Here is a 143528-nt window from a genome sequence, read left to right on the forward strand (position 1 = left end):
GGCGGGAGCCCAGGGGGCTTCTCCAGGCCTTGAGGGCCGCCCTTTCCAGGGGCTCTGGGGAGGGTCTGTTTCTCATCTCTTCCAGTTTCTGCTGGCTGCTGGCTGCTAGCATTCCTGGGCTTGTGGCCACCTCGCTCCGGTCTCTGCCTCTGTCTTCACATCGCCTTCTCCTCCCCAGGTTGTCTCCTCTGCATGTCTCTTGTAAGGACACTTGTCATTGGAGCAAGGGCCCATCGGATAATCCAGGATGATCTCATCATCTCAAGACCCTTAACTTACTTATGTTTGCAAAGACCCTTTTTCCAAATGAAGTAACATTTAGAGGTTCCAGGGCTTGGGCTGTAGATATACTGTTTGGGTTCACCATTCAGCACACTCCTGTGTGGTCACCTGTAAGCATGAGTAATAATTGTGTGTCTCAAAGGGTTGTGGTGAGGATTCAGCTGGATAATGTATATTAGACAAGTGCTTAAAAATACTAACTATTATCATTTTCCCTACACATATAAAACCTTTAGGTAAAAACATAGTATGTGGATCTTTATAGAGTCCTCTGGTGGCCTGGCAGTTAAGATCCGTCACTCTCACCACAGTGGCCCAGGTTTGTTTCTAGTCAGGACCCATACCACCCGTTTGTCGTTGTCACACTGTGGTGGCTGCCTGTTGCTGTGATGCTGAAAGCTATGCCATCAGTATTTCAAACGCCAGCAGGGCCACCCACGGTGGACAGGCTTCAGCTGAGCTTCTAGACTAAGACAGACTAGGAAGAAGGACCTGGCCACCCACTTCTGAAAAAAATTGGCCATGAGAACCCTGTGAATAGCAGCAGAGCATCATCTGATACAGCACTGGAGGTGAGAGGATGGCGCAGAAAGACCAGGCAGTTCTGTTCTGCCGTCCACAGGGTCACTGGGAGTCCGAAGAGACTCAATGGCACTAACAACAGATAGGGTCCTAATGCCATTTAAACGTTCACTTTAGTTTGATCATAGCTATCCCTAAATATTTGCGTCCTCAGGGTGAGGACATTACAGATGTCCCCATGGTGCCCCCCTTCAGGTCCCCAGACAAGGCATTCCCGGGGATGGGGACGATCACCGTCACTCGAGGGTGTTTATCATTTGTGGGTTGCTTCCATCGTGCTGGCAACATGAGCAGTTAGGGTCCAGTCACTCAGGCTGATAAAAGACACGTAGACTTTTTGGAGGACAACATGGCTGTGTATCCAAACTTCAAACGCACGTCCCTTTGTTCCAGCTCGGCCTGTTAGGGAACCGTCCCACAGAAGAACAGGATGCATGCACAGAGACGAGTATTCAGGGACCTTTATAATTGCAGGAGAGAGGGGAGGAGAGAGAGACCAAGAGAGAGACACACAGAGGGATGCAGAGAGAGAAGGAGGAAAGGAAAGATAAAAGGAAGGAAAACAGCAGCAATGCCCCTGAAAAAGGCCAGCTGAACTCCCAAAGTTGCCCCCAAACTGTCTGCTCCTCTGTAGGGGTCACAGTGAGGGGCCCGAGAAAAGCAAGTCGTCAACAATGTGTGCAAAATGATCCCATTGTTGTAAAAGGCAAGTGTCTGCGTGCAGGCACAGACTCACTACCCCATGCACGTACGAGCGCAGGAGGAGGAGGTCCTTCCACGTACACACGCGAGTGGAAGGGGCCTGGAAACACGCCAACCCACCTGTTAGCTGCTGTCCCTGCCGGAAGGGATGAGAAAGCAGAGGGGTTAACTCTCCATGTCTGTAACATGTGGGATCCCAGCAAGGATGGCAACAGAGCTTATCAGGGCACTGGCTGGATCTTGACTGGGAGATTCAGTGACTCACTGACTAGCGGGCTCCTGAGACCCACCAACAAACCCCAGCTGACCTCAAACCCCAGCTGGGCTGTCCCCAGGACCCTACTTGTAGGTGGACAAACGGAGGACTCCGAGGCCATGCCTGTCTGGGGATGCTGGGCGCCAGGGCCCTGTGCCCAGGGGTGTGTGCCCTCTCTGTCCGGGGCTGGGGAGGCTGGAGGAGGAGGCGGGCATGAATCAGCACAAAGCTATGCTGCACAGGTGCAGCGAAACTGTGATACGCTGGGAACCAAGCCCCGGCCGGGCCACCGGGCCTGGTGGAGAGGGGGCCGCTCAGCACTGATCCCCAGGGTCGAAATACAAAACACGCTGTGACTCGCTCCCTCCAAGAGGCCGCCGAGGGCTGCTTTTCATATTTTGAAGCTTTGTTTTTTCACAGTGGATGTATTTCTGAGCCCCTGCCTTTGTAAACAGACTCTGTTCGGCAAGGTGGGAGATTCCCAAGCTGCGCTGGCCTCTCTGCTTTCCCACATTTTGAAGGAGCAGAGTTCAAGTTCTAGTTTGTGCCCCTACAGCTGCTGTGTGACTTACCTGGGCCAAGACACCTGTCTGGGCTCCCACCTGTTCTGTGCAACCACAGTCAAAGGGCCGGCCCACCACCAGGACTGCGGGAGGCAGCACACTCCAAAGGTCACCAGTGAATCCACTCACTCCTTCCCCATCCCTGGGGTGCCCTGGCACGCGGGCCCACCAGCCTGTGGGAGGAGCCGGCGGGGCGTGGGTAGGGCAGGGGACCCCATTTAAATCCAAGTCTGCCAGGAAAGACTAGGGCTCTAAAGGTCAGCAGTCACCGTGGGCCACACCTGGATCAGGCAGGGACTGGGCAGGTGGTTCAGCAGGAGCGGGTGAGAAATCACTCTCAATGGGGGAAAATAGGTGTTGGCCCAATTTCCTCCTAAATAGGGGAAGGTCTGGGTTTCCTCTCCTGAGGCAGGGCCTGGGGCCTCTGGAAAGGAGATAAAGAATCTGGGTTTTGGTTCCAGGTTTTCCTGGCTCTCTGGGGACAGGAAGAAGGGAAACCAAAGAGATGAAATTTCAACTGCCCATGATCAGTGGGGAAAGGCAAAGCAAACGTTCCAGAGCTTTCTGAGCACCCCAGCCCCTCATCAGCGGGTGGTGGTTAGTTCAAAAACACACATCTGGGGCAAGGGCTGGCTCTAGAAAGGCGCCGTCCCCAGAGTAGGGAGGGGACCACATGCCGTGTGCACCGAGCAGCCATTGTCCCCCTCCAGGACGAGACAGGAAGCTGCTCTGAAGCCCCAGCGGCTGTAGGAGGGGAGGCGGCCTCGGGTCCTCCAGAAACTCTAGGCTCTCCTCATCACTCACCACATTCCAGGAATGTGTCATCTCCAGGACGACCGCACTGATGGTTTGGGGGACTTGTGTCTCCCTCCACATCACACCAGGGCCCATTCTCAGGTCACTGTCCCCACTTTGAGGGCTATGCCCTTCCTGGAGGCAAGGAAGGGCCACAGGGCAAATGCACCCACACTTCCCACTCAAATCCCACACCTCCTACCTGTCACCCCAGCTGCCCCCATTGTGGCAGTGAGTGGTTTGGGCTGGCCCCATAGTCACCAGAGTGCTCCTGGGTGTCTGGGGTGGCGGCTGGCCCTCAGACAGGGATGGTGGCAGTGATGACGATCAAGGCTACCCCAGGGAGAGAAGCCCAAGGAGTCCTGCCCTACATAGTCATCTATATCAACCTCCGGGAAGCATAGGAAGTCCTGACCTGATCTCACCTGATTTCTTATCTAAAGTTATAGGACCACCCAATAACCAGACCCCACCAACACTGCCACCATTTTAATGATTTTTTTCATGATCTTTCCTTTGTCTTGTAAAGAAATAACTCACATATCTATGCCTTGTAAATTTAGTTCTAACCCTCAACACATTGCAGCTCTTCACTGCCCATGGGCCCTGTCCCCATGCCTGCAGCTCTTACTGCCCATGGGTCCTGTCCCCATGCCTGCAGCTCTTTACTGCCCATGGGTCCTGTCCCCATGTTAGCAGCTCTTACTGCCCATGGGTCCTGTCCCCATGCTGCAGCTCTTCCTGCCCATGGGTCCTGTCCCCATGCCTGCAGCTCTTTACTGCCCATGGGTCCTGTCCCCATGTTAGCAGCTCTTACTGCCCATGGGTCCTGTCCCCATGCTGCAGCTCTTCCTGCCCATGGGTCCTGTCCCTATGCCTGCAGCTCTTCACTGCCCATGGGTCCTGCCCCCGTGCTGCAGCTCTTACTGCCCATGGGTCCTGTCCCATGCTATTCTCTGAATAAAAGAGCACTACTGCCAGACCTTGAGAGTCCAAGAAATCTTTCTTTCGACTCTTCAACTCACCAAGCCCGCATCAGAGGCAGAGGGGGATGCAGGGGAATTCTGTATCCTTCCTGACGTGGATGGGGAATTCCTTCTCCTTAGGAATCCTGGGGCATATCGCGGCATCTGAGGGGATGCCTGGGCCCAACCTCAACACCTAAGAGAACAAGGTACCCGTCGCCTATGGATCGCCAACCCCGTGCCAGACATTGGCAGGGGCTGCTACTGGGAGATGAGTAAGGCAGTCCTTCCTGTGTTCAGTCTTAGGAAGAAGCTCAACTTGGGGCCGCGTAAGGGGAGATGAGATTGCCCAAGGCAGGAGGCGTTGGGCCAGTGAGGGCACGGTCGGGGAGAGGTACGGGGGCTGGGGGAGGAGAGGAGACGAGACGTAAGCCCAGATCTGGGTGTGTGAGCATTCTCCACCGCCACCAGCATGTGATCTAGGTCCTGCTGTTCAGTCATGTCGAGGCTCAGTTTCCTCTTCTGTGGAATAAAGCTATAAAGTGGAGCCCCCCGTAGGATTGCTGTGGGGTGGAAAGGAGCAATTAGTGGAGAGGTGCTCGCCCAGGGCCTGGCTCCCACAACCCCATTGCGGTGGCCTTGCCCCCAGGTGCCCCTGCAGGTGAAGAATCCCTTTACAGCTCAGTGCCATCCACACACGTCTCCCACACACGTGCCTGCCACCTGGCCGCACCCGCTCTCTGCCAGGCCTTTTGCCAGGTGCCACAAGAAAGAAAGACTTGCCTCAGGTGCTCCTGGGTTGGGGTGGAGACTCACCTGTGAGCAGATTGCAACACAAAGCAGCGACAGACGTCTGCCCTGGGGCCTCAGGAGGGAACGATTGTGCTGGGGGTGCCCCCGGGGCATACAAGGGAGGTAGAGATGCCATGTTGCTGTAACAGACAGCAGCAGACAGGTACCCAGCGTGTTCATTCTTTTTGTTTTGTTTGTTTTGACTACACATTCCTTCATTTTCCATTCATTCATCATTTCTTGCTTATCGACAATGTGCCAGGAACAGAGAAGCTCCCGAATAAAGAGACAGCTCTCCATGCAGAAGAAGCGACATTACCTAATGCACAGAGCTTTCCCGGGCACAGGGACGCCACCCTGCCCATCTGCCTTCACAGAACCACGACGGTCCTGAGGTGCCGGTTTAGCCAGAGCTAGCCCACTGGACTGTTGCCCGTCTCTGACCAGCTGCCCTACTCCTAGCACCTAGCACAGCCTGTGGGGTGCGGAGTGCTCTAGGGAGGGTGGTCAATGGCTTCAGGGAACACCATCTAGGAGAGCCAGAGGTGGCTACACAGAGGCCCTGACCTGTAGGTGGACTGGCGGGCTAGCCTGCCCGTAGGGAGGAAGGACATCAGGAGCAGAGAAATAGTGTAAGCCGAGGCACAGAGGCGTCAAAAAGCACAGCCTATTCAGGGTGGCGGGAGAGAGGAGGATGGCGCTTTGGCGGCTGCAGGCTGTGAAGCCAAGCCCAGATACAGGCTGCCTGGCAACCCCAGCCAGAGCGCGCTGAGCGGCCCTCACCTCCTTTGATGTTTAGCCTGGGTTCCTCGGCAGGCAGAGCTGAGACCAAGTTTTGTGCGTGAGTAGTTTATTTGCAACCTTACACTGGGAGCAGGGGTAAGAGGTGGGGATGCAACAGAGGCCGAGGCCAGTAGAGACTGTGTAATCACATTGGCCACTGCCACAGGCATGGGAGGCCCATCCCACGGGCCCTGTGGAGGACCACATGAAACATGTCTCAGAACCCTCACCCTGAGGGAGGAAGGAAGGCTCCTCCCCTGTTGCTCAGAGTGGCCCCATGAGCTGCTAACTGGCTGCAGTTCAACTTTGCCAGGGAGCAAGTGCCAAGCAAGTTCTGTCGGGTGCTGAGGGCACAGCATCCTTGGGCAGGGAGCAAAAGGCTAGACTTAAGGCCCAGTCGGGTGGCTCCTGGGTGGATCTGGTAGGCACCTGCGCAGAGCTGTCCTGCAGGAGGAGCTGGAGTACGTGGTGGAGTGTGCACACAAGGTGACACTGTCTGGGGTTCAGAGAAAAGCAAAAAGCCCTTGGTCCCAGCTGTCTGACAAGGGTCTTTGACTTGGACTAGATTTCCCGGAGTCTGAGCCAAGGATTCAGGGCAAGTAGCTGAGTTGGGAGGTGCAGGGAAGAGAGGCCAGGGACCAGGGAAGGGAATACACGCAGTCCAGGGTACATTATTAGGGCAAGCAGCAAAGCGGGCACCTGGAAGCTTCAGCCCACGCGAAGACTGGGGAAACACATCTCCGATTGGTCCCTCTGAGAGGTGAGGAGTTGGGACAGCAACACTCCAGTCCCCATGACGCATGGGCTGGGAGCCGCTCCGGGTGATGTTAATTCCCTGGCACTTCGGCCAGCCAGGAGGGGCAGAGTGACTTTCCGAGCTTTAGGACAAAGCTCTCAGGCACAGAAATACAGATTCCAGCTGTTCTATCCGATAAAGCCCTGGACCCAGGCCTCACCCCTGGGGCACCAGGAATGAACGGCAGGCTCTCCTGATGGCCAGGACAGGCCACCCTGCAACCCCTGCCCAAAGTCCTGAGCCAGAGAGACATCACTTCGTTAACAAACACTTGCTAGATGTCTGGCCCGGCTTTGGTCTTCTCACAGCCTGTATCACCCCACCTGGCATGAGATGATGTACTTATTAGTTTATTGGCCTCTGGTCTGTTTCCCCCAGAGGGGTGCCAAGCTCCCGAAGGACAGGGACTCGGTCTAACTCAGGAGTTACTTCCAGTGCCTAGAACAGTGTGGGGCACACGAAAGACGCTCAGCAAATAATATTTGTTGACTAAAGGAAGGGAGGACCAAGCCATGAGACTCTGAGAGCCTCAACCTCCATCAACTGGTCTCCCCGGAGAGCCGCACGCCCCTCGCCACACGTTGAAACCAGCGCCTTCTCTGGCTACTCCGGGCCCCAGGGCCGGCTTCCCAGGCTGGCATTCACTGCCCTGCAGGGGCATCCTTTGGGCACTATCACTGCCACCTTCAGTTGGGTGGGCGTCCTCTGTGCGGCCCTGCAGGCCTGGGCGCTATGCCGTGGCCCACCTCCTCCATTTACCCCGGCCCCGCGGATGCCTCACACATGGTCTCGGTGTAAAGTCACAGCAGTATTCAAAAGGTTAAAGCAGAGTGAACTGTTAATTTTAATGCTTTCTCTAAGCTTCAGTTTTAATAAGCGAAAATGATGTTCTTATTTGCAGTAAAGTGGTGTTATAAAATTCTGTCTGTCAAGCTCATTTTAAAACCATGGAAATAAATGATCTGACAAAATCAGGCTATTAGACAAGTGAGGAAGAGTGATTTCCATAAAAGTGGAGGAGCTGTTCCTTAATTTCACACTTGGTAGTCTTTTGGGTCGACTAAATTTTTAAATAAGTGATAAAATTATATTAGCGCAATTGCATTTTTATAGATTTTTTTGGTCATTGTACTCTTTTTCAATCCCTTTATTTTAACTCAAACTGTTCTGCTGAAAGGTTACTCTCAACTTATGTCACCTCGTAACAATCTCTGTCCACGACACGGCCCCAGGCTCGCAAATCCTCAGACCATCCCGGAAGGGTCCGGTCGTAGCACATCCACACAGCTGGAAATGGCCACTCCCTGCGAGACACGTGAGCTGTGCTCCTGGGTCAGGAGGAGGGGTGGTGGACCCATGAAGGCATCCCCTGGGGCCAGGAGTGCACCCCTCCCTGGCTTCCAAGCCCACTCGATTTTTGTTCAGAATAGGGAAGAGAAACGGGGACCAGACTACGTCCTCCAGAATCCCTCCCTCCTGCAGCTAGCGTGGACAGGACTGCTCAGTGTCTGCACAGAAGCCGGGAACTTAGGCAGAGGGAGGGAATGGTGGCTCATTTGTGATCCTCCGTGTGCCCCCCGCCCCCAACCTTGCCAGACCCCTCAAATCATCAGACGGCCAGGGCTGGGCTGTGTTCTGTCTCAGGCCCTGGCAGAAACTAAGGGGCAGCCCAGAGCCCAGGTCTTCTGTGTGGCTGAAGTAGCCCGGATGAGACGGATACGGGCCCAGCTGGGGGAAGCAGGAGGACTCTTGTGATTTGATTTTTCATCATTAGAACAGCACTGAAGGTATGAACCTTCAGCATGTTCTAGGCTGTGCCCTGTGCTGCCTTCCCAGGTCCCCATGCATAGCGCAGACACCTGCCTCCTGCCAGCACAGGCTCGCTGGCCTCTGCAACTCTCACAGGCAGAGCTCGGGGCAGGGGGTTTCTCTTTGCTGCTGGTGCTTTTGAACACTGCCGGGACCCAGCCAGCAACTCATGCTCATCCCCTAGCCTGGGTTCCCCTCTTGTCCTGCCCCATCTGAGCCCCTGCCTGGGTCACTGTCACACTCCCCAGCCTTGTGCATGTCTGGTCATCTCTTGTCTTTGGCGCCCTAAGGACAGGCAGTCGGATGACACTGGTTTGGCAAATGACAAGCCCCCACCCCCTCAGTAGAAGGTCTGGATTCAGGATCAGGACCTGGGTCCCGAGAGGAAGCTTGGAGCTCAGCCTTAGCGCCCACCTGGCCTCTGGGTGTGTCCCTCTAGCATGCGCTGAGGGACTCTGGCTAGGACAGTGGCCCGAGTTTGCTCTCCAGGCTTCTCAGTTTCCGCAGTATTTAAAAACACGTGTTCATTTCCAGGTAGCCTTCTTCCAGGAGGAAACAAGCCTCTTTCTCAAGAGAAGGGAGAGATGGCGTCTTGATTGCATGTTATTGCCTCGGGGCAGGCAGAGTGCAAGGCTGTGAGGATGCAGACGCCTTGTCTATTTTGCTGTGAGGGGTGTGGCGCTCACCCGGGAGGCAGAGCTCTTAGAACAAAGGAGCATCCTGCTCCAGGGAGGGAATGGTTTCCTGTCCCTGAAGCCCAGGCATCGAGGCTCTGAGCCCTCAGTGAGGAGGCAGTGACCTGGGGCTTTGGGGCATCCGCTCACCTCACGCATTTTTTCATTAATTTAGCAAATGTTTACTGGGTGCTTTCTGTGTGCCAAGCACTGTGCCGGCTCCAATAATAGAGGGCTCCTTCCCCCCGGGCAGGTGAAGAGAATGCCAGAATGCCTCCTTCTAGCCGAAGGACTTTCCAGGCTGGATGCTTGGCCTAGGGGAAAGAGAAGCGACCTGGGAATGTACTGCCTCTCTGTGCCTCAGTTTCCCCATGTGTGCAATGATGCTCAACCGTGCTCAAGGACTCAGTCTTGGCCTTGTACAGGCAGGGGGTGCAGGCTGTCACACAGTGGCCAGAAGTACGTGCCCCCTGCCAGCCACTAAACAATCTTCTGACACTCAAGAGCTCATCTTCCGAGTGCAGAAGACCAAACTGCGTTCTCCAGAGTCTCCCAGAGGCAACGCTGGGGTGCAGGGAAGCATTAAAGGCAGTAGAGTTTCCTGGGAAAGAGGAGGAAGTGTCTGCTAGGCAAAGCCTGCAGGGTGGCCTTGGCGGGGCAGGGCTGTCTCTCCCTGGGAAGAAGAAAGAAGAAGTCCAAATTAGTCATGTTGTATTACTTCTTTTTATGGCAATGCTCTGAAAGTCTGCAAATGTCAGCATGTTAATTTACTGTCACTCAGTGATATTATTTCATCCTTTCAAAAATGTGTTTCTTGCATTTTCAGTAGCATACTCCAAGTGTTCTCCATCTCAAAGTTTCTATAGATAGTGCGACTACTTTCACTCTGACCGGTGCCAAAATGTAGAAATTCATCGCTGACTGGAGCCACATATATGTTACGAGTGGAGTCGGCGACTCGGGTTTCCTGCTTACAAAACCGGGGGGAGGTCTGATCTTTCTCTGTGTTCTCCTTCTATCACCTCTTGTCCTCCTAAAGTGCTCTGGGCTTTCTCTCTCAAGGAACGTGCCGAGATAACTTTAATAGAGAAATTGTAACCAATCCCTCACAGCGGAGTGTGTGTACGAAGTCTGAACCCCCTGTCGCCCGGCCCGGCCCACCCCCGCCCCGAGGCTTCTCCTATGGTGGCAAACTTATTTCAAAAATTCTGATGAAACACTTTGTAAATTTTGTTATTCTGTGATGATAATAAATCATTATAGCCTTAAACACTTCTCTAGCTTGGAGCCTCAGTCACAAATTATCTTGTCATTCTGACCAAAACATTCTCCAAAAAAGCTTGACAAGTGCTAAAACCCAGAACATGAAACCATGTGTTGTTGTGAAAGCAAGATTCAGAAATGTCAATTAATTAGATTAAGAGGCTACTTTTAGCTTTACTCGTGTTGCCAAATAACCCTTAAAATATGCATAGCAGTGGAAATCTACCTCCGCGGCACAGCACTTCTGTGCCGAAGAAAGACAATGGATCGGACTAATGGACGAAATTATTGGATCTGTCAGGCAGCTTGAGAGAAGGATCTAGAAGCAAATGTCTTGCTTCTTTTTCCACAGTGTGGCTTCACAAGCTGGGTAAATTCTGCCATTTATAAATTCAAGTAATTCCCCTCACCCCACCCCTTAGAAATCACATACAGATCTAGAAAGAAAAGTCAAGCCTTTTTCGTGTGTCTTTACTAGTAAGATGGATTTTTAATGTCTTTCTGTGCTTTTTTTTAAATTTCCATTTGCATTTTGAAGTTCACTTTGTAAAAAAAATATCGTGGAGAAATTATTTAAATGTTTTTTTATCCCTGTTTCTTGAAAATCTTATCTTTAAATAATCTATATCCTCCATTTTATTTATGCCATAAACTGTTCCTATATTTTAATGGTCTGTTTGCTTTAAAAGGGGTTGTTGGTTTTAATAGCTCAGTTACTATCTTTGTAAACTAAACTCCTTCTGACGAAATTCGAGCAGATCATCTCTGCCTGTGTGTGCAAGGCGCATTCCAACCCCTGAAAAGGAAATTTAAGCCAAATAAATGTTCTGCCCAAATTGAAATACATAAAATGAATTGTTAACTTGGACAAGAGCTGATGGACGGAGCAGTTGGGCTGCGGACATGTGGGTGTTGGGAGAGCGGGCTGCCAGGCAGGCCTCGGGAGAGAAAACCCACGTGAAGTTAATTCCCTGTAACCCCCTTTGTCCATTGCTCAGGACTAACTGATGGCAGTGTTGGCATGGATGTCTTGGGTGAGCAGAAATGGGCAGGATGATGGCATTGTGAGGGGTGACAGGAGACACTCCCTACCAGGACCCTTAGGATTGCAGCCCTGAGCCCCGGCCACGGCTCAGGGGCCCCCATCAGCCATCTTTCGGGGACAGAGACTGGAAACTCACCTCCAAATTCTCAAGGCAGTTGTACCCACCTTGTTCTTTTATAATCCATGTAGATTCTGACACTAACTTTATGACAAGGCATTGTTGTGGAGGAAGAACACATCTGTGCCCACACAAAGAAATGGCGGGGTGGGCTGGGGTGGGGGAAACAGGACGAAAGATGTCTGAAGCTATGCAGAGTCGTGTGGAATGTGAGAGGAGTCCCACCCCCTTGGCATTACAACCCCACCACCCACGGCTCCCCGCCCACCCCCCAGCGTCAAGCAGAGGAGCCGAGACAGGCATGGAGACAGCTGCTCTCTCCGAGGACTCTCTCCTCAGCTGGAGTGGTCCATCCTGCTGGTCAGGGCAAGATGTACTCTGTGCCAAGAGTGGGACTTCCTGCGGGAGGGACCTCTTGTGTGGAGCCATTTCCTACATGATGTCATTTTGTGCGGGGCCAAGAGAGGGATGGCAGTGGGGCGCTGCAGGTTCCTGTGGACCCCCCACTCATTGTATTTCCCATCCCTCTCAGCCCATCTCACTGTTTCTAGCCAGCAATGAGGAGATTAATGAGCTGTACAGAAGCCCTAAGTTATCTCTGGAACTAGATGGGTAATAAACACATAAATAAGTAAAAATTAAATAACTAAATAAAATAAAACGGATGAGTGAGGCCGGCAGGGTCGAGTCTCCCAGGAATAAGCAGCACAGGGTAGTAGACACAGTGGGGTGGGGGAGGCGTGGCTGACACGGAGTGTGACCTTGGCCAAGTCACTCCGCCTTGTGGGAAACTCTCTCACGGGGCCAAGGAGCCCACCCCGAACAAAGGCCCACAGGAGCGCAGGGGCGAGACGGGAACACGGGGGGCTTGATGCTGCCGTGTGGCAGGCAGCCCTTTGTCGTCAGGACTGAACCTGCCCAAGGCTTCCCGCTACAAGAGCCTCAGTCTCTGAGCCCGTGGAGCATACTCTTGCGTGCACAGGGGCGCGGTGCTCGGCCAGGGAAAGACAGAGGTTACGGATCCTCATCTGCCTGAGCCTCTGGTGGGACTTCTTGGAGATGTCCCCACACAGTCCTATAGGGGGTCCCAGTGGGATCCCAGCGGCAACCTGCTTCCTGATGCATCTGGAATTGGCTTCCTTTCCTTGGCTGTCTCACTGCCCCCCACCCCTGCTCCTGTCTGTGCTTTCGGGGGTCACCTGGCAAAGGCAGTATCTACACAGAAGTGCTCATCTCAGCATCCACTTCTGGAGGAGCCCAGCCTACAAGGCAAACAGGAGCAGTGGGGACTGGGGCTCACCTGGGAGCTGATGCCCCATCTAACACAGGTAGCCACCTGCTGTCATATAGGAAAGTGGCATCTAGAGATGCCAGAAGTCTGTATGAGATCTCCCAATTTTTAAACTTTGGCAATGAGTCAAAGGTAAAAAAAAAAAAAAGCGTGGCCTGAACCGAACAAATCTGCAGGTCACATTCAGTCCATAGGGCACATTTTGAAACCTGTGCCAGGGAGATATTTGCTGTTCAGTCCAGGTGCCTGAGAGGCCAGCGAATGAAGGTTCTTCTTTCTAGTAAATGCCGGTCTGCAGCCATATCAGGGTCTAGGAAGTGACAACCAAAAGGACAAGCAGCCTTCAGGCAGAGAAGCCACCCTCTCTCTAGGGTGCTCAACCACAGCTCTACCGCAGGGAGAGCCTGCCAAGGCCAGCGGTGTCCACCCACGTACACTTCTGGCCCCCGGAGGAGACACTTCCCCCATCAGGAGAACCTGCTGTTGGGGATCAGTGGGAATTGCATAGCCAGGCTTCTCGTCAGGCTACGGGTACCATTTCTCTTTATCAGGGGCACCACCCCATGAGGAATCCGAGAACTTCTCTGGGGCTCATCACCCCATTGGCAAAGCTGAGGCAAGGCATTACTCAAGATGCACAGAGGAACAGCTTCCAACTCACAAACATGGCCGTCTGCACTCGGAACCTGAACCCGAAATGTGCAGCTGACCTTGATGCTGGGGCAGAGCCAGTTCCGCCACTTCAGGCCCAGAAGCAGGTGGATGTAAGCCTGGGGCCCCCTGCTGAGCAGTCACAGCTGTTGGTCCAGGAACGACCAGATCGACCTGGCCACCCGGGGCTGTGGCTCCCACTCCTGTGACAGGAAGCTCTTTTCCCCTCCTGGTTGCTCAGCGGGACTTATGAGTACCTTGAGGGGAAATCTTCCCCAAGATGAAGAAGACAGAGAGATGAGGAGTGGAGAGGGACAGATTCCTGGTGACATCACTTAAGCAACTACGTCCAGCTGTTGCTGAAGACACTAACCCCAGACTTCACCTAAATGAGCCAAATTTCCTTTCTTTGCTTTAACATCCTGAGCTGGACCCCCTGACAACATCTTGACCAGCACCCCTGGCCCCCCAAGCCTGGAAAGGAACGAGCACTCTATGAGTTACAAGTTCTGGAAGGCAGGGGCAGCCACATGTGCTAACTGGGCCCGCCACCAAGGCCTCGAGTGGGCTTCAGAGAGCCCATGGTCCCTATGATTAAGCAAATGGATGGCTGCGCCCGCACGCACTTCCTCCCGAGGAGACACGTCTGCATGTCTCAAAAGGGGCCACAGCCCTAACGGCCACGAAGGTGTGGTAGAAACTCCCAGAAGACCTCAGGTGAGAAACACTGGAACGGAACAAAAAATCTGTCACTACGATAGTCACGGCAATATTCAGCTTTGGATGATTCAGAAGGCGCTTCTCAGGACATGACAGGCTACGTCGCTGGTCTCGCCATCTCAAGGCACAGCCAGAAGGCAGCAGAGCGGCCAGCCTTCCTGTGGTTCCTTACAAGGAGAGGCCGCGTCCTTCAACGCCCTCCCACCCCTGCAATCTCAAACCGTATCCACCCCTCAAGGTCTAGCCCAGGCCCGTCTTGCCCGAAGACCGGCTCCCAGCCAGGGCCCCTCAAGGTTCAGGGACACAGCCTCTAAGTTCACTCTGTTTTCCCCCAATCTCACTCCTAATTGGACACTGTTGTTTATTTGTCACTACTGTTTTGTCTCCTTTCTCCAGCTTGACTCCAAACTCATTAAAGGCCAAGACTGGTCTTAGGCATCTTTTCCTCGTCCTGAGTGCTGGCACAGCGTGGCGGTCTGTGCTGTACCCCAGCCTGATGGCCCAGCCCCCTGAGACGAGATGGGGGCTCTGGCCCTCCTGGGAATTGCGCAGGGTCCAAGGAAGCCTTGCCAGTGCTTCTACCACATGTCTCGGGCACACAGAAGCTCCTCAGGCCTTCTCTCAAGATAAAATACGGGGCCCCATGTTTGGAAAGCCAACATTTACGGCCCAATGGGCTGTGGAGGCAATGTCCCCAGCCGACCCTGCAGGTATGACTCTGGGAGTCTGGATCTCCTCCAGCTGCTCTCAGGCCTCCGGAGGGCCCAGGTGCAAGGCCCCATCTCCTCTCCAGCATTTCTTCCCCTGCCCCACTGCATCCTATCCTCTTGTCTCTTGATGGTAGAAAGAGAGGGCCTGACTTTCCGGAGGATACCTCACATCTCTGGCCGTCAGTCTGATTTAGGCCCATCTCTTTTCCAGCCTTGAGAGATTTTTACCCCCCGTGGACCAGAGTCATGCAGCGTGGAGGTGGAGGGGATCTGGAGAGCAGGGGAAGTCTCCTGGACCCTGGAGCACACGCTCCTTTGTGATCCTTTCTTCCAGGTTCTACACTACCCTGTTGATAATGTGAACATTGACAATATTTGAGAAGTTGGAGAGAGCAGTGTGAAGGCAGGGTCAGTGTGCTCAATGGTCAGACCTTGAGGAAAGTAGAGAAGACAGAGAAGGGGGCTCCTTTCATATGCTCACTTGCCCTCACCCCACAGGCCCGGGCCCACCCCTGGCCCACTACCCCCAGGAGAATCTGGGGTGCCCATAATGAAGCGGGAGTCCCAGGAGACTCAAGACAGTCTCTGACTGCAACACAAGGGCCAGATGTCAAAGTCCTTCCAGAACCATGGCCTTTTGGAGGTAGGGGATTGAGAGTGGGGTAAGCAGACGACTGGCTCATGCCCAGCCTGTGTTTCTAATGTTTCTGAAAAGCGAAGCCGGCCTGACCCTCCTGATAGCAACTGTGGGCCGGGGCGGGCCATGGCCCCCCGGTGGGCTTCCTCCTCCCTCCTAGGACGACTGGGGCAGGGGTAAGAAAATGGGCAGTGACTGTCCTGAGAGCGCTGAGCTTCTGCTGCAGAGAAGGACGGTATGATGGCTCCAAGGGAAACATGGTGGGAGAAGGCATTTGCTTTCTTGAGTGTCCGAACACGAGGACCCCTCTTAGCATCTCAGCAGAGGCCTTGGGCCCAGCTTGCTTAAGAGGTGGGCTCTGAGTCTTAACTTTACCGAGGCCACTCCCAACGATTCCATCAACATGACATCTAACCACAGGGTGGGGAGAATTCCCACGACCAGATTCGACCCAGAGCTCAGAGTCTACCGGGCTGAGGGTGGCGGAGCGGAGAGAAGCCTGCACGTGGATCTCAGGCACAGCCACGCCGAGCCGGCCACATGGCCCAGCAGGTCCCTGTGCTGCATTAAGGCCTCCTTTCTCTTTCCCCAGCAGATCTACTCCTTTCTGAGGCCTGTCACTGCAGCCCTTCAAACCCATTTGACTGGGTTGGCGCGCATCACACTGTCACCAACTCAGTTTTCATTAGGCGGCTGCCTCTCTGTTCGCCTAGCCAAGCAGAAGAACTCAAACACATGCACAAATTAAATCGACATCCAAACTCCACCAATATACAAAGCAATTTAAATGATATTCATTAGAGCGATGACAAGCCCTGACGAGGCTTCCAGGAGCCGGGTCCTCCAGCTTTAGCCGACTCGGTTTCATGGTCACTGAGGCGGAACTCCGGCGACTATACCTCTGTTTTTTTTTTGAAGCTAAGAAAATGACTCCTTCCTGACACACCTACCTCATTCTCTCCCCTTTCCTCCCTGCTCTGTCTCGGCCCACATTTACCCAGCACCGGTTTCCAGACACAGGTACGGCCATGGACCGGAGAGGCACAGAAAGGAAAAAGCAGCCACTCTGACTTCTTTTTTCCATAAATGCTCCAATTAAAACAGATTTCAGTTTCTCGTAATTTCATTTCACTTGGCCTGGGAGATCTCTAACTCACAATTATGACGGTCATAAATGTGTCCCTGGAACCCTGCTGCGGGAAAAAAAATAATGGAAGTGAAATGTTGAAACGCAATAATTTTTAAAACCTAACCCCCCCCATTTTAAAAAGTCGTTTCCAAAGTCCTATTTATATATTTTAATTTTCAAAGAGAGAGCAGGATGGACCCCCTGTCCCCAGCCCCTGCCACTGCCGCCTGGGGCTGCAGCAGAGCAGATGGAGCCCCGGTGGGGTCTGCAGGCCAGCGTGGGCATGGGACTATCGGTCCTCATGGGGGGCTAAGAGCCACGCCAGCGTCAGAGCCACGTCTGAGCCTCCAAGTCCCAGGGAAGGATTCACATCCACTTGGGCAAAGAGAGTAGCACGGGGACCGCCTGATTCCCCGTGAGCTAAGGGCAGAACAAGGTCACGGCCGCAGCCAGCAGATCTCTGGGCTTTGGAGTCTGCCGCCCAGATAATGTCCACAGCAGGGGGAATGATCAGCAACTTCATACACTGATGCCTGCACTTCTGTTTATAATTTTATGCTCAAGGTTAATTATGTGTGTCCTTGGCTTTGATCAGAGACATTAGCACGTGTGAATGTTGCCTGAACCCATATTGGCAAAATAAGGATTCTTAGAAATACCCATGGACTGGAAAGACACTTTCACCATGAAGGCAAGAGCTCTTACTTAGGAAAAAGCTTTTAAATAATTGTATAGACAGCACTGCCCGACCCAACTCTCTGTGATGATGGGAATGTTCCATATCTGTGCTGTCCAAGAGTAGCCACTAGGCACATGTGGTCACTGAGCCTGTGAAGTGTGGCTGGTTGGACGGAGGAACTAAACTTTTAATGTAATTTAATTTAATTTAAATTTGAACAATCACTTGTGGCTGGTGGCTACTATATTGGGCAGCACAGGTTAGACAGTAAATAACAGCGTATCCTAGTTCCTGAGTAGCTAATTGTGGATGTTAATCTCTGGAAGGAGGTCACCTTGCTTATCATCATTATCATCAGGGATGATTTATTAAGAATACATTAGTACATGACATTATACAAAGGTGATGGAAAAGCAGTTCCTCTGATCTTCTGTTGTTAGAATTTAATTTTGAAAACACCTGGCTCTTTGGACCAGGGGTAGGGCACTGACCCCTGAATGCTGAACCTCAAGAAGCCAGTAACTTTGATATAAGTCACTCTTGACGTCCAAAGCTGTGGCCTGACGGAGTCCCCATCAGGCTCTCTGGGACTGTCTGAACGTCATGGGCTCAGGCCACTGACCAACAACTTGGCACATCCATCATCTCAGCTGAGTGGGGAACGTGGTCCCAAATGACAAGTGCTTTGGGTGCCTTTGGAACCATCAAAGCCCACCCCTCACAGGCTTTGCTTGCCTTTAAAATCCTCTTGGGCGTGGCCTCCTCTCAGATCCCTGGGGAGAGAAACACGGTGCCTGTGAGGCCCAGAGGATCTTCCTCTAGCTTGGGGAAGCTCAGCGGAGTGCGAGGAAAACCAGCAGCTCCCTGGAAACAAAACCCTGTCTTTGACGGCTGCTCCGCACTGCCGCTGGGGGTCCGGCCCTCGGCTGCCACAAAGCTGCCACACCGCACACGGGAAGGTGGGCTTGTGAGAGAGGAGCGTTTCTTCCCAGAAGCTTGACGCCAAGAGACAGAGCTGAAGCCTTCCCCAAAGGAGGGAGACTGTTTCTGAAGCTAACTACAGCGTAGTTTGAAAGGCCAGCACACCCTGGGTGTGTGGGAGCACCAACACAGGTCCCTTCTCCCTGTCCATGAGGTCGGCTGCGGCCAAAAGGCAGCGACGGCACCACGGGCACCCAGGGGAAATGCATTTTCAGGTTTCCAGTTGCCAAAGATTCCACGTGCTTACTAACAAATCTCTGGGGAGAGAAAAGTTTAGTGTTTCTATTACCAAAAGAATAACTATCTGGCAGAGTAAAAACGGTAATTTCTCCATTAGCTAAAAGGATAATAGCTATTATTTTAAAGTTAAAGTATTTATTATTAAAGAGTGGTGTTGGGGTTTGTGTGTTGTCATTTTTATGATTGCTTCCTATAATACAAAGTGTATTATTTTTGTGCTAAATAGTCAACAGAATAAAGTACGATCACAATTTTCCAATTTCAAAAGAGCTGCGTAGATGAATTTGAAGGAATAAAATCATTTGACTTTTTTTTTCTATTAGATGACTGAGAAATCTCTGGAGACCACAGTTTTAACACTGGCTTTGTTCGAGGCAGCCTTGCTGCCCACCAGCTCGCGGCCCTCTGCCATCCACAGGCTGTCATCTTCAGGCTTCTGCTCTCAAGATGGCGCTGACTCTCGCAGAGCTCAGCAGGTTAGAGGGCCTTTTTCCTTTTTAAGTATTTGGTCACCACGTCTGTGGAACGGGAGGCGGTCAGGGTTGGGGGACAGTGAAGTCCATCTACTTGGAGTGGCCTGAACTTGCGAGAAGGAATCCCTCCAGGTTTGCAGAGACCACAGCCCTGAACTCTGCTGGGGACTCCATCCTTCTGGTCTGACCACCCGCACCTGAGCACAGAGCGCCCTGCAGAGAAGCACTCTCTGGTGGTTATCGATATTTTTTCCTCTTACAGAATGAAAATAGAACAGAGATGCCAGGGAGATCTGGGTCCTCATCATAACCAACCCTCTCTAACTATGTAAGATTTTGGTTAATTATAGAATTCTTGCTGCCTAAAACTTAAAGATACATCACTGATATTTTTGCTAAATGTTGACTGCAGCAAATAGCTAAGATGTGGCATATTGATTTCTTGTTGTGAAGTGAGCTGTTCAAGCTCCATTTAAGATTTTCATCTTGCATGTAGCCCTGAGCACATCATAGCACCATAAATTAGTTAAATTGCACATTTATCACAAATGTTATTTTAAGATACTGCGTAAAAGTGATGGCTGCAAGATCTACAGTAGGAATGCAACAAGCCTGGGCTTGGGCGGGGTGAGGTCGGGGTCACCTCCACACCTGTGATTAAAACCTCCCTCGCTCGGCACCGTCCCTCCTCCTCCTGCACCCAGGGAAAGCCCTGACTCGGAGGGCCCACTGCTCCTGCACGCGCATTCTCAGTGAACATCAGCTCTAGGCGAGCTGGTGCACAGGGACGTGAGACTCGGAACGCAGCTTCAGTTCTTCTCATTTCATCTCAGAAGCTCAAGGCCATTCTGGGCTGTGCATGGAAGGCTCTTCCGGGCGGGGCCCACTCTCCAGCTGGGAGAGTGTCCGGTGACCTTGGGAGGAAATGGCCCTGCATTGCCAAGTGGGGCGAGGCTGAGCCAGCCCCACCCCATCCCATGATGCACGGTTTTGATTGTCGGTGTGCCAAATTAGTCTTGCAGTCAGGAAGAGGGCCCTCACCTGCCCAGTTATGGTGTTTCCCCTAGAGGTAAAATTAATTTCTGGGCCCTATTCATATGAGCAGTCCTTTCCTGGCTATGAGGCCCAGGTGCCAGAGGAGCAATGTCACCTTCTACCTACCTTGGCTATAAATCCTCACTTCTACACCCAAACTGAAAAGTCCCGAAGACGATCCTGGGGGTGGGGTGAGGAGGAGACGGGCAGTGTCAGGTTCCTCTCCTAAACTGTAAAGAGGGGGGTTCGGCCGTCACTTCCACAAATCCCATCTCCCTTCATGCCACATGGGCCCTGGTGGTGATGGAAGTGTTGTCAGTTTAATCTGTTCGATGCAGGACTTTGGATTCTAATAAACCGATGCTATATTTAACCTGTGAAAAATTCAAGAGTGGAAATCTGGGCTCCAGGATGTGAAGCTGTCGAAGGCACGGGAGGGAGGGTGTCTCTGTCCCCTGTCCCCCAGGGAAACGTATTGTGTCCCAAGTCCTCCCAGGTAAAGGCCCATGGGGCAAAGAGCTGCTCAGAGAGGGACGGGGGCCAGAGAGGAGGTGGGCAGGGGACGGGCCCAAGGCCCAGAAGAGAAAGCCCTTCCGCACCATCCGAAGGCACAGAAACCGTGCGAGCGCCCGGCCAGCACAGCACTCACTACCTGCCAAACCCGCTTCAGACTCTAGGAAGGTTCCCTTTGAAAAGTCAGAGGAGGGGGATGGCTTGCTGAGAGACAGTAGAGCAGACAGAAATTTTGGGCTCATCTTGACACAAAGGGGTGGGGCTGCACAGAAAAAACGTGGGCGTGTTGCCGAACATCTCTGAAAGGGCTTAATTTAAATTTTTAATAAAAGAGGATTTTTTTGAAAGTTGAGGTGTTTTCGGTATTACACGGATGTAATACATCTCTCATTTGTATAATTCTAGGTTAGGAGCCGCGATTCCGCATAGCTGCAAGAGGAGTTTGAATACAGTAATAAAGGTATTTTACAATTTTACATGGTGTTCCCGGCGTTTTGTTGGCATGATTTGCCAGGGCTAATAAAAGCGTGTGATTATCATGTAAACGCTCTGCTCGATCCTCCTGTGTGTGGGTTCGGTCTCCCCCCTCCCCTTGCCACCCCGCACCTCTCTATCTGTGGAGAGAGCCAGGGACCCCAGACTCCACCTGCCCGGCTTGGCTCTGTTTTCTGCTGCTTGAAAATCCTGAATCAACAGGAAGGAACCACCCTGCGCAGCCTTCCAGAGACCTCCTTCCCCGTCTGCCTCCTGCAGGGCTCAGGGCCCTGGCTTCTCACACCCAGGAGGGAGCCTGGAGCCGGCCCCACGGGGGCACCAGGTGCCACGGGAGAGTCCGTGATGATATTTGATAACATCACTTTCCCAGAGAGAATCCAACCTCACGTGAGTGTCTTCCTTTCTCTACAATCCTTATTCTTGAGGAAAATTCTGTCCACGCCGCCTCTGAGGGAGTGCTCCCTGCTCTCCAAACGCCAAAGTTCACTAAAACTCCCCTGATTTACAGGCAGCTTCCGACTGCCAGCACCTGGCAGACACAGCAACCAGCTCAGTCATAAACAGATCGCATACAATTTAATTTTAATGTGCTCGTTAGTCGTAGCACATTTCAGACATAATTGTGAACGCAACACAAAATTATAGCAAAAAGACAATTTTAATGCTGCCGTAGAAAAAAGGGCTATATGAAGAGTCACATGATGGTGGTTCATTGTCAACAACAAAACAGGGCACAGAGTGTGTTACAGTGTCTGTGCTGTTTACATGCCAATATTTTATACATAGGTTCTCATATGGTGTCAGCTGTCAGTTACTTCTGCAAATTAACTGCCAAAAATGGAGAAGAACAGAATCACTTGGAGAGCCGGTAACCACGGGTTACCTTTCATAAGCCTAAAGATAAAGCTGCAGTGTGGGATCTTGGGAGAATAATTAGGAAGAACAAAACAGAAAGTTACCAATTGAAATGAAAAGGCATCCTACAATATGGAATAGCAACCGAGAGGGCTTATAAATAAGTGAAAGAGGTTGTATCACAGAATGCCTCATGACTTGTAAGCAAAGTATTACAGTACAAACATTTTAAAGGCTTTATCAATGTTTAGGAAATACAGTACAAGTTCTTTTTTTTGTTCTTTTTTTTTTCCTTTTCAAATAGACTTAACCCTTTGAGCACTGAGTTTATTTTTAGCGTTCTTTGATTTCTAATAAATACCTTTAAAAATCATGTGCAAAATAGTTACGATGCTCTGCCATGGATGTATTTCCTGGCCTCGTGTATTCAGACTGCTCAAAACAAATGATAATATGATGCTAATAAATATGTATAATTTAAACATGAACCTCTATCAATACAGATGTACTGTATAGCAAAACAAACAATCATACTTTGCTTTCAGATAATGTTTCTGTATACTTTATAAATGCTATCTGTGGTATCTTCTGTATAATTTACAATGTTTGTATGTAAAAAACAAAACCCATAGACCTTAAAAAAAAAAGAAAAGGAAATATACACTATACATAGGCACGGCATATGCCCAGAGCATAGCAGGTACATAAAACAATGTTGCTATAAATGCAGGAAAAAAGGTCATTTAACCACAATCACATTTTTCATAAGAGAGTCTGAAATCTATACAATATATACATCTATGTTTCAATGTGAAAATAATATTCTTTTAAATTTCAAGGCGTGTTATACCCCTGCAGACCTGCATAAATGGAGGTTCGTATTATTAATTATAACTAAGCTGGTAAGGAGTTTAAAAAACAGAGCTTCATACATTATTATTATTTTATTTTATTTTTTAACCAAATTAATGCAAAAGTGCTTCAAAGTACTCAGAGGGCTAAAGATGAAAGGGCGAGTGAGAAATGCCAGCACACCCGAGTCGTGTGGGAAAAGTGTGCCCGACTTCGTTACAAATGCGGAATTAAACTGTCTGTTAATGCATGCAGCTTGAAGCATCGAGGGATGCTCACAACTCAATCCCATTTACACAAAGTTCCAAACACTTACCACTGCGGTTCAACCTTCATATTTTACCAGTAACAACAGCTGAGTATGCACCTCTATTAACACTGTACAGTTATACAAAACAGCCCAGCCCAGAGCGATTCTCTGCAGTTAACAGAAGAACATGTGCCAAGAACGAGACAGAGGGGCCTTAAGGTGCCTGCCATGGTTTCCCTCAAAGCAAGTTACAGTCATTTTAACCGAAAGCCAATGCTACTGCTTCTCCAACTCTGAAACATACAGGAGGTGGTCTTCTGGGGACTTCCCGTGCGTTTTGCTAAGGTGAAGTTTAACGGCATGCTTGCTCGCAAAGGTCCGATTGCAAAGTTTGCACTGGTAGGAGGTCCCCAGGTCCTCCTCGGGGGAGGACGTCACCAGTTTTTCTGACGGCGACTTGGTTTGTGCTATCTGATTGTTAATCTGTTCGGTGGACAGTTTGGACAAGTCCCGTAGCCGGAAGCCCAGGTGTGACTCTAGGTGACTGATGTACGTGGAAGGAGTCCTGATTTGTGACGCACAGTCATTACAAAAGAACACGGGGTGGCCAGTGTCCAGGTTTTTGAGGAACTTTGTTCCACCTGTCCTTCGAAGCTGGTACTTCACGTTGGCCAGCCAGTGGCTGATGGTGGTCATCGAGAGGCCCGTGAACCTCGAGATGTGCATGCGCTCCTGGGGGCTCAGGTCTGACATGATGTACTTCCCCTCGGACGTCTGCCGCAGGCTGGCGGCAAACTGGGCCTGGAGGATGAGCAGGTGCTGGGGGTTCCAGTTTGACTGGCGGCCCTTCCTCTTCTGCGCGGGCGTCGCCTCCTCGGCCTCCTCCAGGGTGGCCCCGTCAATGTCAGACTTCTCGGAGATGCTGGAAGGAGTGGAGGACTTTGACGTGTGGCTCTCTGTCAAGTTCTTCAGCATATCGGATATATCTGACAAGGCATTCTCGCGTAGCGGCGAGTTTGACATGAATGATACGACGGCAGATGTCTTCGCCGTTGTCACCGTGGATGAGGAGGTTGCCGGGGATGTGGACGTGGGTGACAAGAGCACTGAACCCAAAGAGCAGCCTTTGTCACTCTTCCCTTTCGTCAAGTCTATGGGCTGGTCGTTGTTGACGTGGTAGAAATAGCGGTCGAGGTGGTCTGCCTTCTTGGACTGGAGGGGCGGTGGGGTGGCCACGGCTGCCTTCTCGGCCAGGCTATTGCTCATCTTGAAAAGCATGCTCATGGGGTCAAGGGCAGGCAGGGAGGGCTTGGCAGCCTTGCCCAGGTGAATGTTCATGACCGACTGGAGGGCACTCAAAGGGTTAACAAAAGGCTGTTCCGGCGGGTGGTCAGTGATGATGGCCGTGCTGCTGCTCAAGCTGCCAGTCATGGGCTTCACCAGCTCCTTGCCGTTCTCCACTGGCTCTGCCAGGGGGCTCCCCTCCTTGCAGCCATCCCGCTGGGGGCTGGGGCTGTCCCCCTGGCTTTTGAAGCCCCCATCGCTGGACGCCTCCATCTTGATGGGCTCACTGACTTCGCTGCTGCAGGGGGAGGGAGTGGCCCGCTTCGGCGGAGAAAGCTTGCCCTCCGGCTCCTTCATTTTCTCCTCGACTTTGGCAACCTTCTCGGTGACTTTTTTCACCAGCTCCTCCATGGCGTGAAAGTTTGTCTTGGGCATGGGTGAGGTCTGGCTGCTGGGCGGGGAGACCAGCGTCTGGGTTTTTGTGGGCGACACAATCTCGCTGTTGCCAAACATGGGTTTCAGGGGTGTGCTCTTCCCCGACGAGCCCAGAGACAGCTTCATCATGTTGGGGAGCTGGTAGGCGGCGTGGATGCTGGGGTAGCCCCCCCAGCTGGGGGTGCCGTTCTGGGCCTTGTTGATGGCGGACGTCACCGTGTTTTCCAGGGATTTTAGGATATCTAGTCCCCCCTTGGGACTCTCTTCTAGGTCATTTTCAGTCAAATAGTGGTATTTGGAAGAGATGTCGTACTTTTCCTCTTCTTCACAGGGCTTCTCCTTTTCCTTAGGTTTCTCCTCTGTCACCGCTTTCTCCTTGTCGACTTCCTTCTTGACCTCCACATTCAGTTTCGGGGAGACGCTTGCAGGCGTGTTGGAGGGGGACGTGAAGGTGGTGGCAGCCAGGGGCACAGACTGCACCTTCTCGTCGAGCAGGGTTGTGACGGTGGGCGTGACGGGCGTCTCCATGATGGGCTTCCCCTTCTTCATGGCCGAGTTAGTGACCTTGATGAAGTGGCCAGTAACCATCATGTGGGCCGTGAGCTCCTGCAGCGTGTCGTGGGAGCTGCCGCACTCCATGCACTTCAGGATCTGGGACTTCCGGGCCTCAAAGTGCCAGGCATAGCTGGCCCCGTTCTGGTGGCCGTACCGGTTATTTGGTGTGATGTAAGGGTTGGAGTTCTTCTGAAGGACATCATTCGTATCTGACATCGCAGCTTTAGGGGTTCCACCTGTGGAATCTGGGGAGCTGGGGAGCTCCAGCTCGAGCGAAGCTTTCTTCCTAGCGGCAGGGATGATTTTGGCTGCAACAGGAGTGACGGGTTCCTTCAGAGGCACTTTTTGGTAGTGTTTTGTTTTGATCATGTGGACACTCAAGTCCTGGAGGGACTCGAACGAGTGGCCACAGTACATGCACTTCAACACCTTCTGGGCGTCTTCCTTCCCTTCCATCTCCAGCAGGGAGCGTTTGCGGGGCTTGGACCAGCGCTTGGGGTTGTTGTTGTCAGTCTCGTGGTTGTCGTCGCGGTAATGCCCCGTTTCATTCATGTGCACCGTCAACTCCACCAGCGTGTCGTAGGCGGCGCTGCAATCCTTGCAGCGGAACTTGCTGGCGCCCGTGAAGATGGAGCCGTAGAGCTTGCTGCTCTGCCGGTACAGCTGCACCGTGCTGAAGAGGCTGGGCTCGGGCAGCATGCGGCTCTGAGACACCTGCTGCAGGGTCTTGGCCATGGCGCTCTGGTGCCAGTCGAAGCTCCCGCTGCCGCAGCTGCTGCTGCTACTGCTGCTGCTGCTGCTGCTGCCGCCATTGTTCTTCTCGGAGGAGGGCTGGTGCAGGTTGAGGTTGAGGTTGGACCAGTAGGAGTTGGAGAGGAAGTTGTTGTACACGGCCTTCATCTGCTCCAGGCTATCCGACACGGTGGTGTCTTCCAGTGGGACCACCACCTCCTTGGTCTCTTCTTCGTTCTTGATGGAGCCACTTTCGAAGTCAGCCATTCGGTCACTGGTCTCACTGATGTGTGACTCACTGTCCATTTCGTGGCTGGAGAACTCAGCTGCTGGGGAGTTCTGGTAGCTGGGGCAGGTCTTGCTGAGCTCCTTCTCCGGGCACATGTACTTGGCCGAGGGCTCCCCATCTGCCGTACTCTCTTCAGGGTCTATATCTTCGTCTACAAGGGCGGCAGCCTTTAACTCATCGGAAACGTAGGCTGCCATGATAACAGGTGGGAAGGTGGCATAGAAAGAAGAGAGACAGGGACAAGGAGAGAAAGAAAAAAAAGGCATTAGTAAGTGTTGAGCTTACCTAGAATATTTTCTGGGCTCTCAGGGAAACGCAGCAAAGTAGACGGGCACATTTATTTGTAAAATTAAATAGTTAAAATGTGGTGTTTCTTTGGAGCAAAAAAAAAAAAAATCTGCTCTTCAAACATAATTTGCCACCTTATTCTTCTCAAGGGGCAACAGCTTGAAATTAAAACTAAATTTGAAATTAATGAAGCACATTCTGGAGGTGGCATTCATTTCTAAAGTAATAAATTACTTGTATCAACCTCAGAGACAGCAGTTCCTGTCTGTCAATTAATATGTCTTATGCTTCTCCTACCCCTAATGCATTTCTTAACAGACAGATTCACAATTTAAATTAAGCAAGCATTTTTTACTCATTACATTTTTGAGGCTCAATCTTTAATAAATATAAAGTACAAAAACATCAATAAAATTTTTACAAAGTAAAAAGAAAGTACATCAATTGCAATAAATTAAAAACAAGGTTTTGTGGCTTTTTTTCTTTCTCCCTTCTGGAAAAGCAGGTTTCATAAAAGCTTAGAGAAAGTTTCCTACCAGGGAAGCTGCTGGTTTGTCCCAGTTGGGAGGAAGACCCTGACCCATGACCACTCAGCACTGGCCCCGTGTCCCACGTGTACACTCAGCCTTTCCCAGCCACCCGCACACACTCTCCATGCAGAATGATGTCAGAACCAGTTCAGGAAAATTGGTATGCGGTGCTCACTCCTGCTGTATAAATATATACAAGACCTTCCAGTGGACCTTACAAATGTCAAAGTGTTTGCTCTTCAGACTCCTTTGTCAATATTTACTCAGCATAAGCTTCGTGGGCATCCAACAGGGGTCCGCCTTTCTGGAGGCAATGTAACGGGGGATGTAAAACCAGCACACGCCTCCCGAACAGGTGGAGGGCAGGGCCGAGCAGCTGGGGTTCCAGAAGACGCACATCCAGAGACGCAAAACCGGGAAAACACTTGTGTTAACGAAATGAAATGGTTTGTTTTCATTCTCTTGCATTTGAGTGACTTAGGTTATTCCTTCCCGGAGCCTGCCTATCACTGAAAACCAAGTTGGGCTGGTCTTGTGAACAATTAGGCGTGGCCATCCCTGTGGTTAGTAACAATCTTAAGCCAGAGAAGAGGGGAAAAAGGAACTTCTTCCTGTCAGCTATTCAATACCTGTTGGCTTCAAAAGGCCAGTGGGGAAGTATGTTAGGTGGCTGTGATGCCACCGTGCTAATTGTGTAGCAGCTTAAAAAACCCTTAGAAAAGAAAAGGAAGCTTCATTTGTAGAATTCACTCCCATAACTTTAAAGATTTGCCCCAGATCAATTTCACACCAGAAAAAACCAGTGGAATAACTCAAACAAATAAGTTCCCTTGAAGGCAAATAGATATTTTCCCCTTGCTCTTTCGTCCAGGTCAAGTGTGATCTTTTTTTCCCTTCCTAAGTCCCCACTGAGTTCCAAGATTTCCAAGCTGAGACAAGAGTGACCTCTCAACCCTGCCATCATTTGCACGTGGATGGGAACGCATGCCAGGGACACACACCCGTATCAGCTGTGCAGGCGGGGACACTTCTGCTCACACGCAAATGACAACGCACGAGTCCTGTGCTCGAGCCACGGGACGTCCTTACAAATGACAGAAGAAACTGCCTGCTCCGGTCAGCTGAGGTGTCAAGTACCGTGGTGCACCTTCGGTTTGAGGCCATGCACTTAGAGTTGAGAAATTAAAATGGCAAACAAGCTTTTTGCCTAGGGCCAGGGCCAAAAGGAGTAGGGAGAGCCCAGGGAGGCTCCTTTGCTGGCTGCGGCGAAGAAGATGAATGCGTTTGTTGGAAAAGGAATAGGAAGAGACAAAGAAAACACGCGCCTCGCTCTCCTCCTCCACCTTCCCAGGCTTGCGACACACTGTGGCAAGCTGACTCACAACCTCCCACGGGGCTGGCCGGTCTGGAGGGAGGGCAGCTGGGGGCCAAGCGACCAAGAGTCACAATTTGCCTGGAACTCTCCTGATTTTAACACAGAAAGTTCTACATCCTGGGAGTCCTCTCAGTCCTGGGCAAAGCAGTCAGCTGGCCGCCCGATGTGCCGAGGGGCACACGGCATGACTGGGTCAGAGCGCCTGGGCTGCTGTGCCCTCCTCTCGGAGCCGAGCTACGGCAGCGAGATCTGGGTTTAACCAGGTGCAGCCCACCAGCTGCAGACACACACCAGGTGCCCGAAGGCCTGACGTTTCCAACCAGGGGGCCTCGTTTTGAACACGGAGTCTGGGAAGGGAGGAGGAAAGCACAACGGCCTGTGACCCTACAGCTGAGACACAAGGAAAAGCACGGTCCCGTATAAACAGGGACAGATCCCACAGCCCCTGCCCTCCTGGAGAAGGCCCTCTGACCACAGGCTGCAGCGCGAACCCAAACGCTGGGCACTCTGCTTCTGCGACAGCGCCCATAGAACTGAGTCTGGGAGACGTAGGGATCAGAAATGGCCCTACCTGAAGCCACTATGGGAGAACATGAGGCCACCAGAAGCAGCAGGGGCCAACAGTGGACACGAAAGAGCCCACTGTAGCCTGAAGGCGACCAGCTAAGAGGGAGGGAAACCACCCGGGGCAGTGTAGCTTCCAGAGCAGGGCATCCTGTGGCGGCCTCGACACAGCGCGGGGTGCAGCCCCGCACGCACCATCATTGCTTTTACCAGCTCCTGCCCAAGCTGGCCCCAGTGCACTCCAACATACTTTGTAAATCGCACAGAGTATCAGAAGGTCATCAGTCTGATGACTGAGGAGGAAATTAATATTGAAAGGAAAGTAAGGCCAACCTCCCCAGTGGGAACAAAATCCTACTCTGAGGAAAATTAAAAAGCTCTGGCGCCAAGAGGACCTGGGTCCTGGGGAGAACTGGCCTCACCCCACACCCCACCCAAGGCCTTGTCATGCTTTCCAAGGCTCCTTACAAGCATACTTGCACACTGTCATGACAGGGACCTCACTACCTATTAAAATAGCCATTGTCTTTTCAGACCCAATGGCGAGAAGTATTTCCTCAGGCTGAGCCTAGGACTTCTACCCACTGGTTCTTCCCTCCACGTTCAAATGGAGGGCAAAGTACGAATCCTCCCCCACGTTGCGCAATAATTGCACTCCTCCAGGAATATCACAGCCACTCCCGATTACTGAACTTCAAAAAACTGCGAGAAAGTGGCGATGGGCCCAGAGAGACAGCAGAGGGGGTTACTTCTGTAAACTCTGATGGCGCACTCACACATGCCAGGTGAGCTGCCGCACTCTGAGCAGGACGTCAGGTTCTTTCTCTGGGCCTCAATTTTCCCTTCTCTACTAGAACACAGCATTGCACCTCTATGGTCCTCCCTTCTCTACCTCTCCATTTTCTGGCTTTTCTGAGAAAAGGGTGAAGAACTGAGGCGTAAACTCACTCTCTCTGGGGCATTCCCCCCACGCACGGGCTCCTCATAAGCACTCGGCAATCAAGCAGTTTCCCAGTCCTCTCTTCTCCACACTAACGAGCAAAGTCCCTGGCTGGACAGAAGGAAGAACTTCTGGACAGCGGGACAGTTAATGTCCTGGACCAAGCAAGGAGGGGATGGGAGATTGGCCGTCTCCACTCACTGTCTGAGTGGACAGGGAGAGGTCAGCTGGGGGGCAGGTGGGATGGATGAGAAGCTGGCCCCACGTGCTGGCCTTCAGTGGCCTTCCTCTCTGCTTGGACCTGACAGATAATCGTGCAGAGCCTTGGGAAGCTGCGCCACCGTCAACAGTTATTGGAATCCCTTGCTCCTATTCCACTTTCTGTATTTTCCTGTCTGAATTCTCCGAGGCCAAGGGCCCCATTCTACACTCCCACGGTCCTGCACACAGTAGGTAAGAAACAAACACTGGCTATGTCCTTTGGAAAGAGGTTGGTTGGAGGTCACATCCAGCAGCGAGATGCTTGTTACCCGCCGTCGTAACAGGATCTGTCCTCTTTCTCTCTCCTCTCTGACAGCAGCCTTGGCGAGCCACCAGCTCTCTCTCAACCCTCCTCCTCAATGACCCCGACTCCAGCCCGAGGCCTTTCCTTCTGTTCTCCACACAGAAGCCACCGGATCACTGTCAATCAGCAGGCCGGTCACATCAACCCCTGTGGAACACCCTCAGTGACTTCCCATGAGGCTCGGAAGAAAGCTCGGATTCCTCAAAGCAACCCCAAAGTCCTCCACCGCCTTGGCCCTGCTTCCCTTCCAGCCTCTCAGCTTCTAGAATGTGCCAACATCTCTCCCTCTTCACTTCACACTGCTGCCTCCATTGCCGGAAATCCTGGGGCAGATGCAAAGAAGGGGAGGGGGGGCCAATCCACCCCCGTGGGCCACAGGTGAAATGTAACGTCCGGGGGAGGGGGCTTTCTCCAACCCCAAATTTGTCCTCTTTGCACCCTCCCCCTCCTTGTTACAGGGCACACCACAGAAATCACTTGCTTAAGCCAGCTGTTCCAGGACGTTCTATCAGACTGTCAGCTTTGTGTGGTCAGCCAGCACCCCCCATATCTGTTGCACCCGAGTGGCCACTCAACACCTATCCACAGAATGCATGAAGGAATGAATGAATGAACACTGTAGATGACTTCTTCAAATCTCCTACATAGTTGCCAAAACATCTAGAGGGATCCAGGCTCTGGCTGGTCCCAGAGCAAAGCAGATGTGCTGAGGTCTGACTCAAAGTCCTTCCTGGATCAACTCTGCGAGTGACCAGCATTTCCAGCAGAGCTGCTGCACGAGGAAGGGCCTCAAGGGTGGAGAGGCTGACAGAACCCACCGCTGAGGAAGAGTGGAGGAAACATCCCGGGTGGCGTTCTCCTTGCACTGGAGCTGCCGCTGGCTGTGCCCACACTGGAAGACCCTTCTCCAAGAACGCGTTATCCTCACTCTTTTCTCTTGAAGAAATGAGACTGAAACCTTTGCAGCCAGCTCCAGTAGAGCAGGCAGCTCAACTGTCAGGGGAGGGGGCTCTCATTCAAACCGGAGCAACAGCTGCAAAGACGCAAAGAAACCCACGGGAGCGGAGGCCAGAAGCGCAGGCGGACTGGCGCCAGTGTTTCGTTTTTCCCCAAGTTGCCCCGGGGAAGAAGTTTCTCTCCACGAGGTGAGTCCTCATAGAACTGCCACACCGGCTTCCCTATCGCACCCCCACTTCTCTCCCCTCAATGAAAAGTAAGAGCTTCAAGCAGCATGACAGCCATCGATCTCTCCAGAGCTGAAGGCCAAGGACACATTTTCACACAGCTGGATGAACCGAAGAACTTGCCAAGAGCGGAACCCAGTGGGACTTTTGGGTAAAGACGCACGGTCATGAGAAATTAAAGCTCTCGAGCTTACAGAATCTTCCTCCAAAGTTCCACAGCCCAGCACCCCTGGAATGTGACGTGATGAAGAAACAATGACCCTCCTGATCTGTGCATGCCCATGAGCCATTCCCACATTCACTGAATCTGGTCCTCTCACTGGTCCTGGCAGGTAGATAGAATGATCTCCGTTTTTCAGCTGAGGAAACTGGAGATCTGACAAGTCAAATGGGACACCCTCAAGCCCACCGCTGGCACCCCCCAGGAGGAGTCAGTGGAGGGAGAAAGGGACTTGACTAAACTCCTGAGGGATTCACATGGAAGGGGCATGGGGTGAGGACTGTGTCCCAGGACACGGACGCGGAGTGGGCCGCCACACCACAGCCTCCTCTGACTCCCATCCCCGGTGGGATTCCACGCCCACTCCTCCAGGACGGTCCTGGGTCCCATTCTGTGGCTCCCCAGTGCTCAATCCTTCTGAGATACGGCCATGGGGACGATGGATGCGTCCAGGGAGCCAGGAGCTGGCCCACTGCAACAATCAGAGGTCGGAGCCAGCAGCTCCCTCATTAATATTTATCATCATCATTAGCTAAACTCAATCACCAGGTAAAAAGAAATTAATACGTTTGATATAAATATAAAACAGTAAGCTGGGGCATAATGGAATTCATTTCTGGGCAAGTGGGAATTACCTTCATCACTCTGTTGTGAATCTCTCCCAAAAGGAGGAGCTGAAGGAGCTGGAGGGTGTCCCTGTGGGTCTGCACTCTCCAGCCAGTGGGGGGCTGGGGGCGGCAGGGAAGCAGAGGGCCCTGGGAGGGAGGTGGCAAGGAAGGAGAGCATGCGGGCCCGTGCCCTGCTCCCAGAAGCAATTTCAAGGTAAACTGTCCTGCGGATTTTCGCATTTTCTGGGCTGAAATGAAGCTTCTGAAGTTATAACCCTCTGTTTTCAAATTCCCAAGACTCCTTAGGTGCTGGCTAAAGCTTCCTCAGATTCCTTTTCTTTTGTTTATTGACGTGTAGTTGACATTCAATATTGCACTAGTTTTAGGTGTATAACACAGTGATCCGACATTTCATACATTACGAATGATCACCACGATAAGTCCAGCAACCACCTGTCATCATACACAGTCACTGCAGTATTACCGACTATATTCCCCCCGCCGTACATGACATCCCCGTGACTTACTCCTTTTATAAGTGCAAGTTTGCAGCTCTTATCCCCTTCACCCATTTCTTCCATCCCTCCACCCGCTTCCTTCTGGCGGCCACCAGTCTGTTCTACGTATCTATGAGTTTTCGCTTCTGTTTTGTTTTCTTTGCTTATTTTGTTTTGTAGATTCCACATGTAAATGAAATCATATGGTGTTTGTCTTTCTCTGTCTGACTTACTTCACTTAGCGTAGTATCCTCTAGGTCCATCCATGTTGTGGCAAACGTCAGGATTTCATTCTCTTAATTCCACCTCCCCTCACTCCCTAGTAAAGCTAGCCCAGAGGAGCACCTCCTCCCGCACCCTGTGTGATTCTGGTCATTCATTCACAAGGAAGCCTGACACTGTGACGGAGAGAGAGGAGAGGAGGCACGGCGAGGAGAGGGCCTGGCTGAGGAAGCACAGGGCAGTGTCCAGTGTCCAGAGGGTGAGGAGAGAGTGGAGGGGAGGGAGCAGAGAGAGGAGAACAGGAGAGAGATGGGGAAAGAAGAGAGGAATCCATTAGGACTGGGGCGGGGGACAGAGAGACAGAGGCAGACAGAGAGACAGAGACAGAGAGACCACCAGGAGTGGGAAGTAGGCAGGGAGAGAAAGAGAAGCAGTGATGGCGATTCCAGAAGAGAGGAAGGACGAGGTTATTCTAGCGCGAGGACCATGCGCTCAGAGAGGCCGGAGCTGGGCTCCTGGCGCAGAGCTGGTCGTGGGAGAGAGGCCCCAGGGAGCTGCTGTGGGTCAGTTCCAAGGCCGGAGACTCGGGCCTTCTCTCAGCCTTCGCTGAGCGCTCAGATTTTCAAAGGACACAGGGTGATTTTTTAAGGATAATTTAACCAGCTGAGTTGGTGACCAAGAAGGAAGTTAACTGCTCAGCTGACCCTGGTGAGCAGAGCGGGTGGACGCAGCTTGGGGACAGAGGCAGCTTCCGCCCCAGAGATGATCAGGGGCCGCCCTGGGCGGAGGACACTTGGCGTCCAGCCTGGCCAGGGGAGCCGGGGCCTCCTCGGCACACCCCCAGCGGCCACTCTCAGGCCCTCACATGCACGATCACATCTGAGACTCAGAACTGAGAACACAGGCGTGGCGACATGTCTGAAACTGGATGTCTTGTGAAGGCTGCCAGATCTGGACTCGGTGCTCCTGACCCCTTCCTGCTCAGGGCTCACGCATGCCTGTCTCTGCAGACCCTCCTCCCGCCCGCCCCTCCCAGCCCAGGCCACTCTGCCTGTCTCAGGAATCAGATTCAGGTTGAGTTTTAATACCCGCCGTGCCCAGACTCTCAGTGAAGCCCCGAGTCCTCCCTGTTTCAGAACATGCTTAGACATGGAAACATGCCAAGATCATCAGGGGGTGTCCTGACCACCTGAATCCCTCCTGCCACCCCCACACCTGGGCCCAGCACAGAGCAGACTCCCAGTCACGACAGAGGATAGCCTGGAAGCCCCACAGCCCAATGTGGAGAGCGGTCCACGAGGGTGCCGGCCCGGACCTGGGGGAGGACCTGCTCTTTTGTTGGTGTTCTGGTGTTGCATTTTTTTCAGTTAAACTGAGTGATGCCACAGACAGTGAGACCCTGGGTCTTGGCTGCTGCTCAGCCACACGTTCTTCCTGTGACCCCGGACTGGCTTCATGTCTCTGAGGTCCAGTTTCATCCCCCACAAACGAGAAGGAGGGGAGCAATTTCTGCCACCCCCAGCCCCCAGGTACAGGACAGGGGCTTCCTTCAGAAGGAGTGAGCACAAAGGACACTTCCAAGGAAAAGACAAAGATTAACAAGGGCAAAATCAGTATTCCTCAGGCCAGGCCCATCCTCAGGACTGCTAGGAAGGACGCGCACAGGGGCATGGCCAAGCCCAGCTCCACCCCACAGCTCCACCCACCACATCCACCCTACAGGACAGAGATGCCCCATTCTCCCAGAAGCACTGGGGAGCAGTGCTTAGAGCCGATGACCTTCTGCATAGTGGCAGTGGGAGCAACCATCTCAGACACTCATACCCCTCTGGCTGCCAAAGTCCCTGCCACGCCCAGGCCCCCAGCCAGGCACCTTCTGCAGGCTGAGTCCAGCTCCATGTCAGGTCAGCTTCCATCCTGAGTCACCTCGCTCTTTATGGGGGAAAGAGCTCAAGTCTCCAGAAAACCTCACGTGCATCTCCCCTTGTTAAAAACATACCTGGAAAATCCAGACGGACGCATCCGTTTGACACAAGGATTTCTGCTTTATGAACTGCGTATACTCTTTGCCCTCTGGGTTATCTTTAACACGTCTCTCTTCTGTGCAAAGATGTTGCACACCTAATTGTGACGGGGGCGGGGACTCCTTTGTGAGTGTAGCCACATCTGCAGCATCTTCCCTGTCTGGTATCACCTGACTTGGGGCCCAGAGTTAACCCCAAGTGTTCTGAGATCCCATAAAAGGGGTTGCCTAGAGCCCTGGAGGGTGTGAGGGGCCGGGAGACAGGCAGGGTGCTTAGAGCGGGGTGGCAACGACCACACACACTCACCCTGTAGGCAGCTCCCAGCATCCCGAGACTCGGGTCCTGTGGAAGGTGAAGATGGGGACGGTGGACATCCTGTGGCTGCTGACTGGGAGGCGGCTCAGAGGAGCAGCACTGATGCAGGATTTCCTTTTTGTGCCAAAAGAGTGAGGAAACGGCAGAAAGAAGTGAGTGATGCAGTGGAGGGGAGCTGAGCTACATGTGCTGGGTAATACCAAGGTGATTAGACTGAGCTGCTGGGCCTCTGTTGGGACCTTATATAAGCAGCAGAGAGAGGAAATGGATTCCAGAGAAGGCATGCTCATGGCTGGTACCTGGCAGGTCACTAACCAGCAGAGAACATGAGCTTTCTCCACCCAGGCACCTGGGCACCTGCAGTCACAAGATATGTCACTCAAGCTTTTTGGGGTGACAGAGGTCACAGCCTCTGGCGAGAGAGATAGGCATTCTTGGATGGTACCAGGGAGACCAGGGGCCTCTGCAGCATCCCTGCTGGGCACTGGAACTTTCCAGGAAGCAGGAGAATCCCCAAAGGGCCAAAGCCGGGCAGAGAGGCTAGGAGTGCCTGGCTTGGCTCTGAGGGGAAGAAAATGGTGGCTGAAGCTCTAATGGTCAGGACTTCTCCAGAAGGCTGGCTGCTTGGGATGACAACCTCCCCAGATTGATTGTTCTTCCCACCAGCAAGGTCAGGAATATTAATTTTGTACACGTTAATGTGATGTAATGTGCGAGATGAATGCTTGTTCAGTGGGTGTCACTGTGTTAATAAAGCTGCGACGCTCTCGTGCCAAAAAAAGCATGGCGCTGCTGACTGGTGAATCAAGTCAGCGTGCAGAAGGCACCGTCGCCCTTCAGCAGAGCCAGTGCCCATTGGTGGTTCAGGCCATAACAGGCTGCTGCTGATCCTCCGCGAGGCCAGTGACAGCCAGGTCCAGGGGACACCTCCCAGCTGTTGGAAACCCCAGCCTGTTGGGGAGACTCGGCATCCGGGCCAAGGCCTGCTCCTCCAGACGTGGCCAGGGGCCTCCAGAAGCCAAACATGGAGCTCCCACCACCAGACTGAGAAAGACATGCCCGAGGCTTCTCTCTTTGGATTCTCGTTGCAATGAAAGAGCCTCATTTGGCATCTTAGTAGCCCCCCGAAAAACCTCCCGTCCCTTCGCAGACCCTCCCCAAGGGAGAGAAGGCTCAGATGAAGAGGCGGCCAGGAAGCTGGAGGGCTCCCCAGGTCAGAGAGGAAAGCTGGCTCCCTCAGCTCTAAAATCACACTCAACCCGCTGCTTCTGGGGGACAGGCTCCGCTATCATTTGGGGATTAACCCCACCACAAAGAAAAATAAACGTACAAAGGACATAGTCACATTCAAAGCCATTGCCTCAGACAAATCTTCAGATAATAAAGAGTAATGAGTACTCAGTTTGGGGACCATCCGAGTCCCCTCTGTCCTTGACTTCAAGCACATAGGAAACCCACCTGCAGCGGAAGTCCCTAACACCCAGCTCCCACGGGGTACCTATACTCTCACTCCCAATGCCCCGGAGAGGCACTCTGTTGTTCAATCACCTTAATCCACTGGGGAGCTGAGAAGGCAGAACCTTGATCCAGTGTCACCCTGTGGTGGTTGGGGCTGTCTAGGGTGATACTCCAGTTGGCTCGGCTTGGTAACCAGTAATGGTCTATCAAGCTTCTAGAGCCAGGGTGAGTCCCTGCAGGAGTGGTCCAGGAAGTAAAGCTTGCTGTGGGTGTAGTATCCCCATTTCTCTTTCTTAGCTCAGTATTTCCAAGTTCACTGCCCACCTGGAGTAAAGAGTCTAGGGTCTGAACCCTTTCTCTATATCCTTTTTCTCTGTTATTCCACAAAATCCCTATGGTAAATCCTAGTCTTACAATGGATCTAATAAATTAGAAGGATAACTTCATCCAAAGAACAACTTCTCTCACCTTGGTGGAATCTTAGAGAGCTGCAAATAGGACTTGGGTGCATTACCAGGGCCAGGGGATGTGCTCGGACTTCTCAAATTGCACAGCTGAGCAGTGGTCAATTCTGCTAGGGGCTGAGAAGAGTCGTGCCTTACACACCATCAGCTCTGGAGCACGGGCTCTCCTGGAGGTAGGACAGAGCGATGCTCACAGGGTCCCTAATGAGGCAGCTGTGGGACCAAGTGGAACTCTTGCCTGTCTGCACACTCAATGATCTCAAAGCCTGGGGAAACCACAGTTGAAAATAGGGCAATGGGTTGGGGAAAATTTGAGGCAGTCCTTACAATGGGCCTCTTCAAAGCGGGCGATATGTGTACAACGCAGATGCTCACTGGGCCTTACTGGCTGTTCTCCAAAGTACCAAGGAGCTGGATCCAGGGCAAGGTACACGGATGGCTTTCATGAAAGAGGAATCAAGATTCACAGGGAGGAGGAGGCAACTGATTCATACAGCTCATCTACCCATCCGTCCCTCTGTCCATCCACCCACCCATCCATCAATCCACCCAAAGTCCACCCCTTTATCCAACACGTATGTGTCACCAAAATGAATGGGTCAGAGTCACAGGCTTTACTTTCATGTGGTCAAGATGTCCGTGGTTACGTAGATCACAAAGGCATCAGAGGGCGCACAGCCACACAAACTTCTTAGCTTGATGTGCAAAGCCCGGCACAACCAAGCTTCACCTTACCTTCCAAGTTGGCGTTCCACTGCCCTCCTCCCTCAGACACACACTGCCCTTCCCTGACGGTGTTCCCTTGGCTTTGCCTTGGCTTAGGCTGTTTCTTCCACCTATGTTCCACGCTCCATCTTTCCACACTCTCCTCCCTGCCCTCCAAGATCCTGCTCATTCTACCTCCCCCAGGAGGTCCTTTCTCACCTCTCTCTTGAATGCGACCTCTTCAACCTCAGTGATGAAACAAGGGATGGACAAGTCCTCTTTAAACCCTAAATTCTAGAGAAATACAAGGAATGATCACTGGCATTCTCGTTTGTACAGCTCGTCTGGCGTTTGTCTCTTGTAGTTTCTACAACGACTAACCATGTGAAGAATCGTCTCTCCACAGACATTACAGGGGCAGGGCACAGGCAGCCCTTACCTCTGAGCGCTGCACACAGCCTGGCGGATCAACACTCTCAGTAGCTCCTGGTCCAACTCACAGAGGCTGGTAGGTGCTGCGTAGAAAGAACCGCCACAGCCCAGCGTCACCTCAGGCAGAAGTTCCCCCAGCTTCCTGCGTTCTCTCAGATGCAGGGCCAAGCAGCCCCACGTGTCCCGCTACCGTACATACATCTCTTCATGTCACCTCACTCCCTCTCACAGAACAGAGACACTAAGCAGAGTGTTTCTCAGGAGTTCCTGACAAGGTTCCTCATCTTCTGACCACAGGGATAACCTGGAAAGAGGATGCTCCCAGTGACCCCAGAGATGCCCAGCCCTTCCCTCACTGTATTAGCACTTGCCCAGCACTCATCCAGTGCATACCCAGGACTCATCCAGCACTCACCCAGTACTCATCCAGCACCCAGACAGAACTCACCTTGTATTTACCCAGCACCCAAATAGCACTAACCCAGGACTCATCCAGTACTCAGACAGCACTAATCCAGACCTGACCCAGCACTCACCCAGCACTGACCCAGACTTTACCCAGCAAACACCCAGCACTCACCCAGTACTCATCCAGTCCCCAGACAGCACTCACCTTGTATTTACCCAGTACCCAAGTACCACTAACCCAGGACTCATCCAGTACTCAGACAGCACTCACCCAGACCTGACCCAGCAAACACTCACCACTCACCCAGCATCCAGACAGTACTCACCTGGTACATACTTAACACTCGGCCAGCATACACCCAGCACTCACCCAGCTTACACAGCACTCACCCAGTACTCAGCCAGCAGTCACCAGCACTTACCCAATACTCGCTCAGCACACACCCAAGCCTCCCATTGCACAAGTGACCACAACTTGGAGGGGTTGCATCCAGGATAGGGCTGTAATCTTCCCAGCCAGTTTGAAGACACAAAGTTTCAAATGTTTTATAATTCTGACGGGTATATAAATACCCATTGATTTCAACTTCATTTCTATTTATTAAAATAGGTTTCCCCCAAACCAATATATAAATAATGCCTATAGGCTGACTGGCATCACATGATACCTTTCCTTTTAAATACCCTGTCTCACTAATTCATATTGATGTTTATATAGTCTGACTCCGGTGTTTCTCATACTAGATTCAAGAACCCTCAACACCTCACCATCCTTCAAAAAGAGAGAGAGAGAAGGAGAAAAAAGAAACCTAAAGCAACACCAAATAATGTGAGCACGCTCTCGCTAACTGGCTAGCGTGTTACTTGTCACAGTCCTTTTACGGAGGGTGGTTTAGCAGCATATATCAAAACTGAAAGTATGTATGCTCTTTGACCCAGCTAGGAACCTATACTACAGAAATACCGACGTGCAAAAAGCCCTTCTCTATTTAAGGGTGTTCTCAGCAATGTTTCTTGTAATACCAAAAAAGAAGATAAACGAAGGTATATACATACCATGAAATAATATGCAGCAATTGATAAGAATGGTAAGAGAGAAACATCAGTGTTAGGAAAGACGTGGAGCCACTGGAACTGTCGTTGGCGGCTGCAGTAGTATAAATTGGTACCTCCACTTTGAAAAACTGTCGGCAGGATCTGCTAAAGCAGCACATACATGTACTCTGTGACGCAGCCTTTCTCCTCCTGGATATCTACCCAGCAGAAAGGCACACATATCCCACCAGAGGACCTAGACGAGAACATCCTTTGGCATACCATTCATAATGGCAAAGAAATTGGAAACGACCCAAATGACCATCCACAGTCAATGGATAAATATATTGTGGTCTATCCACTCAACAGAATGGAAGAAAGCAGTGAAAATTCACAAACTCTTATGCAAAAGAACTAGGAGAATCTTACAAACATAATACTAAGGGGAAGACACCAATCACAAAGATTACATACTGCTTGAATCCATTTATATAAATTTCAAAGCCAGGCATAACTAATCTGTGTTGGCCTATTGGGAAGGCGTGACTGGGAGGGAGCACCAGAGACTCCCGGGGGGCTGGAAATGTTCCACTCTGGATCTGGGCCCTCGTTACATGAATGTGCTCACTCGGGGGAAATTCATGGACCTGTACATTTATATATGTATGCTGTCTTTTTGTATGTTACACTGAAGAAAAAGTTTGCCTCAAAAAGAACGAGATAATTCTGCAAGTTCCCTTGTGGGAAGACCTCGAAGACATATTGTCAAGTGGGAGAAAAAAAAGTCACAGAAACACGGACACTGACCCCTGTTTTCTGTGTGTGGTCTTGTGGTGGGTGCCCAAGAAAAGGATCCTCGCCTGGATGTGAACAGTGTTCTCCAGGTGCAGGAGGGCACCTCGTGCTGGGAGTGAGGTGGCAGGAGGCGAGGAGGAGGGGGCTCCCTTCTGTATGGGCTGAAAGTTTCGCAAGCACACACTCATGAAGGCATGTGAAATTTTAAAAAGTATACAAGGAAATTTCTTCTTAGTAAGCACCTCCTATGTGTGCAGCTCTGTACTGGGCACTGTCTGCAGGGAGTACAACAGGTACTCCTTCTCTTGGGAGCCCGCATTCCGGGACGGCATGATATGAGCGAGAGTGGGTTCCTGCACGGGGAGGCTGGGCGCAAAGGCACAAGGCTTCGGGGCAGCTCTGTGGGACGTCCATCTGCAGACTTTCCTGCCTTTGCTTCCTTCTGCCCATCGGCATTCTCAGTGAAGATGTCAGCCAGTCATGATGGATTGTGGGAAAATAGAGACATGGGAAACTTTGAGCTGAAACTGTCGACTTTATTGGAAGGAGAGGGTAGGAGCCACTTTTCCACCAGCCTCAAAGGCTGCTGGGTACCCGGGCATCTTGCTGGAGGGACACCCAAAGCATCCATGGGGCACGGCATCCTTAACCACAGGGGGGGCCTGTCCCCACCAGTGGGAGTCAGTGGGTCTTCGGTCTGCTGCTCCCTTTCAGATTGAGGGCTGGCACCCAGGGGAGCCCCATCGCCTCCCAGGACAGGGTCCTCAACTCCTCTCAGAGCACAGCCCTGTGATCACCTCACCGACTCTCCCACGCCCGAGGTGCACGTGGCAGGGACAGGCGTCTGTGTGACCGGTGGGGAAGGGCCCAGTGAGAGTCTGGAGTGTAAGTTCGCTGGGTCTCCAACCCCCACGTGTTGCCAGAGCTGAAGGAGACACCCGCCCGGTGCAGAGAGGGCACACAATGTGGTTTATTCCTCCTTCTTCCTTCCTGCCCCTTCTTGAGGCCAAAAGAAAGTTCCAGGGCCTGGATTTTTGAGTCTAATACAGGTGATCAAGAAACACCCAGGCCTTGGGAGGCGGGTGAAGGAGGGCACTCAGATCAACAGAACATGTGCCCCGGCTGCCACTTGCTTCCCTGTCGCTCCCCAACGCATTCCGATGGCCCCAGAAATCATCTCCTATAACACAGCCAGGAAACACTCCCCTCCCTGCAGAGGCTCTTGCCACGGGATCAGCAGGCATTTCCCAGATAGGCTCAGCAGCACCATGATCGGCACCGGGGACAGAGCAAAGGAGCTGCCAGTGGCCTCCTGGATAACTGCCACTCCTCAGGCGGCACTCGGCACCTTTGTGATCTCAGCACCTCCCGGCTTCCCTGGTGCTTCCTGTGTACCCGAGGAAGGTCCCTGTGGGCCTGTGCTCAGGAGACCAGGAACACTGCACCTCTGGAACCCCAGCTGATGTCCCATCTCCCCGGGGGCTTTACTGTCTCCTCCATCCCAAGCCGATCCTTCTCACCTCTGCGCACCCACACCCCTTTAGGGATTTGCAGTCGCTTGTTCCCATGGTGGGCTGGGGCTGGGCGGGCAAGGACACCATCTCAGTAGCCCCCGCACCGGGCTGGCACATGCGGGATGCTTGATAAAGCCCTTTGAATTGCATCAAACTTTCAAATGCAAAGACATCACAAATACGGGAGGCAGATGCTATGCCTGCTTTTTGTGCTTTGTTTTATTTTGCTTCCTTGGAACACTTCAGCGCCAAGCAGCATTTTCATACAGAATTAAAAACCCAGAACCAACGCCCAGGAGCAGGCCCCTGCCACAGCTGTGCTGCACAGGATAGTACGGCCCCCGGGGGCTCTGCATTCCCAGGGGACCTTCCTGTGCGTGATCTCCACCGAGCTACATAACAGCCTCGGGGGGGGGGGGGGCGGGGAGCGTACACCCACACCACAAGTGCCATTTAACGGATGGGGAGGCTGAGGCTCAGAGGGAGTCCAGCGGGTGGAGGCAGCCCACAAGACTCACGGGACACGGAACTAGGCCTGACAGTCAGAAGCAGGGTCTTTTTTCCTTTATCTTCCTGCTTCTTTCCAGAACACACCCTGGAATATACCGCTCAAGCGTGAAGACGCAAACAGAAGGTCCCTCTTTCTTGAGAAGTATGGCACACAATCCTTGGGAAAAGGGGCAATATTGCCTGCCTGGGAGGGCTGTGGTGGGGAGTCAGTGACACGAAAACGCACGGTGGGTAAGGCAGTAAATGTCACTCATTGGGGGCCCAGAACCTCCGCTGGTCCCACGTGCGGGATGTGGTTCTTTCTCGTCTCCTTGGTCAAGAGGGGCAGTAGAGTTTTCATTTGAAAATACAAATGAAAGGACTGCTTTTAGAGGAAAGCAAAGCCTGGCAGCCCCTGAACACTGTCTGAGACACGCACAGGGTAGTGGACAACATGTGCTCGCGGCCTCTGGGAAGAGGTGGGGCTGGCACCCCGTGGCAGTGCCCCGACGCTGGAAATGAGCTACACGTGCACTGAAAGCCCCCGCGTCTACACTTCACGGAGGAGCCCACCACACGCCGCCCTGCAGCTCCCACTCCTACTGCGCAAACCCACTGGCGAGCCCAACAATTAAAAATACCCTGCGGATCTCCCGCCCAACGCCGGGCCGAGGCTCAGGGCAGCCCCCCATCCCCGCTGCCTCTCTGAGCGGACGGTCTGAACAGTCTGCAGCCACCAGGCGAACACAGAATGTCACACGAGCAAAGACACTTGTCAAATGCCTTTCCCTTACAAGCACCCTCATCATGACCTGTGTTAATGAAGTTAATTGAATTTAAGATCAATAATGGTTAATTATTGCAATTTGACATTCAGAGATAAATGGCTTTAAGACAGAGAAGTGTGTGTGTGTATGTGAATTCTCTCCAAAGAAGGTGAATGCAGTAGGAGCCTGAGTGGGATCCCACAAGCCTTCCATTGATTCTGGGACCATCTGATCGACTCCATCCTCTGATGAATGTGGGCTTTTCAGAGCTACAAGTAAATGCTCTACAAGACCACTCTAACCCTTGTCACTGGCCAAATCTATATGTGCTGCACACCAGAAATCTATTGAGATAGATGAAAGAATTGCTGTAGAAACAAGAGCAGCTTCAATAAAGGTGAAGGTTTATTATATTGACTATTAATGTAACTTAACTGTACGCAGTTATGAATGCTTATGGATCAGGCAGTTTAATTTGGGGCAGTTAGATATGATTATAATTGAACACCAATTTTTTTTTATTTTTACATCACCAAAGATGAACTCATTCCAACAGGGAAAAAAAAAAAGCCCAGCTCGGAAAGTAGGTTACAACTGGCTTCCCAGAGGACGGCCTCCTGGGGCGGGGCCACAGGGATGCTGTGGGGACAGGCCCAGGACTCTCTCCTCTCACGCTGACCCTGACCACTCTGCCTCCCGGCCCAGGCCCCACAGCTCTCCGCAAGCTGACCCCTCGGCAGTCTGAGGCTGTCCCTTAAGCTCAGGTCAGGGCCCAGAAGTGGCTCCTCTGGTTTCTCCCAAGTTGGAGAAAAGTTCACTTAACAGGAGTGCTCCCAGGGAGGATGACATATCCCCAAACACACCGGGAATGATACTCCTCCACGCACACAGAACCAGCTAAATGACCGCTTACGAGATCCATAACAACAAAGTCAACGTGGTCGGGGAAGAAAGTCCTACTGATTGCGAAGCACTGACAATAAAACGCGGCTGAGGAGTTCTGTCAAAATGTAAGATTATGCAAAAACACCGTTGAGAACACTGCTAATCATCTGCTTGTGTCAATTACTTGAAGGGTCTCTGACAGCATATTTACATTAAACACATTTCGGGAGCAAAATCCTTAATGCTATATCAGAATATTTTTCATTACCATTAGCGAATCGTAACACTGGATTTTCTCCTCGGCTACAATAGGAGCACTGCGGGGAGGCTGGGTGGGGCCGGCGTGGGTGGAGTGGATTGGGGGAAATTTCGCCTCATCCAGCTGAGAAGAGGCGGGTGATGGGGAAGTCAGATGTGAGCCATCCCAGCCCCACTCTCCTTTCAGGGAAGATGACAGGGACTTCTTTAGTGCAAATGAAAAGCAGCACTCACTCTCCTCCTGGCCGAGGTGGCCAGCCCCACAAGTGTATGTCACCTTATTTAACGAGGCGAACGGCAGGTGTACAGGGATGACGGGTGGAACGAGAACTGAGATGGCAGCAGCTGGGACTGGCACGGCTCAAACACCTCCCCCCCAGTCACGCCGTCTTGTCCACAATTACAGTGATGTGGAAATACCACATGAACAGCCTGGGGCCTGGAGTGGTCTAGCTGAGTGAGTCATGTCCAGAGGGATGGCTCTGGCCCTGTGCTGGGCGTGGTCCCGAGTGGGGATACCACAGCAGAGAACGCTGCAGGCTCCACCCACGGGGCTCCCTGGGAAGGTGATAGAGGGCTGGGTCAATACTCTCAAGAAACCACACCCCAGACAGCCCTGGGCTCTGCCTGAAGTGACACGATAATGACGTCAGGATGCTTGGATTTTCTTTTTACATTTGAGCACTTTGCTGAACACTTTACTTACACTGCTTCCTGTTCTCCTCATACCAGCCCCATAGGCTTGGTTGCTTCCTCACTTCAAAGATGAGGAGACCGTGTCCCACTCAGACCACAGCTGGTCAAGGAGAGAACCGGGATTTGAACTCAGATCTCCAGGCTCCTTTCACACTCCACACCAGGGATGTGCAAGTTACAGTGACTGCGAGCAGAGATCTCAGCCTGGCAGCCAAGTGGTGACGTTTCTTACACTCACAGAGGCAGACAAGGGGTCTGTTAAATAATGTCTGAAAAGCCTTGACACCACCTTAATCTCAAGAAGCATGTCTGCACCATTCAGAAGGTGGAGCTGCAGGGCTGGGCGATGTGGCATTGCTGCTCACAGGGCTCCTCAGGGCTCTGGGAGGCAAACAGAAACACGGAGACAGAGGGGCTGGCTGGCAGGCTCTGAGCTGCTGCCCGCCCTCCCCGCGGGCTGGAGGCCTGGGGCCCACCTCGTCCTGATCCGTGCTCTGGAAAGCATCACCGGGAGGCGGGACTCCACATCACATCCAACCTACCGGACAACAAATACATGGGACATGCAGAAAATCGATAGCACTCACACCTACTCAGTCAGTCCCGGGGATCCAATATCTGTGGTGATCTCAGAAACTGGTGTTAAGTTATATGGACATTTAAAACAGAATGCATTCCTTTAAAGAGATTCTACATCCCGAAGCTTTGATTAAGTAAAAGCTGTCCCCTCCCCATTGCCAAATGTATAGACATTTCCCTAATCGACCTTTGTAAATGTAGATTTGCTTTTGCCTTAAAATACTACATATTTACAATATGTAAAAATACATATTTTACCTTAAAATACTATCAGTGTTATCATCAAATTGTGCAGGATACAAAATGCAAAAAGCTGCCACATCTATCCTCCAACTGCACTTCCAGACCTTATGTGAGATCTGAATTGAGGAGAACACAGGTGAAAACAGGGGTGGCCAGAAGCCAAAGCTTCTAGTCCAATACGGCCAGAACTGGGGACGGATTCTGAGTGCCCACTGCCTGCATGATGGAAATAAGATGTCACAGAGGAGTAATGTGACTTGGGTTCATTTTCATTTCTTTATATAGATTAAATATACATATGCATGTAAACATATACACACTTACAAATGCATATACACAAACACACATGCACCCATCCATCTTTATATGCACAAATGGACGTTTGCATGAATCTGGTTGCCCTACAAAGAGATCCTTCAAAGAAATTTGAACAAACAACTCCAAACAAACTTATGCCAAATGAAAACACTAGGCAACAGAGAAAGTTATCCTCACGGGTGGGTCTGCTGTTTAAACATCTGATTCCCAGCAAACGAGCATCCATTCCAGCACGCCACCCCCCACCCCACAGCTCTCTGGGAAGAGATCAAGAACCTCTGGGCCGCAGAGCTGCACACCCAAAACTGATAAATGCACGCTTCTCCACAGTGCCCAGTAAAACGCCTGGGCTGCATCCCTCTCTGGGGAGGATGGCACAGGCCTGGCTCGACAGTAGTACTCAGTCCACATGGATCCAGCAATCTCACACCACAGCCCAGACTCTCCCCCTTGGAGGGAATTCTGTTTATAATGCAACAACTTTCCTAGGGTCCAGCTGATCCATCACCGTGGGATTGGTCTGCGGGCAGATCAGCTCAGAGGCGAGGACCTGCCTTTGGCATTCCTCCTTCCTTGGCCAGGCACTCCACGCCCAGAAAGGTCCCAAGGCCAATCTCCTAGGCCAGATTTCTAAAACCCCACAGTTCCCGACTGAATGCGGGCTCTGGCTTAGGATGAACTGGAGCCCTCTCTGTCACTTCTGTGACAGGATAAGCTGTCGCGCCGTGCCCACAAAAGCAAACAGGTTTCAGAAAGGTGGAGCTCTCCTGAGGATCCCAGTGGGGGCATTCACGCCAGTACAAAGAGCCAACGCCAGCGAGTCCTCGCCAGGGCCCGGTGCTCACCCAGGCCCTTCCACGCTCCCCCCCGTGGACGCCCCAGCAGAATCTCCTGAAGTATACACACTCTTAGCATTAGCATTTCACAGATGGGACTCAGAAACTTGCTCGAGGGGACAGAACTAACCGTGCAGGGCCAGGATTTAGACCCAGCCTTCTGAACACAGCGTCTGCGCCTGTAACGCTCACTCTCCACCTCTCCGGTCGCGCTGAGCCCCGACGTGCATCTTCAGCTGTTTACAGAACGAAGCCCGCTTCCCCGAACTGTCAAACTGGGACCATCACCAAAAAAATTAATCTCAAGTTTTTAAAATATCAAAACCTTAAAACGTATAATTAAATTAATCATCATAAATTACTTTTTAGCACTGAGAGTTGGATTTATAATATCATTTTCAAAGCTCTCTGTGAGATTTAAATATTTTATAGCATATGTGAGTGAGAAAGAACTGTGGCGAAGGGCTTAACTATCGCTGTAGAGCAGCAGACTTTGACAAAAACTGGAGCACAACTGTTTCTAAGGTAGTTTGTAAAAATTATTTATTTCCATACCAGTTAATTATGATGGGAGTCTTTGTTGAATGCACAAGCATTAAAAAAGTGCTGATATTTTATGCATCTTTAACTGGAGCGCGATTCCCTGCAGCGCACTGGTAACTCCTTGACATTTAGCATTCACTCACAGCAACTGTAATAAGGGGTTTGATTGCTTCCTTTGCAGATGCCGTAATTTAATAACTGTGATCAGTTGCATAAATTTACTATACAACCATCTTAAGTTAGCCACATTAAAATTAAGCAAAATTGTAATCTGTTGACAGATTATTGCTACTGAACAATTCTACTAAAAGCATTTCAGATAAGCAAGTGCCAGGAGCATTTGTGTTTTATAAGCTTGTAAAAAATACGGCAGCTTCCTCCTTCCTCACCCCAACCTCCAGTCACCCCCCCACCCACATACACGCGCACACAAATCTGACGAATAGACAATTTCACGAAATTCTACGCTTTCTGCTAAATCACCTGAACGGTTGATTTCGTGATTTGAAATGTTTTGTGTGGTGAATTCTGCTATCTGGAAGGAAAAGAAAGAAAAGGCAGCATGTCAGTTTCTTCGTCCTTTCTTCCCAGCAATCTCCTTTACACAACTTTGCGTCCATTGCCTTTGAAGGAGACCTCCTAGCATGGAGGTCTTATGAATAACATGACCGTGCTCCCCAGAGCAAAGGAAAAGCGCTAACTTCATACCTTCGTTGGACAAGGTAGAGGATGCCGGGCTCCCTCTGAACGAGGTCCCCGCGGCAGGCATCCCGAATGACGGAGACAACCAGAAGCCGTCCTGCTCAGTTGCTAAAGAACCCCTCACCGAGCTGGTGGGTGAAAAGAGAAGAGGACACAAGTTCCACGGGTGGGTTTTACCTACAGCATGGTGAGAAAGACAACAGTGCCCTTGCCCGCTCTGTTTAGAAGCAAAGCGGGACCCACATCTCCTGCTTTGTGCCCTGTGAGTTGACTTTTGAGAGCAATGTTTAGCCAAGCAGGCGAGTCAGGAATAACTGTTTCTGATACTTCCCAGCAAATATCTTTAACCATCTGTTTACACTTGCCAAATATGCTTCCAAGTTTCCAATTTTATCAGTATATAAAAAGAATATCTGTTTTTAAAAAAAAAATCGTAAATATCTTGTGATGCATCTTTACATAATTCAAGAGAAATTTAAAAAAAAATTCTCACTTGAAAGCCAGCATGAGCACAGATTTGTTTAAACTTCCATTTACATGGAGGTTTGGGGCGGGAGCCATTCTGAGGGGGTCGGGGCTTTGTCGTAGGGCAGGGTCAAATGTCAAAGGGCACCGACTGCCTGTCAGTGGTGGGTCCTCTCTGAGCAAATGACGGAAAACATGGAGGACTTGTTCCCAGGGCGGTCCTGCATATGCAGCCTGTCACTTCAGATGGAGTTACGGGGCGTCTCCCAGACAGGTGACGTGCTGGGGCTGGGCTGCAAGCTTCCTGTGGAGCAGAGACCACTGCTGAGCTTGACAAATTGGATGGGACTTCACTACCAAATTTCCTGCCAAGAGGCCTAACAGTCAAATGTCTATCTCCTTCTCATCACCAAGGAGAGATGTTAGGACTCTGACACAGTGTCTCCGTTACTTACAGATAGAGTTAATGCAAAATGATGGAGGAATGTGAGGTCTGTGAAACTTTCAAGAGCCAAGCAAATGCGACTTCCATCATTGGCTCCTTCATCCTGAGAAGGAACATGTGTGCATGTGTGCACGTGTGGGTTCCGTGTGTGCATGCACGTGTGTGCAAAGCCAGAATTCTCATTAGGCACCAGACAACCTGGGTTTCTATCACTGCCACCATTGCCTGCAGTTTTTTGTAATAAGTTGGAGAGACCCTGGGCTAGGCTTGTTTGCTTCTAATTATAACTAATTATGCTTCTAAATATGTTCTTTAGGGTTACCACGTGTATAAAAATGGAGGTAGGAAAGAAAGAAAATGCATCAGGATTATTAAAAGAAAGAGAAACATACTAATTAGCTAACTAGTATACTCATTTCAATGTTTAATAATATTTTTTAACATTCCAGCATACGCTGCAGAATAAAAAATTACCCACAGCACCACCTGTGCGTCCCCTGGGACATGAGGATTTAGAGTTCTTTCCTGCAGTGTTGGAGCCCTCGTTTCTAAATATTTCTTTGAATATTTCTTTGTATTCCACCTCATTCCACCCCCACAAATTAAAAACAAAAAAAGAGTAAATTTTGTTTCCCATCGAAGCCTTTTAAATAACATCTCTACAAAACCCAACTTAATTACATAACTCAAATGCTTGAGGGAAATTAAAAACATAGCATTTATTCCCATAATTTTGGAAGCTGTCTCCACTCGTTTCTATACGTGCAAACTGCACTGGCTGTGTGAACAGCCAGTGTCAGCCCCGCACCCTCAGCCAGGGTAGGAACAGTGCCATTGTTCCCCTTATTACACCTGCTTGGGCCTCCCCTTGCCCTGGGTTCTGGGAAGGTCCTGGGCTTTGTGCGGCCTGTGACGAGGTCAACTGCACATGGTTGTGAAGACAGGAGAAGATGGAGGGATGGACAGGCTATAGAGATGCAGGGATGGGACACGAGGCCGCCCACGCTGTCACCTGTAAACGGAGCACCTCTGCACCGGAGCAGAATGCAGAACCCCAGGAGGTGCCCCAACAGGATCCCACAATTAAAACCAGGTCATGGCCAAAGCCCAAGATGTCCTCCGGCCCCTTGGGCCTGCCTCCTTCCAACTCCACTTCTGACTGCGCGTCAGTCGTATACAAACAAAGCCTTAACAGAAATGTTACCGGGGAAATAATAGCCATTTCCAATGATAATACACAATTTTAGCACTGACGCTTGGTTGATTTAGGTGTTCGGCCAACGTGTCAAGCAGCCTGCCTTCCTTAGGCGGGCCTTTAATGGGTAACTGGCAGGCTCTGGCAGCCTTATTTCTGTTTTAGATTTGGTTTGTCATTGGGTATCCATTACCTGCCATTCATCTTTGATCTCTTTGGACAGGCCTGATCAAAAGATGTCATTTGACCTACTCCACTTGGCAGAAACTTGTATGACTCTCATAAAGGGGCCACCCCAGCTATAAATAAAATGACATTATTATTTTTCTGTCCTATCATGTAGAAGAGACAATTATGATAATGCAGTGTCTGTCATCGGGAGCCCAGCAAATTGCTAGCTCTCACGCAACTGTTTAGCTTTCTTATTTGTTTTTTGTCTGTTTTCCTCCATTTCAAGTGGAAAATAAAGCAGAATTGAAATCCCTAATGCTCTGCCTCCCACTCCGACAGTCTCAGGGCTTCTTCCCATGGTACTGACATGCAGGTGTGGCTGGCAGCTTGTGTTTGTCAATGGTGGGTGGTGGTTATGGCTGTGTTGGCAACGCAAGGCAACTATGCGATCAGGTCTGTCCTTCACTCAGTGTTTTGAAAACAAGCTAATCTCTGAAATTAGAACTGAGAGATAGTACTGCAAATAGATAAAAATCATGGCGAGGGTTTGTGTCCTTAATCAAGTCGTAATAAGGAAAAACACATTGGAATGTTCACTCAACAAGTAAAACAGAGACAGCTCAGGAGTCATTTCCAGAGAGCCCACAGCTCGAGGGACACACTGGTCCAATTGTCTGTTACCTTCTCCAGCGTGGACCAACAATATGGGCTCCATTCTTATGAGACTGGATCTCAATCCCTCCTGGAAATGGAATTTTGGGCGCTCCAGGGTCTGGTTCCTTCCCTGGGTGGTAGAGAGTTCCCTGGGTACATAGGGGTAATATTAAGAGAATACCAACTCAGTGGTCATTCTCTGTCAGCCAGATGCCCATGTGGACCCAAGGCAGCAATTCTCCACCTACCACATGCTAGGAACCTGCCCCGCTCAGTGGCCTCCACCCAATCACTGCTCTTGCTTGGGAAGAGAGAGCAAAAAGATCACACCATCAAAGGCCCCTGCTGAAATTTGGGCTGCGGCTGCTCAGAATCATGTCATTCTAGAGCAAGAGACGTGGCAGGAATCTTCCAGATAGGCAGCAAGGCCAACACCTCATTTGATAAGGGGAAAATGAGGCCCAAAGAAGGGGAAGGACCACCCAGAGGGACCCCAGGGAGTTAATGGCAGAGCTGAGACCAGAATCTAAACCTCCTAACTCCTCCATAGGGGACCACCCACCACAACAGGCTGCCTCCATCTTCTCCAAGGCTAGCCCAGGAGCTCACCCTTCCGTGAGCAGATGACCAGGAGGCCGTTAATCCACAGGGCCTGCTGCTGTTCCTGGCTGCCTCTAGACCGCAGGCTGACTGGAGTTTGGATCAGCATGAGGATGTGGCATTGCTGGTCATCCCCAGCAGAGAGCACGCTGGTGGGCATCACTTTGTACAGTGCTCTGGGCACAGGACTTGGGTGTCCTAAGGTCTCCCAGGGCCACCATTTATCCACGCTCGTGATGGGATATGGGCTGACCACCCAGAAGACGAAGATGTACAGGATGAAGCAAGTGGGGGAGCAGCAAAAGAATGGAAGGATGAAAGAAGGAGACGGTGCAGATTCTGAATTCCTTGCCAGCAAGAGGCCTCTAGCCGGGCTTAAACTAGTTGAGCTGTATCTTCTGCAACAATGTGGATGGAATATTTCCCAAATACAGGAGCCTAAGGTGGGGCAACTCCACCCCCGGTGGAGTGGGGATACTTGAACTGGGACTTTCTCACTTTAACATGTGGCACTCATATTAAGGAAGATCACATGGGAGTGAAATCAGGGCTTTGGAAACTATCAAGTCAACAAGAACAAACATTCTGGATTAGCAGAAGGGTCCAGAAAGTTCTGGAAATAGTCCTCAAACAGGGAAGTCTAGGCAGGAAATGCTAAGAGTGTATAAAGCAAGGCACTTCCTTAGTCATCCAAATGTAGCTTGTCTTAAGCACTAGACAATGCGGCACAAAGAGGAAAGATGGATCTAAAGACTGCTGTTGGAATATTATTCCCTTAATATTCAGCTCAGGCACCTCACTTTCAAGAAACCACCCCTAGTTTTCTCACAGCCCCTGGTGTGAGGAAGGCATCCCTCTCCAGTGTTCACATCTCTGTTGTGTACCCACATGAGAATTACCTGTTTCTGTCTGTTGCATCCCGCACACTCTGACCTCCTGGAGGACTGCCTATCTCGGTATCCCTTGCACTGCCGGTGCTGGCCTGAGCAGGTGCACAGACGCCCACTTGACTTGTTCCAGTGACTCACCGAACGCATGTTCTAGTAACCCGGTGCCCTCGGAGGAATCTGTGATTACAGGAAAATGCACACAAGTACGTTTTCCTTCCTTGAGCTTGAGAAACACCTCTCTTCCCCATCCCAAGAACCCCAGGTCCCATTCATCACGCTGTCCTATCATAGTTTGCTAAGCCGCTACCAAGTGTCCTCATCATCTTATGTCTTTCCTCCATCCTAGTCCCAGATAATGAGCCTCTCTTTCCTACCAGCAGCTTCTTGGATGCCAATGGATTGAAAACTAAAGACGAAGAGTTGAGTGAACCAAAGCAGAGTGTGGGGGCAGCCAGAGGGAGAAAATCGGACAGTATTCCTTTATCTCCCCAAGCAGATGTGAGTTCCAAGGGATTTGGGGCCATTCCACATGCATTCCCTTTCTCTTTTTGGTATAGCACTTTTCCCAGGTGCTGGCATCTGGTGGACTGCAAATATCTGCTGCAGGGATGAATGGATGGGCCTGGGGGACCAACGCTCGGGCCAGAAGGAGGATGCACACAGGGAATGCACACTCTACACAGGGAAAAGGTTTCACCAGGTGGTGGCTCTTCGTGGTGTATACGGCATGACGCTAAAGGTCGCCAGACTCTCCCAGGCCCGGGTTCATCTTCCACTCTGTCCTGAGCAGCTGGGGGACGTGGGCAATTTACAAGAGCTGCTGATTCTTCAGCTATAAAATGAGAATAAAAGTATTCTCTTCTAAAAATCGTTGTTAGTGGAATTATGCACCTAAAGCACTCAGCACACAGCAGACGTTCAGTAAAGAACAGTTATTTCTGGTTATAGAAATTATCCTTTTCCATCAGCAGAGAAGATTCCTTCCATGAAAGAAAGGGCAGGATCTGGAGGGGGACAGGTTCATTCCCTCCACTGGGCCTCGCCCTTGCAGCTGGGACAGTCACTACATGTCCAGGAAACCCTTGCCTGCGCTATCAGCTCAGCCTCTTGAGCCCAGGAAGAAGGGTGGCTGCCTCGGCAGGGTGCAGACTAAAAAGCGTTTCTCCATCCCAAACTCTCTCCCCGTCTCAAGCCAAGAATTCCACCAGCAGCAAGCCAGACAGACTCTACTCCTATAAACAGCGAGCAAACCTGGAGCAGGTTGGGACAAGTATGCGGAGAGCATGGGGGTGGAGAAGGTTAGGCATTGATCCATCCAACAATCGGAAAGTGCATTTATTTATCAGATCACTCTCGTCTCCCCCCAGCCTCTTCACCTCTCACTCTGGGACCAACAGGGAGCATTAGCACCTGGGGAGGTGGGAGAGATGGAAGAAAACAAAAACCAACAGACCTCAAACAGGTGCTCTGAGCCTGCTGTGCTCTGGCCTGCACTGCCCACCCAGCGATCTTCAAGGTGAGAGGCAAGAGGAAGCGGAGAGAGTCTGTGGCCTCTGACTGTACCAGTTTGTTCCTCGTAGGAAGAGAGGCCGTACTCCTACAGAACCCCCCAGTACAGAGGATGAAAAAGAGGAGAGAAGATGTGGGGTTGCGAAAGGAACTTGCTTCTCTGTGCCACCCGCAGGTCCACACCAATGTTCGGGGTCCACGGGTAGAGAGCATGAGCACCAGCAGATGAGAATCCTGTTTACAGTCCACAAAGGCAAAGACGCCTTCACTCTTCACGGATGGGGTGAGAGAGCACCATCCTCTCTGCATCCTGGCTTCTCCATCTCATTGCCTTCAAGCCTCAGTTTCCTCATCTGTAAAAGGGGATGGTGATGCCGACTTTTCCCAGGGTTGCTATGAGAGGAGCAATGGAGGAGAAAAGTGTTTCGTATGTGCTCTGTGCTGTGCACACCATTGCTTTCAGAGAGGGCTGCCCTCCCTCCACAGCTGGAAACTATGAATCAGCTGACTCTGGCCAGGGTCAGAGAAACAAGCACAGAGACACAATAGAAAGGTCTGGAGCTGTGCCGTCCATGTGGCTATTTAAGTTTAAATTAATTAAAATTAAATCAACTTAAAATTCGGCTCCTCAGTTGCACTTGCCACATTTCAAATGTTCAAAGGCCACCACACGTGGTAGGTGGCTACCATATTGGACAGCTCAGAGCAGAACATCTCCATCTGTGGACAGTTCCAGAGTGCTGGTGGGAGGGTCCTCTCCCCCTGCTACCCTGAACCCTCTGGCTCTTCGATGTCCTCTCCCTTCCTATGCTCTTAGAAGAGACGCTTTCCTGTGAGAACAGCTCTTCACCCTTTGGAGCTAAGGACCCCTTCGAGAAGCTAAAATAAGTCAACATTCACTGAAATCCAGAATATTTCACAGTGTGGGACAAATTCCACCAGTGGCACAAAAAAATATTGGGCGGTTCACCTTGAATCACACAGTAATAAATTACTCCCTTGTCAGTTCTGTCTTTCCTTTGATTGCTTGCTTCAAGGAGAAAGTATCCAGCTGGTGCTATTGGTGTTGAACACCTCCCTAACACGGGCTAATCTCCCTTTTTACAAAAGGGAGATAAAGCATCGGACTCAGGCCACAGGCAGGCAAGAGAATCCAGCTAGAATTTAATGACATTGTTTGATTTCACTGCATTTATTTTTATGGTTATTTTCTCTTTATGGCAAGTGATTCTGGGTCTTCATTTATGGAAGTGACACACTTTCCTTTTAAAAATAAATTTATTTGAGTTAAAACGTGTGTAAATAATAACGTTTGGGCCGTCCGTGTGGCATGCAGATATGTCAAATAGCAGCACAGGTCTGAGGCCCAGGACGTGACAGCCTGCTCAGGGGCGAGTAACAGTCACCAAACGTTCCAAAGAGGACTCCCTGCGAGAAGCTCTCTTCACACCCCAGCCCCAGGTCCACACTGAGGATCTGGACAAGCAGTGAACAAGCAGCCTTTGCTGTGGAAGATTTCCGACACCCCTGACTTGTAAAGGAATGTGGCAGGCTCCTATTTAAAAGATCTGAACTTCCACTTTGGGGAGGCAGCAAGCAGTTATCAAACCTCAATATTAATAAATATGCTAATAAAAAACATAAAATTTGCAATGAGCCATTAGCAATTAAAGACAAGATACTTTATCTCCGATTTATGGCTCCCATGCCTGGCCACTGACCGGAGCCTGGCCACCGAGTCCACAGAGCTGGGAGGACAGCACCAGGGTCTGAAATACGAGCACGTCATCTGCAGATCCAGGGTACCTGGCAAGCACGTTGGCAGTGACGTTCCTGGCATCGCACGCTACCTGCCTGCAGGTAAGGCTTCTTGTCCCTACACATCGGCCCCGGCCTCGGTGAGAGTGACACACGTCTATCTTCCCCAGACACTCAGAAACTGGCAGTGATGGGTGAGCCTGCCTTGACTTCAGGCGGATGGGCTGCGTCAGATGAACATCCAGATGCGTGGCACCAGCAATGGGGACACGAGGAGGATCCTGGGGGTGGAAGGACCCCTGCCCCTTGTCTGCAGAGGCTCCCAGCCCAGCCTAGCACTTCCGAACTGGGCACTATCAGAAACAGGGCATTACGGGGAACGGGATCAAGCTCAGAGTCCAGACACCTGGTCCTGGCCCGACACACACTCACCAGCACATGACTTGGCATAAATGACTGACGTCTGGGTGCCTCAGGGTTCACCTGCAAGTCAGGTAACACCTTCATCCTGGGTAATGCTGTCCCCACAGTGCCCCCACAGAGGGGACCTTTCTCTCAGCCTTCCTCACGCCCATGTCTGGGGACTCCACGCTCCCCAGCCTCCTTGTGCCCGCTTACAGGTGGCCATGGGCCTCCCAGGATCCAAGGAGAGGGCGCTTTGTGGACGAGGAGGACAGATGACCAGGGGCTGCCCGCTTGGGCCCCTAGAAAACCAGGAAGGAATGCCTCCGGCCACCACCCTCTCCCCAGGGCCAGGACTGGGGGCCTTCTTCCCCCACAGTCTGCACAGAGACCTGAGGCCCAGCTGCAGCCCCGCCTGCTCCCCGGCCAGCCGATGCTGCAGGAGTGAGGCTGGCCCTCTCTCTGAGCAGGCAAGGGTGCTGCCAGAGCCTGGGCGAGCACAGGCCGCCGTGAGGGATGTGGGCACCACTGTAACACAGGCTCTGCTTGGTCCTGAGAAAGCATGAGAGGGGGCCAGATCTCCCTCCGCCTGCTCTGTGCTTCGACCCCAGCCAGCCCAGCGGCTGGCTCCTCACCTCCTTGCCCCTCACCTTCTCTGGGCCAGGCTTCTGAAGCGTTTTGAATCATTTCTAACGAGAGGATTTCACAGCCCCTCGTGATCCTACATTCTTGTGCAGAACTTGTAATTTGAGTGATTGTGAATTGTTCCGAGTGCCAGATTTGTATTTTGCAAAAGATCAGGATTTTATTCATATCTGAGTGCATAATTTTGCCTCAAGATGTGTTAGATGACATTAATTAACTTTGTAGCCAGAATGGGAGAAATTAACCGTTTGGATGAACCTTGCTCTGTAATCACCGCGTTCGCAGCCCCTGCGCGTCCCCCTCGGGCTGTCTGCAAGAGCAGGCACAGAAAGAGGGAGCAGTTCGGGGGTGGCTCCCAGGGGAGGCCCAGCTCAGGGACCCCGTGGAGGAGCCACGTTCTTGGGACTTGGGAGGCACTGACCTCCCAAGAAAGGAAGATGGATCCCACACCCTCCTGTGTGTGCCTTCAGACGCAGGCTGGGTAGACGGACAGACAGATGGGTACGTCATCCTGAGCAGGGAGCCCTGCCCCTGCGGCCGCTGCTCAGAAACTTCCAGGCACAAGATGGGAGAAGAAAGGCAGGCGGCCAGCGGCTCTGCCAGTGCACTCTCCCCGAGGGGCCAGCAGAAATTTCGGGGCCATCTCTAACACAGGCGTCACAGCAAGGGGGCCCTGAGAGGGGGCTTATTTGGAGTATCTCCTGACGACCAGTCCATCTTCTTCCTTTAACTCTTTTTATTTCTTTTTGTTTTCCTCTTCTTTCTCCCTTCTCCTTTGAGGTACAAGCCTGGGCCCAAATCAGTCCTCCAACTTTCTGACAGTGTCGATCGACCCCTATTGACAAGAGCCCCCGACGTCCCCCAGTCTGTCTGTAACCCGGGACTGAGAAGTCCTTGTCTCCTCTGAAGGATGAATCCTGGGGGGCTCCAGAAGCCCTCCCTCGGGGGCGGGGGTGCTGCCCCTGCCCAGATCACAGGCAGCATTCCAGGCCCAACCACCCGCCCCTCCGCCTGACTCGGGGGCCCCGCCCACCTCCTGCTGGAGTGCTCCCTCACCACCCAGCCTGGCTGGGCAAGGCACTAAAAGGTAAATATGAGAAATACAATCGGAATTATGATAAACAGAAATAAAAAGGGGCTAAAATCAGAAAGGTTTTGTGAAAAGAAAAACGGCTGGCAATAAAGCTGAAAACAGCGGTGCTCCGAGGCAATTTAGACTGCAAAACACAAACCATTAAGTTTGTGCATTATCTTTTAATTTAATCTTGAATGATTTATAATCCATCACGCAAGGCTTCAACCATATCCAATTATTCTCTGCTGCTTGATTGACAAGAAAGGTGATTTATTAAGCTAATAAAAAGTGATGTGAGCTGAGCTCATATAAAAAATAACCAGCCGGACAAAGACTTTAAAGAGACATCGACCATTTTTTTTTTCCCCATAGAGGAGGGTTTTGTCACTTTTACCCATTCAGCACTAATCAAGTGGCAACTTAGGAGAGAGTGGCAAGGTGCAATGATTACTGCTATATAAAATTAGACTTCCACCTCGGTGGGTCTGTAAGGAGAAGAAAATATCAGTGCAAACGGAAAAGGCTGTAAGCCCTCCGAGTCCACCACGCGGGAGACCTCGAAGTCCTCAGTGGCAGCAGCACCCACACCGCGCAGCCTTGCTTTCTGGAGGAGGCAGGAGCTGCCTGCGACTTAAAACGCCTTTCCCGTTTTCGAGGTGAAAATCTGCCCAAATCTCCCAACGGCTGTCTGTGAGAACTCCATCATGCTGCCTGCACGCGTGCATTCGAGGGGGGACGGACCTCCCAGTCATCTCCTGTAATTGTTTACCTAATGCTGCTCCGAGAGTCGGGGGAAAAGGCAGGTTTGCAAGATGAAGTGGCGTGTGGGAGCCTCTCCTCACACACAACAGGATGCCACTTTAATGTCCAAGACGCTGGCGTGTTTCAGTGAGCACAGCACTTCAGACTAATGATGCAATCAAGCCTCGTGCGATCGCACAGCCTGGGCTGGGGAAATAGTGCTATTTGCAGCAGCCGCTGTGTCGTGTACTAAAATTTTCTGGAACAGAGAGGAAATAAGAAAGTAAAAAAGCAAAATTCTAAATTTTCACGGGGGAGAGGAGAGGAAATGTTAGTGTCTGCTTTTCCCCTCTTATGGAAAAGAGGGTGAGAGGGAGGGAGAGATAGAGGCCGACCCCCGCCCCACCTCAGACACTGGAAGCTATGTCACCAAAGAGTCTTTCTAGCCGTTTTCCCGTTTTATTTCTCAATTATTTGAGTCACATATGCTCCAGCCAAATATTCTCCACTGGCTTTTATTTTCTACTCCAACCAATATTACCTACAGTATATTAAGCAATCTATAAGGGCCTGGCACCTTCTATCATTCTGCAGGAAGACGATGCCAGGGATTTGCAGAGGAATTACAACAAAGAAAGGACCACAGGAGTTTAAATTTAGTCACAGGGACTTTTTTCTAGGGACAAAATTCTCTTCTCAGGGTTTTTCTCACTGTCAACAAAATCCAACCTGTTTTCCTTTTATTAGCTTCCTGCCCGCCTCTCTGGGCACCCCCCTGCCCCAGCCAGAGCCCAGGTTGGCCAGCTGCCCAGGAGGGGGCATAAGGCACAGATATGCAGCAGCCCAAACCGCCAGCCACTCCAAGGCAGCTGTTCCAGCCGAACCACACCAGGGCCAGGGCGTGAGCCGCTGCGGCCACTTCAGGATCACATGGATGGAGAGACCCAAAGAGCTGGGGAACACTGGCCCTGGTGGGGATTCAGACCTGCCTGCAGTGTCTCCTGGTCCTCACATCCTTCCCCCTAAATTTCCTGCCACGCTGACCCTACTGGCCAGGCATGGCAAGGATCGCAGAAGGCCTGGGAGCTCCCTGCTAAAATTAAAGACAAAGGAAGGAAACAGGATGCATAATTAAGACGCAGGAGCCAGGTGTGGGGAGGGCAGCAGGACACAGTGTGGAGCAGGGCCTCGCAGGCGGCAGCCTCTCCTTCAGGGACCGCAGCCGCACGGCCACACCCTCTGTTGCCCTCCCCACCTGCCCCAGTCCTCCCCACAAGGGTGATTGTCATCCTTGGCTTTTTCTTTTTTTTTTTTAAACTTTCCTTCCGGAAATCAGACCTGAACATCCGGGGTGGGAAGAGCACAAAATCCAGCTTCATTTATAAACTCTTTCCTCCACGTCTTTTTCATGTCAGGTCCCAGGTGGCGTGGGGCTCCCCCAGCCCGCCCTGGCAAGAGGGCCCAGCCATATTGACTCATTTGTGTGTGAACATTCGGCTGTGGGCCTCTAAAAGCTCCCTTTACCAAATCAATTCAAAGATTCAAAACAATCTATTGAAGAGTTTTGCAGCTAGCTTTTAAACCACTTATAAAAGACAACACACAGGAAAAATTAACCCCTGTGGCTCTATTAGAAACAGTATAATAAATGTACATTTAAAAGATCTATAAACACATATTTATCTGCAAAATGTTCTTGAATAAAACTGTTATTGAAAAGGCTTTCATTTTATCTTTGTGTTATTGTAATTTTATTGAATTGCTTATTCATTCTTTGATATTGTATTTTAATGGTATTATAAATCTGTTTTATGTCTGATAGGAGCCTCATTGTAAACTGATATAACAGATAATATGGCAATTCACCATAAAAATTCTAAACCAAAAATGCAGATCAGAACGCAAAGAAGCACTTTAATTCATTCTCGGTTTCTTTTCATTTTATTTTTTAATTATTTTTCATGTGCTGGTTGCCATCTGTTGATAAAGGATGGTTGTGTGAAACTCACTGTACAACACAATAGGAACTTTTTGTATAATTCTATTCATAAAAAATGATAACAGTACAAAAGCATTACACTCCTTTAGACTGAGGATCATTAGCAAGTTCATTGTATAAACTGATTTAAATTAGTCACTTTTGGAACAAAATCCTTTTTTTGTAAAATATCTTATTTTGGGTAATTTTTAGTATCATGAATAATAGAACAAAAAAAACCCACTTTCTAAAATGTCTCCTATTATTTTTATCCCTTTATTAAAAACAATGAAAAACAATTATGATAAAAGATGGTATCAACATGTAGGGCAATTATGTCATAAACCCAACTATGGCTCAGAAACTTAGCAGGAAGTTCATTCAATAAAAGTATCTTAACTTGCCATCTCTAAATGATAAAATCTCCATTATCAGAAGGAAGCGATCTGGTCACTAATACTGCGATCTGGTCACTAATACTGCGGCAAACACCTCGTCCCCAGGGTAGGGCTTTATAGCATCTCTGGTGCCTCCTCCTGGGTCCCTCCCACGGCCTTGGACATCCCTTCCCGCCTGGTGCCACGGCTAAAGGCGTCTCATTAATTTCAGCTCAGTCTCTTGCGTGGTCACAAGAGCCTCATGCTAGGGATCTGAGAGCTGCCTTTCCTGGGTGAGCTGATCCGGATGGAAAAGCATGCATCAAAACCAACCCGTTAAGAGTCACATAATCCATTCCCCTAAAGAAAAGGAACAACGAGACTTAGGGAAAGACTTCTTAAGGCAAGTGTGGATTACTAGCTAGCCACTTAGCGCTGCTACACAAACAAGCAAGCGATGAAGAGCAGCTGCCAAGAGAGCCCGGCTCTGCGGCAGGTAAGAGAAGAACACTAGTACACAGCAGCTTCTATCCAAAACTACAGAATACCAATTTTGTATTTTTTAAGAATTTTGCACATCAATCCTTGTGTCCGATATTTTAAAGGTTTCAATGGGAATTAAAAATATATATACATATATATGAAAATCATGCAGTGAGACAAACAATTAAGCCACATTAAAGATGTGAAAATGGCTGAGCCCCAAGGTGAGTGCGCAGGTGGGCACAGCCACCCTGGCCTCCTAACGGAGTGCCTCACCAGGGCCGCAGAAGACCACCTCTACTGGGGGCCTGATGTCCCGCAAGGGTGAGGCAGCCAGGCCCACGGAGGCCGTGGGCTCGCCAGCCGTGTGCTCAAGGCCCCTCAAAGCACCACCAGGCAGAGGACAGGTTCTACTTAGAGAGCTGTGAGGAGGGGAAAACAGCCGCCATGACGATAATAACAAGGGCAACAATAACAAACACTTTTTCTCAAAAACACAACCATCACTGAAACGAGGGGCTGAAAAAGCAGCTGAGTAGGGGTGGGGAGGCCGGATTCAGCTCCTGAATGAGGTCCGTGCGCTCTGAAGACGCAGCCCCCAGAGAGGGCAGTGAGGGGCCCTTGGGTTCCCAGCTCCTCCCAAAATACTGCCAACAGCTGACCAACGTGACGGAATGGAGAGTTTCTTACCAAATCTCCCTAAACTGAAACGTAATTGTGACAGTGTGGCTCAAAAATCATAGCCTAGAGCTGGAAACGATGTCAAGCATCCATAGGACCACACCCAGACACATTTTCTCATGGACGATTCGATCCATACCAAAATTCATGTACTACGTATGCATGTTCCTAAGTATAACCACAAAACAAACACCCTGAACTAGGACCGGCCTGAGAATCACAACGTGACCCTGGGCTCCTCCCATAGGCAGGTATCCTGGATACAGACGCATGTACCCCCAAAACAATCCCAGGTTAGGGTTCAGCTGAGTGTTATAAAAATGACCGCCGGCCTGTATGAAGTCTCCTTTGACTTGCTGCATCCGCTCATGTTTCTAGGACCCCTCCCCACTGTTGCACATGGTTTAGATTCCTTCATTTTTATTGCTCTGTAATATTCCATTGTGTGAATATTATTTAATCTTTAAAAACAAAATAAGCTGGGCCAGCCAAAAGATGTCTTTCTGAGAGCTGACACCTGCTGTGACAGACCTGCTTTGTGCTCTGGGCCCCCCTGCCAGGGATAAGATCCACAGTTGTTCTGTGTTGGGGCTACAGGCTTCCTCACCTGCCCTTCCAGGGAGGGGGACCTGCTCGGGATGACCCGAATAACTGACCTCTCCCCTGACCTAAGCGTTTGCAGGTTACTGTAATTAAGACACAGCCAGGTGCAGACCAGGAGACTATGCTAATGACCACCTGGCTGCAGGCAGGCAAGTTGACGGTGCACCTGGCTAACGCGGGGCAGTACCAGGAGCTGCACGTCTCCCTGGCTCTCGGTGCGCTGGACTGAAGGAACGCATCCCGCTGCCGGCTCCGGCATTCATGGGCGCTTTGTGGAATGTTTTTGTCTGTAGTTTCAGGATGTTACTGAGTCCTGAGCAGCACGGAACTCTGTGGAGTGAAGGAGAAGAAGGAGGCGTTCCCTTCCCTGAGGGCTGTGCTGAGATGGTTAGCAAGTGTTAAGACAGGCCAGCCCACCAGGGAGCCTCAAGATACAACCTCGGAAGAGCACAGTTTCTGCCTCAAGATTTTAAAATCATAGCTTGGCAAGTGTCAATGTATTGTCTTACACTTTCAATATGGAAAGAATGTAAAATGCTGTTGGTGTTGAAGGATGACAGCAATAACACACAGAAAAATATAGTATTTTATCATTTTCTTGTGTAGTCCCTCCCTGCTCCCCAGCTCCCTATATTCTAAGGTAATTCTCTGAACCCCATTAATCATTCCAATGTAGAGGTAACGATGGTGCCGAAAGGCAGAGGGCCTGCTTAGGGGTTGACATGTAGACAGGCAGGGCTGGACACTGCTCCACGGCTCCGTGCCCAGCTCCACCTGACCAGGCGACCTCACAGCGCCCCTCAGACACGCCCAGCGCGATCATCAAATGGCTCACCGCTGACACGCCCAAAGACGCCTTTCTTTCTTTTTTTTTAAACTGCTCACCTAATGAGTACACTTCTGGTTATCTTTACTAAGCTTTTTCGGAGCCTCGGGGTCTGCTTGGAACTGCATGGCAACCCACCAGTGCCAGGGTGTGCATAAAACAGACCCCAGTCAGGCCAACTCCAGGGTCCCGCCCGGCCCACAATCAGGTAGCCAGGTCAACAGCAGCCAACGTAGACTATTTATCCTCTCATCTCCCTGACATCCGCTACAGCAGGCCCAATGTGGGAAGTCAGCTTTCCCTCTAGGCTGTGTGTGTGGGTGAGCCTCTGTGTGTGTGTGTGTGTGTGTGTGTGTGTGTGTCTGTGTGTGTGTGAGAGAGAGAGAGAGGGAGGGAAAAGGAGAGAGGGAGAGAAGAGAGAGAGGGCTCATGAGAGCTGAGGCCAGGAGAGAAAGAAGTGAGAAGTACTTAATTTTTGAATGAATAAATGAATGAATTAATGAATGGGTGAATGAGTGAAACTAATTATTTAGTTACCGTCTGCCTGGCCACAGAGGTCTCAGACACAAGTCAGCATCAACATCGGGCCCAAGGGTTAGTGATACACGTCCACTGTTGAAAATGTGGAATATCAAGAAAGGCTTGTAGAAGAAAGGATAAAGCACAAGAAAGATGACTTCAATTTTGAGGTACTTGATTCTTTTTATCCTGTTATAGTGTGCACGTATGTGAGTGTGTTGGGCTTGCACTGTATTTGGCACCATGCATTTTTCATGCAACACTGAGTGGAGAGCATTTCTCTCACATGGAAATTATTTTAAACAGGCCTTCTGCTGGCAAATGCTGAGAGAACCCCAAAGGGTGACCATCCACAGTCCTCGAAGCCAAAGGCCAGGTCCTCCTCTCCCAGCAGGACCTGTTGCCCGCCTCAGCCACAAGGGCACTGACACCATCCAGCTCTCAGCTCCATGGAGTAGAGCAGAATCAGGGGTCTCGGCTGTAGGACATGGCAACCTTTACTGTTCAATGATTTGGAGTTTTTTAAAAATTAGAAAAAAATACTACGACTCAATGATGAGCTCCTGTAAATAGGTTTAATTTATTAAAAACAATCAAATTTATTTCAGACATCTAGACATAAGTAAAAAGACAAAGCATAATTCTGCCAATGCACATTTTTCTTTTGTACTTTTATTCTTGATTTTTGTCGTGGTTTTTGTTTTTCACCTCTACAAGGATTCAACATCGAAGAACTCTACAAAGCCGGAGCGTTAGATTTCTCTCTGCTCTCAGGGATGCACAGTTGGCTTAGGAATGCCCAGCTGACTTCACATTAGTAGACCCACGATAAGCCTGAAGAAATGTCCCCATCAAGACCACAGGAGAAACCTGGCCTCTGCCCATGGATGCATGGGGGAGACCCATAGCAGTTCCTACCCAAGGACAGTAGACTCAGGCCACAGTGACCTTCCCATGCTGCCACACACCTTGGAGAGGTGTTTCTCCCAAATGGTGAAGGCAGCATCTGCTGTCCCACCCCTGAACCTGCAAACCCCCGCCACACACCAGCGCCTGGAGAGGATGCAGTGTCTTCCCTGGGTGACCTCTCCATGCACTGCAGGAGCAGCCACGGTGGCACACTGCATGTGGAGCTGCCCTCACTGTGGGGACGAGTGAGGGCCTAGGGATCAGAAGCCAGGAGGGACATCCCAACCAAACACAGGAGGAGAAAACCATCTCTGAGGCACACAATCTGAGGCTGGCTCTCTGGCGCAGCATCAGCTCGCACGGGCTGGCCCCTCTAGTCTGTGGCCGCTCCACTCCGCCACACCACTCGCGGCTGGCCTGCTGTAGGCAGCACGCAGGACCCAAGCCACTAGGAAGGCAGCCAATGGTGCTTTCAAAGCATTACTATTATTTTTTAATTTAGTAGACCTGTGACTTTTCCATAATTAGAAAACAACTGTACGAATTTTTGTTTTTAATGTTTACAATTTCATTCTTCAGAATAAAATCTCAAGCAGCAAGATTTGGACCAAAATTAATTCTTACAGTTGACTTAAACCACGCCCCCCCCCCATACAAACAATGGTGCCAGGACTGGGAAAACTAATATAATTTATTTAAATGCCCTGATTTCTCTGATGCCAACATAAAATTATGAGGGCTTCAAGTGCAGACAGAACTGTGGAAACAGAAGCTATTCCTGCTTAGCAATTGAGAAACCACCTTCCCAACCCAAAGCAGTGAGCGAGGCCTCAGGCCCGAAGGAGAAGTGCCTGCAGCAGGCGGTCCAGGGCCCCAGGCTGCCGGCCTCCTCTGGCCTCTGGCAGGTGACCTAGGGGTGCTGTAGGGAGCTCCCCGGGAACCGGCCTGGACAGCGGTCTGCACCAACTTCCTGACAACAGGCCCTCTCACTGCGCTGCCACTGCTTCCAAAAGGAGGAGCGACCCCACTCAGCAAGGCCGGCCGGGATCCTGGCATTACTCAGGCCCAGCCCCGAGGGGAAGACACTTTAAAACTGCAGAATCTCTGGGCACTGCGATTGCATGGAAGCACGTTGATTGTTTTTTTCAATTCCATGAGTGGAAAGTGAAGAAACCATTTTCATATGAGCATATTTTTCTCCAAGGAACAGTTAGAAAAATGCTGATGTGGTGTCTCAATACATTTTACTACAACACCATCAATTACACAAAAACACAATTAAGCCACTGTTTCAAAATCCTTAAATATTATTCAGCCAAAACCCAAAAGGACATTTTCAGTGTTCTACGGCCATTATCTAAGAAGCTGCATGCTGGAGCCAGCCGCGTCTGCCGCACGCTGCAGGAGCTAAACACAGATGATGTACGGTCCCAGTGCCTCTCTGTCCTGGCCGCGGGCTCCACGGCAGCCTCAGGTAACAGGGATGCCAATGGAGCAGCCTTCCGCAGTCCAAACACAGAGCCAGGCTTTAAATCACTCAGTGCCTTCGTCAGTTGGGTTCAGCCAGGAAATGACCACGTGAACTTGGGCTGGTCGCTTTCCAATTCTGGGCCTCGGTTTTCCCATCCATCAAATGAGGCTGTCAGTGCAGCTGGTGCTAAAGGTCTCTGGTCCTAGGTACTTAACACCCATTTTCTGTCATCCAGAGATTTAAATAAAAAAGGCACCGTAGTCTGAGACTAACATGGGGACTCATATCCTTGCACGTTCATATCCTTTTTTAGATGCACGGAGACGTGCTGAGGCCCTGAGCAGCAGGACGAGGGGGCTGCTGCCTGGGATTCTGTATTACCTAAGCTCTGACAGCCGGGGAACGTCATGAGTGCACTCCCACGTTGCTGTGGGAAGGAAAGTGCGTGCAATCTTTTTGGAGAACAATTTGGATATTTATCATTTTGTTAACTGAACATACCCTTTCTGCTAACAATTCCGCTTTTAGGACTGTATCCCACAAAGATGTAAGGGGAAGGATATTGCTGTATAAAGATGTATGCAGAAGGATGTACACTGTGGCACTGCTTGCAAAAGAAAAGACTGAAAGCAACCCGAATGTCCATGCCAAGGGAAATTCGTTCACTGGGGTAATCTGCCACCCTTAACAAGCATGAGGTGGCTCCTTACAACATAATACAATATATAAGAATGCAAGCAACACAGTACAACTTGATAGAAGATGGTCGCTGAGATAGATATTTTGCCACCATTTTATTATGAAAACTGTAATACACACATCAGAGTTCAAAGAATTTTACCTGTATACCCACCCACTACCTGGATCCTAACTTGAACATTTTATGTTACTTGCTTTATCACGTATGTGTCTATCCATCCATCCATGCATCCTAATTTTTAGGTGCATGTCCAAGTAAACTGCAGATATCTAAGATGTGTTTTTAATTGTGAACAGAAAGGTATATTCCAGAGGGTATATGTGTCCTTATGATTTTACATATCTGGAAGGACACACACAGCCGGGGACAGTGCTCGCTCCTAGGGAGGGGCACTCTCTTTCAACTGTCCGCCCTTTGGTTCTCATGGAAGTGAAATCTCGGGGTGGGGGGCAAGCGTCTTACGGAAACTCATTATCTAACCTGCAAGTAAGCAGCCCAGCCGTCCAAGGCAGTGTCTGCTGCTGTTAGGGAGGACGGAGCACATGGGACACATTAAGGACAGGCGGCCCCCCGCGAGAGGTTAGCCGTGGGCTTCCATTGCCTGTGTCTCAGTCTCTCTTACTGTAAACATCTGTGCAACTTCAAATAAATATCCTCCCAGAATCTCGGGCAGGGACCCCCGCCGCAGCGCCGCCCGTGCGCAGGGGCCGGGGCAGCACAAGGCTCCAGGAGAGAAGGACAGCCCGTGCCGGGGTGCAGGCCGCCCCCAACGTGGGCCTTCTCCCTCCAGCTTGTCAGACTGCTCAAAGGCACCGTTTTCTGTTTCGTAAAAGAAACGGCAAATGAGTAAAAGGCCATAAGAAAAAATATATAATGATCATGATCATGGCCAACAGCACTGTAGGCCAAACATTGAAAGACGAAAATAATCCACAGCAACGCCTGATGTGTTCACGCAGTTCCCTTCTTTCCTAAGTCCAGAAACTAGAGGTTTCCAACTCGGAGCCAACAGGGGACACCCGCCCAACAGCGGCGGCTTTCCACGCACGTTTGTAACCCCGGGAATCATCCTCCACATTTTCGAGAGAGTGAAATCGAAAACTGAGATAACTGAAAATGGGGTGAGTCATATCAACATACCAGGATAAATACCTGAAATCCTTACTTTCCTACACATGAAAAGGATTGTGGTGGCTAATGAGAGGAAAATAAATGTAATTTATTAGCATTCGGCTTATTCTGTCTGAAAATATGCTGAGGCTAGTTTCAAAAATCCCTTCAGTAAGAATAAGACAGTGAAAACTGATTTCAACTCGGTTACACACATATGTCCTATATATGTACACACAGGTACACAGACAACCATGCACACACACACGCACCGACATACAGAGACACACGCAATATACATGTAATCGAACGGGGCACTTGACAAAGACCGTGGTACACAGGCAAGCTACATCTTAATTCATATCTACAAAATGTCCCGCATGTTACCTAAACCTCAAAGTTCAACTCACAAAACAGAACTAACTCTACTGGTGAAAAAAGAAACGAGAAAATGAACTACTATATTCTCTTATTTGTTAACGTTTCCCCTTTTCCAGGGTTTATGCGGACACCGTCTCTAGTTGCATCTGCAAACCAATACATCTGCCGTCAGATCGCTACGGCCTCTGACAACATCATTTTAGAACCTTTAGTTACTGAGATATCAATAATTAAATGCATTCGGTTCACACTTTGTTCTTGTGGATACCAGCTATTTATCTCTGTCCTCTGAAGAAGCTAATGGTATAATGGGCAACACATCAAGAATAATTAAGAAAAACATTGCTATAAACTCTGTCAGAAGAAATATAACTTTTCCCCAGGACCCCAGCTAGAATTCACTTATGCAGGACCCATCTCGCACCAACACACCTTGCTGAGAAGTGGAATGTGAAACAACGAGCAGGTGACTTGCTCAGTCTACCTCAGAGAAAGCCCGCCTGCCAGCCCCGAGTTGGTCCTCTGCTTGTGGGCCCTGGAAAGGCCTGGATGTGTCCAAGTACCATCAGCTATGAAACAGGGCGGGGCTACCGGCCACATGGCGGCTCTGTCAGGCCAGGGACCGGGGACAGGCTCCCAAGGGCCAGCCTGGGCTGACAAGGGGCGGCCTCACTGACGCTTCAGGTTGATCCCAACCTGCAGAAACTCACCTCCCAGCCTAGTCACAAGCTCCAGGCTTATTCGCATAATTAGGCAGTCCTAGAGCAGAAGTTCTGAGCATATCTTCTTCATGGAACGGCCAGTTAAATCATAAGTAACGGGTCCATTTTTCTCTAGCAGAAAATGCCTTTCACCTTTTATATCCAATAACAAATAAAAAGGGAGAGATTATTCTTTTTTTCTTCTTTATCCTACCTGATAGAGAAGCCTCCAGATAGCAGCTGTTTTAAATCAGTAACAATTCATTACAATACCACGTCCATACTGCAGATAGGGTAATGTAAGAATAAAGAATTATCTGGAACCCAGGCGACGGGAGACAGCTGTGAAGAGGCACCCTTCAGATAAGCAGTGTCACATATCTGCACATCCTGTCAAAATCTGTATTTAGTTGTTGCCGAAATGGGGGTAGTTTCTCATCATCGCTCCCCAACCTCAATGTGTGTGACGCATTGGTCAGCTTCCTACAGGGGCCCCACCAGTTCCCCTGATGTCTACCTGGAACTTTGAAGAGACGCATTTACTGAAGTAAATGCTCTGTTCCATCACTAAATTACACAAGACTCCCAATCTTCGTGGGCAAATTTACTGCCTTGAAAATGGCTATCTTCTTATTAATGACAAAGCTATGGAAAATGTGGAATTGAAATAAGCTACCCAAACTTAAGGGGAAGAAACGTTACAGGAACTGCTTTGTCAACCCTAATTGTACAATTACTTCTTGGCTTGGTCACCTAAGCTCGGAGCAAGAAATAAGAGACAATGGTAATTTCTTACTGCTGAAATGAACGTGTCAAGCTGTCTTGGTGTGTCCTGTGTAAGCAGAGCTAAAGTTTACATTTATATCATGTTACCACAATTACAATCTTCCAGAGCACAGCAAGAAATTAGTGGTATAGGTCAGCCCTCGCAACAGGCACACTAAAGTTTGCCGGCACAAACATTAACTTAGCCAGAGTTAAGCCATACGTGCTTTTGGTCACAGTCTCGGCCCCCATTTCACACCAACAGAATTGGTGAATATGGCAACTCACATATTAATAGGAAGAAAATACTCTTTAAAAATGCTGTTAATAAAGTGGCTGCTAATGATAACTAACCACTAGATGGCTTTAGACTTTTCACCTCTGAGTACCTGAAGGTGAATTATTCACGGTCTCTGGGCTGTGAGCTGACCTAGGTGAAAGGCTGGTGTGACGGCTGGGAGTCTAAGGGAGTCCCTGGGGACAGCGCTGAGGGTGTGAGCATTCGGGGCCACCCCACTGCAGGGGTCCACTCCCTTCTCTGCTCCACGGCCCCCTCATAGTCAGAGAATGAATTACAAGGGCATACAAGTCCAGCTTTAGTCGCGTCAGCCTTCAGTCAGCTAAGAACAAGGACTGCATGCCAAAAATGTTTTTTCACACCAAATACGAACCACTCCTCATTCTAATGGAAAAAAAGGGAGCAGAGACACAACTAGGAAGAGAAAAAAATGAAATTCCATTATAACTGGTTTCCTCAAGCTCCAGCCTAGGATGTGAGTAATCACGAAAACTGTAATATCAGCTTTTTTTGTTTTCCTTACACTGGGTTCCTCCTTTATTTCCTTTCAAAGAGGGTCAAGATCTTTTTCCCTTTTTTTAATTCATAAAAGCTGCTTTGTGATTACTGAAAGGTTGGTTTCTATCTGTAACAGCTCTGCCTTCCAGACAGTCTTAAATTTGGGGGCAAAAAATAAAACTCTGTCAAAAATCTCTCGGCCGCTGCCCTGAGTGGACCTCAAACCCCCTCTCCCAACTCACCTTCAGGTCTTCTGGAAACTTCTAACAGACAGGGGCAGTTCTGAGCGAGCTGGGCCGCACGCCTGGACGGGAAGCTGCCGGCAGAGGCCATGGGAGGTGGCCACCAGGCCACACCCGCCACACGTGCACCAGGAGGAAGCCAGTGAGCCACAGCCCCCTGGCCTGACCCCTGCCCCATTCCAGGCCATATCCTTCCCATCGTAGCCTCCAAATTAACTGTGGTTCCATTTTCTCCTCTCCACCACCTCCTACCCTCACTAGCAGTAAGGATGGGGAGAAAAAAAACCAACGTAAGTTGCTGACATGCTGCGTGGTCCACATCCCATTGGACTCAAAACATCAATGAGCTTGTTAACAAGTAGCCAAGTTCTATCTAAAATTAGAAAAAAAAAGTCTCAAACTCCTCTCTCCTGTTGGTCATGAAGTGGCCCATGTGGGAGGGCCATCTTGGACACGGATGGAGGTGCTCAGAAACAGGTTTTCCTGGTAGCTCCTGTTGGCAGGGATGCAGCTCTGTCTAGAGAAGGTGGTCGTGCCCCAGGCCACGGGATGCCCAGCATCGGCAAGCCCATTCAACTGCCCTATGGCATGGCTGGCTCCACAAGCATGGATGGGCATGTCCCCAACCACCAGTGGCAGGAGGACAGTGGGAAAGGCAGCGCCCACCAGGCTCATTGCAGGCAGACGTGGGCCTCCTGAAATGTCTCTGACCTTGGAGCTGTCCTACCCAACAGCAGAGTCGAGAACCACCAAAAGGGGTGCCCCCTCCTCCCTTGGAGGGCTCACGGAGAGGAACAGCAATGCGTCCCTGCACGAAGAAAGACTCTTTGGCTGAACCAAAGCATCTGAGAGGCAGGGCTCCCACAGGAAATCTGCACAGAGCAATGAGCAGCCTGTGTGGGCTCACCTGCCCTGGCACTTTAGGACACGTGTCTCTAAGCACACTTCCATAGTAAGCAATTTATTGCCTATTTTTGGTGCACTGACAAATCAAAAGGGGACATTAATTTTCTTTCATAACTTACAATAGCTTATTTATCATTTGTTGTCTTTATCACTAGTATTTCATGTCTGCCACAAATTGTTTTTAAAACTTAATCTGCATTCATACAAGCACCAAAACGATCATGGTAATCCTAATTCCGAGCGGGTGTGGCTGAAAATGTGCCACAAAACTTCACAACCATCTATGCTCTGCCACAGTGAAGGGAGTCAGACCCTCTGGCGAAGAGGCATTTCCTGGGAATGTCAGGGATACACAGGGAGAGGAAGCCACACAGGGTTGCAGGGAACCAGGCTGGTGCTGACCCAGCAGTCACCCTGCGGCCAAGTGCTCTGGGTACCATGTGTCCACCAACTGCCACCTACCGGAGGGTCAGACCTGCCCGGTGGAGCCGCGACAGTCTATTGATTTTAAGAGAACGTCCATTTTATATTTCCGCACCAGGGCACGCTGCACCTCCACAAGGAAGGGACGCTGCTCCTAAGGGCAGGCTGGCTGGGTCCCAGCCGAGCCTGCTCCCCCGGCTGTGAAGATGCCGCCTGCCAGGGCAGTTTCTTCCGAAGAGGGGCAACCACGAGGGAGAGGGCTGGAGCGCGTGCACCCCGTAAAACCAAAGGCGTTCCCTCCTCAACCCCTCGCTCTTCCCACTGTAGCTGGGTCTCCAAAAGCGAATGCTTCCATTCACAAAAATGTGCACAATTGCTGCTGGAGGGCAAAATTAGCCTTCCACGATCAGACTGCTTGTCGGATTCTAACACGGCAGTCTAAACACTGGCTCGTCCCCCTGTCCCTTCAGTTGTCAAGGATGTGGTGTGCTCCCTGCCTCCTGACAATATAATCATCATAAACTTTATTATTACATCTGGAATTTCATGATATGCTCAGTAATTGATTACAGAGGCACAGCCCAGGATGCGGCTCCCACAAGCTCTGCCACAGTTCCAGTAACCTAACTGCTTAATACTCCTGGAATGCATAAACAGTGTGAGCTGCTGCGTTCCCCACACTGACATGGCAGAAGGAGCCACCGAGCAGGCGGGTTCTGAGAGCTGAGGACGACTCTCACTGACTGAATCCAACGTCCTCCTGGGTGTAAATGGAGATTGCATGTTTTGGGGTGATGATGATAGATTATCCATAACCAGATGTGATTTGGGGGCTGACACACTGGGGTTATCAGCCGGATTTGGGAACTAAGATCCATCGCCCATCACTACTCATTCTCCACCGGGTGGGGACTCCAGTTTAGAGGCCTCTGATTACGGGGACCCTGAAAGGCGCCACAGCTCACTATTCCTAATGTCATGAACACCAGGAGACAAACGTAAGGTAAAGCAGAGAAAAAGCCATCGTGGCCCAGGATTGCAATTAGATTGGCGAACAGACCTATCTAATAGTAGAAAAGATGGACAAAATAAACCAGGGGGAAGGTCACACTCAAGGGTCCCTGGGTGTTGGGGCCATAGATAAGGCTTCCTGCAGAGCATATTCACTCCCTTCCACCCCACGCCCAGCCCGAGAGGGCCAAGAGCACTGCAGCTGCCCCCCAACACCACCTGGAATCAGGAGGATGTGCCCATGGGCCAGAGCCCCACATGTCCACACCAGGAGTGGTGCACGGGGGTGGGGGGCCGGTTGGGGAGGAAGGCAGCCCCTCTCACTCTGTACACACACACCCACGTGGTTGTCCCTCCGCCACATCACCTTTAACCCAAACAGTCCATTTAACCAGCACACCCTCGCCTGGCATGCAGAGTGTGCTCTCTCTCCAGGCAAGTCTACTTAAACCACCAAATGAGTACCATCCAATGTTCTGTTTGCAACAAAAAAGAAACCAACCAAAAACAACTTTGCTGACTGCCTCCCAACTCGAGACCCCAGGCCACAGAGATGGGCTCAGAGGCCTCGGGAGCAGAGTCTGGGTCCTGTCTTGGGCAGAGCAGTGTGCCCCGATGCCAAGTGCGCCGGCTCCCGGGGCCACCTGTGACCGCCCAGGCTCCCTTTAACCTTGGCCAGTGAGTTCCCGTTAAAAATGGCCCTGCCATCCACCTCAGCCAGGCTCCCGCACGAACGCTAATAAGTACTTGTTTGTTGAACTGAAAAATCATTACCACAGAACACGTCAAGTAATGAAAGATGTTTTCCTTGGAGAAATGTTAAATACTTCACTTCTTTCACAAGAAACCAGTACATGTGTTTCCAAATAATGCCCTTCTCCCGCGCCCCCCGCGCTTCATCAGGAAGTCTGGAGCTCCAGGACCCAGTGTGAACAGGCTCGAGTTGCACGATTCTAAGAACCAAGAACACGCTGTTATTTTATTTATTTTCCTTTGCCCAGCTGACCACATGTTTGTTCTATTACTTATTCACCTAACCATCTCAGTAGGAACCTCAGTCACGTAGCAGTGTCCATGCTGCCTTAGTATTTTATACAGAAAAAGCGAGAGAAAATAACATCACTGAAGCCTCACAGATTACCCCGACATAGTATTCACTAACTAATATATATGAAAGAGCCATTTTACTACAGACCCAGAGCAACAACAAAGGCAGGAAATGGAATGGCAAGAAAGGGGTACATTTCACCACATGAGAACCACTGCTCACACCATCTCTCCTGGGACGAGTGTGAATCCTTGCCCCTTTTCAAAAGCTATTTGTTGGGCAGGTGAATAGTAACAATTGCATCTTAGGCGTTCTGAGGTCTGTTAGGTGTTTCAAAATGTCTTTACCAACAGGAGTCACACTGGTTAATTTGTGCTTTCTATCTATCTGTCGCATCCTAAGGCTTTACGCAGAGCCAGCGGGGTGGGGACAAGCTGGTTTCAAGTCTATGGTGGCTGAGCTGGGAAACCCAAAATGACTTCCAGGTAACCTTGTCTCATGGCACCACAAGAGGGAAATGCACACCACTTAGGTAAAACACGCAAGTATCAAGTTGTCTTGGAGGTGAGTGGAGTCCTGGGTTTTCTCACCATAACACGAGACTTTGAACGTGGTGGTGCTATCCCGGCACAGCCCTTGAGAGACAAGAGACCATGTTTATTCCCCCTCCCTTGTCACAGAAACAATAATCCAAGGACAGAGATGCTGAAATCCTGGGCAAAACGGACACTCGGAGAACCAAGACCTCCTCTGAAGAACAAGCAATCCGCTCTTCCCTCTCTCCCTATCTCGTTGACTCGGTGAGCCACTGAACCAGATGCCAGGGCACCCGGAGAACAGGCAGCACCAGACCCCAAGCACAGCTCCAGAGAAAACGAGCTGCGTGAACTTCTCAAAACTTAAAGACTTTCCGTTTTTCCCTTTGCTTTGTTTTCATTTTCAAGGGGAAGCAAATTTCAACCTGATTTCACTAGCACTAAAGGTTGATATTTTTTATATGTAAGTTCGTAAATCTACCATAATGATTCACAGGGAACTCTCTTCCTTTGCCCTTCCCTGACGAGCCACCACATTTTGGAATTGCTTTGGTTGACATTAGGAAACCTGCTTTCCCAGCAATTATTTGGAAAGGGGAGAAAGCAACTCCAAGAATTTCTCTTCTAGGGCCCAGAGGAAATACCCCACCGCCCATCGCCAAACAGCCAGATCTCACAGTGGCGACAGGAGGGCCTCCAGACCGTTCAAATGCCCAAGCCAGCTAGCTGAATCTCTCAAGCCCCCAGCCAGGCATCCGCCAGCACTGCTGGCCTTCCACAAGCACAGCCCCTTGCATGTCAAGAACAGGACTGCCCAAGAAAATGTCAAATTTCAAGGACAACTGCTATGTGGTCAGGAAACTCCCAGTCTGACTTGAGAGCTCAGAAGGCCACCAAGGGAGTACGGGCTCAAGGACCCAAATAGTAACTTGAAGTCAAAGTCATCCATTTCCTGGAGGTCTATTTCTCAATAGGACACTTCCTTCAGCCACCTGAACAGGTGAGGCATGAGTGCGGGCTCCAGCAAGCCAGGCAGGTGTGTTTTATTTCCTGAGGATTTCTTTCTTTCTCTCTCTCTCACCAAAAGGCCAGCGTTGTGTCAGTCCTAGTGGGCTGTCAGTGCACCCTGGGAGAAGGTGGACGTCACACCATGAGGTGCAGCCCTTGGGATGCTCAGCAATGAACACCCAATGCTGCTGTGTATGGGGAGCTGAGGGGTGGAGCTCCCAGTGTTCCGATCCAGTGCACCCTGAAAACGGTGTCCCAACTAAACAAAGTGATGCTTTCTTCTTTCTCATGAATTCTAATATTCAAGCCTTTTTTCCTCCTGCTAATTTTAGAAGTCCTGCTATTCTTTGGGAAGAGAATGGTGTGAAAATCAAGCATAGTATCCAAAAATAAAAGAGTAGATCTGTTTCAGGCTTTGCAGCATATTTAACTGAAAAGCAACTCCAGACATGCCACTTTCTATCTAGTCTTTAATATGTTGTCCAATTCCTCCAGAATATTTTAGCTCCAGAAAAGACAAGGATGAACTTCCTAAACTATGAATATTTTTGAGACTGAAATGGGCACCCAAAATTATTTCTAGATTGTACCTGGGGGTCTTTTCAGAATGTGATGCCAGGTTATCACCCTGGATGTGAAGCACTGACACACTTCGTGGGGCCACCAGGATGGCTTACACATTTCCCACCGGGATCTAGAACACGTTCTATTTAGAGCATGTTCCCAGGCAGGTGAAGGATACAGAGCTCTCTCTGTAGACCCTGAAAGTGGACTTCAGGACACGCTTTTCAAGCCCCCCACTTTCATTTTTTAAAAAGTGGTTGTTACCTAAGGAATTCAGTTTTCCAGACCCACCAGAACTGTGGAAGGGCATGTGGTCCAGGTTAGCAGGGTCCCACTCCAGGTCCTCAGGTCTGAGGCTCTCCTGAACAGTCCAGCGTGACGGCAAGAGAGCCGAGAGGACAGGCGCAGGGACGCTACCTGAAGCCCCCAGCCGGTGCCTTCTGCAGCCAGCGAAGCTGGAGATTTGTGACAGAAAGTTAGGACTCTGTGTCAAGCCCTTCATGCAAACAATAAATATTACTTCTGCTCATAATCGGACTTTTCTCCAGCATCGTCTTTGAATGTTGAACCTTTTTCAATTAATTAAAAACTATGCACTGCAGAGTGCATATTTTATCAGCCCTCAGCTGCTTAAGTGTCTAGAAAAGACCAGGCAGTTTTTCTTTCTTTCTTTCTTTCTTTCTTTTTTTTTTTCCAGGCAACCCAGAGCAAGTACTTGCAAGGGTCATATCTTTTTAATTATCTTTTCTCTCTTTGATTAATTATTCCGTCTGACAATAGCGTGTTTCTAATGCTATTCACCTGCCTTTGATGATTGACAACTTTTCTGTCTGATTCAGAGCAAACAGCTGCTGCCACAATCTCCTAGCAACCCGGGTGTGATGGATGAGCCCCCAAGATGGATGGCTGCAATAAATCATGTCTCCAGCCATAAAACTGAGAAAAGGGGATAAGAAGAAAAGCGAACCAAAAACAAAACAAGGTTTCTTCCCATGAGTGCACTCAGTTCCTTACCAATTATACCTGAAATGGACTTTGCACCTATTAATAGCAAAGTTTTTCTAATCAGTAAAAATGGGACGATGCCATTTGTATCAAAGGTGTTTACAATTGTTCCCGCACATTGGCACTTGTACTCCAATTACCTCCAACGCTGCCCAAGTGCAAGGGCAGGGGATTAAAGTTTTGCTTTCTTCCGTGAAGTCGCAGCAAGAAACAACGTCATCTTTTTATAGTCAGATGCTCTTCCAGGCACCAACAAAAGATACAAATCTGATTCTACCCGTTTTTTGGGAGCAGGTGGGCAACACCAAAAGTGAATCCGAAGTCATCCGTGTGCACGAAGTGTCAGGCTGCTAATAAAGTTATTTCAAAATGAACAGACACACACAAAGTTGCCTGGGGTCGGTGAGCGAATGAGCCATGTTTCCACCGCTTTCCTGTTCGGGGTGGATGCGGCCTTTTACATGTCAGGGGAAAGTTTGCCCAAGCAGCAGCAAGATATGAACGTTCAGCCCTTCCACCAATTCCAGATTCTCATTTCTTTAGATAAAAAACTACCCCAGTCTAACTTTCGGTCCCATCATTTTTTTAAATTAATGTCCACACTATAAGTCATACAAGAAGCCCTAAATTTAATTAGCAGATCCAAATAAAGTCACATATTTAATAGAATGCCTGACAATTAAATTTGCACTATCGGGGCTCTCCTAGTGGAGGAGTCGAGCAAGAAGGCCAGCACAGTTTCTGTTTTCCTTTCTCCAGCGGGGAAACCAGGCGGCAAGGCCTCTGGAGCAGAAGAGGCAGCAAGCCCAGCCGTTGCTGACGCTCTCAGCAGCTGGGGGCTCCATCGGTAAGCCAGCCTGCGTCCCTAAGTACTTCCAGTAGGTGGGGGTGTCCCGGAGCAGAGCTCAAGGGTGAGAAACAACCCGAAGTGATTAGCGGCCAGGCCTGGAAACAGCTGTCCACATCAGTCCTGGCTGGGGTCTGCCTGGGCCTGCGGGGAGGGGCAGGGAGCACAGGCCCACGAGGGGAGGAGGCTGCCGTGAGCAGGGGCAGAGAGCCGCAGAAGATCATTTTTTATCTGAAATATTCCTGAGATGTGGAAGTCTATGTTTCTTCATTCCCACACTGCTAACCAAGCCAACCAGTCTTTTTTGAATAGTTATATTGTGCTAAGCTTTTCAGATACAGATTTTTTTTGAGCATGTCACAGAGTTTAAAAAATTAGACAAGGGTCCTGGCTTAGGCAACTGCAGCTCTGTTTATATTTTAATGTTTCCTACGTGACTGCCTCTGTTGGGGGAGGGGGGGAAGCAGGGGGAGAGGGAGAGAGAGAGAAGTTGCCTGTTATCTTTAGTGTAAATCAGAGATACTTCATTTTTCCCTGTGTCCTTGGAAATTATTCAAAATTAAAACCTTCCCCCTTTTTTGGGGGGGGGGTGTCTTCTATATGGCAAATGGGATGGCTTGTGTCTGGTCAGGGGCAATGAGAACCCCAGGCCAATCGATGGAAGCACACACAGGCCCCCACCCTGCCCCAGCTCCTCGTCCAACTCTCAAGTTACAGGTTTACACGGCAAGTCTAAATAATATTCAAAATGATAAATGGCCCCCTCAGCCCGGCATCCACCATCAATCTTTTTTTAAGGAACATCCATCTTCAATAACGCATGTTTGAATCATGTGAAGCCAGGAGCCCTGAGATTCATTTATACCACCCCTCACAAGCCAGGGTGGCTTGAATGATACCTGCCAGCCCTGGTGGCGGTTGTTTTTTTTCCTTGACTACTAAAGGGAAAAGAGAAAGGAACGGGAGGGGGCAGGGGGAGTCAGAAGAGCGGCAAAGGCTGAACAGTGTGGTTTAGCAGATAATATGAAAGAACATAACCTCTTCCGCGCCTCCGCCAATCTCGCGCCCGCCGGCTGCACATCCAGCCAGCCATCCCTAGGAAGCAGGCTCTCGCCTCGCCTCGCCCCTGCCTCCGCTCTCTCCTCCCTCTCCCTCTCGCCAAATCAGCAGTGCTCTCCCGGCAAGCCAGCGGTCCTGCACAAGGAGGAGGAGACAGCATCACATGGACTGGGCTTCCCTCCCCTCCCTGTTGTCTGGCTGGGGCCCATATGATAAATGACATATGTCATTCTGTCAGGAGGCAAGGGTGGGTCAGTGATGTATGACTCCGCGGAAAAGGAAATCGACTGTTTGGCATGGTGCAGCTCTTCTCCACCAGGATTTAGTTTCAGAACTCTGAAATGAATTCTCCGACGTTTCAAGTGCATACTTAGGACAGGCTGATGGGAGGCCTGGGGAAATCGCACTTGATCCTCCCGTGCCCTTCGGGTGGCAAAAAAAAAAAAAAACGTTCCGCCACTGGATACCTACAAAAGGCCACGCGCGTGTCAGAGTCCCCAGCAGTCACACACCACGGGTTATTAAAAATGTGACTTAGGGGAAAAAAAAAAGAGAAATTAAGCGGGGTAAGGTTAGTCCTTTTATTTATTTATTTTTTTAATGGCAAAGGGCTGACACAAAAGCAAGATAAAAATTAGCATGTTTGAAGTAATCGTCCCGCAGCTTGACATCTGCATAGTAAATTTTAAAGGAAAAAAATGTGTCAGACAGCCATGAGCCGCTTCGCCCTCCCCCCTTTCATTAGCTCACTGCCAGGGTGGCACCGCTGAACCTCATTACGGCGAGAGGATTTATGAAGCTGAACCCAATGGCAAAGAAAAGGCATCTGTCAATAATTGTAGGGAGCTGCACTCACAGCTTTGAAATCTCATTAAGTATGCAGTTATCAGGCATAAAGATCAAAAACATTACTCAACTCCGACAGAATCTTATGGAGGAACATTAATTAGCAACAGGCCTACAGTACAAAAAAAAAAAAAAACACAGACTTCCTCTCACACCTGCCCAACCCACAAACCTAAAGCAACACTCCCCCTCCCGCCCGAAAAAAAATAATTCCCGGCATCTGAGACTGATCAAGAACATGAAACAAGAGAGACACACACAGAAAGAAGGAGAGGGAGGCAAGGGGTGGGCGTCGGGCAGGCAGGGAGGGGAGAGGGAGGGCGGGGAAATTCAGTTGAGAAAGGCTTGGCGGTGAGGAGAGAAAAGGAAGAAGCTGTCAAACTTGAGAAGGATGTCAGCGCTGGCCCTGATTACAGGGGCCTATGGAGCTCTCAGACCTTTTATCATCCTCGCCATCAAAACCAGCCAGGGAGTCACTGCAGGACGCTGGTGGCTGCCTGTCTGCAGCCCAGCCCCAAGGCCCAGACCCCAGGACCCTGTCCTCCAGCCCCTGCTCACCTGGCAGGCAGGGAGCCCAGGCCCAGCGCCCTGCCAGGCCTCCTCAGCAGCACCCTGCACTCCCCACCCTGGTCTGTGCCCGGCCGGCTAACGCCACAGCCAGACCCAGCTCCCAGGGCCCTGGGCCAGGCTGGGGAATCACGGCTGTCACTGTCCATCTCACCACCATCTTAAAACCCCTTCTTCCTCCAGAGAGACTTGGCATCCCCTTCTCACACACACACTTTCTCTTACTGCATTTCTGTGTATGACTGATTTAGATACTCTGTCACTTAAAACACACTGACAAATAAAAGACAAATGTGGAGAATTCACATCCGAACCAACTGGCAGGCCAACACTGGGTCGTGAGCCCTCGTGACCTCTGCAGATGCAGGACAGGGTGCAGCTGATTAAGGGGACCCAACAGATCCCCAGCTACTCTGACCGCAGGAAATCCCCAGGGAGTAAACTGAACGACCAGTGTCCTCTCCCACCACATTCTCCACCTCTTACAAGCTGCATGGCAAAGAATAATTCACACATGTCTGCAAACATCCCATGAGGATTGTGTGCTTGGGGTCTCCGACAAACTTCTCTGATGTCCTGTGCTGGCCTGGATCCAGGTAGGTACACTGAGGCTTGGGGGGAGATCCCAAATATCACTCAGATTTCTGGGGAACAGGAACCATCAGCCAACTCCCTGGCATGTCCTGCAACACTTAGGCATGGTCCCCAGGGTTCCCCATGAAAGATGGAGAATAATAATAATAGTAATAACAACATATATATTCTGTACTAATTTCTCTCATTGCACTGTTACAGAAAGGTGGCCTTCTCTGGTTACTCATAAGCACATGCTCGGGTGCTCCTTTTCGCACACACACAGCACTTCCCATAATCCCACACCAGGAGAAAGCCGGCAGAAAGCATCTCCTTGGATCTGAAAGCCCCGCTAACCGCCTCCTCTGAGCTCTTCCTGCACTCCTGTACCTCAAGCTCACCTCATTCCGCGGCCACCTCTAAAGTGTTTACCTCTCTCCTCGACAGAAGATAATGGCCACCTTTTCTTAATTAGCCACATCTTTAAGGAAAAGGGCATTAAGATTCCTAGGCAACCAGCTTGGAGATCCCTCCAAGCCAAGGGCCATCCTTTCCAGTAAATGACTCTCCTTTGGAATACCAATGAATACGGCTCGCGTCAATTGTCACCTATGCCCGAAAATAGTGAAGAACACGTGTCTATAAACCAGACTTGATGAGAAGGAATTTTAGCAGTAGTGTTACAATAAGGTGTTTATATTTTTTATGTGCTTACCATATTACCTTTATTATGTGTAACATCAAAGTGATTATAGCAATTACATCTAACAGAATTAATTACAGAACTTCCCATCACTCCAGGATACATAATGCATTAGAAGTAAGCCAAAGAAAGAAAACATCTTGATTGTAGTAACTATTGTTGGTATGTATTTTCCCTGGCAGCAAAGTCAAACCAACGGCAGCTTTCAGGAAGAGCAGGGCAATGGAAACTGAGAGGTTTAATAGGGAATGAGGTGTATTTTCTTTAAATTAACTACCACTTTTGCCTAATAATACGTTGGCACTATTGGACATATAAAATCAATTTAATTTTTTAAGTGTAAATCTTTAAAAGGTGCTGGGTTAATCCACCCAACCAACGTTACTACATAGAGAAGAAAGCACATGGGCGAAAGACTCACAAGTCTTTACGTATGCAAAATAAATTCACTCAAGGCTTCATTAATATTAATTTAAATTCAAAACCCATTTACATTAAATTGTTCATTAAAAATTGCCTATTTTATGCAACATGCATTTCTCAAAGAACTCAGAGGAAACTGAATACATACGACTAGATTTAATGATGGGGATGCAAAATCAAAAGTAAATGAATTTGAGTCATTTCACGTATATTACCAAACAGCCCTTTGCTCTCCATTAAGGATGGGTTCCAGTTTGGGGAACAAACACTTGGAGTATTTTGCTTTCCACTACCAGAAGCGTGTGAACATGACCTTGTGGTCTACCAAACACTAAGAAGAAAACAGGAGAAACTGGTGGAATGGAGAGGGCAGCCAATTCAAAACTGGACTTGGGAAGGGAGGCGGCACCACCTCACAATGGCAACTGGACTCACAGAGCTTCCAGAGTTAGGCTCACTGTTTAAAAAACATACATCAGTTAGCATTTGCCAGCGCCCATCTTGGTCTAGAATTGACAGTTTCTCTCTCCACTTCACTCCGCCCTCTGCAATCCTTTATTCCTCAAGCAAGGGGATGAGGAATGTGACGATGAGTTCCTAAGTTCCTTGCTCTGGTGCCTTCCCCCTCAAAGACAATCTGAACTTACACTGTTTCCCCAACAGCTGTTCTGGATGAAGAAAACACAGTCATAATTAATAACATGTGCCCTGACAGTACGAATTAATAATTTATCATTAAGCCCAAACAAATTTAAATTATTCTTCAAGAGCCACACCTTTGCTCATCTGAGGATCGGCTGAAAGGTCCAGGTAACGTGTCCTGGAGAGAAACGCTTTCTCCCCCTCACTAGAGTCACTCTTTCTGAAATACTAAAATAATTTACAGAATTGAAGGTAATTAAACCCAAGAATCTAAGTGCTGATCAAATCAAGTGTATGTGCTCGAAATGTCTTCCTTTTTAAATGGGGCTTATAAAATATTCAATATTTGGTCAAGGACACTATGTAATCTTTCTAATAAAGATCCCTAAGCCCAGAGCACGACAGCGGTTCAGGCAAGTGGTCATAAGCAGATTATGCTCCATGACTGTCTTTTTTTCACTTCCAAAAATGCACAGCATTATGCTAGTCACAAACAGTAACCTGAAATTTTTACATCCATGTCTAACGTCAGTGTTTACAACTGTTGAAAAATTAGAGAAAGCTACCAAGACTATGTATCCATTTCTTACAATTCAGGTAAAAAAATCCAGAAGGGGATAAAAAACATATTCATAGCCATTGTTTAGTAGGATTTAAAAATTAATTTAGTGACTAACTGCAAATACTGGAAACTAGAATTAATCTGTCTGGATTTTTTTTAAAGGCTTACAGACATTTAAATGCATGTATCAGGACACTTTATCAACCTAACATAAAATTGTCATCTTATCTTATTATATGACTATTTTATGCATGTGTCAAAGAATTTAAAAATGACTGCCTGTCTATTGAGTCTAATTACAACTGCACATTATCTGTCTAGATGTACCAGTCCATATCATTGTTATAAATACAATATATTGTATTCACCTTTCATTTTTAACTTCAGACAGAGAAACCACAATTTGGAGCATAACTGAAACACACACACACGCGCGCACACAGCGCGAACACCTGAGGGTCTGGGGTAAGTGACACCACTGTCCCGATCTGCCCTGTGTCCCTCCAGGGCTGTGGGGTAAAGCTACAGGGGGTTACAAAGCAGCTTATTTGAGAGGCCAGTCTTCCCCACTGGGCTGCACATGGACACAGAAGGGTAGACACAAACCTTACTTTTTTTTTTTTTTTTTTTTTTTTTTACTACAAGACCAAACTATTTTTATAGCTTGTCCAGTGACAGGCAGGAATAAAAACGGGCCAGCAGGAAAGCTTCACAAACTGCACCTGGAACGCCTGGGCTCTGCTTGCGGTACTGGATTAAACATGGCTGTGGCACACCAGGACACGACTCCATCCTCTCCTCTCCTCTCTCCTTCCCTGCCCGGGTCAGCTCTGCAGCCCTGCCTCAGCCGGGCTCCGCCAGCCACGCCACGACACAAGTGAAAGGGAAAGCGCCCGAGTGGGACCAGGCACTCTGACCTCAAGAAGGTGACCCTTCTCCCTCCAGAAACCCCACTAGCGGGGGGAGGGCGGGGGAGAGGAAGGCCTTTAATGCTGAGAACTCACCTGGGCTTCATGGCATTTCCCATGGCCCTGAGCAGTCACCTTTCATTCTAATCACTTTACAAAGCAATCTTTGGTAAAAAGAGGGAAAATGCAGACTCGGGAGGCAATTTAGGGAATAACTGCTGATACCTCAGTTATTGACGATCTTGCTCCCGTTTACGAGCACGCTCAAGGCGAAACCGAGAACAAAATGACAACATCAACCGCTCACAATCAAGTGTGGCCCTGGAGAGCACTGAAGCCCTAACTGACAGTTGTCACGATAATGGGGGCACAGCAGCTGATTCTGGAAGGTTCTCTCCCCTATGTGGATATCCAGGGGAATAGCCTTGCCTCCTGCCCTCTTTGTTTTTCTCCTTCGTCTTCTCGATTTTCCTTTTTAAAATCTGCTTTGTGTCTCTCATTTTGTAGGAAAAGGGGGGAAAAAAATCAAAGAGTGACCAAAACCAGTCATTTTGTCACCTTGCTACAGGGTAGCACACCTGTCCAAAGGAGAAATGCATGGCAGGTTTGAGAGCAAATAAACTCCCAAGGCTGATGCCGAAATGCCCTCCTGAATGCTCATGCACTTCCAAGAGAGAAGAAAAGAGCTCCTCTCTGGAGCTGCCCGCCGTGGATGAGACTGAGCAAGGCTAGGATGGCAGGGCTTGGGCAGCTCCAGGTGCACCACCTTCCAGGCAGGCCGAGTCTCCTGGCGATGTGAAACTCCCTCTGCCCTGCCACTACGAGCTCATCCTAGTCCCTGGGGCCCCACAGTGATCTGTTACACCAGCAGATCCCAGGGAGTCCAAGTCACTTTGAGAAAACTCAGATGCTTGAAGGTTTACCCTCGTGATGTAACCACCTAAGCTATGGAAGATTATTCTCTTTTAATGAGTAAGATTCAAAAGGTCAGTGGCAAGTCGCTGTTCTTCGAGGATTTTTTTTTTTTTTTGGAAGCTTAGGCAATGGTATTTTGATTTTACATTTTCCTCCAGAAGATAAATATGAATGGATAGGATGTTATCTTCTAGTAAGTATTGCTCTAATTTTTTCCCCAGTATTTTCAAATAATACTTCTTGAAAAACAAACACAATGCATAGGAGAGAGTCATATGTTAAGCAAGGGACAATGGTCATTTTGCCTGAAGGACACTGGCCTCTCCAACCTTGCTCCCATGAGCTTCTACGGGCAGCAACATCTGTCCAGCACAAATGGACCGCCCTTTGAAATTACACGCCTGGAGAAAGGAAACTCCTGCCCAGGTTTTCTTCGGCAGGTGAAGAAATCTCTCTCTCTCTGAGAAAAGACATTAAGCCATACATAATTTCTATCAAAAAAAAAAAATCCTGAAGTACAGAAATCTGTCTTTTCAGGGATTCTTGGAGCCCGTGTGGCCTTGTGGAGAGCAGTGTCACATTTGGCCTAGATATAAAGACTGTGTGCACCTGTGTGCTATGTCTGCAAGCTCTCCCCAGCTCTCAGCCCTTTGTGGTTGTTATTCTACCCCAGACCATTAAAAGGGCCCTAATTCCTATGACATGATTATCCAGGTACCAAAGCCCATTTGTCACCTGCAGCAGAAAATTGAGTTAATGCACAACTAAAGGCAGCCAGGACTGTGTAATATCAACTTGATTACATCAAACTAGCTGCAAACCTAATTCTGCTGGATGACACTGCGTCGAGCTTGTCATCTCCAATCATTAAAGCTGTCAGGGATCCATCAGGTTTACAGCTAATTAGGTGAACACTAATGAAGCTGGCAAAACAACTTTTCTTTTTTTATGGCTGAGCGGACCTTTCAGTTTGGAGGGGAGAAAAATTCTCCAGTATTCTCAAGGTTGCTGGGGACCAGATTTCCAGTCACCAATCAGCAGACATCTTTCTTTTTCCCACTCTCTCTCTCTATCAGTACAAAGCAATCAATTTGTCATCACTCCCAGGATGCCACAAAAGCAGACATGAACCTTGTAACTTGCAGCTGTGAGGACTGAAAAAGGGAGGAAAAAAGTGGGAAGTTTCCTGTGCATCCAAACAAACAAAAAAACTCACACAGCTCACTTATTGGCCTGGGCAGTGTTACCACTGGCCTAAACATGGAGGGCTCTTTTTATTCCTCCAGTCTTCTTAAATAAGTAACCCTTCAGACATTCCCAACCCCTCCTCCGCACGTCCATTAGGCAGAGGCATTCTGATAAAGTAAATCCAAAACCAGGGTATGGGAAAGAAAGAAAGCACTCACGCTGCCAACTTCTGATTGACCATTAAGCTATTGATGAATGTGCCTGTCAGGAGAGAGACAATTAAATCAAATATGAAACAAAGTCGTTCTGACGGGTCATTTTGATAGAGCAAAACCATTCTTCCATCTCCTATTAGTCGTGCAGTCAAGTTTTTATATAATGAATATTTCTTAACTGACCTGAGATTCCCTGGCTGGCCTTTTAAAAGGTGCAAAAAGGTTAGTGAAGAGGTTCCTTTAAGAAACATAAATAAAACCAGTAATACGGTTCCTCCTTCTCTAATATTTTTAGCAGAAAGTTATCAAGTAAGAGTCTCAGATTGGCAAGTTGGAAGAGAAAAGATGAACCAACCACAGAGAGAGTTCTAAACCAAATGTAAAGATGTAATCCCATATGGTTCATTTGATTGAGACACACAGATACCTTAAAATGTGCATCCAGAAAGGAAAGAAAAAATTTCAAAGACTGGAAGAAGCCCAAGACACTCCTACTGCCCAACTTTGTGAAGGAGCCCTCCAAACTTTTAGAGTTTATTTTGGGTAGATAAGCTCATTGCTCGAGTCTGGAATTACAGGAGAAGGTGGGATGGTGAACAGCACCAGCCCTCCCCACAACCACTACTGGGGTTTTCAAACTTTCTAAATTTGGGCAACACCGAGGACCGACAGCAAAACCTGCATTATATGCCCCAAACCAAGTCTGTTTCCTCCTAAAATTTTCTTAAGATGCAAACAGGAAAGTACATTTCTGGGAGAAGAAAGAGCAGCATTCCCTCTCTGGGACCTGCGAAGGAGACTTCAGTTCAGAGTGCAGCCAATGCGTGAGCTCCACCGGCAGTGCCGGTTGACATGATGGAAATGACCCTCACCGGCACCCCCACTGTTACTACAGGCACTCAGGGGCAGCATGGTACAACGCCTTCATCCAAGAAGGGCACCAAGCAACGCCCTGACCCTTCTCTCTGCCCCCGCTTCTTCCACCAAAAGAAAAGAAGAGAAAAGAAAAGAAATGAACATCCACTTAACCCTCCCATTCAGGCAGCATCTGAACCTCTGCACATCTGAGTGTTACTCATATCAAAATACATCCCGTCCATATGTGGTCCTCTCAGCAATCCTCCCCAAATCCCTGAAGTTGCACTGACAGGGCCCTAGTGACGTCACAGAGCTTGGCCTCACCATTGCGAGTGATTTATTGATGTTTATTGGGAATGAATAGATCAAAGGCAGCAGCGTGACAGGCGATCAATCAGTCATCAAATCAAGGGTGGCAAAGGTCCAGAAGCCCTTCTTCCAGGCAACGTGCCCCCAACTGACATTATTGCAAAATAATGTTATGTGTGTGGGTTTTGTTTTGTTTTCAATGATGCTTTTTCCAGAAAAGAAAAAAAAATCGGCTCAGTCTTAACAGGAGTTGACACTCCTGGCAAAAAAAAAGGGAAAAAAAGTACTCAGACACGTCTCAGAAGTAAGTGCTATGAGGAGACGAGGGTGGGAGAAGCAGTGGAAGGAGCAGGGCGGGTAAGGGAGCACAAACAGGGGTCAAGGGAACGCCGGCTTCTAACGGGGACTTGACAGTCATCTGACAATACCCAGACCCTGAGCGCTGTGGTTTCCACCGCCGTGCCCGGTTTGGGCCCAATAAATGACGGATCAATCGGATTAGCAGTAAGGTGGACGAAGGGACCTGCTCACTCACTCACTCGCTCTCTTTCGCTCCGCAGACACCGGGCAGTCCCTCGCCGGCCGGCCACGGGAGGACACAGAAGGTGTCCCAGGGAACTCAGGTGACCCCGCCCGCCCCTCACAGAAAGAGACAGAAGAGGGCTCCTTCCCGTCCCCTCCGCAGCCAGAGAGCAGAGGAGGCAGGGACTCAGCCCGGCTCCGTTCGCGCCGAGCGAGCGAGCGCGGTTCCCCAAGTGGGTGCGAGCGGGAAGAGGGCAGAGCGCGGCGGGGCGTCCGGGGGCGCCGGGACGCGAGGCGGGCGCACGCACCCGGAGAGGAGAGCGGCGAGCGAGCCCGGCGCCCCGGAGTTACTCTGCGCCGGCAGAGGGAGAGGGGCGAGGAGCGGGGCAAGGAGCGGGGCCGCCGCCGGCTGGAGACGCGGGGCGAGGAGAGGAAGAGGAGGAGGAGGAGAGGAGGAAGGGGAAGCGGCTCGTACCTGCTGCGCGCCGGGGCGCCTGCTGCTTCCTCCTCGGCATGATGCTCCTCCGGCGACTGCCACTGCCGCCGCCGCCGCCGCCGCCGCCGCTGCCGGGCTGAGGAGCGGGAGGGAGGGGCGGCGGGCCCGCGGGGGGGGCGAGGCGGGCCGGCTCTCAGCCTCCCCCCCGGAGAGCGGCCGCCCGCAGGATGCTGCTGCGCCCCGGCTCTCCGCGTCCCCCCCTCTCCGCGCTCCTCCGCGATCCCCGAACGTGCGGAGGGAAGAAGGAGGGCGGGCGAGGGAGGCGCGGGGAGGGAGGAGCGCGGGGGGAGGAGGAGGCACAGGAGGAGGAGGTGGTGAAGGAGGAGGAGGAGGAGGACCGCGCTGCCGGCGGAATGGGAAGTTTGACAAATCGCTCCAGAGGCCGGAGGAGGAGGGGGCGGGGAGGAGCGGCGGCCCTGCCCCCCCCCGCCCCGTCCCCAGACGAGGTGCGCGGGGTTCGGGGCCGGGGGGCGGGGAGAGGGGGAGAAGGCGGGCAGAGGGGTGGGAGGAGGAGCGCCGGAGCGGCCCGGGCCGGTCCTGCCCGGCCCCCGCCCCCGGACGGGGGGTCAGGGCATCGAGGGGCGCTCAGCCGCCGCCGCAGCCTTGGGCTCAGCGGTCCAGTCTTCTGCCCGTGGCGCGGCTGGAGCGGCGGCGGCGGCAACAGGCAAGCTTAAAGGAAAAGGAGATGATCGTGTCACTCGCCCGCCCGCGGGGGCACCGCGCCCCCGCTCCCGGCCCGGGCCCTGTCTAGGACCCCCGCCCAGTCTGGGGAGGGGGTGCCGCCCGTGCGCCTCCGCCCCGTGCGCGCACGCAGGGGCGCGGCGCCGGCCCGGCCGAGCGCGTCCCGGGGCGCTCGCTACCCCCGCCCGCCCCTCTTCCCCACCCGGCCTCGCCCCCTGGCCGCCCCCAGCTGCCTCGCCCGGGCCGCACTCCTCTCCACTCGCTGCGTCCAGAGCCCCCAGCCCGGTCCCCGGGCCTAGGCCCGCGCCTCCCGGGGATGCCAGGGCCCGCGGGCGGGCGCCGGCGCCCTCGTGGGAGGAGGCTGCGCGGGCCAGAGTGGGTGGGGGCTGCTCTCAGACCCCGCGCGACCCGGCTCCTCCCCCGGGACCCGCCGCCGCCACTTCCCCCAATTTTTTTTTCCCGGGCAAACTTTCCCGGGCCCGTCCCGGGGGTCGGTGTGGGAGGGGGGTACCTTCAAGTTTCCTCTCCTGACTGGGAGGATCCCAGCCCATCCACCCCGCCCCTCGCCCCCTAGGCGCCGGGCCGCGCCCCCGTCCCGGGCGCAGGCAGATCCGAGGGCGGGACGGGGCGGGGGAAGAAACTCAGGCTCCCAAGCCCATCCCCCGCCCCTGGGCGCCCCGGAAGGGGGCCGCCGCGCCTAGCGCCGGGCCCGCCGGCAGGACTGGGCGAGCAGAATTGATTATTGATTGGGTGATTGGGGTCGCTGAGGCGCCCAGCGGGCCAGGCCGGCGGGCCACGGAGAGGAGGAGCTGGCAGGGCTGCGGTGGCGGCGGGGCGACGCAGGCTCACTTACGGGCGGCCGCGAGGGCGCGGGTGGGCCGGAGCTCATTGGGACGACCCCCGAGCGGCGGCGGCTGAGCGGGAGCCGGAGACCGAGCCCGAGCGGCGCGGGCGGCGGCGCATCGATGCGCTGCGGGCTCGATTGCGTCTCCCTGAGCCAGCTCTTGGGCCGGGAATGGGGCGGCCGCGGCGGGGCCGGCTCCGGGCGCTGCTGGGCGGCGGTGGCGGGGGGCGCGGGGGCGGCCGCCGGGCCGGCGGTCCCCGAGGCAGCGCTGCTCTGGGCACGCCGGCTGGGGCGCAGGGACTCCCCTGGGTCCCACGTCCGATAGTCCTGGCGAGGGCCGGAGCCCCGCGCCCTGGGACTGGCTGCTTGAGCGCTCCCGGAGCTGCAAACCCCGGCCTTCTTCTTGCTCCCTTCCTTTCTTTTTCTTTTTTTTTTCCTTTTTTAATCTTTCTTTCCTAGTTTCTTTCTCCCTCTTCTTCTGCCCGCTCTCCTCTTTATTTTGTCTTTATGACTGTTTCTGCAAGTTTGTTTTAAAAGTTCACGGGCATGCTTTCTTTTCTTTTAGACCAGGAGACCGTGATCTCACCCTGACGGTAAGATCAAAAGTCTCCGCTCGCCCCAGCCTGCGGGCTTGGGCTCGGTCCAGACGCCTCCTTGAATGCAGATGTGCCGCCGCCGGCCTCCCGGGCTATAAAGCCGCCTCCGGCGCCGTCGCGCGCTGGAGCGCTCGGAGTTGCGGGGTGCGGACCCCGGGCTGTTGCGGGGAGTCACAACCGGGCTGTGGCTGGGCTCCGGGGCTGGCCGTGTGTGGCGGACTCGGGGCAGGGGCGCGGCGTGCAGTGTGTGCCTGCAGCCGCAGAGGCCGGAGCGACTGCCCCTCCAGGCCCGGAGACGCGGCCGTGGGGCGTGAAACGCTTCTTGCGAACGAGGAAACGGTGAGTTGGCAGACACCGCCCGTGGCCTCACGGTTCTGTCGCGGCGCTGGGCCCCTCTTGCCTGGAGGAGGGTAGGCGTCGCGCGAGGTCAGCTCCTGCCCGCCCCCGGCTCGCCTCCAAAGCGCCGATCGCCCACTTAGGCCTGCCGGTTGTGGTGTGTGCACAGCGCTGGGCGCCGCGCACGGAAGGCAGAGTATCGCCCTGGCTCATGCTCCCCCCTCCTCTCCTTCCCCGCGCCGCTCTCCAAACCTCTGTTCCTCCGCCCCCTCCCCCTGCCGGTCTCGGCCTGAGCTCAGTTCTCCGCGCCGCCCGGAGCCACCGCAGATCACCGCCTCGCCCTCCCCCGCTCAGGCGCCGCGCGCTGCGCGATCCGCCCTAACATCTGTCCGTCCAACCATTGGCGCATCCATCAGTGTCAATGAGCTGCACATCGCAGCGACAGCCCGTCACGCACAACACGGGCTATGCGGAGTGCATACTGCGACCGCGCTGCCTTGCCCGGACACGCCAACAGGGTTTTGGCCCGGCTTGGAACCGTGATCTCTAGGGTGTTCTTTTAGTCAAACGCACCCCGTTTAATATTGGTACCGCAAAACGTCACTAGTTTTGCAGGCCATTCTAGGGATGGGGCAGATGGAGGAGTACAGTGTCAACCCAGCACTTACATTCCACCAAGTTCTCTCTGCCCCTTTTCTGTGGACTGGGTGCGGTGGAGGAAAGAAGGAAGGGAGGCTTCCCAAATCCGCACCAAGCACAGTATAGAGCCGTTAGCTACCTGAATGCAGGGGCTTAACCCGCTTCAGCTGGCCGGGTCTGGGGCTGTTGAGGATGCCAGGCAGGTCTTAGCCAGAAGGTCTCAAGCTAAAACTTTGCCTGGCCCCGCCTGGCTGCTGCACGACACGGCCTGACAGGGAGGAGCGAGAGGAGGGGGGGAAACGCGGATCCCAGTGAGAACCGCGGGCTCGATGTAGGGAGAAATGGTGTCTGGTTGGCAGTAAGTCTATAATTCACATGTTATTTACAGAGGGAGAAAGGGCAGGGCCATATGTTTGAGAAGCCAGAGCTTGTCGGGGAGCTCCCCGGCGCCATTCTCTGAGAGTGCTGACCTCCGCTGTGGTTGCACGTTCCCCAGCTTTTGCTTCTTGCTTTTCCCCACTGCCCCCCACGCCCAGCTGTCCAAAGGACAAACATCTTCACATATGTCCCTGAGCAGTTTGGCCAGGCCAAAGGACCTTTCTTGTGCTCCCCCCTAAGAACTTCAGGGGAAGGGCGCGCGGAGGACCCACTCCTCGGACGTCTGCGGGGCGGCTGTACCCGGCATTTTACCTGACTTTATTCCTACTGCAAATATTTCTGTTCGAGTTGTGCCCCTCAGTCGACTACATAAGCGGGTAAAGCTTTGCGTGTGTTCGTTCGCCGAATCGCCACTTAAAAGGGATACAGGACTGCTCTCCAGGAGCACGGAGGTCTGCACGGTTCCGGAGGAGGCCGGGGACAGCCGCGGCGGCGCTCGCTGGGGTTCCTTCCCGCGGCAAGGACGGACGCGCTCCAGGGTGCGGGCTTCATGCCCCACATCCAGCGGCCAAACTGCATGCACGCTAGACTAGGGGGCGGAAAAGCCCGCGCCCGGCGGAGGAGCTAGAACTCTGTAGAAGACACATTGTGCAGAAATCTTTTTACCCCACTCTGAAGAGTTGCAGATACCTTTGAAAAGCAACAACAGGCTTCCACCCCTGCACCAGCACCTGGTCACTTCTTAGCTGCGTGAGTTACGCAAAAAGTAATCCCCTAGGCCAGTTAGATGCCCCCACCAACTGGAAGGTGCCACTTTTCTGGGAATAATTTTTTAAATCCCTGAAAATAAAAAGAGAGAAAGGCTGAGGGGCAGTGGGGCGACACACCGAAATGCCCAGCGGCCAACGCCCATAAGGGAAACTGGCTGCTGCCAGGTGGCTCACCCCGCAGTGCGGTGGTAATATTTACAAGCCATGGAAATTCCCAGAAGCCTTGAAGACAACTCCTGACCCCAAGACTGCGCCTGGGGTCCCGTGGAACCCCGCTCCTCCCCCGTGGCCAGGCGCGGAGCCCTATTCAGTACAAATGCTCCCAAATGTCGCTTCTTCTGGTCGAGGATTAGAAATCCGACTCCAGTTTTCCGAACTCAAGGAGCCACAGGCCCCAGTCTCAGGGCCTAGCTGCGCAGGTCTATCCCACCCCGGGGGCGTTCGTGCCCTTGGCTAACCCGATCTCCACCCGGAGGAGTTCGAAAAAAGAAAAAGTACGCGGGCGTGGCTGGGAACAAGTGTGCGGGAGAGGGGCAAGGATCTCGCCCGCAACACGGCGGCAAGAGTCGGGAAGTTCATGCCAGGGAAGGAGCAGCCCGGCCACCGCCGGGAGGCAGCCGAGGTTGTGTTCAAGGTGCGGTTGAGGGCAGTGGGTGACAGACCGCCAGACCCCAGCAAGGCTGAAGTGTGCCCTCATTTGGGATGGGCAGTAAGGGAAAAGATTTCAGGAAAAAGGCGTCCTCGAAACTGTCGGTCCAGGAAGAGTAGCCAGGGTCGGCTGGGACCCCAGGCGCCCAGGGGCCTAAGCCCAGACCTTGGAGAGGGGTTCTTCGTGCCCCGAGGGAGTAGCGGGCCACCTGGAGAGTAAGCTCCAGGAGCCTGCACCCCATTTCAATGCGTGAGGGCATCTGGCCCGGCGGTGGGCCTTATGGGAGCCCAGCGCCTGCCCTGCAATGCCAAGGGGGGCGGCGCCCACTGCTCTCCTGCCTGCGCCCGCCTGGAACACTAGTGCTCCCGTCTGCCCCTTCCACTCTCCTGCTCACACCACAGGCTTGGCTAGGCAGGAGAAAGTGCCCTGGGTGCAGGGGTGCTGCCTGACTGCCGCCGCCTGCCTACCACACCTCAGCCAAGAATCGGACGGGACCTCAGCCCCGGCGGAGCGCGAAGGATTCGGACCCTGGGGCCAGGCCCTCGCCAGGCGGTAAACTGTTTGCTAAAAGTGCATTTACACAGCAGCGAAGTTTGTTTCTCTTTTTCCGGTAGCTTTGTTTTAACGAACCAGATGTTTTGTCTGTAAATTCTCCCAAGAACTTTTACAGTTTTGACGTGAAATAAACCTTCGAAAATCGGAGCGGTATATTAATGCCACTTCTGTGGGGCCTCGGGGGAGCTGCATTAGGCACGCCGGGATGTGAGCTGGGGGCGGGGTGGGGCATTCTTCGAAAACAGGTAGGAGACATCTCCGGGTTCAAAATCAAGAATCGGTGTTGGGGGCAAGCAGCGCCTACCTCCCCCCCCCCCCCCACCATATACACGGAGACACACGCGCCCAACCCCTCCCCTCCGGCGGGCGGGGGCTTCCTGGTTTGTAAATTTCCTGTAGCTCAGCCACACAGGTCTCACCCAACTTTGCCAACTGTACCCACTGCACGCCCGCCATTCCCGCCAGGACCACTCTACTCAAAGGCAAAAGGGCCTTCGATCTTTCCGGGCCTGCCTTGACGACGCCCGCGGTCTAGGCGCCCCTGCTCGCCCTGAGCTCCTGGGCAGGACAGTACAGTGAGAATTTTGGGTGGAAGCTGACCTGGTCCAGCCCCTGTAGGAAGCCAGGGCCGGCAGGTCCCCCTCCTGGATGTCTGTTTTTTTCTGACTCAGGATTTCCAAGCAATTATAAACGTCTTTAAAAACAAAACCAAAAACTATACTGCTAACGGGGAAGGACGGTACATAGTTATCAAGGGAAACTGGTCTGCCTACACATGCATCTCCCGGTTGGGTGATTCTTAGGGACTACTTCCTCGGGATTCAGGAAAACTGGCTGCGGCTCTTCCCCTCCGCACCTCCTCGCTTTCCTGGGCTCTCAGCCCCTCGTCTTCAGATTTGAGGAGCCCAGTTTTAGACTCAACTCCCTTTTCTTCCCTAATTCTCTTTCAAGCTCAATCATTTACGAACTTTCAAAAAAACTTTTTTAGGAGACCGAGGATTAAATAAAGAAAATAAAAAGTCTTTGTTTTGGTCTAAGGAGGATAGATGTATATTAAGTTCAGCTTGGAGGGCGCAATTTCTGGTGAAATGCCCTTTGGTCAAATCCCACGCGTCGACTTGAGTTGTGCGGGGAATTTCCTGGATTACTCGCTACAGCGTGGCGTGTTTCTTCCCACTCTGGGTGAAATGAGTTTTTGTAAACCACTTGGGCAACGCTTACAACAAACCAAAAAAACTGCGCTGGAGAGCGCTGCAGCCGCGGTGGCGTTCACCCCTGGCTGGAAGCGAGCAGGTCTTTGCTGGCTGGAATGCACAGGCGCCCATCTCTTCCAGCGCAGATACGGAAGCTGCGGGCACCGGCGTGTGTCTGAGTCAATGCGTGGGCTGCCCGATGCGAGGCTGAGCTCCCGCTCCTCGAATGCAGGAGCCCTGGAGGAGGAGGAGGTCTCAGACCAGACAGCCCAGCTTCGCAAGCCTGGTGACCTCATCAACTAGCCAGGGAATTTGCAAGATGAGGAAGAACCATGTTTCCCTTTTCTCTTTCACTATATCGCTCTTCTTTTCTGTCTTACACGTTAGGGTTTGTGTTTGTCCCTGAATTTCCAAACGGGAAAGACGGAGCGCAATTCTCGGTGGAGCAGGTGCAAGAGAGAGGGACGCTGCGCTGGGGCCTCGTTCTTTCTCATTTTTATTTCTTGACACTTGGTGCGTATCACGTGTATTTCCAGAATAGGAGAGCCAGAGTTCTTTGGGATATGGTGGTCAGAGGGTCAGGTCCTTCCTATGCGGATGGTCTCTGCTCTCCAACGCTTTGCTAACTCCAAGACTTTCCTCTTCCTCAGAGAAGCTCTGAATTCCTCCCCCTCTTCGTCCTTCTGCCACTTCTCTTTCCCACATCTCTTTCGTCTTCTTTCTTATTTCCTCCTCTTATCTCTCTGTTTTCTTTTTGTGTTTTCTCTTCTATCAGTCACTCCTGGACCCCCATAAGAATTCCCAAAGGTTGCATATTTCGGGTCTACCAAGTGCTCACCCCAGAGAGGTCCTTCTCCCTCTGACAAGGCAGGGTCCGCCGGTGCACAGATCGCGAGGGGACCAAGCAGTTTGTGGTTGCTGCAGCTTTTTAGAGGGAGGGGGAGGGGAAGTCAGAAATAGGTTGACACTTGGTTTAAAAATAAAAGAATATGTTAAAAAGTTTCAAAGCTGCCAATAAAACCCTTTAAGTGGCTTGTGATTCAGTGCCTGGAGTTGCGGGGATGGCATTGGTAAATGACTCTAATGCCCAAAGAAAAATATTACAGATGCCGCTGTCTCGGCTACCAATCGGGCGCCGCTCTCCTGCGCGGGCGGCGGCTCCTCTCAGTCGCGGAGGGCACCCGCATTTGCATGATAAATTGACCAGACTGGCGGCAGCCAATGAAATATTCAAATTAGGCCTGGGGTTAGGGGTGGAGTCCCTGGGGCTCCCCCTTTGAGCCGGCAGCGGGAGCTGGCTGTGCCACCTCTCCATCAGCGCCCTCTAGAGGCGGGACAGCGTGCGTGGCAGCTCCCGCCCCAGGGATGGGGGCGGGGAGGGGGCGATGGGGAGGGAGGAGGTAGTGGGCTGGGGTGCGCTCAAGGCTGGTCTAGCCGACTAGGTGCGCCGCAGTCTCTGCCTGCGTCTTGCACTTGCACATGGGTTGCAGAGGCAGGTGGTGACCCCAAGGAGGGGTTTAAGGAGAGCTCTAGCACCTTCACCCCAACTATCTTCCCTAGGTTCCCCAAGACACCTAGAACTTAGTTTAAAACTGTGATTGCCCCATTGACATAGCTTGAAGACAAGACCTTTGCCCACCCCAGACGACGACCTCCAATATTGAAATTCTGGAGCAGACAAATCTTCCTTGCCCTGCGTGGAGGACTGTGTGCCCACGCAGGCCGGGCAGTCCAGGGCTCTGGAAGCTAGGACTAGGTTGGGGCGCTCCAGGGCCTGCACCCTGCCTAGGACCGCCAACCTTGGGCAGGCTGTGGGAGCCCAGCCCCTGGGAAAGCCTGAGGGGGCAGTGCCAGCATGCTGACAATGACCTCAGCAGGCAGAACTCCTCCCCTGGGAAAACACGGCCTGGAGGAAGCACCCCGACCTCAAGGCAGGAGCTCCCACTCCTGTGAGTGTGCAAAGGCATGCCAGCAGGGACTTGTGTACAGTGCCCATCAGGGTGTAAACGCCCAGCTAGGAGGGGTGTGGAAATAAGTGGGTGTGCTGGTGCACACGGAAGGACAGGCTCTGCAATGGTGCCGACTCCTGGTCGCCCAGGAAATGGGACTCCGAAGGCACCAGGTGAGCTGGCCTCCTGACCTGGCTCCTGCTGGTGGCTCAGCACTCAGGGACACTTTTGCGGGGAATGCTGGGTTGGCTTCCACCAAGGACAGCCTATACCTTTTGTCCGCTGAGCATCTCTCCCCCACACACCCCGCCCCCACTGGTGCCGGGTGCCCTGCCCCCGCAGGCTTCTTTTTAAAGTATAGGGTTTTCAGAAGTGCTCTTGTCTCTCTTTATTGTGAAGTGGTGAGCACATTGCTCTTTCTTGATCTCCCAGCTAAAACTGCCCCAGGGAGTGCTTGATCCCCACCCCCTGGCCTCTCCTCCCAGCCAAGAGGGTCTGCAGGTGGTGGTCCAGCTGAAGGAAAGTCTGCATTCAGCCCAGAGGGGCCTCTATGCCCCATTCTGGGAGACAGCCTCAGCTCTGTCCTCCTCTGTAGGCATCCTTCCCTTCTGTTCAAGGGAGGAGGCGGAGCTCTTAGAGCCGGACCCCAGGCTGGCCACTAACTGTAAGCGCACGTAGAAAAAAACGGTAGGTACTGAATACGAATTTGAGGGAGAGTGAATTTTGCCAGTGATCACTGTACAGATATTATCAATACCTTCAAAATATGTTATCCAAATAAGGGGATTAATTTTGGTTCAATTCGCAAGAAGCCTTTTGCATCATTTAAGGTTTTTAGGAGTGTTTTGGCTGAAGAGAAAGGACTCTGGCCCTGGGCTTGCTGGGGAAACAGCCGGTGACAGGAATGGGTGCAGGTGCAAAGGGGGCCTCCCTGCTTTGCAAGAGAACTTCGGTCCCAGCCGACCTCAATGTCTGGGCACAGGGCTCCCACTAGGAGGAGGCCTGCTGGCCTGGGAGGCCGCCAGGGTCTGTGAAGGGCGTAGGCCCGCTGCGTCCCCAGGCGGGCTGACTATAGGGCAGACATGGCAGGGAGGCCTCCCTTGACAGGCAGCCCACAAATCCTACTTCCTCCTCCTCAGGCCTCACCTGCCAGCCAAGAAAAATGAGACTTGAAAATGGGCAGAGTCATCCTCCAACAGTGAAATTTGTCCAGGAGTCACTCCCCTCTCAAATGTCCAGAAATGCAAGCTGCTCTCTTTCTGGAGGATGGCCCTATCTGGGGCAAGCTGAGAGTCAAGAAGGGAGACAGTAGAGGGGAGAAGGTAGAGCACTGACCGTCCAGCCCAGCACCCAATCCTGGCTCAGCGGGACCCAGCACAAAGAATGAAGGAGCACGTGGTGCACGAAAGAATGTGGAGTGCGACGAGTCCTTTCCTCTTAAGAGAGAAGTCCTGGTCAGCAGCACAGAAAGGTCACGCACACAGTGGGTCTGCTCTGGGTGTGCACATTGCAGGTGAAGGCAAGCTCTGACTATGGAGTGCAGGGCCTGGGCTCCGGGTCCATCACTCCCCAGTGACCTTGAGAGATTGCCCTGGCTCTTTGAGCCTCAACTCTTTCATCTCTAAAATGGGGCAGTTCTGTTCATCTTAAGTACTGAGTAGGGACTGGGAGGAAAACTTCAATCAAAGTTGGAGATGCCCTTTGAAGGCTTCAGGTCTTTATGCTACATGCTGGGAGCTTTCAAGGTCAGAATAGGGTTTGAAAGATGAAGAGCAGCATTACTGGCTGTGTGCCCATGGGCAAATCACAGTAGAGCCCACTTCGCAGGTACCAGTGAGGCCTACACGAGATGAAGTGTGTTGGTGCTTTGGTGAAGAGCTTGGCACATAGTAGTTGTCCAATAAATGGCGACCCCTCCTGCAGCCGCTGTGAGAAGGCTAGCCACAGGATCAGACCTCCCTGAAGACAAAGGTTTATACGTGGGCTGAGATTGGATGCGCCAAGGATGCAGGCAGGTGGTTGGAGTGGGGCAAAAAGAAAGGAAGGGGGAGTTGCTGAAGGTGGGGGGGGGGGGGGGGGCCAGGCCTCCTGACTTTCTGGGACGAGTGGGCATCTGCAGGGCAAATACAGCAGGTTTCTCCGGGCCTTTCTGGGAGCTAATGAGAGGAAAGGGTCTGGTGCAAAGCCTCCCTGATATTTCTATTTTCCCTGTAAGTAGCAACTGGAATTTGCACCATCCAGGTCAGATGGAAAATAGAAGCCTGGAAAAGCTGACACTCTCATTGATTTGCTCTCTTTGCCATCGCTGCTTGCAAGAGGAAGAGATGTGACTTTAAAATTGCAATTAGGAACCAGCCTGCTAAGGGTTCCTTGCTGAGCTCCCGCACGCTGTGCCCCTCACAGGCCCCCTCTGCTCAGTTCCTGAGGAGGTAGGTTCATTCAGAGTTTTGAATGAAGCCGGCGATGCAGATATGTCACGCCTCCCCACAAAAACGCTCCTACATGCTGTCCAGGACTTTCCTCTCATTTCGGTCAGGTCTTTGAAAGGATGGCAATTTCCCCAATATTTTAAAAGTATTAACTTCCTTTCAAACATTCTTTAACCTTTAATGTTTTGTAACTTGATGAAAAGGTCATTTCGTTCTGAGGATGCAGCTGTTCCGTAATTGTTCAGCTATCAGGGTAAATTCCATCCAAATCCCGAATTCTTTAATAGGATCCAAACCACCACAGGCAGCATCAAAATATGGGTTAGTGTTTTCCAACATACATCTATGTACATGTAGTTGCTGTGTGTCGTTGTGTATTTGTGTCCATGCACACACATATACTCACAGGGGCTAGGGTTTAGATTCACATATTTGGCATTGTCACAGAATGACGTCTTTACAGGAAAATATCTCTAAAACTTACTTTTTTGAATGATAAAGCTTGCTAAATGTTTGATGGTAATCATTTATTACGCACTGAGCATGTTCCTGATTTTTTTAAAAAAGGATTTAGTTAATTTCTAATTGAGCATTTCACTGCTGTGCCTCCAGAAGCCTAGGAGAGGTGAAATGTTTTCCATCTGTCTTCTCACACCACACGGCGGCACCTTCTTAGCTGTCACGGGCTCTCCTGGCCGTTCCCTCCACTTTCACCTTTCTAAGCTGATGTATTCTGGGAAACAGACATCTGAACATGTTAGATTTATATTTAAAATAGAGTAATTAGGCTCAAATAAGAGCAGGAAGGAATTCTCTGCAAGGAAGCTGCATGAAGTTTGTGCCTTGGACCCCACAGTGTGCATTTCACTTGCTCAAGAGGTGCTGGTGTGTTCTCCTGGATTTCTGGCTCTGATTGAGTTTTTAAGATGAAAGACCTCCAGGCACATAAGGAGCAGTTGGATAGGAGAGCTCCCTTTCGTCTTTGCAGACTCATGTAAGGCGCAGAGCTGATCTAACCTATAATGCATCAGTGAGAGCACTCTATAAGATTAACGTGCATTAAACTCAAGAGAGAGAACCGAAACTTTCAAAGGAGACAACTTTTACTTAAAAGCAAACACTTTTAAAAGGCCTCTGACTGGAATAAGCGGTGATGAGGTAAAGCAAAGCTTGTGACCTTCTGGATTGTCTCTCTTTGGGGCCAATCCTTCAGAATTCCTCACTCAGAGTCACTCATTCCACATTCCTGGCTCCAGACTGGTTTTCAGCATTTCTCTGGCATCTGATTTTTTACATCCTATGTTTCTGTGTGTGAGACATACTGAAAAAGTAGAAAAATGTGTAAATCATATGGGTATAGTTTAAATAATAATTACAATATGATTATTATTGTAAATAATAAGTATAACACCTGAATAGCCACCACTCCCTCCCCAGAAGCCCCTGACATGCACCTCCTAATTACAACCCCTTTCCTGCGGGCCACCACGACCTTGACTGTGCCTGTCATCACTTTCTTGCCTTGCTTTGTAGTTTTAACACTTCAGGGCGGATCCCTGTGCCTTTTTCTAAACTTTACATAAATGAAATTATGTTGAACGAATTATTTTGTGTCTTGTTTCTTTTATTCAGCATTATGTTTGTGAGATTTAACTGTGCGGATGTGTGCAGCTGGTCATTTTCAAAGCTGAAAGACTGTGAATATATTGCATTATAGTAGGTTTTTCTTTTTTTCCAGTTCTTTGGTCTGTTATGAAAACTGCCCCTGTGAACACACTTGTTCATGTGCTGTGCACGTGTGGAAGAGCCTGTATGTAGGGGTGGGCTTGCTTGATCACAGGGTATGTACATCTCCCAACTGTTTCCCAAAGTGATTGTGTCCATTTTTACTTCCACATACCGTTTTGAAATGTTCCTATTGTTCTGCATCCTTGTCAGCATATGATATCATTAGCTTTTTCCCCCTTCTTTTTAGTGTTTTCTAATCTAGTGGTTGTGGCTGCTGTCTCACTGCGTTTAATTTGCATTCCCGTGGATGCTAATGAGATTGAGCACCTTTGGATATGTTTGTGGTCCTTTGGATTTCCTTATTCATGAGATGCCTGTTCAGGCCCTTTTCCCATTTTCTGTTGGATACGTGTTTCCTGTTGTTTCATAGAAGCTCTTTATTGCCCAGTTTGTTTCAAGTTGTGTTGGGACCCTGGCTCAGAACAGAACTGTTTCAACGAGATCCCTGAGTGCATTTGCTAGTCTGCGAGTAATACAACCCTCTCCTTGAACTGGCATAAGGAAAATTTCTAGTGGTGAATCCTGGCTCAATTAGACTGTCAGGAACCGGTTTCCCCTGCCTTCTGACTCTCAGCTCCGTTCTCAGCATCATCTCATCCTCAAGGTGTTTCGTGTCATGATTTCAAGAGGGCCACAGGTGGTAACTAGAACTGCTAGCTTCTTTGTTCACAGCCAGTAGGAAAGAGAATAAAAGACAAACTTTGCACTGCCCCATGTAATCTGTGTCCTTCCCTTTGGTTTTCAGGGGCCCCTTGTGTGGAGCAGAAGCCATCACCAGGGAACGCCATGCCTTGATTGGCTTAATGGGCATCCGTTGTAGGATAAAATGAGTATGGGGAAGCGGGTTCAACCTCAAACAGCCATCACATTCACTGCCAAGCCTATGGGCTTTTAAAATTTATTTTTAATTTACACAGAGTAAAACTCACTCTTTTTGTATACAGTTCTCTGAATTTTGACAGATTCACAGAGTCACGTAACTACCACTGCAGCCAAGATCTGGAACACTTCCATCACCCCAGAACACTGCTTGGTGCTGCCCTTCTGTAGTCAGAGTGTCCTCCCGCCCTTCGCTGCTGCTCCCCCGCCCCAGGACGCGCTGATCTGTCCTTCATCTCTACAGTTTTTCCTTTTCCGGAATATAATACGAATGGGACTACGCTATTACCTTTTGAGTCTGGCTTCTTTCACTTAGTCTAATGTATTTGAGATTTATCCATGCTGTTGAGTGTATCGATAGTTTGTGTGGTGGTCCCAGTTTGTTTATCCATGCATCAGTTGAAGGACAACTGGCCTGTTTCTAGTTTGAGGCAATTATAAATAAAGCGGCTATAAACCTGGGCGTACAGGTTTTGTGTGAACATGAGTTTTCATTTCTCCTGGGTCTTAATTCAGAGGAGTGGGGTTGCTAGGTTCTATGGTAAGAGCATGTTTCATTTTATAAGAAGCTGCCAAAATGTTTTCCAAAGCGACAGTGTCATTTTGTATCCCCATCAGCAATGAATGAGAGTTCTGCCTGTTTCTAAAGAGGTTTTAATGGATGTGAAGGTGCTTTGCAAAGAAAGAGGGTGCCACACAGGGCGCCAAGGTTGGGGGTTCAGAGGACCTATTTCTAAACTCTGAACTCCTGTGGGAGCTCCTGGCCCATCCTGCTGTATGCAGACAGGGTGCTTCCATCTCCAAGTCACTTGCTTCTCCAAAAGGGAGACAGGTAAACATCATTCTACCCATTTTACAGAGGAGGGCATTCACTGCCTCTCGTGGTTGAGCCAGCCTGCTTATGTAGTACCATCAAGAGCAAGATGCCATGGCCTCGTTTTTCACACCTAAATTCTCAAACTAAAATGAAGTATGGGCTTTCAGAACATTGTTATGCTAGGTGGCAACAATCAGCAAAGGAACACATCCAGAATGTCAGAGCTGGCAGGGACCTTAGCAATGCTCACTTTAGACGTGATAACCTATCACACATCCTGGTCCCCAGAATTCCAGCCCAGGACTCTGCCTCCCAGATGCATGACAGGGTCCCACCATCGTGAGCTGGGCCAGGCTTAGGATCATGACAGCTGTGCACTTAGGAACAGAAACGAGGCCAAACTTCTTGGTACACTGTGGCCAGAGACGCGGCATTCCGGCTTACCTCCCCCAAGCCTTGGCTTCTTTCATTTTAGTGCCCATTTCTTAGGCACCTTCACATTTCAAACGTCCTGAGAATATGTTTAATTAGAACTTGGCCATAGAGCCTTTTACAATAAAACAGAAGGGACCAGCTAATTATATCGCTCAGGATTCTGTGGCAAACATATATTTTTTAATAAAACACTTTCCTAACCAGAGTAATCCCTCGAGACGCAAATCCTCATTTATAAGAAGTTCCCCAAAGGGAGTTAAAGAGAAGATGCCTTATAAAGAAGAGACAAAGAGAGCAGGGAAGTGTTTTCAAAGAGCTTTTACAAGATACACTCATTCTGAGGTTGAAGTACAGATATTTTCAAGATGCAAATTTTATTTCAAACATCTTATAATTCTTTCTTGTGTTTTTGATCATTTTTATCCCTTCTTCCCCCTTTTGATTATTACCACAAACGCCCATATTTCTCATTCTGGCATTTTTCCTAAGTACAATATTTAAATAAACAAGTGATTTTCTCAAAATGCTCTTCATCTCCTGCTGGGTCTTCTCACTCCTCTCTGTGAGTAAGCCCCTCTCTGTTCACGTGGGTGTCTCCACCACAGCGTAGTGCAGCTGTGGGGGCCTTTCTTGAGTCTCTGCAATCCGGGAGGGGGGCAGGGTTTAGACCATCCTGCTGCTTGTCCCCAGAAGTGGTGATTTGATAGGGCTTTTGCATTCGGGGGGGGGGGGGGGTGGGGCTAACAGCCCAAGGGGGTAGTAGAAATAATAGCGATAGTGAGCATTCCCTGAGGGCATTACTCCACACTGGGCACCACGCTGGGAAGTTTCTGTATCTTGTCTCATTTGATCTGATGTTCATGAATGCACAATGTTCATGAATGTAGGTGTTCTTACCTCACCTTTCAGATGCGGAAGGCGAGACCTGGAGAGGTGAAGGAATGCCTTAAGGACCTCCTGGCTATTAGAAGGGGCAGAGCGTGAATTTGAACTCAGCTGTGTGAGCCCTAGAACTCAGCCCCTACCCTGCACACCACAGGCTCAAGGACCCCACACCTCCTGGAATGTGCTTTGTGCCTCTTCTTGGTACACTGTGTGGCCCAGGCACTGCATTTTCAATTAAGTCCTGTGGCAGTTCAGGGTCCTGGTGGGAAAGAGAGGACTCACTCAATCCAGGATTATTCGAGGAGGATTTCCTAAAGAGGCCTTGGCAGAGGTGAAGGAAGGCACAAGAGAAGATTAGCAGAATTGTTACAACCCTGAGGCCTGACAGGAATGGGATAGCAGTTGGTTACTGGAAGCCAGAGGGAGTATGGTAAGGGGCATCTTTAGAGCTGGGACCTTCGGACCCACAGGGAGGTGGCCAGGGGACAGCATCCTCAGACTGCCCTGTCTTCTCGTCCTCCACTCCCCTGCCAGGACTCCACTTTGGAAAACCCTGCCAGAAGCTAGTTGGCAAAGGCCAGACATTGAAACAGTCATCCAGGTGGGGTTCCCGGGGCACAGCGCAGGAGAAAGGTGTGAGGAAGCAGCAGAAAACCAGCACGGGTGCAATGCCCTCTTTGGAGCACCCCACCTGTGCAGCTCCGTGCTGGGAGGACCGCTGCAGCGGCTGCCCTCAGGGAGGAGTCTCGGGTCGATGGAGGACATGTTTCCTTGTCTACGGGACTCGATGACCCACCAGGTACAAGCGGTGGGGGTCGTGCTTTCAGACAGAAAGTGTGGGGCTTGCTTTGGGACTGTGTGTGCCTCAAAGGGGCAGACCTGCATCGACGTGCCTCTCCACCTGCAGCCGTTTACACACTCAGGCAAACTCCTGAGATTGACCCATTTTACTTGAGACAAGATATGCATACTTCTCTTCTATTGAAAGCTTATTAGATACAATTTAATCAAAAAAACAAAGAAGAAAAGAGAAGTCATTCATCATCTCATTCTCCAGTAGTGGTTTGGTAGAACTCCCACTGGCCGTCCCGAGTGCGTCCTCTCGAGCCGCAGGAATACGGTGGCGCAGCTTTGAAGTCTGAAGGTTTCATTGAGCATCATCACAGCGCTCTGCCGTGTTACAATAAAATCTGTGGTAAACAGGGTTTTTGATGGTTGCATAATATTCTGTTGAGTGGATGCAATTGAGTTAATAGGTAATTCTACTGTGTAGATGTTTAGGTTATTTTCTATTTTTCCTTCATATTATATAATGCTATCATTAGTACTTTATGTATAAAGAATTTTTTCACATTTCAGATTATTTCTTCAGGATGTCATCCCCAAAATAAACTTACTAGGTCAAAGGTATAAACCTTTGTTTAACTAGGCAGTAAAGTACAGAACACAATGCCAGCCCCAGAACAGACAGAACTTCAGCCGTGCCAGTGGTGGGCATTCATGTGAAGGCTCTTGACCAATTAATAAGTCCTTCAACGCCTTTCCTCTAGAACAGTGCTAGAATATAATGCAAGTCACAATTGCAGTTCTAAATTTAATTGTAGCCACATTTAAGAAAAGCAAAAGAAACAGGAGAAATTAATTTTAATGATACGTTTTATTTAACCAATTATATCCAAAAAGTTATCATTTCAACATATAATCAATATGAAAATTATTAACGATATCTTTTTCATTCTTTTTTCATGTCAACCTTTGGAATCTGGTGTGTATTTTACACTTACAACACATCTCAATTCAGACCACTCACCTATCAGGTGCTTCATAGCCACACAGGTGGCCAGTAGCTACCGTATCAGACAGCACAGGCCTAGAGCAAAGAATCAGCTAGAGATACTTGCCACTGCTGGTAGAATCCAAAATCCAGCTACCTTGTCCTGCTTCCCTCAACCTCCTTACTGGCCTTTGTACTGAGAGTGGATCGGGTGGTCAGGTGTAATATGACTTCTGTACCTGGGCATTTTCACTTCTTGCTCTCATTCCTGCCCCCTGATAACAAATCACAGCATCGCCTCCACCCCAGTTTGTTTTGGACTCATGCATTCAGAAACATTTATAGGGTACTTCCTAGATGCTATGCCCTGTGCCTGACCCTAGGGATACAGGTGAACAGCCTTTCCTTGTGAATTAATTACAGAACTTGTCAGTGTTCTTAGGATCTAGTGGGGAGACAGACTTTAATGAAATAATTGCACAAGTGTGTAATTTCAAACTCTGATAAGTGCTATGAAGGAAATGTACATGCAAAATATGCCAACCCGTGGGTCACGGCTCAAGTGGCTTGTCCCTGGAGGAGTTTAATAGAGGTTGTTCAGTTGAGCATTGATGTGACAGACAAGAATTGGATGAGAAGATCTCAAGCCCCCTTCCAGTCCCAGCATCCGTAAGCTACATTTGGAGTTTCTAGGATGGACAGCAGCTCACCCATTCTTATGCCAGTGATCCAGTTCATCTAGTTTGTTCACCCTCTCGAAAAATACTTGAGGCCAGCTGGAACACCAACAGTAATGAGGAAGCGAAGACAACTCGTTCATTCATTCATTCATGCATGCATGCATGCATCAATTCTCATCGAGTAATCCGTGGGATGTCAAGCACTGCTCTGGACACTGAGAAAACCAAGACCAGCATTCTCTTCGGCCAGACCACACTGCCAACTGGGCACACTTCCCCAGAGAAGATAACAATTTAAAGAAGGGGAAAAATCACTGCTAACAGTACTCCTTTTCTGGTTCCTAAAGTGATATGGTCCACCGTGGCCGACGCTTTGAGCCCCTGGCTGTGCTGGGAAGCAGGTGCCCTGGCCGGACGCAGTCTTGCGAGCTCCTCAAACCTGGCCCGATCAATAAATGAGAGGCAGCAATGAGGCCTGCTGGGGGGAGGGGCTGGGCTCAGGGGGCAAACTGCACCATTCCTCTTCTACCCCCGGAACAGGACGGGGAGCCTCCTTCAGCCTGAAGTCCCCGGGGACCGGGTAATTTCAGCTGCACTTGATGTAACCTATACATCATTGTCTTCCCGACCAGCTCTCAAATTAAACTCTGAGGTATAAAGTTAAACAAAAATGAGATAAAAATTGGCAGAGGTTGAAGAGGGTCAAAGTAGTCAAAACACAAGGTAGACTATTGCTTCTTTTGATTTATGTTATTCTGTACACTTAGAAAAAATAAAATTATAAATCTCTCCGAGACTTTTTCATTGAGAATGAGGCATTACTAATTTATTTTCAATAGACTCAGGTTTCTCAACTGGAAGGAGTGCTGTAGCTATTGTCTCTAGAGAAGATGCCATGGTTCGCCCTCCAGAGTGGCCTGTGATGATGGGGATGCATCTTGCAAAGTTAGAACCCTGAGGCCACAGCCTCCACAGTGATCCTGTGGCATTGCTTACGCCGCAGGCGGGGGTCTGCTCGCCTCATCTTTTCATCAGTCCCCACACACCCCTAAGGGGTGAAGCTCACAGAATTTCTTGCCCCCTTTGATAGCTGAGGAAGCTGAGGTTTAAAGAAACTGCGTGTCTTCCATAAATATTAGCATGCCTAGGAGGTGATGGGCCAAAGGGCCATCAGGACTGAATAGGACAAAGGCTCTCTCTTACAGACCTCACCTTCCAGCAAGAGAGAAAATAACCAGGTGGAATGCCTGAGAATAAAGTATGCTATGGGCAGAATGAATTGTCATGGAAAAATGCAGAAGGGTAAGGGAGCAGGGTAAGGGAGCAGAGGAGTGGGGACATGGAAAGCCATGGAAGGCATGAAGGAGGGGAGAGACGTGCTCAGATTTTCATTTGTCAAAGATCACAAAGACAGATGTGTGGAGAATTAATTTAGGGGGCAAGGGCAAGGTCAGGAGTCCAGTGAGTAGGCTGTGACAATTGCCCAGGTAAGACCTCCAGGTGGCTTGGTCCAGGCTGGTGGCCATGGTGGTGAGGTGAAGAGCCAAGATTATTCTGAAGGACAGGCTTCTAAAAAGGACCTGTGGTTTCTACTCCAGGGGCCTTTCCATGGCACAGCACTTCCTGCAGCCACACCCGGACAGTGAGGCCCCCGAAACCTGAGCAAGCTGCGTCTCCGAGGGGAGGAAGGATGGCGCCTGAGACAGCAGCAGCAGAAGCAGGGGTTCTGGAGAGGAGGGCACCGGTCCAGGGGCGTGTGTGTGTGAGTTGTGATACGCATTAGCATCATTGGCCTTATTTTTCCCAATTAATTGGAAAAGTTAACTCCCAGCCCACTTATCTCTGTTCTTTCCTGAAACTCCTCTAGTCTGGCTGTTGTCTCTGCTGCTCAACTGAAACCCCTCCCTTCGAGGCCTTTTTCACCTTCTATGTTGCCCAGCCTGTGACCCGCCATCAGAGCTGTTCCAGGACAGATGGACCAGATACACGAGTGTCCAGACATGGTGGTATCTCACTGGGTGCTGGATGCCACCTGCCTGGTGCTATGGGATGCTTTTCTGCACAGATGTGACCTCTGTGGGCAGAGGCCAGGATGAGGTTTATGTGGATGTAAAGACCAGCCTTCGATCTGTTTTCTGATGCAACCACAGCTGCTGCAGGGCCTGCCTCATCTGAGAGGCTTAATGGGTATATGTGTGAGGGGGGCCACCGAGAGCTCAGCCCTGAGCCGGCCAGTTTCCTCTGTCCGCAGAGTTGTGTGAAGTTGGCCGAGCGTCGGGCAACCTCAGGCCAACCTCACCGAGTTCTCGTGGAACATCCTCTGAAGGTCCTCTGTGCTGGGCTCCCAGCGAGGAAGGAGACTGGGGGAGCGGAAGAGCTGATGTGCCAGAGTCAACGCCTTCTCGGGGACGTGGGAGACTACATCTCACTCTCACGTGCATTTCCTGTGGCCGCTTAAGTAAGTTCTGTCGGATAGCACATGAGCAGAAATGAGGTGTTCTATCTTCAGGATGACCCACAAAAAGCTCCCTGGGACATTCCTCCATGCTCTTTCCCCTTCCACCAGCTGGATGCAGACAATGAAAAGGGACCTAGAGTAAGGGAGCCCATAAAATAGAGGGAGAAGGGTCCCTGAGTGACCGCATGGACGTGCACACCCACCAGACTGCCATGTGAGCAAGAAGGAAGCATCTACTGGATGGAACCTTGGCACACTGGGTCTATTTGTCACATGGCTTAGCTTATCCTAATACAGTTCCTGTTCTCGGGAAGTTTACAATCGTAGTGGAAAGATGAGACTCAGTCACACACTTCTGGAACAATAGTTGGCGGCTTAGAAGAGGAGACGGGTAGTAGGGTTTGGGTTTTCGTTTCTGGAGTCACGGGCTGCAGGCCCCTGGGCATGTGACTTTCCATCTAAACCCTTTTCTGGAATAGTGGAGAAGAGTCAGACTCGGGGGAAGATGCCGGCAGGGGAACATCACAGTCAAGGGCTCACAGATAGGGCTTGAAGCAAAAGAAAAATGAGACGAGTCATGTCGATTCTCCTTAGAAAGGGAGAAAGGAAAATAGTCCCTAAACACCTAATAACTTTGGCTGCACATGATGGAACGAGGATTCGAAGTTCTATAACTTCTCTCTCGCTGAACCAGCACACCTCCAAAGGTCCCGGGAGGAGAGCCCTGTGCCCGGGTGTGGGTCTGGCTTTTCTCCCCCACTGAGCCCTCTCCGGAGGACCCCACCTGCCGCCTTTAGGCAGTAAGCTCTCCTGGACTTGAACGCTTGATGTGAGCAGCAACTTGGTCCAGCTTTCTGCTGCGGCCTATGAGGATGGGGTTTCATCATGTTTCTGAGTCGAGGTCCTGGCAGAGGCTACCAAGTGCCAGCCGGGATTCAGCTGGGATCCTTAAAGTAACAGTTCCCAATTAGGCACTGGCAGGTTCAGCTGGGATCTGTCTGTTCCCAACAGGCTGGGGGCAGAGCAGGCTGCTCATTTCCTGTTTACGACAGAGGACCCTGAGTGCAGAGGGTGAAGGACTTGCTCGTCATCCTGGACCCCCAGGGAGTGACAGAACCTCAGAGGTGTTCAAAGTCGGCTCCTCCTTGCAAGGAAAGACAGACACTTCTGCTGCTGGTTCTCTTGTTGCTGACAGCACACCCCACACACACCTTCACTGCGCCCGGATGAACGGTGCCACTCTGGGCACCCCCACAGACAAGTGTCACGGAGCAGGTGTCTATCTAGACATCCCAGCTCCCTATTTTTACTGGTGGTGGGAACTTGGCCTTCTCACTCCCTCTCCCTTCCCCCATCCTTTCGTGACAGTTCTATCATGAGTTTTTGTTAAATTAATATTCCTCGTTCATGATACAAATATAGTTCACTGTTGAGTCAGTAGTGTACTAGGGTTGTTTGCTTGTTTCCATGCTCATTTTGTCTTTCCTGAAGCCAATTTGCTTGATTTTCTTTGTACATATGGTTCTGTTTTCCCACAGCTACAGCCCCTCAATACAGTTTTCCACAAGGAAGCACATCAGATCGCCCATTGTTAGCAGCTCCTTCTTGCTCTTGGAGGCGCCCCGCTGCAGTCCTCTGACATTGCAGTCTGCTTCCTTACTTGAGTGACTACTCAGCTACCATCCGGGGCTTTCCTCATCTGCCAACCTGGGAATTTCCTTCACTCTTTCAGCCATTGGATCCCCTGCCTCCTGGATTTTATGTCTTCTCCTCTTTCTTGGTTTCATCTCTCCTTTTGTTGATGCACAATTCCTAGTAGCTTTCTGATAACGTAGTTCTGATGTCTGAGTTCAGCTGGAGGGCAAAGAAGTTTCTGCTACCTCATCCTCTAAGTAATTATTCCCTGAATGATCACAGAAACTATAACAAAAATAACAACAAATAAATGAAAGAAGAATGCCAAGCAAAAGCACAAACTCCATTTTTTTATGAACTGAGCAGACAGTCACAACCTAATTTCACGAACAATGGCAAACGGGTGGGAGGGAGCTCAGAGACCCTGTGCTGCTCCATATCTGCGGCAGGGCAGAGGACAGTCCGCCAGAGAGAACCCTAAAGGAGCTCAGGAGACACCACGCCACCCCGTCACGTGGGGTGAAGTCTCCATTGGGAGCAATTAGGCCCCCAGGTCCCCACCCAAGAGCTTGTGACTTCCTCTTCCATCCTTTGGAAGATGAGAGGATGACCCAGCTGAGGGCTATGTGAATGCAAACCCAAACTAGGAGAATTTAGGGAAAGTTTGCTGTTAAATATAGGCCCTCAGCTCCTTCTCCCGTCTGGCTCAGGGAGCAGAAAGCGGTCAGACGACCACCTTTTCTTTATCTTTTGCAAGTGCTAGGAATTTTAACACATGAATGGATTCATGTAACCACCACCTTAATCAGGATGCAGAACGGTTCCGTCACCTCCCACCCAAACTCCACCGTTTCCCCTTTACAGACGTACCCTCCCTCCACCCCTAACCCCCAGGAGCCACTGAGCTGTTCTCCATCACTATCATGTGTCTCTTCCAGAATGTCATACAAATAGAATCAGATGCTATGTAACCTTTTGAGACTGGCTTCTTCCTTCCTTACAGTATGTAACCTTGGAGACTTAGCCCAATGCCTTGTGATTCATCCAAATTCTTGCATGTATTGGGGCCGGCCCCGTGGCCGAGTGGTTAAGTTCGCGCGCTCCGCTGCAGGCGGCCCAGTGTTTCGTTGGTTCGAATCCTGGGCGCGGACATGGCACTGCTCATCAAGCCACGCTGAGGCAGCATCCCATGTATCACAACTAGCAGAATCCACAACGAAGAATATACAACTATGTACTGGGGGCTTTGGGGAGAAAAAGGAAAAAATAAAATCTTTAAAAAAAAAAAAAATTCTTGCATGTATCAATATTTGTTTCTCTCTGTTACTGAGTGCTGCTCCATTGTATGATGCACCACGGTGTGTTTATCCATTCTCCCCTTGAAGGACTTTTGGGTTGTTTCCAGTTTGGGCAATTATGGAGAGCGCTGCTACAAACATTTCTATATGGGTCTTTGTATAAAGATAGATTTTTATTTCACTTGGGTAGATACCCAGGAGTGGAGTTGCTGGGTCATGTGGTAAGTGTATGTTTAACTTTGTAGGAAACTACTAAAGCCTTTTCTAGAGTGACTGTACCGTTTTGCATTCCCACCACCAACGTACACCTGTGCTCTTGCTAGACTTTGCCATCACTTGGTGTTGATAGGATTTTTTTTAATGTTAGCCATTTTAATAGGTATATGGTGGTATATGATCACGGTTTTAAATTGTATTTTCCTAATGGCTAATTATTGTGGACATTTTTCATGTGCTTATTTACCATCCTTATATTCTTTTGGTAAAATGTCTTTTGCCCATTTTTTTAAATTGAGTTGTTTTCCTACAGTTGAGTTTTGAGAGTTCTTTATATATTAAAGATGCAAGTTCTTTGTTGTATTGAATAGGTGATTTGCAAATATTTTCCTCCAATCTACAGCTTGTCTTTTCATTCCCTTCATGATCTTTTATAGAGCAAAAGTTTTCAGCTGTGATGATGGAGACCATCTTTAAACTTATTTCCGTCCCCACTAATACACCTTTAATGAGCACCTGTGGTATGCAGGTCCCTATTAGACAATGGGCTTTAGAAGACCAATGGGACTCAGAGAATCAGCTGATGAGGTCACTGCCCTTACCCCAGGGGAGGGGGTGTCCAGTTTAGAACCAGAGCCCTGGAAGGGGCTTGGGACTTCCTCAGATTTTGCAGCCCCAACTCTTCTCAATTCCAAACCCCCAAGCACCTGTGTCTTCCCTATCCTCTCAGAAGCTGTTTCCTCCACCCAAACATTGGACTCCCTCCCCCCCACCTGGCTCAACCTTGCCTAACCTTCAAAGCCCAGCTGGGACAGTCCACCAGACCGGAAGCCTTCTCTGATCTAAGACTTCTGTTTCTCTGTCTTGCGCCTTCTTGGATTATGTCATCTATTCTGCCACCTGGGTTTTGAGATTTACATTCTCTATATGAAGCATATGGAAATGTCCAGCACAGAGCCTTTAGAAAATATGTTTTCCATGCAAGTTGGTGCAAAAAACCCATGAGTCCCCAAAGCCTGAGGGCCCATCAGTTTAAGGTCCCCTCAAATCCTTCCTTAGAAATCAGGATCTGGTAAAGCGCCCTACAAGATGCTTTCACCAAGAGCAAACCAGTTCACGTGTGGCCACCCTCAGACCACACCTTGGCACTGTCCCAGGAACCTTCTGAAGACGGCATCTTCTGCCCAGGGACAGCCGCTGAGGGTGGGGTTCAGGGACTGTGGCAAGCCAGCAGAAGGGAAGATTTCTGGGTAGGGGGTTTTGGTTGTCCAATGTCCTACCACAAAATGGTAGGACAGACCCGCTGCTAGTCCACCACAGTGCCCTGGGCTTCCTTTTCTAGAATGAGGACAAGCAAAAAGCAAACTTCGTTCTGGAGTCCAGTTTACCAGGCCCTGTTCCCAAATGTCGGTTCCTAATAGGCAACAGCTGTCGCTGCGGTTTCTTCTAGGCAAGTGATTCATGTCTTTGCTCAGAAACGATAAGCAGAACAAATGTTTACTTAGACGGATAACAGAGGAACATTTGGGAAACAGAGACTGGCAACTGGAAATATTTTGCTGCTATTTGATCCATAACAATTAGTCGGAATTAGTCATATGGTGTTAACTGGCCAGGCCTTCTTTGGGCTGGAGGCAGAGTGGGGGATAGGCAGCTGGCCTTCCTGGAAAAGGAGTGCCAGTGGCAAAAGGGAATGTGGAAAGGAATCCCTAAAAGTTTGCTCAGAGCACTTCAGAGTGACTCCTACCTCCCGACATGACTTTCCCTGACCAACTGTCTTATTTGATGCCTGGCCAAGTTCTCTGGCCCAAGGGAGCCATAGAGGAAAGGAGAGCAGAGAAGGGAAAACAGCACACACATGGCTGGCGCCTAAAATCCATGAGCAATTTTTTACACATTCAGAAATTAAAGAAAACATTTAATAGGTTGATTTTTGTGTGTGCACACAGGCGAAAAGCTTTTAAAAAATCTAAATATCCACAATAATGAATTTTAATCTTTGGGACAGTGGTAATGTATTGACTCATCTAAGAAAGAAACATGTACCTGAATATGGAAGTTTAAAAATGGGGCTGTGGAGTAGGACTTTCAGTCTAATTACGTTTCCATAATTCAAGATCTTGCATCCTATTTTATTTACATACAGTATGTACTACTACAGTCATCCCCAGATACGTTATTTAGCAGATAGGTCATAAAGATTTCTATAAGAAGGGAGAAAAGACAGAGACGTAATCCAATCTTTTGGCCAAAAAGAGAGAAATACTATGTTTTGTGAAAAACTTCTCGAAGAACATGCTGTGCAAAGAGTTGGGAGGAAAAGCCCAGGATAAAGCCCCAAACAAACTCCCTTCTCGTCTCAGGTCAGACTGTCTGACGTTGGAGGGTAAGTAAAGTCACGCGGAAGGGCTGCCCTCACAGGGCGGCTGACCCTGCAGAGCAGAGGACACAGCTGCTTCAACAGCAAACACGAGCGTGGAGGACGGAAACTCAACTCAGTCTCCGTGGGCAGATTTTTCTAAGCGCGTTATAAAAAGTGTGTGCAAGGGTGACATGTTCCCCTCTCCTCTTCCACAAGCACTTCTGGTGGGAGGTTCTCTATTTGGGGCTGATGCAGGGGAGGTGGGGTGGGACTGGGAGCCCATGAGCCGCATCCTTCCCTTTTGGAGTGGACAGCCATCGGTTTGGATGTCCCAGCTCTTTTCCTCCTTCTGCTGACGGCACCTTGGTTTTCCTCAGAGGAAAGCACTTCTCCCACATTCTCAGTCTGCAGTGGTTGGGTGGGATTAGACACTGTGTCCACCTCCTCTTCCCCCTCCCCCGGCCCCAGTTCCAGGCCTCAGTCAGTCAGCCTCCTCCGGCCAGCCCCTCGAGGTATCGGAGGGGTTCTGTGGCCCAGGCTGGGCAGCTGAGAGTGGGGACAGGACTCGTGCCTGAGTCTCCAGGGATGAGCGGCAGCTCTCCTGCCCCGGCGCTAAGAGGAGGGTATGATCAGGGGCCACTGATGGGGATTTGCTGGCCCCAGGCCCAGCCATGCTGGGAACAAGTTCCCATGACACAGTTTAAACCTCCAGCTAGGCGGTCCCCCAGACCTCTCATCAACCCCAGGCCTAATCCCCTTTGATGCCTTTGTCCGTCTGCTTGACACGGCCCTTGCAATAGTGGGAGTCCTCACGTATTAGCGCCTAGACCTAAGGCGGAGCAGGAGGAAATGCGTTGGGATGATGGCAGGAGTAGGGTTCCACTCTGCCTCTGAGACCTCCTGAGGGGAACCGCAGGCTCTCGGTGCAGGAGCTCCTCCATAGCTTCCCCGATGTGTCCAGCACCTGCTTCCAGACATGGGACTCTGTGACTGTGTGACTTCCTGAGGCCAACTTCCATGGACAGCCCTCCTGTGACCAAGTTCTTCCTCCAAGGCCCACGGTTTGCCTACCAGGACTGGCAGCCGTCCATCAGAGCTCTCGGGAGCTCTGCCCTCGGGAGCTGCACTCCAGCCACATTCCAAGCCTTCCTCTGTCTGCCACCAGGCAGCTCGAACTACAGAAGGCAGAGATCCAGGCTCTCCAGCTAAGCGCCCCCAGGCCCTCCCTCTGTGTCCGTGGCTGTGGCACTAGGACATCCTGCCAGTGGAGGCATAGTCCTCTCAGCTGGTGTCCTCTTAACAGATCTGCTCGGAAGAGATGCAGCCCAACTGGCCCAACTGGGGTGAAGTGTGGGACTTGTGGCCGGGACAGTGAGGAGGCCGGAGGTGGTCAGAACATCACTTCTCACTGTTCCCTGGGAAATGGCCGGAATGATCCCTCCCAGACCTAAAGTCGCTGCTTGCACTTGGCCCCAAAGATTCTACACAGCACCCCTCCCCCGACTTTGTTCTGCCTCTCTCTGGAATGCCCAGCCTCTCTGTGTTCCCAAGGTTACTTCCCACCCAGGCTTCTTCTCAGATCTCAGCCTGAACGGCTCGTCCTTAAGGACTGGGCCAGATCACTCTGCTACGAGTTTTTGGTTCTTCATTCATTATTTTGGGGTATTGATTTTAAATAGCACATGTTGCTTCTCCTGACCGAGCAGCACCCAGTTGGCCTCATGCTCACAATTATCTGATTGTCACTGATCATCGGGTATATATATGCTGGGCTTACAGTGAATAAGTAAATGCATTTGTCCCATACGACTTATGTGCAGTTTTCTCTCCCATCGTTCCTGCCAAGTCTTGCCCTTCCTGTCCTCAAATATGTGGCCACAACTCACATCCTCCTAGAAGCCATTCCAAAATAATCTCAAAAATAAAAAAAGGTGGGGTGATAGCTCAGGAATTATCTGGAACAGGCACAGCAATGAAGAGCCAGGGCCAGTGATCCAGGCACACGAAGGCCTGGTTTGAGAATGTGTGGTATTGGGGTGGGTCTCAGGATTGCTAAGCTCTATCTCTCTGGGGATGCGGACAGGGATGGTGACTTCAGGCTGTCATCTTGCAACCTTGCAACCAAGGACTTTGCTCCTGGCTGTGGATTCTGGCTGCAGTCAGGGACGCTGGTGCTGGGGCTGTCCCTGCAGTGGGATGGGCGCCGTGAGTCACTTGTCACCCTGATGCCTCCATGACTGGGAAGAAGAAGAGACACTGATGAGTTTGATCCATGCCAGGAGAAGTGATACAGCTTTTACTAGGAAGCCTGCATGTATGCTGGACAGACACGCAGGAGGTCTGGGAAGTTTTGAAGTGTCTGTGCCGTAGAACGGTATTGAACATATAGCCTGGTTGAACGACACAGCGTGTGTGTGAATCTCATTAAATATTTGAAATGACCGCACCTCCGCGGCCTCTGCTCAGGGCCTCGCCTGCTGTCTCCTGGCGTGAGTGTAACTAACCCGCAAGGCTGAGTGCAGAGCTGGGAACGCCAGGGGCCCTGGCCAGAGCCCACCTGAGTGTCCCCGCTGGCCCGTCGCTTCGGCTCTTGGGGCTGCATCGTCAGAGGAGCAAGCAGAGCCCTGCCTCATCCCCACTGGGCACCACGTATGCCACAGGGACCCGTCCCGCTGTGGACCAGAGAATGAGCAGTGTCTTTGGGTCTTCCTCCTGCCCCTGGTTGAGGGCCCTCTTATTGGCCACTATCCACCTAGCCAGGTTTTCAAACAACATTTGTTTACTTTTTTCTAAGAATAAAAAGTAATACATATTTGTAATAGATAACTTAGAAAACAAAAATAAAATTTTAAAATAATTTCGTTTGTAATCCCTCCACTTACAGAAAATCTATCAGTACATTTACATCGAGTTTTTTATTAAATATTTTGCAAGAAAACTGTGAACTTATTATTGGTTTATTTCCATATCTTGCTTAATAATATGTCAAAAATGTTTTATCATCATCATCGTCATTCTCTGGAAGCACACTTTTGGCTGGCTGCAGAGTGTTACACCATTTGGACATACTATTCATTTCCTCTGTCAGCGGACATTAGGGCATTTCAGTTACTTTGCTGTAGAAAGTTGATGCAAGTGTTATATATGGGTTTCTGGAAGTCTTCCTGATTATTTTCTTAGGAAAATCTCAAGACTTTTGTTGGATCAGTTGGGAAAGAGTCTTTCTCCTGCTCAGGTCCCCTGACTAGTAGGATGTTAGCCTGGAGCCACGGGAGGCCATCTTGGCTGCTTTCTGGAAGAGGAAGCCAGTGGGAAACAGAAAGGAGGAGGGGAGAGACAGCTTCCTGAGGATGTCATTCAAACATCTGGAGCCAGCTGTACCTGAACTTTCGAGTCCGTTTGTCTACCAATACATTTCATCAAATCCACTGTGAATGAGGTGTCTTTCCCCTGCCACCAAAACTCATGTCAAACATGGGATGAAGTGCACAGTCCAGGACTGGAAGAGGACGCGAGTTCCAGGCTGGAAGGGGTGCTTCAACCTCTTTGACAACAGCAGGTGGCCATCGAGCCTCTGATTAGAATCCTCCTGTGATGCCTTGAGACTCACTACCTTGGAAATCAGCCTATTTCCTTGCTGAAAACTCTGAGCGTTAGAAAGTTCTCTCTGATATTAGCTAAAATGTATTTTTCTGTACCTTTTATTCTCTGATGAAGGTTAGAGAACAAAACATTCTTACTGAGGGTGGCCAGTACTTAAAATTCCCTCCATGCTGCTGAGGACAGGTGAAGTCCCCCTGTGACAGCAGTGTGTAACACTGGCGCTCGTGTGCCCCCAGAGCTGACCTGCAAGGCCTCGAGTCAGAGCTTGCAGGAGTGTTAGTTTCCGGACCTTTCGTCCTCTCCTGCAGAGTGGGCTGTGAGAGAGGGGCTTATTCAGCAGGAAGCTGTCTTATCCACAGTTTAGCAAATGTCTGTGGAGTCTTTAAAGCAGTTTCTATCATAATAAAAATATTTCAACTTATAACCTCAGAAAGAGAGAGGCATGGGAGCCTTTATAAAGCACAGAAATCCAGATGAGCATAATTTGAAAGTAATTTGAATCGTAATGAGTATTTTTAATGTAAACAGGCAGGAGGAAAAACTTGCTGGGTTCTGCTGTAGTACATACACCCAAATATGCTTTGGGTAGAAATATTAGTGTCAAGGGAATCCAAGATGGCGCGGACGTCAGTGGCAGGAATGAGAGAGAAGGGGGATTTTCCATGGCTACAGTTTGGGGGTTTCAGCAGGGAAAGACAGGCAGTCGTTGTGCTGTGTAGTCTGTGGTCATGAAGGTCAGCCCTGAACAGAAACCAGGGACAAGCTGCGGCCACTTGAGAACAGTGACTGGTTCTTATAAGGACTTGCAGAAGGATGAGTTGGAAGGGTCCTTAGGGAGGGGAGGTCTGGGAATCCCCAAACACCAGGCATCTGATCCCACTACCCACCTAATAGCTGCCCTGAGACTGACCCAATGCCCTGCTCCATCCGCCCCGTTCTTTGTGCTCACTCACATTTATTTGAGAGGAACCCTTATATCATTACCATGGATGGAACGCCACGATCACTTGCCTTGAATAAAATGAAAACAAGACGACATTATCAAATGCTGGCTAGATACTGTGCTGGCCTAGCACTCTGAGCCTTGGGTCTGCTCCTTTTTTGTTGAAAAAGATGAGCAAAATGAGAAAGATGTTAAAGATGTCTCATCACCAAACTGAGTCTTTGACCTTGATGTAATCAGACGACAATTAAAGCGTGGGCAAATTTCCCAACGTGATGTCTGCTGCTATTTCCTGGATTGAACCTGTGCCAACTGAAACTTTTTCAACTACCCGGCTACTAAGTAGGGATACTTAGTCAGTGGAGTCCAATTGTCCCATTTAATGGATGGGAATGCTGAGGACCGGGGACGGGCAGAAGCCGTCCCACAGCGCCCATGGCCTTCTAACTCCCAGTTCCATGCTTTCCCTTGTTGACCACCATTATCTTTCCATCCACCCCACCAGCTCTTAAATGTGTGTTGTGGGATGCAGTGTCTCCAGCGTAAATCAGGGCAGGTGTTTGACTCTCCTGGGAGGAGAGGCACCTGGAGGGCAGTCTCTGCACAGGGCACAGAGCTGTGACCCTGCAGTGCTAGGCTGCTGGCCTATGCCCCGTCCAAACACAAGAACACTCTCCACAAAGTACAATCTTTTCTGGTTTGAAGTTCACCTTCTAGAAGGGCAACTGCTTCTACCAAAGCACATGCTGAATGTCCATGATTTTCAGAAATAATCGCCAACCTTCAAAAAATACATGTTTATGCCACAACTTCTCACAGTGTTCACCCTGTGTTCGCTCAGTGTCTTGTTGCAATTTTCTCTGCGTTGAATTTTCATGCTTCCTCCTGAATAATTGCTTTTGCTACAGAGCATCAGCATATGCAAATGGATCCTGACTTCAGTCCAGCTGGGCTCCTCCCCAAACGGAGCCAGATAATTTTGTGTTGTTTATCACTTCTGCATCTTTAAAATCATGCCCCTGCTTAAGCAGAAAGCAAACTTGCAGCTTCAGTGGCAGGTCCACGGAAAGAGGGAGAATTTCATGAGTTCTACTTCATGTGTCTTCATCAGTGTCTCCCATAGGTGGCCTTGGAACCAGACCCTTGTTTCGGAAGCTAATTAAAAATGCAGCTTCCTGGGCCTTCCCCAGAGTTACTGAACTTTGAGATTCTTGTACTCTACATTTTAAAATAGGGCTCGCAGTCCTGTCTGCCCTAGGCCGCTGGGTGGTTGTTTTTGCTTGGCAAACATCCATTCTCTACCCGGCTGTACATCTATGTATGGTGCACATCCCCTTCCAGCCCTGAGACTGTGCACTTCACTCTGTATTTGACACGAGTTTTGGTGGCGGATGAAAGACACTCAGTTCCAATTGGAATGGATGAAACATATCGGGAGACAGAGGGACCACAAGTCCAGGTACAGCTGGATCCAGGTGCTCCATCATCAGCAGATGTTCACTGAGCGCCTGCTGAGCGCTGAGCCCTGGGCAGGTCTCCGCTGTGAGGGAGGAGGTTCCTGCCTTCAGGAGCCTCTAAGGCTTTGGGAAGGCAAGGCAGGTGCTTGAAGACGCCTATCAAGTACAAGACAAGTCATAACAGAAGATGATGCTCTAAGACAGCGGCCAGCCACATTCTGTGCATTTACTCACTCACTTTCCCTCAGCTGCTTACTTGTGCTAATAATTCAAAAATAATTCTTGATATCCATTCTTCCATCCTAGCACTGTGCTGAGTTTTGAGGCTACAGGGATGCATAGCACATGGCCTTGGCCCTCCAGAAACTCACATTCCGCTGGGGAGAATGACTCTTGGAAGAGACCCAGAGGGCAAGGCAGGTCTGAGTGTGAACCCACTCCCCGGACTGGTGACCTGGGATCTGCCACTCCTGGCTGTAGTTCAGTTGCAACCTCTTGTGAGAAAGACCTATCTTACGTGGTGCATTCGTTTCCTGCGGCTGCTGTAAGAAACCGCCACAAACTCAGTGAGCTACGACAACAGACATTTATGCTCTCACAGTTCTGGAGGCCGGAGGCCCAATGTAAGTATCACTGGGCCCAAATCAAGGTATCGCATGGTCTAGCTCCCTCAGAAAGCTCTAGGGGAGAAGCCAGTCCTTATCTCTTCCAGCTTCTGGTGGCAGCCCGCATTCTTTGGCTGGTGGCTGCATCTCTCTGGTCTGCAATGGCAGCATCTTCAAGGTCCTCTCTGCTCCGTCTTCACGTCACCTTCTGCTGTGTGTGCATCATCTCCCCCTGACTCCTTCCGCCAAGGTCACTTGTGGTTACATTTGGGGTCCACCAGGATAGCCTCATCATCTCAAGATCCTTAACTTAATTACTTCTGCAAAGACACCTTTTCTTTACGGAGTGACATTCACAGTTCCAGGGATCAGGACCTGTTGTGGTCCAAATGTGTGTGTCCCCCCAAAATTCATATGTTGAAATTCTAACCCTCAAAGACGATGGTATTAGGAGGTGGGGACTTTGGGAGGTCTTAAGTCAAGAGGAAGGAGTCCTCGTGACTGGGATTAATGCCTTATAAAATAGGCTCGCCCCTTCCTTTATGTGAGGACACAGCAAGAAGGTGCTGGCTGTGAGCCAGGAAGAAGTCCTCACCAGAGTGTGACCATGCTGGCCCCTTGATCTTGCACTTCAGAGCCTCCAGAACTGTGCGAAAGGGATTTCTGCTGTTTGTAAGCTACCCAGTGTGTGGTTCATGTTATACTAGGCCTGACATCTTTGAGGGCCATTGTTCTGTCTCCCACGTGTGGTTTCCCGGGTCGTCAGGCAGAGGCCGGGTGTTGAGATGTTGCCTGATGTATTCACGCCACAAGGTCACTGTCTCTTGTCCCCTCTTTACTACTTTTTGGCCAACTTCCCCAGGACACGTGTCCTGACTGGTCAGGAAGGGCTCCGGGTCAGAGATCAGGCTGTGACCCTGTGGCCTCCCTGGGACTCAGCCGGCCCCTCTGCTCCATTGGCTGGAGGTCTCTGAGAGCTAATCAGCACCTTGTAGTCCTCAGTGTGAATGCCTGCGTTCTGTGAACAGCAAGAGTGTCACAAGTCAGATGTCAGCCTAGGGTCACTGGGGAAACACAGAGAGATTAAGGGAACAAAGAGAGGGCAGGGCAGGGCGCATTCCCACTGGGAGTCATCCCCGCAGAACCAAAGCAAGACCAGCAGGCTGTCCGGCCCGCGGCCCCGCCCAGCGCCTGACTCTTCTTCCCATGAGACGGGACACCAGGTCTGTTCACAGCATTTCCCCTATCCTGTGTCACAGGGCCTTGACGCCACTCCTACCAATGGAAACTTCTTTTAAAATAAGGGAGCCAAAGGGCCCTGCATTGTCCTGATTTTCCCCGAAGCATTGCATCAGCATAATGACTCCCCTTCTCGAAGCATCTCGCAGGATGCTCATGACTACCAGAGGCTGGCTTTACCATGTCCATTGTACAGATGAAGAGACTGAGGCCCAGAGAGCCTGAATGAGGACACAGGAAGGGGATTCCAGACCCGAGGAATTCTCGACTAAGTAGTGCTGCCTTCCACGGCTGGGCTCCTCGTCGAGGTTACACCAGTGTGTAGGCAGAGTCCGGCTGTGTGCAGAAGGGAGGGGAAAAGGCCCGCCCTCAGGTCTTCCTGCACACAGCTAGCCTTGGCCTCTGCCCTCACCTCTTCTGAGGCCCTAGGGGGCTTGGGGGCCCAAACACTCAGCTGGCTCACGCAATCCAGAAGTCTCAGGAGACTCATAACCAGATGAGGCTCTCCAGGAGGGTCCTGCTGGAAACCTAAGTCCTCAGGAAGGGTTACGATAGATGCACAGGCTGAAGTCTAATCCAGGCATCTCCTCTTCATCCCCGAACACACAGCCCTCGTTATTACCTGCAAAATCATGGAGTCTCTGTGGAGAAGCCAGGACCCCGGGGGGCTGCCTGGGCAGGGACCTGGCCAGGCTTGATCCCCCCCAGAGAAACTCATCTGGTTATAGCCTGTGTCCTAATGCAATGATGGGCATTGGGTGAGTTTTTTTGGGGTAAGAAGGGAATATGCCTACCTGTTCCCCTGTGCCTGAGAACTGACCCCAGTTGTCAAGATTGACATTCGGGGCCACGTTGTACTACATGGTCTGTGTGGAGTGGAACTAGAGTGGACATCTGACCCAAGCGATGCCAGTCATCTTCTCCTTAAGGTGGGGGGGCCCCGGGAGCCAGCCTCCTCCCATCAATGTGTGGGGACAGGAACGTGGGACCCATGGATTTCCCTCTTCTGTCCTAGAGAAGCAGCAAGAGCTGGCCTGCAGAGGGGGACAGGGAGGCAAAGGAGAAGAGATGCCAACGTGGGCCTGGCAGTGGTCCCAGATCCAGGATGCACACCCAAGAAGGCAGGCCTGTCCTTCCAGCTTTGCATTTCTCTATGAGTCTCTACTTTTTTTTTTTTTTTTTTTTTGAGGAAGATTAGCCCTGAGCTAATATCTGCTGTCAACCCTCCTGTGAGATGCCTGCCCCAGCATGGCCTGACAAGCAGTGCTACATCCACACCCAGGATCCGAACCGGCAAACCCTGGGCTACCGAAGTAGAACGAGCGAACTTAACCACTGTGCCACGGGGCTGGCCCCTCTACTTCTTAATAACAATTCACTTGATCGTTTAAGACCGAATGAGTGGGCTTCTGTTCCTTGTAGCCACATAAGACCTGGCCACAGCAGCACCTGTGCGAGCCTTTGCGAGCAGCCCAGCCCTGGGCACGGGCTGAGTGGAGGACCCGGGACACTGGAGGGAGTGACAGCTGCTCTCCCCACTCCCTGAGGCCCAGCTCGGGGCTGGGGCTGGATCCTGCTGACCCTGCGGCCAAGCCGTCCCCATCAGGAGGGTACAGTCTCTATGGATGTCCTCAATGGCATGGTAAGACATGCCGTTTGAAGGTGCGGTGGGGTTCCTGCATGCAGAGGGAAGGAAAACTGCCAAGGAAATCACCCTAGAATATGTGGATATTGGAGAAAGCATACTGGACCAAGGCGGGAAGTTACATCATCGAGTGTCGGCACTGAGCCAGCTCCTGGTTAGCCCCCTCACCCGACATATCCGCGTCCTTCAAAGTTTCCGCAGGCATGGCAACATTCTCACACAGAAGAGGAGCCAGAGGGTTAGAGAGTGTGAGTTTCCTGGGGCTGCCATAGCAAATTACCACAAACTGGCTGGCTTGAAACAGGAGAAATTTCTTCTCGCACAGTTGTAGAGTTCAGAAGCCCGAAATCAAGGTGTTGGCAGGGCCAACCAAAGTTGCTCCCTCCAAGGGCTCCAGGAGAATTTGCTCCTTGCCTTTTCTGGGGGCCCCAGGCGTTCCTTGGCTTGTGGCTGCATCGCTCCCACCTCTGCCTGTCTTCACGTTGCCGTCTCCTCTTCTCTTGCATCTTCTTCTCTTCCATCTCGGATGAGGACACTTGTCATTGGATTTAGACCCCATCGAGATAATCCAGGATGATCTCATCTTGAGAGTCTTAACTTAATCACATCTGCACAGACCCTTTCTCCAAACAAGGACCCTTTCACGGATTCTGAGGGTTAGCATGTGGGCGTACCATTTTGGGGGCCACCATTCAGCAGGGTTGGCTGATTTTCCACTGTCACACACTGGTAGGTGTCTGAGTGAGGGTGGGAGCCAGGCCAGTCTGACTGCCTTGATTTGCTGGGTCCTACACAGAGGTACAGGAGGCGCAGAGGGGACAGAGGAGCTGGGAGTGTGGGGAGAAAGGCGTCCAGTTCTTGGTTTTCCCTGCACTTGCTTGGAAAACCAGATCTGATCATGTTTATCCCAGATCCGTGGCTCGTAGACAAAAGTCAGTGTTGTGGGCCCTGGGGTTCCCTCCATAGCTTTGTACTTTCGCCTCCACAAATGTTTCTACATGAACCATGGTTTATCCTCTTAAGAGACACCCAATAGAAGCCAGCGCTAGGTTGGTAGCCACATCAACAGGTGCCAGAATCCTGAGCATTCGAGGGAGCCCCCAAAGGTGAAGGTTTGGCTGGTCCAGGATGAGAGTTTTCTCCAGGGACATGCCACGGGCAGGGGCAGGTCCAGGAGCAGAATTCCTTCTACTGGGTGCTGGGAGAGAAGGGGCTGGCCCTCCCGTGCTGGGCTGCAGGAAGGGCACTGCCAGGGGAGGCTGATGGCTGAGTCCAGGTGACAGTTGGCGGGCAGCATGGAAAGCAATGGGGCTGCAAAGAACCCTGTCCCCAACGCATGTCCATCCTCCAGAACGGAATGGCTCACTGGATTCTGTCTGCGTGAGAGGCCAGGCACCAGCCCCTCTACAGAACCAAACAGGGAGCTTCATCGGGCACTGGTTCCCACCCCTCCACACGAACACGCGAAGGCTTTGTTATGATGACCTGGAGAGAGTCTGCCAAGGCCTGCCATTCACCGGCCTGTGCTCGTCCCCTCCTTCCTTGATGTTCAGACTTGGCCTCCCCACTTACTCTCAATCGTCCCCCAGCTATGCAAACTAGGAAAATGCACTCTTTCCCCCGAACCCAAGTAAATCATTAAGTGACAGAGAAAGTTAAGTTCAACACTAGGGGAAATTGAATTTATCTTGGCAATGTTTTATTCTTCCAAAAGTTCACTTTGGCAAAGTCTAACGTATAGAAAAGCATGAAATACTACGGCTCCAGAGGAAGCAGTTTCTTTCCTGAGCATTAAGCCGCGGGGTCCGAATCCTGCCTTGCTCCCATCAACCACTCTCTTTAACTCAAACGCCCATCAATGTCCCTGCTAAATGGGAGTCTTCTGCACATCTCATCTTATCATAATGTCACAAAACCCATAGAATTACAAATCGGGTTTAAGGCAGAAACCATGACAGGCAAATATAAGTACACAAAAAGTACATTAAGTATCTGTCTTCATTTAGCCTCCCCATTTCAACCTACCTCTCCGCTCAGCCCTGCTCGGCACAGCGCTCAGCTTGAGGTAGCCGGAGATCCATTTTAGAGTGGTCTGAAATATAAATGACAGTTCACACTGCACATGAACATAGACAACTGTATAAAATATTTAAATAAAGACAGGAAAGAACAGAGGATTGCTGCGAAGCCTTTGGCAGACCCAGCCTTGGGGAATTTAGCAGCTTGAGATTCATTACAAATTTCATCTTTAATGTTATTTTTAGTTCAATATTTTGTAGCACTCAGAAGTAAATCTTGGTGTGCTGTCTTCTCTCCCCTGGCTTCCTCTCCTCTGGTGTCTGATCCTTCAGTTTTACTGAAACCTAATACGTTTTCAATAAAATTGATTTGTGACGTCGTAATACTGTTTGTTACTGTCTCCCGCCCCTTGATGCAATGGGGAGAGTGCATGCAGTGCGTGATTTGGCAAAGTGAGGGGGACTCCTCTTGACTGTGGAATAAACGGGCACGAACCTGGAAACCCCTCTGCTGTAACATGCCAACTCTCCTTTGCGTCCTCCTTCATGTGCTCTTCCATTTTGAAGTTCTAGCCTCACATTACAGTCCTGAGTGCAAGGAGTTTTACCAGGGTGACACTATTCCCCCTAGAGAGAGGCATCATGTCAAATACGGATGCGAAGGAGGGAAAGACCTCAGGTGTAAATAATTACCGTTCAGTTGCTCTCTCAACATAACTGTCCACCTGGAAACCTCTAGCTAGTTTGTCACCTCCAGATGAAATTCTAAAAAAGGCTTCCGTCCCTAGCACAGGGTAGAAGAGGGCCACTTGAGCGGGAGCTCTATCCTGGGGCCGCTCTGAGGCCCTTCAGGCTTCCAGGGAGACACCAGGGAGAGTTCAGCAAAGTCCAGCCCAGGAGGCAGCCTACGGCATGATGAGACAGCAGGCAGCAAAGGTGGGCAGGCTGCCCTGGGACATGTGACCCCGAAGCCCTGACAGATGGCAGAACCCAGAAAAGTCCTGGTGATTTAGACTGAACTGGGGTGGGTGGTTCTCACTGGTCTTCTGAGAGTCAGCCTTGACTTCTGAGCCAGGGGAGTGAGGGAGCGGCAAGCACAGTTCAGGCTGAAGCTCTGAGCAGCTTGAGAGAAGTGACTAGTCAACCCAAATATCAGGTGCCCCGTGACATTTGCCAGACGGGACCTTCACGGGCATGCCACCCTCTCTGTGATTTGGTTTCTCCATATCAAAAATGGCTCTGATGCTCTTTGCCTCCTATTCTAATAGGGTATCTGAGGACGAAGAAATAAAAGAACTGTTTTAGCGTTAAGCTTATGTTTACACATGCAAAAGCAAAAGCAGAGAACTGGGGTGGCTATCTGGGGAATGCATAACGAAGTAAAGCCCAATAGTTTTGAAAGCAAAGATAGCCCAAAATTTCAACACCGGAAGAAAGTGTACCTAGATAATTCAGGCAAGAGTCTTATAGAGGGAGAGCTGTCCCATGAAACCTGCAGGGGAGAGGAGGTGGGCTGGAGACCGGGAAGCAGGCGGGATTCAGTGGAGTCTACCCTCAGCCCCACGGGAGCTCTGCAGAGTTAATGGCACCAAGTTGTCCCACCCTGAGACAAGGGGCTATTCCTGTTTCAGTCTACACGGGTTGGGGCCACCCTCATGGGAAAGGGGGTTACAGCTCAAGTATTTCAGGGCCCCCAAGGGCTGAGGACAGCCAGCAGGAGGTGCATGTGCTTGTTGCCCTGCTACCCTCCCCCCAGCCTGAGACGAGCGCACAGCCTGCTGCAGGCGGATCTGGCCCGGCCGCCATCGGCACCTGCTCCAGGTGGGCGTGAGTATCGAGTGAAATCTCAGTCTATCGTTTTTCCCACTGAGCTGAGATCTACAATCCAGATCATGGAGCTGAGGAAACTCAGTACTCCAGTCATTTTTGAACATCTCAGAAGATAAATACGCCAACTAATAATCGTTCCGGTGGAAAGGAAAGCTGATGTCTTACAGCACACATCTTAAGAGAGGAAAGGGTCAGGTTGAGAGCAACAGAGGGACCATTTCTGCCTTTATCCGGTGACATGACACTATTCCATTTAAGTAGCTGCTGTCAGATTCAGTGCGAAAATTAGTGTAAAGCATTTTACACCATGTCTGGCACATAGTAAGCACTCAATAAATGTTAGCTTGTAATTATTATCATTTTCCTAAATGATGAGGTCAAACCAATTAGCTGGGTTTTTCTTTTTAATGAAAACTCTGATAAGATAATCATTGTGAGAGAGAGAGGCTCTGAATCCCCTGTTGACTGGGATGATTAAAATGCACTTGATTATGCTGGAGCACTGACAGCATATAGATTTTCTTACATGCCAGCTCCAGCAGAGAAATGGTGGCCACTGTTGTTAAGAAGGATTCTGAGGCTGTATCCAGGCTTAGGGAGTTCACCGATTAATTAGTTGTGTCTACTACGCACACCAGAGAAGAGATGTGGGCATGTGCAATCTGCGGCAGCCCTGTCCTGTGGAATAATCAGAACTCAAGGCTTTCGTTAACTGTAAACCTCCAAGAAAGCACATTACAAGAGCCGCTTAGCTTCTTCAGCAGCAAGTGTCAGACTTGGGGCTTTCTGGTTTGCGGAAGTGAGATGGGGAAGAAGTCCCCAGAATGTGCCAAATGTAAAGATATTTTCTCAGCAGCACTTGGATTCTCCCGAGAAGGAAAAGGAGGAGAAAGGAGGAGGGGGAGAAGCTGGAGGAGAAAAAGATCTCTGTGACTTGCAGCATGTAACGTCACTAAGAGCATCAGTATCCAGAACACGTGTGTGTATAAACATGTAAATAACCACAAATAAATATTAAAAAGACAAACACCTCAGTAGTAAGATGGACAAAGGCCATCTTAGGGACATCAAAGGGACTTTTTAGGTGAAAGCCAATGGCTAAAAAAATAAGCTGCTCAGTTTCACCAGTTGTCCATGATGTATAAAATAAAACAGCATCATATGCTCCAAATTGGCAAGACCCTTGAATCTGACAAGACAAAGCACTGGGAGGCTATGGGAACTGGGTGCGGTGTATGTCTTACAAACCCTTACGAGAGCAAGTTGGCAATATCTTACGACTAACGAAACGTGCGGACCTTCTGCCCTTCCCGCATTCCTACCTCTGGTGTCGACTTTAGAAAAACTTTGCTCAAAAAGTCATGTGGAAGCAGGCTTACAGCAGCTTGGTGCAGCGAGAGCGAAGGCCAAAATTAACCAAACTGCCCATCACCAGGGAAACGGGTAAATAGATAATGAACAGACATAAGGTGTATAGCTCATTGCTGAGTAACAGAGAAGCATCCAAGTCATATTTACATACAGAAGAAGGACAGCCAGAACCACTGCCTTCCACCGCCCCCAGTACCATGCCTTTCCTCTTCAACGCAAGGGGAATGTCTGGAAGGCCGCACACCCACCGACAGCCATGATAATGTATGAGGGGACTGCAATGGGGGGGGGGGGGCCACAGAGGACTTTAGTTTTATTTTTAATATTTTAATTTTTTACAATAAGAACATGTTCAGGTAGTCTGTGAGTAATTAAGCTAATTTTGAACGGGCCCTGGATCCTGGGCCATACACAGTAAAGGCGAGTGGAGAGTGAGGTCAGTGAGACAGATGTGCTGGATGTCCCGTACCCACAGCAGCCCTGGGGCTCTTTCCCTTGATGTTCTCTGACCACATCCATCACTCAGCTCCTTATGAGGCTGATTACTCAGGAAGGGCAGTCTGCAGCTTTCTCGTTGGATATGGCTTCAGGACACGTTCACGGAGACGGAAATGTAGGTGGGCAGCTGCCCGTTCCCTAGGCAGGGGACAGAGTGCCGGTACCCACATTGCTCAGCCCTCTGAAGACTCCTGGGCAGGTTCCTGCCATCTTTGGCACTCTGGAGCAGGCTGTGAGCGGAAACCATTTGTCCTGGACCTCTGCTCTCCTTGTCCAGGGGCTGGATGGTGAGTCTTTCCATATCATTATCTCCATGGCGTCAAGAGTGGGTGGCCAATGATTGCTCAGCAGGGTTTCTTCTCTCACCTCTGGGTCTTTCCATAATCTAAAGACACTCTAGGCACAGAAACCTCCCACAACTCCCTCAGATGCTGCCTCCATTTTGCGGACTGGTCAGACCTTCTAGCCTTCCTTACCCACCATCGCTTCATTGAAGTTGGCAGCCCATTGTCTCTGGGTGTCACAGGCGCTCCTTCACTGCTGGCCTCCTCACTGTTGGCCAGTCCTCTCTCCAGTCTCTCCTCCAGGCCCAGCTCTGTGCCAGCTCCAGTGGGAGGCTCCACTCTGACTCTCACGCGTGTTTGTTTTATTTTTGCTGGTGAAGAACCTTGATCTCTTTTCTCGAGGCCGAGACGAGAGGTCCTGGGACAGCCCGTGCATCCCTGCGGTGGTCCTGGGACTCGGGTTGGGGGTGGAGGAGTGTGCGGTGGTAGCCTCCCTTACACTCCGTGTCCTTCTGCAGCCTTCCTGGTGCCCACTGCCCGTCCCCTTAATTCACACTCCCATCTTCTGTTCTGTGTCGAGTCCCTGAACAGGCTTTCTTGCCATGACCAGCGCCCCCTTCTGCCTGTTCCCTGAGCAGCAGCCAGGCGCTCTGCTTCCAGGGAGCCGTGCTAAATACAGAGTGCCCTCGGTCATGATTGTTAATTATTAAATACTTCCTGAGAGCGTAGGATACAGAGAAGGTCAAGACAATCTCTGGTGTGCACACCCTTAACTGCTGTACTGTTCACCGTGTGGGCATTGGGAAGAGAGGTCAGGTACAGGTGTGGTCCTTGGCGTCAGCAGCCCCAGCTTGAGTCACGCGGGGAGAACGCCCTGTGGTCCAGGTAGCATCAGTGGCTCAGAGTTGGCACGTCTTGGTTTAGTTCCCAGCTCAGCTACCTAGAATCTTGAGGTGACTGAGTGGATGTTCCAAGCAGCTAAGCCTAGACTGAACCCAGGTTTCTGTTTCCTCCAGCGTGCAATGGGCATTATAATCACGGCTGTTCTTCCCGTCTCGTGGGCCGTCTGAGGGTGCAGTGGAGGCTGCCCCGAGCAGGGGTGTTCTTCCGCGGGCCCTGATCCAGGCTCATTTGTCGAATCAACTGATCAGCATAGATTTATTGAGGACCCATCATGTGCCAGGGATTCTTTGAGACCCAAGGGGTGCCAAGAAGGACACAATCCAGCTTTCCAGTCTAACAGGAGGGGCTGGAAATAGAAACCCAAGAGCACAGGGTGGCAGGTGCTCTTCTAGGCAGAAAAGAAAGGAGCCCTGGGCACACCACAGCCTTTAGCTCAGGGGAGAGGCTGCCTAGCTGACCCACCCCCATAAGAGTGAGCAGCACGTACAAAGCACAGAAATATGAGAGAGCACGGTGCCTTATTCCTCAACAAGGTGCATTTCAGAGGCTGATGTCTCTTATCCGAGCCAAGTTCAAGCAAGAGCCGTGGAGTGTAGCAGATGTGGTAGGGTGCCCCACCCACGTCATATCCACACCCTCACGTGCTCACATGTGACTGGCTCCTTTTACAAGATCGTCTGGCCACAGAAGACTGCCTGTCCTGCAGGTGAGACAGCCCAGAATGCCAGGGAGGTAACACCCCCCGGGAGCATTCACCTAATAATAGCATCCTCCCTCTTTGGTTGGGACCAACCTGCGCCCATCTCCACAGTGTCCTGGTGGGTCTCAGCAGGCCTGAGGTCCTGTTGCCTGCGACAGCAACTTGCTCACTGGTGCCTCCTGCATGAGCTGCCTTCGCTTCCCTGTCTCACTCCCTACTCCTCCACTGTTGTTTTCGGGAATTACCTCCCAAAAAAAATACTCACCCTAGAATCCTTGTCTAAGGATTGGCTTCTGGAAGAACCCAACCCGAGATAAGGCATGCAGTGAAAAACCCGTTTTTGCCCCAACTCACCCTTGTTTGTATTTCAATGGGCTGTCCCATTTGGGAGAAGTTTCTGCATTTCCATCGGTGTGTTTCTGCCATAGCCGCTGACGGGTCAATGAGCCAATGCCATCCTCCTTCCAGCCTGGTGGGCCCTGGCCCTCTCTCGCCTTCTCCCAGTCACCCCATCACACCCACACCCCTTGTTTACCAAATGTTCAATTTTGGTTATGTTACTATAAAAATCAAGCAGCTGGCAATTCCAGCTTGATTAGCAGGTCTCCAGTTTTGATTAGTAAATTACTGCAGTAATCAAGGTTAATTCTCACTGCAGTGCTTGGCAAGAGATTTCATATTTTGCAGGGAAATGGTTTTCCTACCTGGGATGGAGAACATTTCATTAAAGGAACCCAAAGACAGGAAAAGAGGGAAGTGAATCGTAGCAGTACTGAGAATGGGTGTCTGTAAGACTCCTCTCTGTTCTACCTTCAAACAGGCCCTCTCCTGGGATAAAGGACTTGGACAAGGCCTCCTGAGAAATACCGGTTCCTGACCTCAGGGCTTTCTGAGTGTCTTTGAGAAATCAGGGAAACACTCCTCCTGGAACTGAAACCTCAGCGGCTGGGGCTTGGGGTCGGTGCTCCAGATCAGAGGTGCCTTTGCACTGATGGGCGTCTTCAAATAGCTCAGGGGTGTGTGAAGGAAGGCAGGCTTCTGTCCAAGCTGGTTGAGGGCCACCCCTCCACTCCCCACCCTGGAGGAGGACACTTTCTCCAGGGAATCAACAGCACCTGTGGATGGGGTCAGGCATTCTGAGAGACCCTCAGGCTCGAGAGAAAGCTCTTGGGATGTGGAGCTTGCTAGCTGAGTTTCATTTCCGACTTGGACCTGGGTCCAGCATTTGGACTGTGGACCTGTGATGAGTTAGAATTAAGGTCCCTTGTCCCACAAATGAAGAAATAGGACAAAAGAGAGAGGGGGCTGGCCCAAGCTCATCCAGGATCTCCTTGTGAGCTCATTCCCGGAGCTGTAACTCTCTGTAGTGGAATCAGTAAATGTCAGCAATCGTTGCTTTGCCTCCAGTGGGTGCCATTTGTTTTCAGTATCTCTTTGGAGGCTGCATCGTGCCAATGCATAAAATCCGTGTGAATCTTTGATAACAGGAAGAATGCCCCGGAGCTAAGGTTAGTTGGATGACTAAGTTGTGCCCCCGACCCGGTCCCAGCCGCTGAGTCCGCTGCTCTGCCTTCCAGCCCACCCTCCAGGCAGTCGCTCAGCCACACGCCCATCAGTGCCTGCTGCACACACACACAACTGGTCTTAGCTCTACCTGGATGTGAAGATGCAGTGAGTCATCCTACAGGCCCAGCCCCTCGTCCACTCCTCCAGAGAACAGGAACCGATGTGTGCCCTGGCGTAGACTCTGTGCTGGCGGTCTTTCTCCCGGACAGCAGCAAATTAAAACCCAGAGCTCGCTCTTGTCTTGACTGCCTTGTATTCTGGCGGTCTTGGGAAAGGACGTCCTTCTTGGTGATTCCTCTTTCCAATTTCTGGAGTCCCCAAAGCTTAAGAGCATCTTTACAATGTAGGGGTGGGGTGCGGTGGCACTTTGGACTAGGAAGAGCCGGCGCAAACACTCACATTTGGGATGTGATTGATGCGTCTGAATTCTCAGTGTCCCTGTGGGACCACACTCCCATGAGCAGAAGTCTGCTCTGGGGGAAGGCCAAGATGTGCCCAAACCTCATTTCGATCTATTCCATTAGACAGAAGGTGCAAAGTTTTTTTTCTCCAACAACAAAATCTAGGGGCCCTAAGGCACACCAGATCTCCAGGCAAGAGCTCTCAAATCTTCATCTCTGTCTGTTGCAGCCACATAAACCCACCCGTCCTTAAAGTTTCTTTTTGTCACCAACGTTCTCATGCGCTCTTTTGGAGCAGTATGAATACGGCCCCACGAAAACAGAGAGAACTCTGGGGAAAGAGTCAGAGTCCAGAACTTGATTGAAACTCTCCCAGGTGTCCTTGCCTAAGAGCAATTAAGTTTTCACACTTGTTTGGGTGGGGGGTGGGGGTGCCTGAGAATTGTCTGGGGGAAAGCGGGATTCAGAGTTCGCTTCTCGCTCTGAGCCAGAGTCTTAGCTGGACTCAAACCCCATCCAGCCCTGTCTACATCTGGCCCATCATTTGCCAACTGTATGACCTTGGGCAAGGCACTTGCTTCTTTGTGCCTTTGTATCTCAGTTTCTTCATCTAGAAAATGGGCATTATAACAGTACTTAATTCAGAGGGCTGTGTAAGGATAAGTTAGATAATATATATAAAAGTTTTTAACCTTTTAAAAGAAGTATTGCTTAAATGTTATCCATTATTATCACAAGCAACAGTGGTCTAACAGGGCAGCCTCAGCGCACAGTGCTGTGTTGGCTTCATGTTTGCTGACGTGCTGTTAACCAAAGCAAACAACGCAGCCAAGCCCAGAGTCAGTGCGGGAGAGCGTGGAGCCTGGAAGTCTGCCTCCTCAGGGCCCTTCGTGGAACAATTTACCACGCGTGCCTTTATTATTCCACTGTTAATTTCGATGTTGATTGTTGACTTAAAGGAGAAATTCCTTATCATGCTAAGGGAGCACTTTCCTGCTTTGCTCAGGAATGAAAATATGCTCCCAGGTGACCGTTTTACCTGTAATTCAGTGAAAACGCTTTGGCTACCTCAATCTCAAAATGACTCAATGGAAGTGTGCTTCTGAGTCTTCTTTGTCTCACCTTGTCAGCAGCTATCCCAATGTCCAAGTCTCCATGTGTTTTCATCTCCTGCTCCCTCACTTCCTGTGTCCCCTGGAGTCCCATTTTTCTCCTATTCATACCTTTTGTTTTGGCCTCAAACACAGGCAGGATGGAAGCGCCGGGGGAAAGAGAATTGCCTGGGGGAAGACGATACTCAGGATAGATGGAGAATACAAGGACCGCACCCTTCCCTGTGGGCTGACAGATATTAGGAGAAAGCAGTTATATTGAAGTGTGTTTGCCCAGACTAAAGTCGACAAATTTGCACAGTATCTTGCAGATTTTCCTTGGTAGGTTTCTGTCCACAGACAAAACCACCCTCGCGTTGGTGCCATGTTGAAGTCGTTACCGCATCGCCCTGCCGTAAGACTGTTGAGTTGGAACCAAGAACAGTGGCTTTTGGCGTTGTCTCTCTGTTAGTGATTGCACTTGATGTCATTTAGCCAAACAAAATGATAAGCAAAATGGATGTTTTGGGTCAGAGGGTGGCCAGGAATATATAGCTGCATTTCCTTCAATAAATCTGCCTGGACAAAGACATACAACCTATAGTGATTGACGTTTTCACCACTAAATTATGCTATGTCCGTTTCTAGAAGAAATGTCTCCATTCCAAAATTAGCTAACCATCAACATAACATAAAATAACTTGAACATGGTGTCATTTCACAAAGATATTGATTCATGCAGACTTACTGGATTAATAACTGGTTTCCCATAAAAGGAGTAGTCATGATGCCTTTGGGAGACAGAAAAAATATACACTTTAGAACAATATATATTGGTACATTTAAGCCTGATTGCTGAGCTCAAATAAACAGAACGGTTTTCAAAGGCAACATTGCAAATGAAGAGAGAGGTGACACAATGCAACTTACAAATGGATTCAGGGGTGATGGAAAGCTAATAAAAAAAGACAACTATTTATTTATTTGGGGCATTTGGTTTTACTCTATTGGATTACACAAAGCTCTAATTTTTCACTGCGGTCAATCTGTATAAAAGTTCAACTGATTGAAGCATATGTTTAATTCCCAAATGCCTTTTCTCTCAACCCCCACTTCTTCAGAGTTGGACAACCTTTGGTGTCCTGAGCAGCAAACAGGTTTGGCTTATGTGGGAGTAACCAGACCAAGGAGACATTTAAAGGCAAGAGGTGATTTACTCTCCTCCCAATGACAGCCAATCCACTCTTTCCTCCTTGAGGACTGGTTTTGCCAATAGGTGAGAAAATATGTTTCTTCCCATTTTTTTTTATGTGTGCTTTCTTCAATGAAGTTCCCTGGTAATAAAGTAATTGAAATTAACCTTCCTAGTTACTCATCTAACAAATTATCCCATGGCACTGAGAATGAAATTCCATGCCTCACCATAGGTTCAGGATGATTTGGCTCAGCTGGCTTTTCTAAACTCATCTCTTTCAACCCTTGGCCTTTCCTTCCCATGTCTGGGGTTGGCCCTGTTTGTCCCTTGGACATGTCATGCTCATGTCTCTCATTGCCCCTCTGTTGGTCTCTTCTTCCAGCTCTTCACATTGCTGCATCCTTCTTTCAGTTGATCTCTGCTTCCCTGACCATCCAATGTTCTAGAAAAATATGCACCTCTTCACTATCCAATTTTATTTCATTATGGCATTTTATTACAGTCACCTCCTACCACTGGAATATAAACTCCTTGAGGACAGGCAGGGGCTGTTTTGGTCTTGCTCACAGCTCTCTCCCCACAGCCCAGCACAGATGCAGAACCCAGAAGGTGCTCAGTAACTGAATGGGTACATTTCTGGAAGGAAGATTTAGAAACAGAAAGTTTCCATCTTGACTCAGTTCCAACTTTCTGTCGTGTCATTGTAGGATACTTATCTTCTTGGTATCTCAGTTTTTCCTCCTTGAAATAAGAAAAGCGGTGTTCATTTGCTGCCCAGAAATGGTACACAGATTAACTCATTGTAAAATAAAACAAACGAAATCAAACTATTTGTTCATTTATTTTCTTTTAAAGCGCTTTTCTGGATTATTCACAACAGGATTAAGTGGTAGGAGTTTATTAATATAGAAAACCCACTCACTGTGGCTGTGAGGTGGCGTCTTATTTAGGGATTGACGTCTACCAGCTTGTAAAGCATCTCCTCGGAAATGGCCACATGAGCATTCAGGATTCCAACAACTCGTTCTCCAATTTATCTTCCAGTCTTGAAACAGATCACTGTTTCTGCAGTTGAACGCCAGATTAAGTAGTTGTATTAAAAATGAATATTTTAAAGCACCAGAATCACACACCATGAGATGGCCACCCAAGGAGAGACATGTGGGAATGAGACCCAGAAGGGACTGCAGATTCATGGTTCCATTTTATGCTTATTTCTGAGCAAGAGCTGATTGAGCGAGATGGCAGGTGGGCTTACTACTCCAACCATTGTTTTTCTCTCTCTGGCCCCCTATATGCCTCGAGTGGGTATAGACTCCTTTGCTCTAATCCACCAGTGGCCATTCCCTTGTAGCTTCGGGCTGCTCCAGATCATTTGTGGCTGGATTTACCGCTTGTCTGGAGAGTGGTGCAGGCAGTCGGATGGCCTTTGAGCCCCTGGGAGGACGTGCTAGCCGTGGTCCCATCTGAAGGCAGCGGAGGGGACTGCTCACTGGGATGCCTCTCCCCGGGTGAGAGAGGTAGCTGTCTGACAAGGTCTCAGGGCTCCAGGAACAGCCTCGAGTCCCCTCTCTCTGCCAGTGCTGCGAAAGCCTTGCCCATAGTCTTTGTGGATTATCAAACCTGAAATGTCAAAGGCAGCAGTTCAGCAGGATTTAAGGTGTCTTCTAATTGGCAGAACCTGAAAATAATATTGTAAAACTGGATCCCCTGTTGCCACTGACTTTGGACCCTAGAAATATGAAGTCAAGCAGTGTTTCACGAACAATGCCTCATTCCTGTCCTCACCTTGCAGGTCCAAAGCAGCTCTAGAAGGCTCTCCAGACAAAGGCCTGGAGTTGGCACCTTTGGCTGCCACTCAACTCTGCACGGTTTCCCCATGTTGTCTATCTTGGGACAACGCATCAAAGTGTGATCGGCAAATGAAGCCTTTTGAAAAAGACTGCACGCCTGCTCTAGTGTGCAACTGGAAAAGCGGGGAGGTGTTTTAATCCAGTGCGTGTTTACACAGAATGAGAGATGGGAGAGAAGAGGGGATGGCACCCAGGGGGAGAAGGTACCAGGAGGAGACTTTCTGCCAGTGACACCCCACTGCCCACTGGCACTGTCTCAGGAACCACCTCTCCAATTTTGTGACCCCTGCTTCCTTGTTTCTCCCGGACTGCCTCCACAGTGATTTTGTAATTTCCATTCCATCCTTGCTGAAGATAAAAGACACCATGGGTGGGATCCATGAATAAAAGTCGTTATTTATCGATGCCGGTTTTGGGGAACATTTTTCCTTCTGATTCATGAACCACTTTTCTACATTCGAAAAGCAGTTCATAAATCGTTCAGCAGTGGCAGAAATTAATAATAATGAATCCATTTACATAAAATGGTCTCATCCTGCCAGGTGCTGATAATATTGGAAGCTAGAACCTCAATGGGAGGCTGGATGGCACGCGTCTGTGTGTTTTCCCACACATCAGACCTCACGCCTTCTATTTTTGAGTTTAACCAAAACTCTAATTATTCAGTGTCCAATCTGGATCACTTGGAGATGTTTTTGAAAAAATGGGGAAAGATTAAAAATAAGAGAAATAATTCAGTGTCTTAAGAAAATAGTTATAAGCCATGTCAGAGTTCATGTCTAGCCAAATTAACCCTTAGAGCGATTCGGAAAAATGCACCAATCTACAGAATAGTTAATTCCCAGGAAAGACCATCACCATTTGACTGCACACATAGACACACACTCACACAAACGTAAACACACACAGGGCTCCTGGAGCAGTTAAACGAATGCCAGGTCGGCAGGTTGATTTATCATAAACCAGTTTTTTCCAAAGCACATGCCAAGGGGCACAAATTCTAGTGGTTATTAGTAGGGCTTATGTGGGAAAAGCAGACTGGGATTGAATGAGCTGGCGCAGCACCCTGATAAGCCAACCAAACTAAATCCGATGCTTGCCTATGTAGATTGCCACCTCCACGAAACGGACTCAGAGTCGGGCAGAACTTGCTGCTTTGTTTTATTTGAGTTTTCCCCTCGGAGACAGAAGGTTAAGTTCTCACGCCCCTCTGCTCTCAGGACTTTATCATCACTGGTCCGTATGTGGCCCCTTGCTTGCGTCATCTAGTCCCCTTTACCCCCTCATAGTACTCCTATTCCTACAGGGAACTGATGAATTTTGTTAAATGTGCATTTTTGTTTTGTTTGCATGTATTTTTAACTTATGTAAATGACATTGTGTTATTTATCTCCTTCTGTATCTTTCTTGTTTCACGAAGCACCATGATTTTCTCATGTACCCATGTTGCCCTGTAAACACACAATCCTAGACTTCTGGTCCTACACAAAGCTCCGTGGTACCCATCCGTCCTCCCAGGAGAGGGCACCCAGCTTGCCTCCAACTCTCCATCACTGTGAGAAATGCTGCAAGGAGCATCCTTTGGGATGAGAGGGAGGATTTCCTTGGGTTACATGTCCAGCAGCGGAATCGCTGGGTCATGGTGTATACACATATAAAATTTGACTAGCGGGTACCAGGCGCTCCCAGGGTGGCTGCTTCAGTCTGCACTCCCACCAGCAGGGAAGAGAGTCCCATATGCCTGCCAACATGTGGCATTATCCAGCTGTCTGTTTTGCCAGTCTAAAGGTGTGAAGCGCTATCTGGTTTTAACGGCATTTTTCTAATTACTAATAAATGTGAGCATCTCTTTATGTGCTTATTCATTAGTCTTTTGCATCTCTGCTGTAAAGGGCCTATTTATAGCCTTTGTACATTTTGTTTTTTCCTTCTGGGATTGCTACCCTCTTCTTGTTGATTCATAGGAAATCCTTGTCAGTTTTGGACCTCACAATGACCTCCTCCCATTCTGTCATTGTCTATTAACTGTCCAGAGTGTCTTCAGTTGAACTGAAATTCCCACTTTTGTTTTCTATAGTTCTGTGGTAGGAAGACTTCTCAGATGGCCCCAGTGATTTCTGCCTCCTGGTATTCACCTGATTGTGACATCTCCTTCCCTTGCGGGTGGGCTGGACATAATGACCAGCTTCTAACCAAGAAGATATGGCAAAGATGTCACTCCATGATTCCATTACAAAAGATCACAGCTTTCAATCTGCTGGCCCACTCTATTGACGAAGGCAGCTGCCATGTTGGAGGGGCCACACGACAAGGAACTGAGAGTGGCCTGCAACCCATAGTCATTGAGGAACTCAGGCCACCAGTCTGTGGAAAACTGGATTTTGCCAAAAATCACATGAATTTGGAAGCATATTCTTCCCAGTGGAGACCTGAGATGATTGCAGCTCTGGCCATCACCGTGATGGCAGTCTGTGAGAGACCCTGAAGGAGAAGACCCAGCTAAGGCACACCCAGATTTCTGACCCACAGAGATAAAAATGCATGCTGTTTTAAGCCGTTAACTTTTGGGGTAATTTGTTACTCAGCGATCGATAACTCATACCCATCCTGTAACCGTAATTCTGATATTTAAGTCTTTAATCCATCTGGATTTCACCCTCATTTGTGGTGCTAGGAAGAAATGCAGCTTTATTTAGCAGCAGAATTGGTTTTGAATTCCAGACCTGCCACTTACTTTGTGTCTCACAAGGTGAGGTAATGTATGAAAAATGACTAAGGGAGTCATTCTGTAAGGGCTGCCTTACAGAAAGCACCTGGTGAAAGGCAGCGACAGATACAGCTATTTGCTATTGTGCCGTCTCAGTGGGGGGCCGTTGGAGGTGATGGTTTCCAAATTTGTCTGACAACGGGCCTTTTCCTGGTTCATCATTTCACGTAGCTGAGGTCTCAGGAGCTCATTTTGGATCCTGCATCATTGAGAAGGTTGAGTTTGTCTCTGAAGTCTCCCCGGGGGGACAGGTCTCTTTGTAAATGGACAAGACAACTTTAAAGAAAAAGCCTGGGTTCTATCTTGCCTTCCTACTGCCATTGAGGGGGTTCACTTTCCTTTTCCGGCCTCAGTTTCCCCATCTATTGAATGAAGTAGGCAGATGTGCTCCATGAAATGGAGCCATCTCTGTTCCCAGAAAAGCAACAGGAGGGTCTTGGGGCGTAAGGATTTTCTGTCCAGAGGAGCAGAAAGATGCCGTTTGGAGCTCACCTTGAGCAGACTCTGGTCAGGACCTGATGGAAGGGTCTTTCCTCTGGCTGCAGGAGTGGCCTCTGCGACACTGTTCAGTACCCCTGTTCTACACGGGGACCTCCGGCTCTCTCGGATGGGATCAGATCTGTTAAAACAGCTCAAATACCTCACAGTGGCCTCTTGCCTCTTATCACAGTCATGTGCATTGCGACAAAGATTTCTGCCTTTACTTTTCAAGACTATCTTGAGGGAGAAATGAAGTGTGTGTGATTCTGACTCCTTTTAATGCCATGCAGGGAAGTCTTTTGACCCAAACAGCCTTTTGACGTCCTTCCTCCTAGAAAGGGAGTCCCACTGCTTACCTGATCCACAGAGACAGACAGAAGGCACCCACACGCTGAAGTCTTTCTGGATGGGTTTGGAACTTTGCAAAACACCTGGCAGTATCTTAAGTTCCAGTCTGAGCAGCTCACAGTGAGTATAAAAGGTCCCCAGAACATGCGCTTTTGTGATAGGTCCTGAGGACGTGTGTGGCTGTATGGCCTGAGCGGTAAGGGGAAGCCATCACCACCTGGGGCTCTGAGTTGAATGAGATTAGAGGTAGTTCTGGTCAGAGAGACTGTGACAGATTGATGCGGCTTCTGATTAGCTCCTGCTTCACTGAGACCTTTTCTTCAGTTGTCACTGAGTTGTCACCCACAAACCCCAATGAAAAAGCCAACGCTGCTAACACTCCTACTACTGTGACCACTCCCCACCCTGTGCTTGGGGAGCTTTGCTACATGACTTACTTGCACCGTCTCCTCTAGTCCTCAGAGCCGCCGTGGGGACCAGGTAGCCTTATTATCTCCACTTCACAAGCGAGTAAGCAAAGGTATGTTCTAGGTCAGCCAGAGAGGCAAGGGGACAGTCACTATAAATCA

The 143528-nt window shown here is 50.3% G+C and overlaps 1 protein-coding gene and 1 long non-coding RNA gene across 3 annotated transcripts; one reads left to right on the forward strand and one right to left on the reverse strand.

The window, feature by feature from the left end:
* Positions 1 to 22763: 22763 nt before the first annotated feature.
* On the reverse strand, positions 22764 to 90031 carry TSHZ3 (teashirt zinc finger homeobox 3). Its single transcript, XM_070498365.1, has 2 exons — positions 89896 to 90031; positions 22764 to 26421 (listed from the first exon to the last, which is right to left on the reverse strand). The coding sequence occupies exons 1-2, from the start codon at positions 89933 to 89935 to the stop codon at positions 23213 to 23215; spliced, it is 3249 nt and encodes a 1082-aa protein (XP_070354466.1). The 5' UTR covers positions 89936 to 90031; the 3' UTR covers positions 22764 to 23212.
* Positions 90032 to 90227: 196 nt separating this feature from the next.
* On the forward strand, positions 90228 to 113603 carry LOC123281088 (uncharacterized). 2 transcript variants are annotated; one of them, XR_011498400.1, is made up of 3 exons: positions 90228 to 90362; positions 109792 to 109955; positions 110061 to 113603. It is a non-coding gene; the product is annotated as an uncharacterized lncRNA (long non-coding RNA). The 2 variants fall into 2 exon arrangements; XR_006520317.2 differs by lacking the exon at positions 90228 to 90362 and adding an exon at positions 92240 to 92376.
* Positions 113604 to 143528: the final 29925 nt, after the last annotated feature.

The sequence above is a fragment of the Equus asinus genome, chromosome 26 (assembly GCF_041296235.1).
Source record: "Equus asinus isolate D_3611 breed Donkey chromosome 26, EquAss-T2T_v2, whole genome shotgun sequence".
NCBI lineage: Eukaryota > Metazoa > Chordata > Mammalia > Perissodactyla > Equidae > Equus > Equus asinus.

Bases quoted from the DNA above. Each gene is read 5' to 3' on its own strand.
- TSHZ3 (XM_070498365.1), bottom strand. From the start codon at position 89,935: ATGCCGAGGAGGAAGCAGCAGGCGCCCCGGCGCGCAGCAG. The intron at 26,422-89,895 runs GTACGAGCCGCT...TTATCATGGCAG, and splicing joins GGCGCCCCGGCGCGCAGCAG to CCTACGTTTCCGATGAGTTA.